This window comes from Lolium perenne, chromosome 4 (assembly GCF_019359855.2).
Source record: "Lolium perenne isolate Kyuss_39 chromosome 4, Kyuss_2.0, whole genome shotgun sequence".
In the NCBI taxonomy this organism is placed as follows: Eukaryota; Viridiplantae; Streptophyta; class Magnoliopsida; order Poales; family Poaceae; genus Lolium; species Lolium perenne.
In genome coordinates this window covers 114,875,309-114,989,693 of record NC_067247.2, presented here as the reverse complement: position 1 = coordinate 114,989,693, position 114,385 = coordinate 114,875,309, and the positions used below count along the sequence as shown (strand labels likewise).

Below are 114,385 nucleotides of genomic sequence, written 5' to 3'. Positions count from 1 at the left end.
GTGAATGCTAGGAGTAATTTTGTGACTCGTGTACTTTTAATATCATCTCATCATTTATACCCATAAGATTTTGCAGTTGTTTAAATATGATCACAATTTGTACTCATAGGATTGTTGAGTAATTTTCATATCATCGCAGTTTACACTCATAAAATTTTGGAGTAAGATGTGAAGTATTTTTTTTAATATCGTCACAGTTTATACTCGTAAGATGTTCGAGTAATCTTTAATATCATCACAGTTTATACTCATAAGATGTTGGAGTATTTTTCATATCACCACATTTTATACTCGTAAGGTTTTGGAGTACTGTTTTAATATCATCATAGTTTATATAAGTTGTTGGAGTACTTTTAATATCATCACAGTTTATACTCATGAGATGTTGGAGTGTTTCTAATAGCATCACAGTTTATACTCATAAGTCGTTGGAGTACTTTTAATATCATCATATTTTATACTCATGAGATGCTGGAGTACTTGATATCATCACAGTTTGTACTCATAATATTTTGGAGTAATTTTTATTATTATGACAGTTTATACTCTTAAGATTTTGGAGTACTTTTAATATCATCGCATTTTCTACTCATGAGATCTTGGAGTGTTTTTAATAGCATCACAATTTATACTCGTAAGTCGTTGGAGTAATAACATCACAGTTTATACTCGTATGATGTTGGAGTAATTTTAATATCATCACAGTTTACACTCATACGATATTGGAGTAATTTTTAATATAATCATAGTTTATACTCATAAAAATTTGGAGTACTTTTTTCATATCATCATGGTTTATACTCGTAAAATTTTGGAGTAGTTTTCGTATTATAATAGTTTATACTCATGAGATTTGGGAGTACTTTTTAATACCATCACAATTTGTACTCGTAAGATGTTGGAGTACTTTTTAATATCATCACAGTTTATACTCATATGATTTTGGAGTACTTTTTTCATATCATCACAGTTTATACTTTTATGATTTTGGAGTACTTTTTAATATCATCATAGTTTATACTCATAAGGTGTTGGAGTAATTTTTATTATCATCATAATTTATAACGATTTCGGAGTACTTTTAATATCATCGCAGTTTATACTCATGAGATCTTGGAGTACTTTTTCCTATAGTCACAGTTTATACTCGTAAGATGTTGGAGTACTTTTTGTAATATCCTCATAGTTTATACTCGTGAAATGTTGGAGTACGTTTTAATATAATCACAGTTTATACTCGTAGATTTTGGAGTATTTAATATCATCATAGTTTATACTCATAAGAAGTTAGAGTAATAGCATCACAGTTTATACTCGTATGATGTTGGAGTATTTAATTATATCACTGTTTATACTCATAAGATGTTAGAGTATTTTTTTTAATATCACCGCAGTTTATGCTCGTAAGATTTTTGAAGTACTCTTTAATATCACCACAGTTTATACTCGTAAGATGTTGGAGTATTATTTAACATCATCACAATTTATACTCATGAGATGTTGAAGTATTTAATATCATCATAGTTTATACTCGTAAGGTTTTGGAGTAATTTTTTATTTACATGAGGCTGGCAGTTTATACTCTTGCAACATTGGAGTAATTTCTCTCATCTATTTCTTTTAAATGAGGCCCTTAGTTTATACTTTCACAGCCTGCGAGTGTTGGCGGATTACAGAGCCTTATGTTGGCAATATTCTTTTTGTGGTACTCTTGAAGAGCATTTTAGGTGAAGAGAATTTATGATAAGTTAGGGAAAGTGGGGATATTTGATACCATAGTTTATACTCATAAGGATTTGGAGTAATTTCATATCAAATATTTTTTCTTTGCATGAGGTGGCTGAAGGTTTATACTCGCTCAACCTTGGAGTATTTATTTCATACAATATAGGATGCATGATGTCGACAGTTTATAGTCATGTGACATTGAACCGATTTCATCAATTCAGGGTACCTTTTGTAAGCCATGAGAAAGTTATATATCTTAGAAAAAATTGGATGAACATTCTTATATGTGCCAAGTAATAGTGGCACATTTTTATATTCTGAAGGTTCCACATGTCCCCACGTTTGCAATTGTCATTAATTTTTATGATCAATATGGATGCCATATCTTGTAATTATGACACTAAATTCTTGAGTTATCTCAGGAAACCCATAATGCACATTTTATTGGTATTAGTTTTTTAAACTCATTTTGCACGTGGCACTCAAATACCACAATAAGCTGATTTTTATGATCTCGGTCATTCTTTGAGTTCGCAGCAGTATCATCAAAAAAAAATCGGCATATTTTTTAGCATGCAAGTCCACTTCCATTTCATGATGATGGCCTAGTGGGGATATCAAAATACATTTGTTTCCTTTGACTACCACAATAAGCTTTCGCTGCTCTTTTTGTATGTGGATATATATAGCTAGTATACTCCCTGTCGAGACCCACGAAGCGATCCTTGGAGTGGTTTACATTTTTTTTAAATGAACCTAATAAAGGCAACAATCGTTGAAGGGTTTCTAATATTGTCCGGATCGTCAGGCCACCCTTCCTAATATTGAGATGGCTGTCCAAGAGGTCGTTTTCCATACTCTTGGAGAAGTGGACACATAACTTTGCCGACTATAACACGGCAACAGATGATATTGCGAGATTGATGTTGTACTCAATTTCATGAATCCTTTGCCACGTAGGATGACAGAGAATTCGACAAAGTTGTTATCGATTCCACATGAGTAATTCCAGAATCATGGGAACACTTTTACACAGCTTCTAAGCGTTCGTTAATGGGCTATGGCCATTTAAGAAACAAACTCTAGAGCATCAAATTTGAATCTATACTTACTATTGATGGAGTTTCCTATTGAAGAAAACGCACGAGGAAGTATGGCCATGAGGTAATCTTCTTTCAAGGTTTTAATTGCAATGGTGTTTATGCATCTTCCTCTTTCATTTTGCAACCAAATGGTGGAAATATAGATTGGTTTAATACCGCTATCCTTTCCTTGTTCTTGCAGGACTAGTAGGATGTTTGCCCCACTTTTATAGCTTTTCCTTATATACACAACGCTTTAGTAGTAGTCATAGCACAAAACGAGCAGGTTGTTGTTTTTTTTGGCAGATCTCATATTCTGCCTTGGTGGCTCTGAAAGGACACAAGCGAACCCCTCTATTAATGTAAAGAAGACCTCTTTTTATTGGTCTTGTTTAATTGGCGAAGGCTCTAGTGCTTGTAAGATAACTTTGGCCTTGTAGTTCCATGAGAGGACCAATTGCACATCAAACCAAAGCGATCCAATATGGATAGTCGCAAATTATTGCACATGTCTCTCCGTGCTTTGGAAAACAGAGGATCCATATAATAGTCCTCTAAAATATGATATATTTTGAAGATGTATTATGAGGATACATATGTTGTATGATATGTTGGAATTTCAAAGATGAGGGGAGAAATAGGTCCCACTGGGCGTGCCAGAATCTGATGACGGGAAAATGGCGGCGACAAAAATAATAATGTACGCGTCCACGTCATAGAGACAGATAGTAATTTTAAATGCGTAGTGCATAAAATAAATAAAAGATATCAAACATTGCAGGTACTTTATTTCCAGAACTCTTACGTTTACATAAAAGAACTGTTAATTACATCTCCGGAGAGAAAACCCCTGATTAAGAATTCCAACATATCCATTACAAAGGATTATGTCCTATGACTATTACAAAATATATTAAAGACTAAGTCCTCCTCGCTGTCGTCGTCGGCGGCGTGCTCGGGGGAGCCTTCTAAGTCTTCTTTGAATTATCATAGATTTCATATCATATGTATCAGATTTAGAATTGTACTATTATGATAAGTACAAGCCAAAGTGCACATGTGGGATGCATCATATATTCAATCAGCTGAGTAATCATGTTCTTCAATTATTTGTAGGGTTGTTTTGTTGTAGTCAGCTAACTAGAAAAGCATCTCAAATAGTGCATAGAGCATGGAGCAAAGGCCACGCATAAGGGTTTTCTATATGCATGCATTGCTAAGTACATATGGTCGGCATTTTATATTTCTTTCAGTACCAAAATTGGTAGTACTGATTGCTTTTAGGAGCAGATTCATTTTGAGTTACTTGCATACCACCGGGGTATAGGAGTAAAGCAACGCATGTGTATGCTTACTAGTGACATATACACCTGCATTAAACTATGATTAATGCAGGTAACTTAAAGATTGTTCATATGGCAGAGAGGTTCAGAATTTAGGAACCCCTGGATGCTATATGGAGCAAGATGTTTTTCATAGAATTTATTTGACTTTTATTACCTAGCTAAATCATCAATTTAACTAGCTAAGTGAAATTAAGGGAAGCTATTTTTACTGTATGCTAGTTTTCTATAGTCATTATCATATCATTTGTGAAGACTATATGAGGCTAGTAATATGAATATATTTATGAAGTTTCACCGTACTTGTATTAATACTAGTGTCATGTGGCAGTATGCCCATGTGTAGCATAACAAAGTACAGTATATGGTTGTACATATATATTTTCTCTCATTTGTATTAACACTAGTATGACATATAATATATGTTCACTGTGCAACCAAATAAGAATCATTTAAGATTTGGTGATGAATACATGCATATGCACATATATTACATGCCTAGTGCAAACAGCATAAGTTGTGATCACCATGTAATTTAAAGGGCATATACATCCTAGAGTATACAGTTTATTTTGGTGGATTAAATATGGATGGGCTAAATGCAACATAGATTAGCATCAGCCAAATCAATTTCACTACATGCAGTCTACTTTGTCATATGCACACGTAGTGTGGACCAGTATCTATCTCCTGCTTGCATGCATGTATATGAATGGGGCGCATGGCTTAACTTTAGTCTCTATGAGACTATTTTATGACATGGTGAAATATTTGGGTGCGATATGTTATATTTAGCGCAAATAACATAGGTTATGATCCTAGTTATAACTTAGTTTTGTGGATGCACGCACCTATATGAGAGGAGTGCATGATTTAATTTCAGTCTCTAGGTGACTATCTTATAACATGATGATATATTTGGGTGCACTATGTTATATTTAGCGCAAACAAAGTAGGTTATGATCCTAGTTATAATTTAGTTTGACGGATGCATGCACCTATATGAGAGGAGTGCATGATATAATTCTAGTCTCTATGGGACAATTTTATGATGACATATTTGTGTGCATTATGTTATGTTTAGCCCAAATAACGTAGGTTTATGATCCTAGTTATAATTCCGCTTTATGCATGCATTCATTTATATGAAGGGGGTGCTAATCCATTTTCAGGAACTTTATAGCAGCATATATATATGTAGACTTTTGAATGACATTTGGAGCATGATAGCTCGCATGAGGAACTTATTTCATTTTGTATTCTAGGCTAGATAAATCTATTTCAGCGATCCACCTAGCTAGACTTTGTTGTACATTTTGGATTGTACCATGATTTATTATATGGCGCATGCTATATTTTTTAACATGCAACAAGTTTAATTTCTACTCAACTTCATTATATTACTAGCATGATGGTTAGTAAAAATGCAAGTTGATTTGGCTAAGCATGATTTTACCCTACATTTCTTGGACAGGTATGCCATATGAGAATTTGATTAACTTCGGCTTCACTTGTGTTATAACTAGCGCCGTGTAGCAATATGCCCGCCACGTGTAGCATAACCGATAGAAGTATATGGTTATTTCTTCTTTTTGTGTCCTCACTAACATAGCATAGCATGTAGCGTGACCAAACAAGAGTATATGTTGATTTGTGAGCATGCTGAATTTTCATCGAATATATGCATGCAACTTGATGGTGCAATATGATTTCAACACCTATGTTAATGCACTAGTTTTGTACGAAAGACTAGTATTTCTATATGAACATATTTCATTAGCTTTTACTTAACTTGTATTATTACTAGCGACATGTAGCAATATGCCAGCCTGTAGCATAACTGAGTGAAGTATGGTTGATTCTCTTTGTTTGTGTCATCACTAGCAAAGCATACCCTGTAGCTAGACAAGAGTACCTATCAATTTATATTTTGGAGAAGCATGATGACAATTACCAATTCAATCTAGTTATATAAGACCAGACTTTGCATAAAGTAAATGTCATGCATGTTGCTAGCCAATGGTGATGATTGCTTCCAGCTACGTAGCTTGCTTAGTTTCTAGACATTTAATATTTCATCTAAGATTTAGACTATATGACAGTCATGATTTCTCACATGAAATTGCAAGCATTGGACCACCGTACATATGGGCTAGTGAGGTACGATTTACTTAACTACACTACACGGCTAGCATAACAACTTTGGCTCATATGTATTTAGGAAACTAGACTATCATCTTATATGGGGAAACTAGTCCAGAATTTCTATAGCATAGCAATATGAGTTTTGATTATACATTTATCCTTGATTTGTATCAACATGGAGATCGGAATCGCCATGTGACCGACCCAAGGAGGATTTTGGTTAATATTGGAAATTTGCATCTATCCTTGATTTGTATCAACATGGAGATCAGAATCGCCATGTGACCAAACCAAGAAAGATTTATTTAACATGTGCACTTGATTATCCCGATTTGTATCTTCATGGGATTTCACCATGAGACCAAAACAAGGGATGGAATAATTTGGGCAAGCTAGAACAATATGTGCAATACACGCACTATCTACTTTAGTTCTATTCTTGAAGTGTATCACATGAGACCAAAGATCATCATGAGACCAAACAAGATATGAACTTTAGTTCTATTTTTGAAGGTTTTTAATTATTATATGCACCTAATTTGTATCAACATAGGATCAAAGATCACTATGAGACCAAATGTAGGATTTGGTTTATTGTCTTCATTTGTATCATCATGGGATCGAAATCGCCATTAGACCAAACCAAGAGTAGATTAATTGGTGCAAGCTAGTGCATATAATATGTGTAAGAGAGCATCATCATCATGAGACAGGAGAGAGCTGCCGATTTTACCTCTTTTTCTCACCTTGGTGTTGAAGATTATTGGACAAACCGGCAACGTCCGTACTGGTGCTATACCGCGGCAACTAGACAACAACACCTATGGTAGGGCGTATGTCGAGCGGCCGGAGGCGAGCGATACAGCGACGAACAGCCAGCGACGTGTTTCGGCGACGAGCAGCCCGGTGGCCTATGTAGTCGATGGCGGCAGCGCATTTGTGGACGCGCGTGAGCAAGCTATGGTAGGCGAGCATCACAGGCGCGGGTGGATTTCGGCTGGGCGAGCGTGTGCCAGCGATATGGACTGGAACGGAGCGATGGGTTATCAGCGATACATGGCCTGGGCAGCGATCAGTGACGGGCGTCGAGCGCGCTGTCTGCTGGTTCTTTATATAGGCGGCCAACAAGGAACTCCTCCGAGACGGAGCGCGCACACGTCGTGAAAATCGTGGGCACATACATGGGAGTAGTGGATGGTTGCAGATTGGAGCGTAAGTTTTCTAGCGATCAGGACTGCGGTCAGATATGACATATGTTGGTTAGCAGATGAATGTTTCAGCCATTGCATGGGCTTTGGGCTTCCTAATCACCTTGCACATTAATTAAGATGATGGGCTCTGCTAATCTTTGCATGCTGCATCGGTCAAGCATATACGTGATTGTGACCCATGTAAGCAGCCATGTATATGTATCACTAGTACATATGCCCGTGCGTTGCCACGAGTTTTCAAATTTCATTTCTCAATACACATATATAATTCACAACTCGCTATGGAAATTCAAAATAAATTAGGGATATCATAATATACTACAATATAATAATACCGAACGCAATAACAAGACAACATTATTGTGCAAATGCGTGTGTGGTTCAAACCTATAAGTTGGTCCTTAATTTCATGAGCATACAAAACAAAACATAGAGAAAGGTGATCTTACTTTGTTGGGCATTTAAGCAAGGTGGACCAACATGAATTCTTTCTGGCTGGTGCACAACCTAGAGATTTTCCACCATGTAAGTCATCTTTGCATAAGACAATTGGTGGAAATTTAATTGATTAAGTGTGTATGAGATGGTCACACAAATAAGTACGCTTTCTTCCTCCCGCGTCGCTTCCGTGGGCGACGGGGAGGAACCCTAGCCTCTTCGCCCCCAGGCCCCCCTCCCACCCTCCCTCCCCTCGTCACCGCTTTCGGAGGGCGCGCCGGGCAAAGCCTGGGCACTGGCGGCGCCGGGGGCCCCTTTCCCCCACGCACGGAGGCGACGGCGCGGGCCGTGGCGACCATGGTGGGCGACGAGCTCGGCGAGGGGCGCTTCAACGCGGTCTTCGGTGGCGTGGCTGCCTTGCACGGCGGTTCAAGTGCGCCGGGATGGCGGCTGCATCTATCCTCGCGGCAGTGTGGCGACTTCAGGCGGCGCGGCGGCCTCAACCTATGGTTCGTTGTCAACAGGCATGGCAGCGGGGATGGATCTGGTAAGGGGCGGCGCATGGCTGCAGGTGGTTGGGGTCGGCGACCATGGTACTGCAGCGCGGCGGCGGGGCTACTCGGGCCTGATCTGGGCTAGCCTGGGCTTGATCCAGGCATGACGGGCCCGGCTTGCTGCGTCCGGTCAACCCCTCCGGTTGGCTGCTGTGCTGACCAACTCTGCCATGGGCGTGGCGGCGACGGCTTAGCGAGGCATACCTCCTTCATCGTCGTCGGGCGGCGGATGGCGGCAAGGGGGCATGTTCGTCCGCATTGAAGAATAAAGGTGGCGGTTCTAGGATTCTTCTCGGGCCAAGTTTAAAGATCTATCGGATGCATGTTTCTACCAGTCTGGGTGGATTGTCGTGTTCCAGAAGGTCCTACTGGTGAAATTCATTGTGCGAATAATGCCTGAAGATTGCTGGATCGGGTGGTTTCGGTCATGCGCACCCATGTTTTTTATCTTGCCGTTTGGTTTCAGCGGGGGCGCTTCGAAGCTCTGTTGGGTGTTAATATCATGGAGCTCGTTTTCTTTCCATGGTGCTAGCGGAGAAGGTCATCAAGCCAAAATCAGTGGAATAGCTATGATGGTCGGATCTTTGTGGTGAGGTGGAATTGGCTTGGTGATTCGTGACTTGTAACCCTAATGGTATGTGGGGGCGACTGCATAGGAGAAGTTCAGATTCTTATCTTTCAGGGTGAAAATCCAAGGTCTGGCATTAATTGGTTGTGCCTGACAATGTTCTTGTTAAAGGAATTGTTTCGAGAGAGATGACTTGTGAAAACTTAAGATCTATGATCAGACAATGACAGCGTTTTTGCACTGTTTCCTTCTTGGAGGCATCGCTTATGGAGAAGCTGAGCTTCTGGTTGTTTTGGTGCTGTCAGTGTTGTTTTTTCAAGTTAAGAATCTCTATAGCGAAACCTTTAATTTCTTTTTTAAATTTTTTTTCTCTTTTTTAGTTGCATGAATCCTTTATGTCATTAGAGCATAATGTTGTTGCAGAGGCTAGGTATACTCCGTGATATTAATATATGCTCTTTATTGAAGATAAAAAAGTAGACTATAGTACTATTTAGCAAAGGCGGTTGACATCAAGTGCAAGTATAATCAAGCAGAAATATATAACATCATCTATGTGAGAGAAGACAGACAAATCCCAACAGTGTGCCAGTACATGACAATTGAGCCGTCCCAAACAACTCAAGTCCATAGAGCAATGCAAAACATAGCTATCATCTACCCATCGCACTATCTGATCATAAAGGTATTTCTTCCAATTTTTGTTTGATCCCAAGCAACCTCGTGCATGTTGTTTCTACCACCATATAGGTAGTCAAACATGTCTATACCCGTTCCACTTCCACAAGAAAAATGTCCCCTTCAATCATAGCCATTCCTCTCAATCACCCCTCCTGATAACTTCGATCATCGGGCCTTACAGATTACCATGAGTGGTAATTCCTCCTTCTCTCGTTCCTCAGGTTTGCCTAGGTTGATATGGATTGCTTGTGCTAGCATCCAGCTTCGTAAATAGTTGATTCTTGCTCAACCTTTTCATGCAAACTATGTCACCCTCATACTTGTGTTTATTGCTATCATCAAGATGTTTGTTTTGACTCTTGTGTCTTCCATAGACTATCAAACAAAAAGCAATTTAAGCAAAGGGATGGAAAGATAAATTAGCGCAAAAGGTAAGAACTAATAAAATAGCAGAATTACATGAATAACAATAGAAGCTAGCTTCGATAGTCTGTACTACTACCACTTTAAAAGGAGGCTTTTAAGCGATATCATCAGGTGCAAGTGCTTACCTTGGCTGAAACCACAATGATAGGATCCCAGGAAAGTGACAACGAACACCCCTGCCTTCTGCACCAACTGCAGCAAGGTGTCCCTGAGACCACGAACATTTCAGGAGACATCACAAATTGTTTTCTTCCCATGTGTCGAGAAGGTCTGCACCTGAATTCCGCAAAATCACATTGTATATAAACACAATGCTCGATGTTTTGTTCTATTTCCATTCTCGACATACAACCAATCCTCTCTATTGTTTCCTCTCTCCCACTTTCTCTACATGATAATCTTTGGTGTGTACAAAGCATAACTGAATTTATGTTAAAACAAACAAAAATAGAAGCTTTATCTACATGATAATCTTTTGTGTGTACATTGCTAAAGAACAACTATGAAATATTGTTAAGAAGGTTTTATAACTGCACATTCTATGTTGTAGGCACAATGTTTCAGAAGGAAACAAAAGGATGAGACCATACTTGCTATACGCAAAGTAACCATGAAGTCAACATAAATTGTAAGGCTGGTGATATACTGTTTATATGCAAATGAAGCTACTTAATGATAAGATGTCCAAATATTTTGCATGTTCTCCAAAACAAATATGAATGGTACTTCTAATACTTACAAGCAGGTGGTTCAATCTGAAAGTCTAGCCACCGTCCCTCTCTTCTTTCATCTGCCACCATGGGGGGACTGAGATCCAGTGCCTAGCTGAAGGCAAGGCACGAAGCACCTTGAGGCTAGCATCCACCTTCATCCAACGGACATAAACAAATTCCAGGAACCAGTTTGTATTTTTTGTTTTCTTGTGACTTTTGGGGATATTATGTAATCATCGATCTTATCTAATGGAATAGCTTGTGTCCTTTACCCATCCCGTGTTAAAAAGAAAATGAGTGTATCCTCTTTGTCTTGAGCTCCAACGCACCCAAGTTCATATGGCTTGAACATTTTCCTGCAATTATCAACAGAAAACTTGCCGCACAACAAAATAAGAATTTCGGTAGGTGCAAGAAAATGAACAGCTATATTGGTTTATCATCGTTCTTAGCACACAGAGATTTACCAAGTATCTCTAACTTGTACCAAACCAAGGGCTGAACTTCTTTGGAAAAAACATATCCACTGAACTTGACAAATTATCAAGAATGATGATTATTATGTTGTACAAACCACCGAAGATGCGGAGATGTCCCCATTGGACTGATAGTGATATGTCGCTGCTTATGAAACATACCGTTCTGCAATTATGTTTTCTTGAGTATATCTATTTGCGCAATTTGGACTGAAATGCTTACTGGTGAATTCCAATGGAAACGAGGCACATTTTTTCACACCATTGATAAGGAGAAGCTTCTTAGGAAACAAGCATTTGCAATGCTTTCGGAAAAAAGGCCTCCTTCAGAGATGGCCAGATAGCATGCGTTAAAAACAAGTACCTGAAGTATATGATCAGGCACGTGCTCGTTAAATTTTGACAAACCATTTAGACCGAACATGTTTCATATTTTGGAACAGACTTTGAATGACTGAGTTGACTGAACAAGAAATAATATAATCTTATCTATTCTGACACATTGGTGAAATGGAACTTGGTAATGATGATGTGTGCTAGATGTAATATAGAAATATAACTTAGCAATTAATCATCTCACAAAAATGCAAGTAATAATTCAAGGAGATAAATGACTTGAAAATAATGTTAAAAAATATTTCTAGATACGCCTTACGACATCCATAACCCTAAAAGAGCAGCATGATAAATTATATGCTTCCCAGGATTCTAAATATTAGCCTTTGTATGAATGGAGCACATACTTCCCGATATACTCTTCCTCAAGATTAGACAGCTCGGTTCGTTTGGACTATTTCTATTGTATAGCTTGTCCTTTTCATCATAGAAAAATGGAACACATATCTTTGCCTCCACAGTTTTCAACTTCTCCTTTTCAGATGAGGAAAATTCACTGCACACTATCTCTATAGTATAGCTTGTAGAGAAACCCATAAATCAGTTTGAGAACACAGAGAGAGGAACTTCTGTGAACTCGTCGAGTTATTTTGCTAAAAAAAATACACGGGAAACCCAAGAAAGTAAATTACTGTTGAACTAACTTTTCCAGCCTTTATTTACACTGTCTGCTGGCAGCAAGTTGCATATTACTTAAGCTATAACAGATCACAAATCTAAATAAAATTGTTTTTGAACATTTGATGAAATTGAAGGTCATCGGAGCAAATATATATTTTCTCCTTTGATTGCATTCCAGTTTTGCAATAAATCTATCAGGCAAAATTTCAATGAAGTAGCACCCAGAACTTTCTAGTATTGGAGATTGAAGGAAAAAAATTTAATGTCACACTGTAACTTGAGGAGTACATGGCATTTGGTCACTGAAATTGGCTTTAAACATGAATAATCCTATCTTTTTTGTTTGGCCTACCAGATAAAAAATATTTTACTCCTATTTGCCACTGTTGTTATTCATAATAGTTTGAACTATTAAACGATGAAGCACCACTGCTCTAGATAAATTCTAATATTTTACTTGTATTTGCCACTGTAGAAACCTGAGTGTCTACATAATAGTGTGAACTATTGAAGAATGAAGCACCACTGCCCCACATAAATTCATAATGGTGGTGTGGGAATGACCCAATTGGCAAGCGCTCCTGCTGAAAACTGACCTTACCTTTCGCCGTCTAACGCACTCAAACCGCCAGAAGCCCACAGCGGGCAAAAAATTATAAGCACGACCAGATTCTCTCAACTCCAACTAACATGAATCGAAGTGAACCTTGGTCTACAAAAGGAAACGCTGCAAGCGAACCTCACCTGGAATGCCGGAAAGTTGAGCATGCGGCGGTAGCACCAGCAGGTAAAGAGGCGCTGTTCTCCAAAAAAAAAAAAGGTAAAGAGGCGCTCACAGTCATAGTCGTCGATGGAAGAAAGTTGAGCATGCGGTGGACACGTCGCGGTGGCACAGAGAGCCGGCGTGCATCAGCCTGTTAAACAAAGTACGATGATACAGGTAGCTTAGTTTTTCATGGAAAACAATAATGATAGCTTGCTGTAGATCTACGGATGAAAGACACGAAGGAGCTACAATCCGGCACTTTTTAAATGCATAAACTAATTGGATTAACCTACAGACTACCACATTATGGTTGTTCGGTGTAAAATGCAGTGATGACCTTGCATGGTCGTATCTCACCTGATCCACTCTCCCATGTACAGCCCCAAGGTTCCGTCTACTTCACATGAATCAAAAGCACTATTGGGACCATCTCCCTAGCAATTATAAAAGCCTCAATAGTCAACACCGCACAATGTTCACACAGGACAACAAATACAAAGCAGAGGCATTAAATCAAACACTTGAAGAGCAGTCCACTTCACCTCATCATACTGTCGTGGACAAGATCTGGAGCCGGGTGTGGAGATATTCAGTCCAAGCAGCGCCAAGATGCCTGGAATTCGGCCGGTCCTCCTCAGTCGTCTCCTGGAATCCGACCAGCTTGATAGATCTGAGCTATAGAGGCATGACGGCGACGCGAATCAGGAGGGTGGGCAGCAAGGATCACAACAAATCGTGATGGGATCGGTGACAACGCCATGTGGCTCCTCGCTCCTCGCTTGTCTCCTCTTGGCTGGACTGGTGGTATAGCATGCATGAACCAGGCAGGTGAGGGCGGCGTGCGAGGGGCACGGATCCGTATGTGGAAGGGTGGAGCAGGGTGTCCACTACGGCAGCTGCAGTAGAGGATGATGGGGCGGAGACCGCAGCCTCAACCTCGTCTACCATGCGGATGGCGGTCGCAAGGTCAGTGAGCGGCAGTGCTTGCTGCGGCGGCGGGAGATGGATCTCCATGGCTGGCCTAGGAGGTGGGCGGGGAAGAGAGCGCGTGGAGCACGGACGTGTGTGGGTGGGCAAGCCGGCGGCGGCGGTCAGGATGCCTGGCGGCGCAAGAACTGGGGAGAGGTGGGTATTCGGGTGTGCTCGCTCGATTCGATACGGGAGTGTGCTTTGACGGATGCACACGGACCGACGAAGAGGGTGCTAGTGATTTGCTGGACTTGGCCCATTTAGGCGCGGGCGATGCGCGAGGAAGCGCGACGAACGACGAAAGGCAACGACGTATTGGCAGAATAAGGAACATGTTCTTCCTTTTTAAGTAGTGTAGATTGCACGTATCTATTCTGCTCATGAACTAATCAGCTGAGAGTAAACCTTTGCTTATTAATATATGATTAATTGTATCTATGTTTCTCGCTATCTTTTTTTTGGGTAACAATTTACTAGTATTTTGTCTTTTTTCTATCAGAGTGAGTATTTGTAGGCTTCTCATTTATTGATTTGTCATATTTATGATTGTTGGCTCACGCTAATATCATGAGCAAAAATCGGTGTCAACAACTTTGTTTTATATTTGTGTCTTGGAAGTTGTTTACTACTGTAGCAACCTCTCCTTATCTTAGTTTTGTGTTTTGTTGTGCCAAGTAAAGTCTTTGATAGTAAAGTGAATACTAGATTTGGATTACTGCGCAGAAACAGATTTCTTTGCTGTCACGAATCTGGGTCTAATTCTCTGTAGGTATCTCAGAAAATTATGCCAATTTACGTGAGTGATCCTCAGATATGTACGCAACTTTCATTCAATTTGGGCATTTTCATTTGAGTAAGTCTGGTGCCCTTTTAAAATTCGTCTTTACGGACTGTTCTGTTTTGACAGATTCTGCCTTTTATTTCGCATTGCTTCTTTCGCTGTGTTGGGTGGATTTCTTTGTTCCATTACCTTCCAGTAGCTTTGAGCAATGTCCAGAAGTGTTAAGAATGATTGTGTCACCTCTGAACATGTGAGTTTTTGATTATGCACTAACCCTCTAATGAGTTTGTTTCGAGTTTGGTGTGGATGAAGTTTTCAAGGGTCAAGAGAGGAGGATGATATACTATGATCAAGAAGAGTGAAAAGTCTAAGCTTGGGGATGCCCCGGTGGTTCACCCCTGCATATTCTAAGAAGACTCAAGCATCTAAGCTTGGGGATGCCCAAGGCATCCTCTTCTTCATCTACAAATTATCAGGTTCCTTCTCTTGAAACTATATTTTTATTCGGCCACATATTATGTACTTTACTTGGAGCGTCTGTGTGTTTTTGTTTTTGTTTTTGTTTGAATAAATGCTTGTGTGGGAGAGAGACACGCTCCGCTGGTTCGTATGAACACATGTGTTCTTAGCTTTTAATTTTCATGGCGAAGTTTCTTCTTCGTTAAATTGTTATATGGTTGGAATTGGAAAATACTACATGTAGTAATTCTAAAATGTCTTGGATAATTTGATACTTGGCAATTGTTGTGCTCATGTTTAAGCTCTTGCATCATATACTTTGCACCCATTAATGAAGAAACACTTAGAGCTTGCTAATTTGGTTTGCATATTTTGTTTCTCTAGAGTCTAGATAATATCTAGTATTGAGTTTTGAACAACAAGGAAGACGGTGTAGAGTCTTATAATGTTTACAATATGTCTTTTATGTGAGTTTTGCTGCACCGTTCATCCTTGTGTTTGTTTCAAATAACCTTGCTAGCCTAAACCTTGTATCGAGAGGGAATACTTCTCATGCATCCAAAATCCTTGAGCCAACCACTATGCCATTTGTGTCCACCATACCTACCTACTACATGGTATTTCTCCGCCATTCCAAAGTAAATTGCTTGAGTGCTACCTTTAAAATTCCATCATTCACCTTTGCAATATATAGCTCATGGGACAAATAGCTTAAAAACTATTGTGGTATTGAATATGTACTTATGCACTTTATCTCTTATTAAGTTGCTTGTTGTGCGATAACCATGTTTCTGGGGACGCCATCAACTATTCTTTGTTGAATATCATGTGAGTTGCTATGCATGTCCGTCTTGTCTGAAGTAAGAGAGATCTACCACCTTAATGGTTGGAGCATGCATATTGTTAGAGAAGAACATTGGGCCGCTAACTAAAGCCATGATTCATGGTGGAAGTTTCAGTTTTGGACATATATCCTCAATCTCATATGAGAATAATAATTGTTGCCACATGCTTATGCATTAAAGAGGAGTCCATTATCTGTTGTCCATGTTGTCCCGGTATGGATGTCTAAGTTGAGAATAATCAAAAGCGAGAAATCCAAAATGCGAGCTTTCTCCTTAGACCTTTGTACAGGCGGCATGGAGGTACCCCATTGTGACACTTGGTTAAAACATGTGCATTGCGATGATCCGGTAGTCCAAGCTAATTAGGACAAGGTGCGGGCACTATTAGTATACTATGCATGAGGCTTGCAACTTGTAAGATATAATTTACATAACTCATATGCTTTATTACTACCGTTGACAAAATTGTTTCATGTTTTCAAAATAAAAGCTCTAGCACAAATATAGCAATCGATGCTTTCCTCTTCGAAGGACCATTCTCTTTACTTTTATGTTGAGTCAGTTCACCTATCTCTCTCCACCTCAAGAAGCAAACACTTGTGTGAACTGTGCATTGATTCCTACATACTTGCATATTGCACTTGTTATATTACTCTATGTTGACAATTATCCATGAGATATACATGTTATAAGTTGAAAGCAACCGCTGAAACTTAATCTTCCTTTGTGTTGTTTCAATACCTTTACTTTGATTTATTGCTTTATGAGTTAACTCTTATGCAAGACTTATTGATGCTTGTCTTTAAGTACTATTCATGAAAAGTCTTTGCTTTATGATTCAGTTGTTTACTCATGTCATTACCATTGTTTTGATCGCTGCATTCATTACATATGTTTACAATATGATCAAGTTTATGATGGCATGTCACTCCAGAAATTATCTTTGTTATCGTTTTACCTGCTCGGGACGAGCAGAACTAAGCTTGGGGATGCTGATACGTCTCCGACGTATCGATAATTTCTTGTGTTCCATGCCACATTATTGATGATATCTACATGTTTTATACACACTTTATGTCATATTCGTGCATTTTCTGGAACTAACCTATTAACAAGATACCGAAGTGCCAGTTCCTGTTTTCTGCTGTTTTTGGTTTCAGAAATCCTAGTAACGAAATATTCTCGGAATCGGACGAAATCAAGACCCAGGTTCCTATTTTCACCGGAAGCATCCAGAACACACGAGAGGGACCAGAGGGGGGGCACTGGGCCCCCAGACCATAGGCCGGTGCGGCCCAGGCCCTGGCCGCGCCGCCCTATAGTGTCGTCGCCCCTTCAGCCCTCCTGCGCCGCCTCTTCGCCTATTTAAAGCCTCCGTCGCGAAAACCCTATTACGAAGAACGAAACCCACAGAAACCTTCCAGAGCCGCCGCCATCGCGAAGCCAAGATCTGGGGGACAGGAGTCTCTGTTCCGGCACCCTGCCGGAGCGGGGAAGTGCCCCCGGAAGGCTTCTCCATCGACACCGCTGCCATCTCCACCGCCATCTTCATCACCGCTGCTGCTCCCATGAGGAGGGAGTAGTTCTCCATCGAGGCTCGGGGCTGTACCGGTAGCTATGTGGTTCATCTCTCTCCTATGTACTTCAATACAATAATCTCATGAGCTGCCTCACATGATTGAGATTCATATGATGATGCTTGTAATCTAGATGTCACTATGCTAGTCAAGTGAGTTTTACTTATGTGATCTCCGGAGACTCCTTGTCCCACGTGTGTAAAGGTGACAGTGCGTGCACCGTGTGGGTCTCTTAGGCTATATTTCACAGAATACTTACTCACTGTTATGAATGGCATAGTGAAGTGCTTATTTATATCTCTTTATGATTGCAATGTGTTTTGTATCACAATTTATCTATGTGCTACTCTAGCAATGTTATTAAAGTAGTTTTATTCCTCCTGCACGGTGTAATGGTGACAGTGTGTGCATCCGTGTTAGTACTTGGCGTATGCTATGATCATGATCTCTTGTAGATTGTGAAGTTAACTATTGCTATGATAGTATTGATGTGATCTATTCCTCCTACATAGTGTGAAGGTGACAGTGTGCATGCTGTGTTAGTACTTGGTTTAGTCGTGTTGATCTTTCTTGCACTCTAAGGTTATTTAAATATGAACATTGAATTGTGGAGCTTGTTAACTCCGGCATTGAGGGTTCGTGTAATCCTACGCAATGTGTTCATCATCCAGCAAGAGAGTGTAGAGTATGCATTTATCTATTCTGTTATGTGATCAAAGTTGAGAGTGTCCACTAGTGAAAGTCTATTCCCTAGGCCTTGTTCCTAAATACTGCTATCACTGCTTGTTTACTGTTTTACTGCGTTACTACTGCTGCGTTACTACTGCTACCATATTACCACCATCAACTACACGCCGTTACTACTGCTCATATTCATTCATACCACCTGTATTTCACTATCTCTTCGCCGAACTAGTGCACCTATTAGGTGTGTTGGGGACACAAGAGACTTCTTGCTTTGTGGTTGCAGGGTTGCATGAGAGGGATATCTTTGACCTCTTCCTCCCTGAGTTCGATAAACCTTGGGTGATCCACTTAAGGGAAACTTGCTGCTGTTCTACAAACCTCTGCTCTTGGAGGCCCAACACTGTCTACAAGAATAGAAGCTCCCGTAGACATCAGCCACCCACGCCGGCCCACTCGCGCGCTGCTGTTGCCGCTGCATGCTCGATCCCACGCGGGACCTGCTCCTCGCTCGACACCACCCCGCCTCCCGCTCGCTGCGTATAGCCACGTGTGCGCCTCGCCCCCTGCTGCGCTTGCTCACTGCCGCCATGGGCCGGCCAGGTTCCCCAGCCCAGCTCGATGCCCCCTCTCCTCATGTGATTATTTGTGCTGCTTTGCTGCTGGCCGATACTACCGGTACAACAGGCGGTAGTGCCAGCCCAAGATGTTTTTCTGCCTATATTTAGATGCCCTATTATACATAAGAGCTACTACCGGTAGTGCAAGAGGTTGTACTGGTTGGGCGTGAATCTGCCCCCAACGAATGTATTTTCTGGGCTCCTATTTATACCTTTCTTCCACCTTCGTCCACACTAGCTCTTCCCATCTATTCTCTCTCCTCTATTGTTGACCTAGAAGAGCTTATCCCTCCTCTTGATCTCTCCACTATTTCTTGCATCTTTTTGGGAAAAAGGAGAGAGGAGATCTAGATCTACTATTTCACCAAGTGAATCCCTCTCCTTGTGAGGGGATCTTGGTAGATCAAGATCTTGGAGTAATTTGATGTTCCTCCTACTTTTTGTTCTTCCTCCCCTAATCCTCCAATAGCTTTTGTAGATTTGTTGGAATTTGGGAGAGAAGGACTTGGGAATCTTAGTGTTGTTCTTAGCCATTGCATTAGGTGCATCAGTTTGGGTTCTCTACAGGGTTTCGGTCTCGTGTGAGTTTGTGTGTGTTCCCTCTAGGGTTCTTGAGGGCTTGTTGATCTTAGTGGTGTTGTTGCCTTCGTGGCCTTGTCGCCTTTGTGGCGTACTAGCCTTTGTGGTCTTGTACTTGAGAGCCTCCGGTGTTGTGGAGTTTGCCTTAAACTTGATACTTGGGTGTTTGATCCAAGCTTGTACGGGTTCGGTGACCACCCTTAAGGGTCCCTTAGTGGATCGAGGCTTTCCCTTTGGTGGGAAAGGCTCGAGGAGAACACGGTGGCCTAGTGGCATATTGGAGTGCATTGTGCCTCCACACCGCTACAAAAGAGAGTTGCACTCGCAAGGGTGTGACCTTCGGGATACATCGTCGTCTCCTCGTGCACCGGTTGCTTATCAACCCGAGCTCCTTTACCTATGCGCTTTAAATTGTGATAGCCTTCGTGCTTGATGTTCTATATCTAATTTGCTATCACCTCGTTGCTTATCTTGCTTAACATAAGTTTTTGGTGCACGTTGACATAGGCATCCCCAATGGGCCTGCCGAAGATAGTACCCGGGGTTTATTGAAAGCCCACTACCCGAAGAATAAGAAGACTCGGAAGCCCAAGATATTGTTAAGGAAAGCTAGAGTTGTAATAGGAAGTATTATTTGTAATCTTGCGGGAGGAGTTAGAAACCTTCCTGACTACGTAACTTGTACAATACGAATCCCTCGGCTCCGCCTCCTATATAAGGGGGAGTCGAGGAACAAAGAGATCATCGAATCATTGTTTCTAAAACCCTAGTTTTCATATTCGTCGAGTACTTTTCGGCTGAAACCTTCGAGATCTACTTGCCCTCTACATCCAACTAAACCCTAGTCTACAATCCGTAGGCATTGACAAGTTAATACCTTGTCAATTGGCGCCGTCTGTGGGATCTAGAGGCGACAAGGAGCTGATCTCGATGGCACGTTCAAGATCGTCGACTTCATCAGTAGCAAGCAACATTATGGACAGAGGTAAACAGATCGAAACTGGTCTCGTTGATTTTATTCCTCACCCGCCCTCCCGTTTGGATGCATATGCGTATCTGGAGGAGCTCATGAAGATGACGATTGGAAAGTTTGATTTCCGCGTCGAGAAAGAAGGAGTGTATCGTCTCGAAATTCCGATCTCGTCGGGATTATCGGCGGTTGATCCTGATTTCTCAAACTCAGTATCATCCATTGAGTCAAGCGACAAGGAGATTTCGTCGCCATGCTTCATCGGCAGCAATGAAAGCGAAAAACTCGCCAAGATCTTCAGCGACATGTCCTTCGAGTCATCTGCGGACTCCTATATAAGCGATGATTCAAGCGATACCGACAGCTTCGACTTCATCGACAAATCCATGTCTATTGGGAAGGTCTTCACCAATCTCTATGATGGTGTCACCAAACCAAGCAAAGTGACAACTCCAAAATATCACCAAGTTTATGCCATTGGAGAGGCAAGTCGCGATCAAGAGGAAACATCAGAGGCTTTCGATGATTTGGGAAATCCCTATGTCGATCCCTCAGATCTAAGGAGAGGTTTGGGCACTAAATATGTCGGGCCCACACCACGTGTCAGAGTTCAACTTCCACAAGCAGCCTGGGATAGAGCTGCGAAAGCTTTAGATGGCTCTGAACCAATGGAGACAACTGCTACAGTCGAAGAAATGCAAGCTTATCAATATAGACTCGCCCAAGCTGGAAGAGAGTTGGAAAAACAAACAGCTGCCTTGAACAGAAGAAGAGAAGCAGCTTCCGCATCAAGCAGGCGACGAGCGGAATTAAGTCGACACTCAGAAACTTCGGGAGATAGTCACAGAGAAGCTCGGAGGAGTGCAAGATCTCGGCTGCAAAATATCTAAGCTGAAAGAGAGACTCTAATCCAAAACCTCGACATGTCCTTTATGTCAATCGACACGAGGGGGAATATTATCCCAAAAACACCGGAAGCAGGATACATGGCGACACAAGCTTTCATCTTAGCGTCTAGGTCACCCCCAGGAGATCCAAGGGAGGCATTATATAACATGGCAATGGCAGGAGTTGGAGCCATGGGAACGGCGTTTATATCAACACCTCCCGAAGGAACGGCAAGGCAAAATAGTCCAGAAAACGCATAATAATGACATAAAGTGTGTATAAAACATGTAGATATCATCAATAATGTGGCATGGAACACAAGAAATTATCGATACGTCGGAGACGTATCAGCATCCCCAAGCTTAGTTCTGCTCGTCCCGAGCAGGTAAACGATAACAAAGATAATTTCTGGAGTGACATGTCATCATAACCTTGATCATACTATTGTAAGCATATGTAATGAATGCAGCGACAAAACAATGGTAATGACATGAGTAAACAAATGAATCATAAAGCAAAGACTTTTCATTAATAGTACTTTCAAGACAAGCATCAATAAGTCTTGCATAAGAGTTAACTCATAAAGCAATAAATTAAAGTAAAGACATTGAAGCAACACAATGGAAGATTAAGTTTCAGCGGTTGCTTTCAACTTGTAACATGTATATCTCATGGATAGTTGTCAATGCAAAGCAATATAACAAGTGCAATAAGCAAGTATGTAAGAATCAATGCACAGTTCACACAAGTGTTTGCTTCTGGAGGTGGAGAGAAATAGGTGAACTGACTCAACATAAAAGTAAAAGAATGGTCCTTCAAAGAGGAAAGCATCGATTGCTATATTTGTGCTAGAGCTTTGGTTTTGAAAACATGAAACAATTTTGTCAACGGTAGTAATAAAGCATAGGGATTTCTAGTTTCGTGCCCCTGGTTCGTTAGTTGTACTCAGTTTTCCCCAGCCTCTTAACTTTTCCTCAGTTTTCCCCTCCCTCTAGTTTGAAACCCCTTCCAGAGGCTCGGACGGGAGGGTTGCCGTCTGTTCAGAGGCCTTCCGTTACCGGTGACGGCTAGGGAGCCGCGGTGGTTTTGACTTGACCGTTGCTTTCGAAATGTGTTGACTATTGACTGGAAGAGCTGACCCAAAGCTTTCCCCTCCGTCCGAGACTGGAGGAGCTCACATACCGCCCCTCCGCCGCCACGCTATCCTGCCCACCTACCTTATGGCGTCGTCCGCCGCCGAGCCGGCCCCGCCCCCACCACCACCCCCGGGCTCCGCCTCCACCAGATCTGGATCTACCCCTGTCCTCTTTGTAATTCCGTCTGGTGCGCAGACTATTCCCGCCAGCCGTGGAGAAGATTGGGAATCGGAGGGATCTAACGCATGGATTCCATCTGGGTAAGCATCGTCTGCCTATCCCATGTGAATTAACAGTAGGCAGTTTTTGAGCGCCAATCGTTGTTGCTCAACTAACTGCGTTGCTTTTCGAATAGGATGGATCCAGCGCTGGCTTTTCGGCTGGTGGTTAGGCTGGATTCTAGCTTTACGCGTGATTCTAAACGCTCGTAAGACCGGGTTTAACTTCCACTGCGGTGGTTGCAACCACCATCTCGTTAACAGATTTCAAAGCTAACATCTACGATAACTACACCTGGAGCTCTCTCGATGCGCTCATTTCGAATATTTCAACAGCTCGGAGGGAAGATTTGTTCCACTAATTTCCGAAGACGATGCGGGATTTCTTTTTGCTTTGAATGCTTCTTGCCGGTTCGGTAAAATTCGTTTCCAGGTGGACGGGGGCCGGGCATCATCTGGTGTCAGGGCATCATCAGTGGTCGGGCATCATGTCTCTCTCACTGCTGCCTCTGCTAATAGTGTGCGCCGTGGCGCTCCTTGTAGGTCCACAGCAGCACCATCTGTCCCCAGTGCTAGTGGTAGCCAGATTGTTCGTACGGTCGATGTGGAGGACGATGCAGACATTGAGGATCAGCCTCCTCAAGATGATGATGATGAGTTGATGTTTCCTGAATTGGTAGATCGATGCAGTAAGCAGGCAATGGAGGATCAATACATGGAAGATATGGCTTTTGGTGCCAGATTTGATGACACTGATGATGAAGAGAAGAATGAGAATGATGACAACCTCGTTTTAGCCGATTACGAAGGTGAAGACTTGCCAACAATTGAGTGGAACACGGAGAAACCCCAGCTTGTAGAAGGCACCGTGTTTCAAACGATGATGGACTGCCGTAATGCAATTACTACATATCACATTCTCACTAAGAATAATTTCGAGGTTATTAAAAGTGAGCCGTAGGTTCACAATTAAATGCCCATACCCAAGGTGTAGGTTTAGGCTGCATGCATCCACAATGCGCGACGGCTTGGTTCGGGTACTACGCCAACCAGCTTGTGTATTTAGATCACGGTGTAAAATTTGTTATCTATTACTGACATCCCTTATCATTATGTTTCAGATAAAGAAGAATAATGAGATCCATAGGTGTCCACCTCTAGGGGGAGAGCCAGAGCTGAAAACAAAGCTAGCGAAGACTAGGTGGTTGGCAGATGTAATCCTAGATTGGCTGAGAGAAGATCCTTCACTTGGTCCAACAGCACTCGTAAAAAAGGTGGTTGAGAAGTATAAAATGAAGGTACCTTACATGAGAATGTTCTATGCAAAGGAAATGGCTCTTGACAAGATCAATGGTCCATGGAATGAAAGCTTTCAGTTGCTTTACACTTTCAAAGCTGTAGTGGAGATGGCTAGTCCAGGCAGTGTTGTAGCGATAGACAAGCATACAGTTCCCTACAAATTGAAAAGCGGGAAGGTAATGCACAAGGAATGTTTCAGAAGGGCTTTTGTTTGTTTCAAAGCTTGCTGGAAAGGCTTTTTGGACGGTTGCGGGCCTTATTTGGCCGTGGATGCATCAGCTCTTCATGGCAGGTTTAAAGGACAGCTAGTTGCTGCTACTGCAGTTGATGGACATAATTGGATGTTCCCTGTTGCTTATGGGGTTTTGGAGGTTGAGTCACAGGAAAGTTGGACTTGGTTTCTGCAGAATTTGCGCGACCTTATAGGTCATCCAGCAGGACTTGTTATCCACACAGACGCTTGCAAAGGTTTGGAGACTGCGGTAGAAGCAGTATTCCCTGGAGTGGAGCATAGGGAATGTATGCGACACTTGGTACATAATTTTACAAAGAAATTCAAGGGTAAAGTTTTTACTGACAACCTATGGCCAGCTTCATACACATGCAGCTCTAGGAAGCATCTGTTTCATTTGGATGTGTTGTATAAACAAAAACCTGGGGTGAAGGAGTACTTGGATGAACATCATGGTAGGGTGTGGTCAAGAAGCCAATTCAATGAAATTTGCAAGGTAGACTATGTAACAAGTAACCTTGCGGAGAGTTTCAATTCAAAGGTCAAGTCATTGAAAGGGCTTATGCTGTGGCAAATATTTGATAAGATTAGGCAGATGATCATGATAAAGATCGATCTGCGTCAAAGAATTGCATCCACAAATTATGTTGGCCATCTCATGCTCCCGTCTTTGATTAAGTCTTTGCATGCCAGGGCAAAACAATTGAGGATGCAGTGTGATACGTCTCCAACGTATCGATAATTTCTTGTGTTCCATGCCACATTATTGATGTTATCTACATGTTTTATGCACACTTTATGTCATATTCGTGCATTTTCTGGAACTAACCTATTAACAAGATGCCGAAGTGCCGATTCTTTGTTCTATTTGTTTTGGTTTTTGAAATCCTAGTAAAGAAATATTCTCGGAATTGGACGAAATAAAAGCCCGGAGGCCTATTTTCTCACGAAGCTTCCGGACCGAAGACGAGACGAAGAGGGGCCACGGGGAGCCAAACCCTAGGGCGGCGCGGCCCCCTTGGCCGCGCGGCCCGTGGTGTGGGCCCCCGTGCCGCCTCTTGACTTGCCCTTCCGCCTACAAATAGCCTCCGTGACGAAACCCCCGCACCGAGAGCCACGATACGGAAAACATTATCGAGACGCCGTCGCCGCCGATCCCATCTCGGGGATCCGGAGATCGCCTCCGGCACCCTGCCGGAGAGGGGATTCATCTCCCGGAGGACTCTACACCGCCATGGTCGCCTCCGGAGTGATGAGTGAGTAGTCTACCCCTGGACTATGGGTCCATAGCAGTAGCTAGATGGTTGTCTTCTCCCCATTGTGCTATCATTGTCGGATCTTGTGAGCTGCCTATCATGATCAAGATCATCTATATGTAATTCTATATGTTGCGTTTGTTGGGATCCGATGAATAGAGAATACTTGTTATGTTGATTATCAAAGTTATGCTTATGTGTTGTTTATGATCTTGCATGCTCTCCGTTATTAGTAGATGCTCTGGCCAAGTAGATGCTTTTAACTCCAAGAGGGAGTACTTATGCTCGATAGTGGGTTCATGCTCGCATTGACACACAGGACGATGTGAGAAAGTTCTAAGGTTGTGTTGTGCTGTTGCCACTAGGGATAAAACATTGATGCTATGTCTAAGGATGTAGTTGTTGATTACATTACGCACCATACTTAATGCAATTGTCTGTTGTTTTGCAACTTAATACTGGAGGGGGTTCGGACGATAACCTGAAGGTGGACTTTTTAGGCATAGATGCAGTTGGATGGCGGTCTATGTACTTTGTCGTAATGCCCAATTAAATCTCACTATACTCATCATGATATGTATGTGCATTGTCATGCTCTCTTTATTTGTCAATTGCCCAACTGTAATTTGTTCACCCAACATGCTGTTCGTTTTATGGGAGAGGCACCTCTAGTGAACTGTGGACCCCGGTCCAATTCTCTTTACTGAAATACAATCTACTGCAATACTTGTTTTTACTGTTTTCTCTGCAAACAATCATCTTCCACACAATACGGTTAATCCTTTGTTACAGCAAGCCGGTGAGATTGACAACCTCACTGTTTCGTTGGGGCAAAGTAGCTTGGTTGTGTTGTGCAGGTTCCACGTTGGCGCCGGAATCTCTGGTGTTGCGCCGCACTACATCTCGCCGCCATCAACCTTCAACGTGCTTCTTGGCTCCTCCTGGTTCGATAAACCTTGGTTTCTTTCTGAGGGAAAACTTGCTGCTGTGCTCATCATACCTTCCTCTTGGGGTTGCCCAACGAACGTGTGAAATACACGCCATCAAGCATATTTTCTGGCGCCGTTGCCGGGGAGATCAAGACACGCTGCAAGGGGAGTCTCCACTTCTCAATCTCTTTACTTTGTTTTTGTCTTGCTTTATTTTATTTACTACTTTGTTTGCTGCACTAAATCAAAATACAAAAAAAAATTAGTTGCTAGTTTTACTTTATTTGCCATCTAGTTTGCTATATCGAAAACACAAAAAAATTAGTTTACTTGCATTTACTTTACTTATTTCATCATGTTTCCTTTTAATTTTACCACAAAGAATATACCGGTAGGACGTGGGTCTATAGTCGGGAGAAATAATATAGAAGAATTCTTCAACCATGTTAGTACCATTGAAAATTTTGAAGATAGACACTTGATAGATCTTGCGCCTACTTATGAAATTGCTGCTGCGCATTTAGTTCGCTTGTTGGAAACTAAATTTGTTAATCTTAATCCTATAATCCAACACATGTTTTTCACGCTTGGTGATATGGAAGAAGGGGAAAAGAAAGATTTTGTATTAGAAACCCTTCTTAGAGAATTTGGTGGTCTAGCAAGAGAAGCTAGAAAGGTGTTTGCTAAATTTAATATGCTTGGTTCTCCTACTAATTTTGTTAGTCTCCTTGAAAAGATGGATATGGATAGAATAAGATACACTAATAATATTGATGATGGAGGGGAGATCAAAGCACCAATACCATGTAAGCTCCTAGCTATGAATGATGCACTAGAAAATAACTATGCTTGGCTTGTTCCTGAAAATTTGTTTGATGAGAGTAGCACGCCTAAGACTAATGAAAAGGGAGATGCTAAAACTTATGTATCTAATATAATATGCCTAGTTGAGAAAACTCCACACCTCGCTGAGAATGCACCACCCTTCGATAATACTTGATACACACTTTCTGCGCCTAGCTGAAAGGCGTTAAAGAAAAGCGCTTATGGGAGACAACCCATGTTTTTACCTACAGTACTTTGTTTTTATTTTGTGTCTTGGAAGTTGTTTACTACTGTAGCAACCTCTCCTTATCTTAGTTTTGAGTTTTGTTGTGCCAAGTTAAGCCGTTGATAGAAAAGTAAGTACTAGATTTGGATTACTGCGCAGTTCCAGATTTCTTTGCTGTCACGAATCTGAGCCCACTGCCCTGCAGGAAGCTCAGAAAATTATGCCAATTTACGTGCATGATCCTCAGATATGTACGCAACTTTCATTCAATTTGAGCATTTTCATTTGAGCAAGTCTGGTGCCATTTTAAAATTCGTCAATACGAACTGTTCTGTTTTGACAGATTCTGCCTTTTATTTCGCATTGCCTCTTTTGCTATGTTGGATGAATTTCTTTGATCCACTAATGTCCAGTAGCATTATGCAATGTCCAGAAGTGTTAAGAATGAGTGTGTCACCTCTGAATATGTCAATTTATATTGTGCACTAACCCTCTAATGAGTTGTTTCGAGTTTGGTGTGGAGGAAGTTTTCAAGGATCAAGAGAGGAGTATGATGCAACATGATCAAGGAGAGTGAAAGCTCTAAGCTTGGGGATGCACCCGGTGGTTCACCCCTGCATATATCAAGAAGACTCAAGCGTCTAAGCTTGGGGATGCCCAAGGCATCCCCTTCTTCATCAACAAATTATCAGGTTCCTCCCCTGAAACTACATTTTTATTCGGCCACATCTTATGTGCTTTTTCTTGGAGCGTCGTTTTGTTTTTGTTTTTGTTTTGTTTGAATAAAATGGATCCTAGCATTCACTTTATGGGAGAGATACACACTCCGCTGTAGCTTATGGACAAATATGTCCTTGGTTTCTACTCATAGTATTCATGGCGAAGTTTCTCCTTCGTTAAATTGTTATATGGTTGGAATTGGAAAATGATACATGTAGTAATTGCTATAAATGTTTTGGGTAATGTGATACTTGGCAATTGTTGTGCTCATGTTTAAGCTCTTGCATCATATGCTTTGCACCCATTAATGAAGAAATACATAGAGCATGCTAAAATTTGGTTTGCATATTTGGTTTCTCTAAGGTCTAGATAATTTCTAGTTTTGAGTTTGAACAACAAGGAAGACGGTATAGAGTATTATAATGCTTTCAATATGTCTTTTATGTGAGTTTTGCTGTACCGTTCATCCTTGTGTTTGTCTCAAATAGCCTTGCTAGCCTAAACCTTGTATCGAGAGGGAATACTTCTCATGCATCCAAAATACTTGAGCCAACCACTATGCCATTTGTGTCCACCATACCTACCTACTACATGGTATTTTCCAGCCATTCCAAAGTAAATTGCTTGAGTGCTACCTTTAAAATTCCATCATTCACCTTTGCAATATATAGCTCATGGGACAAATAGCTTAAAAACTATTGTGGTATTGAATATGTAATTATGCACTTTATCTCTTATTAAGTTGCTTGTTGTGCGATAACCATGTTTACTGGGGAACGCCATCAACTCATTGTTGAATTTCATGTGAGTTGCTATGCATGTTCGTCTTGTCTGAAGTAAGGGCGATCTACACTGAGTTGAATGGTTTGAGCATGCATATTGTGAGAGAAGAACATTGGGCCGCTAACTAAAGCCATGTTTCATGGTGGAAGTTTCAGTTTTGGACAAACATCCTCAAATCTCTAATGAGAAAAGAATTAATTGTTGTTGAATGCTTAAAGCATTAAAAGAGGAGTCCATTATCTGTTGTCTATGTTGTCCCGGTATGGATGTCTAAGTTGAGAATAATCAAAAGCGAGAAATCCAAATGCGAGCTTTCTCCTTAGACCTTTGTACAAAGTGGCATAGAGGTACCCCTTTGTGATACTTGGTTAAAGCATATGTATTGCGGTGATAATCCAGGTAGTCCAAGCTAATTAGGACAAGGTGCGAGCACTATTAGTACACTATGCATGAGGCTTGCAACTTATAAGATATAATTTACATGATGCATATGCTTTATTACTACCGTTGACAAAATTGTTTCATGTTTTCAAAATCAAAGCTCTAGCACAAATATAGCAATCGATGCTTTTCCTCTATGAGGACCATTCTTTTTACTTTTATGTTGAGTCAGTTCACCTATTTCTCTCCACCTCAAGAAGCAAACACTTGTGTGAACTGTGCATTGATTCTTACATACTTGCTTATTGCACTTATTATATTACTCTATGTTGACAATATCCGTGAGATATACATGTTACAAGTTGAAAGCAACCGCTGAAACTTAATCTTCTTTTGTGTTGCTTCAATACCTTTACTTTGAATTATTGCTTTATGAGTTAACTCTTATGCAAGACTTATTGATGCTTGTCTTGAAGTGCTATTCATGAAAAGTCTTTGCTTTATGATTCACTTGTTTACTCATGTCATCACCATTGTTTTGATCGCTGCATTCTCTACATATGCTTTACAAATAGTATGATCAAGATTATGATGGCATGTCACTCCAGAAATTATCTTTGTTATCGTTTTACCTGCTCGGGACGAGCAGAACTAAGCTTGGGGATGCTGATACGTCTCCAACGTATCGATAATTTCTTGTGTTCCATGCCACATTATTGATGTTATCTACATGTTTTATGCACACTTTATGTCATATTCGTGCATTTTCTGGAACTAACCTATTAACAAGATGCCGAAGTGCCGATTCTTTGTTTCAGCTGTTTTTGGTTTCGTAAATCCTAGTAAAGAAATATTCTCGGAATTGGACGAAATAAAAGCCCGGAGGCCTATTTTCTCACGAAGCTTCAGACCGAAGACGAGACGAAGAGGGGCCACGGGGGAGCCAAACCCTAGGCGGCGCGGCCCCCGTGGCCGCGCGGCCCTGGGGGGTGGGCCCCCCGTGCCGCCTCTTGACTTGCCCTTCCGCCTACAAATAGCCTCCGTGACGAAACCCCCAGTACCGAGAGCCACGATACGGAAAACATTACTGAGACGCCGTCGCCGCCGATCCCATCTCGGGGGATCCTGGAGATCGCCTCCGGCACCCTGCCGGAGAGGGGATTCATCTCCCGGAGGACTCTACACCGCCATGGTCGCCTCCGGAGTGATGAGTGAGTAGTCTACCCCTGGACTATGGGTCCATAGCAGTAGCTAGATGGTTGTCTTCTCCCCATTGTGCTATCATTGTCGGATCTTGTGAGCTGCCTATCATGATCAAGATCATCTATATGTAATTCTATATGTTGCGTTTGTTGGGATCCGATGAATAGAGAATACTTGTTATGTTGATTATCAAAGTTATGCTTATGTGTTGTTTATGATCTTGCATGCTCTCCGTTATTAGTAGATGCTCTGGCCAAGTAGATGCTTTTAACTCCAAGAGGGAGTACTTATGCTCGATAGTGGGTTCTTGCCTGCAGTGACACAGGACGATGTGACAGAAAGTTCTAAGGTTGTGTTGTCTTTGTTGCCACTAGGGATAAAACATTGATGCTATGTCTAAGGATGTAGTTGTTGATTACATTACGCACCATACTTAATGCAATTGTCTGTTGTTTTGCAACTTAATACCGGAGGGGTTGGACGATAACTTTGAAGGTGGACTTTTTAGGCATAGATGCAGTTGGATGGCGGTCTATGTACTTTGTCGTAATGCCCAATTAAATCTCACTATACTCATCATGATATGTATGTGCATTGTCATGCTCTCTTTATTTGTCAATTGCCCAACTGTAATTTGTTCACCCAACATGCTGTTCGTTTTATGGGAGAGGCACCTCTAGTGAACTGTGGACCCCGGTCCAATTCTCTTTACTGAAATACAATCTACTGCAATACTTGTTTTTACTGTTTTCTCTGCAAACAATCATCTTCCACACAATACGGTTAATCCTTTGTTACAGCAAGCCGGTGAGATTGACACCCTCAGCTTCGTTGGGGCAAAGTAGCTTGGTTGTGTTGTGCAGGTTCCACGTTGGCGCCGGAATCTCTGGTGTTGCGCCGCACTACATCTCGCCGCCATCAACCTTCAACGTGCTTCTTGGCTCCTCCTGGTTCGATAAACCTTGGTTTCTTTCTGAGGGAAAACTTGCTGCTGTGCTCATCATACCTTCCTCTTGGGGTTGCCCAACGAACGTGTGAAATACACGCCATCACAGTGCGTCAGAAAAGGAATGGAGGCTGAGGTAACCTACACTGACAAAGAAAACAGGCAGTGGAGGTATCCAGTGAGTTTGGTTGATAGGACATGCCATTGTAGGGGATGGCAGATCCGTGGGATACCCTGCATACACGCATTGTTTTTCATGAGTGTTATAGGGGGTGAAGATGGTGAAGTTGATCAGTATGTGTCAGAGTACTTCTCTGTTGCCAAATTTAGGGCTGCATATGCTATGAATGTTCCTACCTTGTTGGGAAAAGACCAATGGATGAAAGTCGATCCAGGCTTCAAACTGTACTCTCCAGTATTGACTAGACCGGCAGGTAGGCCGAGGAAGAATAGGATCAGAGCTAGTGCAGAGGGTGGTGCACCGATTCGAAAACGTAAGTGCAAACGTTGTGGAATCCCTGGACACATTGCTAGGCTTTGTAAAAATGGAGTTGACCCAGCTTTTGGAATGGAAGATCAGGCGGGAGCAGAAAATGCAGAGGAGAATGAAGCAGCAATTCAACTTGAGATTGAAGCAGCAGTTCAACATGATGTGATTGAAGCAGCAAATGCAGAGGAGATTGAAGCAGCAGTTCAACATGAGGAGATTGAAGCAGCAAATGCAGAGGAGATTGAAGCAGCAGTTCAACATGAGGAGATTGAACCGATGGATCGAGAGCGGGGGGAACAGATGGATGTAGAGCTGCTTGAACCATTGGATGGAGAGCAGAGGGAAAAGATGGATATAGAATGGCTTCAACCGATGAGTCTAGAGGAGAGGGAACAGTATAGTCGAGAATGCCACGAAAGTTGTAAGGCCATGATGCAAGCTAACTTCGAAGAGTGCAAGAGAAAGATTTTATTCTGAACAACTAATTTGAATTTGTATGAACAATTTGTATTGGGGTTCCCTTTGTATTGGCGATCCCTTTGTGTTGAACAATTTGTATTGGGGATGCCTTTGTGTTGAACAATTTGAATTTGTATGAACAATTTGTATTGTGGTTCCCTTTGTATTGGGGATCCCTTTGTGTTGAACAATTTGAATTTGTATGAACAATTTGTATGCCACATTTAAGCCACATTTATCATTTTAGGGTTTTAGGGTTTTAGGGTTCAATTCAAAATAATTCAAAACATGGTGGAACCTTCCCATGGAGCCTTATTATGTTACCTACAACCTAGAGAAATAATAATGGAAAAGGAAATATAGAGATATGAAGTTTTTATGCCAAAAGCTTCAAAACCACTTCCTAGTCCATGAGCTACTAGATATGAAGATGCAGGGCTTTCTGCTCAATACACCTCCCAAACACCCACTATGCTTACAAACTTTGTCCAAATGAGTCCAAATTCGTCACACTTGTGTATCTTTGAGTTGCAAACAATATCTAGTCGGCCAAAATGTAATATATTGTTCAAATAACACAATTTTACAATTTTTATGCCAAAAGCTTCAATTTCCCTTAGTCCGTTTATTATTTGGGTGCCCCTGTTTTACTTAGTGTTACTCAGTTTTCCCCCTCCGGGCCCACTTGTTTTACTCAGTCATACTCAGTTTTGCCCTTCCGATAAACATTTCCTCACTTTTCCCCCTCTTAGTTCTACTCAGTTTTCCTAACTTGTACTCACTGGCTGATCTCTGATTGGTCGAGATGTATGTCACACGGATCTTGGTTAGTTGAAAGCTCAACGAACGCTTGCACCGTTCGATCATTTATGATCGGACGGCCTGTATCTCTCTCTCTACCACGATGGACGCATACGGAGACAAGAGCAGAGCACATACCTACCAACCCTGGCAGTCGCATCCTCCTCTCTCGTATTTCCTCTCTTACTACGGCGGTCGCGGCGGCGCGGATCTAACCGTGCGTGCGGCGGCGCGGATCTAACCGTGCGTGCGGCGGCGTGCGGCGGCGCGGATCTAACCGTGCGTGCGTCGGCGTGCGGCGGCGCGGATCTAACCGTGCGTGCGTCGGCGTGCGGCGGCGCGGATCTAACCGTGCGTGCGGCGGCGTGCATCTAACCGTGCGTGCGCCGTGGATCTAAGAGTGCCGGTGAGGATCTAACCGTCAGAAATAGTTGAAATGTCTCTCTCTGTCTCACTTTCGATTCTATTCTCAGATCTGTTGAATGATGAAGAACACCAAGACGGCGGCCGTGCCGGCGGTGGTCATCGATGCCACGAACATTGAAGCCATCGCCTACAACATCGCTTCGACGGCGCAGACCCAGCCTTCAATGTCGGAGCCTGTTGATGTCTCACTTCCGGTGCGAGAGTGCGAATCGATGCCAAGACGATTGAAGCCATCGTCTACAACCGCGCTGCAAAGCCGCCGATCCAGCCCTCCGCGCAGATCCGTCGCGATGAAGAACACCAAGACAGCGGCGGTTCCGACACTGGTCATCGATGCCACGAACATTGAAGCCATCGCCGATAACATCGCTTCAACGTTTGATGGCGCAGATGACCACCCCTCAGCCGCCCGTCGTCCCGGCCTTTCTTGCCCATCGCTGCGCGACCGTGTTCGACGCCGCAAATTGGGATAAATTATTATAAATTTGTATTTTTCAATTTCCAAATGGGATAAAATTGTTCGAACTACTACCTCCGTCTCAAAAAAAGCTTCTTCACGTTCTTGATGTGTCCATGTACATCCGTATGTATGATTTGAATTCTATCCCAACTTGATTGGGAAGATATTGATATGTATTTGATCCGGAGGCTGGTACATGCTTTCACTTTTGGGATCCCTTGCTAAAATTATCGTGCAGATTACTTAGCACAAGTAGGAAATTGTACACCGAAATACAGTGCTTAGAGCCACAACAAAATACAGTGGTTAGAGCCATCTACTGAATAACAATTCTATACTAAATCGTCTACCAGAACCACATAACTGCTAGGACAGGGATGACACCTAATAAAACTGCACAGATGAATCTACTTTTCTCCTCTCCCATCACTTTTAGTTCATGTTCTAGATTTTCTACCACTTGATCAAATACGGCAAGATCTGTCTCAACTCTCAACTTCTCCTTGCGAATAAGCTCTGAATTCTTCTTTTCTTCATCCTCAATACGCTTCAGCTCGAATATCATCAGGTTTTTACGAGCCAATTCATCACCTAAATTGGCCACCTTCTCCTCCAAATCCATCCTCTGGCTACACCACTGGGTTGATTCATCTTGGTATGCAATGTACCATGGATCATCGGCTTGCCTGGCGAACTGTAACAATAATGGAAAAAAGAACAACTGAAATCACCCCAACAGGCCATGGCGGAACTTCAAATTCAACGGTAGTACAGAGAGCTGAAGCTATATACCTGCACTTCCGACGAGGTAGGAGAAGTAGAATGTGGCCACGACATGATCGAATCCCCACCCTCGCCGGTGTACCCGCTACGACGAGACATTGAGGACTATTTCGTACCTGCAAACTCCAATAAATTACGGGAACCGAATCGATTAGGGGGCGGGGGAGGCAGAAGCGGAGGTCTACCAATTGGTGCGCGGAACAAATCCCGGTCGTCGTGGGCGGCGGATCTGCTTGCGGCGGACTTTCCTGCGGTGGGTACAATGCGTGCGGACGAAACAAGTGCTGGAGCCGTGGTTGACGTGCAGCGCCGCAGTTCGTCCGACGCCGCCGGGGGACAGAGCCGGCGGCGCGACGAGGCGCCGGCGCGCCGCCGGCGATGTCTGCTCCGTCCGGCGGTGGGGAACGAGCTGCCAGCGGTTCTCCGGTCTAGCTTAAGAATAATTAATTAGCGAACTTGTTGCTTCTCTCTATGATATTCTCTAAAGACATATATCAGAGCGGCAAGATATGATTTTTTCTCTCTAAATAAATAGACGACCCCACTGGTCATTGGCTGCGGCAGCCCCACAGAGCGGCAATATATGAGTTTCTCTAAATAAATAGACGACCCCACTGGTCATTGGCTGCGGCAGCCCCACAGAGCGGCAATATATGTCTTTTCCTGAAAAATAGACGACCCCACTGATCATTGGCTGCGGAGGCCCCACAGAGCGGCAATATATGAGTTTCTCTAAATAAATAGACGACCCCACTGGTCATTGGCTACGGCAGCCCCACAGAGCGGCAATATATGTCTTTTCCTGAAAAATAGACGACCCCACTGGTCATTGGCTGCGGAGGCCCCACAGAGCGGCAATATATGAGTTTCCCTAAATAAATAGACGACCCCACTGGTCATTGGCTGCGGCAGCCCCACAGAGCGGCAATATATGTCTTTTACTGAAAAATATACGACCCCACTGGTCATTGGCTGCGGCAGCCCTATAGAGCGGCCCCATTTGTCATTGGCAGCACCGAGTATAAAATCATGAAATAAAACGGCCCACACGTCAGCGATAGATGGATGGCTGCTCCGACGTGTCTCCTGACCCTACCCGTCAGCACGAGACGGTCAGGGAGGAGCTGCCCCTGTGCGGCCCCACCCGGTCAGACTAACGGTCAAGGCCTCTGACCTGACGGCTACCGGCCGTTCCAGCACTTGTGCGTGTTTCAAACTAGAGGAGGGGAAAACTGAGGAAAAACTAAGGGACTGGGGAAAATTGAGTACAACTAACGAACCAGGGGCACGAAACTAGAAATCCCTAAAGCATATGTATCATGTAAATTATATCTTACAAGTTGCAAGCCTCATGCATAGTATACTAATAGTGCCCGCACCTTGTCCTAATTAGCTTGGACTACCGGATCATCACAATACACATGTTTTAACCAAGTGTCACAATGGGGTACCTCCATGCCGCCTGTACAAAGGTCTAAGGAGAAAGCTCGCATTTTGGATTTCTCGCTTTTGATTATTCTCAACTTAGACATCCATACCGGGACAACATGGACAACAGATAATGGACTCCTCTTTAATGCATAAGCATGTGGCAACAATTAGTGTTCTCATATGAGATTGAGGATATATGTCCAAAACTGAAACTTCCACCATGAATCATGGCTTTAGTTAGCGGCCCAATGTTCTTCTCTAACAATATGCATGCTCCAACCATTAAGGTGGTAGATCTCTCTTACTTCAGACAAGACGGACATGCATAGCAACTCACATGATATTCAACAAAGAATAGTTGATGGCGTCCCCAGAAACATGGTTATCGCACAACAAGCAACTTAATAAGAGATAAAGTGCATAAGTACATATTCAATACCACAATAGTTTTTAAGCTATTTGTCCCATGAGCTATATATTGTAAAGGTGAATGATGGAATTTTAAAGGTAGCACTCAAGCAATTTACTTTGGAATGGTGGAGAAATACCATGTAGTAGGTAGGTATGGTGGACACAAATGGCATAGTGGTTGGCTCAAGGATTTTGGATGCATGAGAAGTATTCCCTCTCGATACAAGGTTTAGGCTAGCAAGGTTATTTGAAACAAACACAAGGATGAACGGTGCAGCAAAACTCACATAAAAGACATATTGTAAACATTATAAGACTCTACATCGTCTTCCTTGTTGTTCAAAACTCAATACTAGATATTATCTCGACTCTAGAGAAACCAAATATGCAAACCAAATTAGCAAGCTCTAAATGTTTCTTCATTAATGGGTGCAAAGTATATGATGCAAGAGCTTAAATATGAGCACAACAATTGCCAAGTATCAAATTATCCAAGACATTTTAGAGTTACTACATGTAGTATTTTCCAATTCCAACCATATAACAAATTAACGAAGAAGAAACTTCGCCATGAATACTATGAGTAGAGCCTAAGGACATACTTGTCCATATGCTACAGCGGAGCGTGTATCTCTCCCACAAAGTGAATGCTAGGATCCATTTTATTCAAACAAAACAAAAACAAAAACAAACCGACGCTCCAAGCAAAGTGCATAAGATGTGGCCGAATAAAAATATAGTTTCAGGGGAGGAACCTGATAATGTTGTCGATGAAGAAGGGGATGCCTTGGGCATCCCCAAGCTTAGACGCTCGAGTCTTCTTAGAATATGCAGGGATGAACCACCGGGGCATCCCCAAGCTTAGAGCTTTCACTCTCCTTGATCATATTGTATCATACTCCTCTCTTGATCCTTGAAAACTTCCTCCACACCAAACTCGAAACAACTCATTAGAGGGTTAGTGCACAATAAAAATTAACATGTTCAGAGGTGACACAATCATTCTTAACACTTCTGGACATTGCATAAAGCTACTGGACATTAATGGATCAAAGAAATTCATCCAACATAGCAAAAGAGGCAATGCGAAATAAAAGGCAGAATCTGTCAAGACAGAACAGTCCGTAAAGATGTATTTTATTAGGGCACTAGACTTGCTCAAATGAAAATGCCCAAATTGAATGAAAGTTGCGTACATATCTGAGGATCACTCACGTAAATTGGCTTAATTTTCTGAGTTACCTACAGAAAATTAGACCCAGATTCGTGACAGCAAAGAAATCTGTTTCTGCGCAGTAATCCAAATCTAGTATTTACTTTACTATCAAAGACTTTACTTGTCACAACAAAACATAAAACTAAGATAAGGAGAGGTTGCTACAGTAGTAAACAACTTCCAACACTCAAATTCAAAATAAAAATACTGTAGTAAAAACATGGGTTGTCTCCCATAAGCGCTTTTCTTTAACGCCTTTCAGCTAGGCGCAGAAAGTGTGTATCAAGTATTATCGAGAGATGGAGCATTGATATCATAAGCTCCCCCATCTGTAGTGGTACTAAGGGCTTTATCAATTTTAGGCCTATAATAATATTTCTTTGGTTTAGGCACTTTAGAGGCATACATGAACTTTTGCTCCTTACCCACATAAGCTTTTTCTCTAAACTTTATAGATGAAAAGGTTGAACCCAAGGTTCCCATAGATTTTTCAAGTTTACCAATCCTATTGATTTGATCATCATGGTCAACACAAGTTCCCAGGACACTAATTCTTTCATCAATTCCTCCTAAGGATTTATCAAGTTCATCAGTTTTATCAAGTAACATCTCCAACTTAGTTTCAACACTCGGAAAATTTTTCTCTATGGTTTCCAATTTTTTCATAACATCTTCAAGAGAGGTTTCAATTTTAACTTCATTAACAGGTGGTATTCCAAATAAGCTCTCAATAATGCAACTAGCTTCTAAAGCGGGAGCGCCTAGGAAGTTACCCCCCGCGAGACAATCAAGAACATATCTATTCCAGCTAGAGATACCAACATAAAAATTCCTGAGTAGGATAGTGGTGGAGTGTTTCTTAGTGCACCTATTATGGGCATCACTAATTCTATACCAAGCATCTTTTAAACATTCTCCCCCTTGTTGCTTAAATGAACGAACTTCAACTTCAGGATTACTCATTTTAGCAGTAGTAAATAAAGCAAACTAGATAAAGTAAATGCAAGTAACTAATTTTTTTGTGTTTTTGATATAGCAAACAAGATAGTAAATAAAGTAAAGCTAGCAACTAATTTTTTGTGTTTTGATATAATTCAGCAAACAAAGTAGTAAATAAAATAAAGCAAGACAAAAACAAAGTAAAGAGATTGAGAAGTGGAGACTCCCCTTGCAGCGTGTCTTGATCTCCCCGGCAACGGCGCCAGAAAAAGAGCTGTTGACGTGGGAGTTGAAAATCTTTGTGGTGTAACTTTTCTTCGTTCCCCGGCAACGGCGCCAGAATAAGAGCTTGATGGCGTGTAACTCACACGTTCGTTGGGAACCCCAAGAGGAAGGTATGATGCGCACAGCAGCAAGTTTTTCCTCAGAAAGAAACCAAGGTTTATCGAACCAGGAGGAGCCAAGAAGCACGTTGAAGGTTGATGGCGGCGGGATGTAGTGCGGCGCAACACCAGAGATTTCGGCGCCAACGTGGAACCTGCACAACACAACCAAAGTACTTTTCCCCAACGAAACAGTGAGGTTGTCAATCTCACCGGCTTGCTGTAACAAAGGATTAACCGTATTGTGTGGAAGATGATTGTTTGCAAGAAAACAGTAAAGAACAAGTATTGCAGCAGATTTGTATTTCATTATAAAAGAATGGACCGGGGTCCACAGTTCACTAGAGGTGTCTCTCCCATAAGATAAAAGCATGTTGGGTGAACAAATTACAGTCGGGCAATTGACAAATAGAGAGAGCATAACAATGCACATACATGTCATGATAAGTATAGTGAGATTTAATTGGGCATTACGACAAAGTACATAGACCGCCATCCAACTGCATCTATGCCTAAAAAGTCCACCTTCAGGTTATCATCCGAACCCCTTCCAGTATTAAGTTGCAAAGCAACAGACAATTGCATTAAGTATGGTGCGTAATGTAATCAACAACTACATCCTTAGACATAGCATCAATGTTTTATCCCTAGTGGCAACAGCACAACACAACCTTAGAACTTTCATCCTTTGTCCCAGGTATCAATGGAGGCATGAACCCACTATCGAGCATAAATACTCCCTCTTGGAGTTAAGAGCAAAAACTTGGCCAGAGCCTCTACTAATAACGGAGAGCATGCAAGATCATAAACAACACATAGGTAATAACTTGATAATTAACATAACATAGTATTCTCTATCCATCGGATCCCGACAAACACAACATATAGTATTACAGATAGATGATCTTGATCGTGTTAGGCAGCTCACAAGATCCAACAATGAAGCACAATGAGGAGAAGACAACCATCTAGCTACTGCTATGGACACATAGTCCAGGGGTGAACTACTCACTCATCACTCCGGAGGCGACCATGGCGGTGAAGAGTCCTCCGGGAGATGAATCCCCTCTCCGGCAGGGTGCCGGAGGAGATCTCCAGAATCCCCCGAGATGGGATTGGCGGCGGCGGCGTCTCTGGAAGGTTTTCCGTATCGTGGCTCTCGGTACTGGGGTTTTCGCGACGGAGGCTTTAAGTAGGCGGAAGGGCAACGTGGGGGGCCACACGAGGGCCCCACACCATAGGTCGGCGCGGCCAGGGCCTAGGCCGCGCCGCCCTATGGTGGCGGCGCCTCGTGGCCCCACTTCGACTCCTCTTCGGTCTTCCGGATGCTTCGTGGCAAAATAGGACCCTGGGCGTTGATTTCGTCCAATTCCGAGAATATTTCGTTACCAGGATTTCTGAAACCAAAAACAGCAGAAAACAACAACTGGCTCTTCGGCATCTTGTTAATAGGTTAGTTCCAGAAAATGCACGAATATGACATAAAGTGTGCATAAAACATGTAGATATCATCAATAATGTGGCATGGAACATAAGAAATTATCGATACGTCGGAGACGTATCAGTGATCTCGCGACAGGTGTTCATGGCAGAGAAAATGCCTCCACCAACAGTCGAGTACCTTAATTGGTCAGGGTAAGACATTGGCTTCACTATAGCAGACCATCCACAGCAGGTTCCTCGACCAAGACAGTCAGCACTCATATTACCAGCGGTCATCGCAGGATTTGACGTATCTCGTGTGTTTATAGATGGCGGCAGCAGCTTAAACCTTATGTACGCAGATACGCTAAGGAAGATGAATATTTCCCTCGCAAATTTGAAACCAACCGACACACGTTTCCACGGCATCACACCAGAGAAGCCAAGTTACCCACTGGGGAAGATCAATCTCGACGTTCAGTTTGGGACCCGAGAAAACTACATGATAGAGAGGTTGGAATTCGAAATTGTGGATTTCCCGTTGCAGTATCATGCTTTGCTGGGGCGACCAGCATATGCCAGGTTTATGGCGGTACCACATTACACGTACTTGCTTTGGAGGTTACCTGGACCTAAAGGACCAATTACAGTCAAAGGAAGCTTCACGCTAGCCGATAAATGCGACAAAGATTTTCATCGACTATCAGAAACTTTCGGGATGCAGGCAGAGTACGCAGCGTCAAGGCTCATGACTGATTATGATGTGCTGCCAGACGTAGGGAGGCCCAACAAGGAATCAACTTTCAATACAGCTAAAGATTCTAAGGAAGTGCAGATTCACCCGACAGACCCGAAGAAAACAACGTCCATCGCAACAAACATGGACCTCGCATAGGAAAGCGCGCTCGTCGAGTTCCTCCGTGAGCACTGGAAAATCTTCGCATGGTGTCCAGCTGACATGCCAGGAGTACCCAGGGAACTTGCCGAGCACCACCTAAACTTGGATCCTATCGCGAGACCAATCAAGCAACCTTTGCGGCGTTTTTCGGAACCAAACCGCAAAGCTATGCTGTCAGAAATTGATCGACTCAGAGAAGCTGGTTTCATCAAAGAGATATCCACCGAGGCCACCTGGGTAGCTAACCCAGTGATGGTGCCAAAGAAAAACACGAAAGTCCTTCGCATGTGTGTCGACTTTACGTGTCTCAATAAACATTGTCCAAAGGATCACTTTCCCCTCCCAAGGATCGATCAGATTATCGACTCCACGGCAGGATGTGAACGTCTTTCCTTCTTGGACGCATACTCTGGTTATAACCAGATCAGATTAAAAGAAGACGATGAAGCCAAAACAGCGTTCATCACACCGTATGGAGTATTTTGTTATAAAACAATGCCCTTTGGGTTGAAAAACGCGGGAGCAACATATCAACGGATGATGCAGAAGTGCTTGGCAACACAGATTGGGAAAAATGTACAAGTATACATCGACGACGTCGTCATCACATCAAAAAAGGGGGCAACATTAAACGAGGACTTGAAGGAAACTTTCGACAACCTCGACAAATTCGGTCTCAAGTTGAATCCGACGAAGTGTTCTTTCGGCGTCCCTGCAGGAGAACTTCTCGGGTTCCTAGTTTCAGCAAGAGGGATTGAAGCAAATCCCGAAAAAATCCAAGCTATCGTAACAATGAGGAAGCCAACAAAGTTGAAGGAAATACAGCACCTAACTGGGCGAGTCGCAGCTTTAAGCAGATTCGTCGCCAGGCTGGGAGAAAAAGCGTTACCGTTTTATGCTTTAATAAAGCAAGGAGAGAAATTCCAGTGGAACGAAGAAGCCGATAGAGCTTTCGAGGATCTGAAACGCACAATCTCGACACCACCAGTCTTAGTGGCGCCGAAGGAAAAAGAACCTCTCCTACTGTACATTGCAGCCACACCCCAGGTGGTTAGCACGGTGCTAGTTGTCGAAAGGGAAGAAGAAGAAAAACTCCATGGAGTGCAGAGGCCAGTATATTTCATTAGTGAAGTTTTATCGCCTTCCAAACAGCGGTATCCGCAGTACCAGAAACTAGCATATGGAGTGATTACAACGGCAAGAAAGTTGTGCCACTATTTTTCGGCGCATCCGATTATAGTGGTCAATGAGCCGCCTTTATCCAACATACTCAACAATCCAGAAGCTACAGGCCGTGTCTCCCTTTGGGGAATAGAACTTTCTCCTCGGGACATCACGTATGAAAAAAGAAAGGCAATAAAGTCACAAATTCTACCAGACTTCATCGCAGAGTGGATGGAGTTGCAAAACACAGGACCTCCTGATTTATCGAGAACCTGGACCATGAACTTCGACGGGTCCAAAAGATTAGAAGGAGCTGGAGCTGGAGTGATACTTATATCACCTGAAGGCGATAAGTTAAAATATGTCCTACGGATGACGTTCCCCAACGCATCCAACAATGAAGCGGAATATGAAGCCCTCATACACGGGATGAAGATGGCGAAAGCTTGTGGCGCAACTCGACTAAAAATCTTTGGCGATTCACAGTTGGTGGCTCAGCAAGTTATGAACCAATGTGATGCAGTCAATGATAGCATGATAGCGTACAAGGAGGTGTACAATGAGCTTGAGAAGCTATTTGATGGATGCGAGGTAAATCTCATCAGTAGATTGAGCAATGATGAAGCCGACGGTCTCGCAAACATCGGGTCGCAGTGCCTTCCAATCCCACCAGGCGTATTTTGGGAAGAAATAACAGAGAGGTCCACGAAGCCAAAGAAATTAACAAAGAAGGAGAAGAGCGAGAAACCCTCGGGGGCTGCAAAAGAAGCATTGGAAGAAGAAGAGGAGCAGGATCTAGTATTGATGGTGCAAACCCCGTGGATGCAGGCGTACATATCATACATCCTAAGAAAAACAATACCCGACGATCCAGTTGAAGCAAGGCGAGTTATTAGGCGATCCAAAGCTTTCACGGTGGTCAAAGGGGAGTTATACAAACGCAGTATCTCGGGTGTGTTACAACGGTGCATCACACCCGAAGAACGAAGGATAATCCTAAAGGATGTGCATGAAGGAATATGTGGTCACCACGCGAGCAGTCGAGCTATCGCAGCCAAGGTTTTTCGGGCAGGATTTTACTGGTTGACAGCAATCGAGGATGCAAAAGAGATAGTGCGAACCTGCGACGCGTGCCATAGATTCGCCGCAAAACCCCACTCTCCGGCGGCGGAGCTGATGCCAATACCACTGTCATGGCCTTTCGCCCAATGGGGACTCGATATGGTGGGCAAATTGCACAAAGCTTCGCCAGGAGGATATGAGTACCTGTTGGTGGCTGTCGACAAATTCACCAAATGGATAGAAGCAAAGCCGATAAATTCACCAGATGCAGCATCAGCAATAAAGTTTGTGAAGGGCATCGTTTTTCGATTTGGAGTACCTCATAGCATCATCACAGACAATGGCAGCAACTTTACATCGAAGGAGTTCAAGGCGTACTGTGCAGAGGTAGGCATCAAATTGCACTTCGCGTCAGTTGCACATCCTCAAACCAATGGTCAAGTCGAGAAAGCCAATGGTATCATCTGCAATGGCATCAAGAAACGCTTGCTAGGGCCACTGGAAAAAGCTCGACATACCTGGCCAGAAGAATTACCAAGTGTGTTATGGAGCATCCGAACAACACCAAATACAGCAACACAGGAGACCCCGTTCTTCCTGGTCCATGGAGCAGAGGCAGTACTGCCGATAGAAATAGAGCACGAATCCCCCAGAGTCACAGAGTACAACGAAGAAGTTTCCAGGAAAGCATTGGAAGACGACGTCGACGCACTTGACGAAGCTCGGGACGAAGTATTGACAAGGGTAACTAAATATCAACAGGACTTGAAAAACTACCACAGCCGATGTTTGCGACCAAGATCCTTCCAAGTTGGAGACCTAGTTTTGCGACTCAATCAAGAGCGTACTGAAAAACTCGAGTCGCCATGGTTGGGACCTTACATCATCTCAGAAGTCATCGACGGAGGAGCGTACAGGATCAAGGACAAGAAGACAGGGGCTCCCGAGAAAAACCCCTGGAACGTGGCGCAGCTCAGGCGGTTCTATGCTTAGAGTCGAAATATAGTCCTCCTCTGTAAAAATACAATGTACTGAAACGCCCGCGAGTTTTCAGACGCACTCTTTTCCTTTTCGGGGCACCGAGTGGGGCCGGAAAGGTTTTTAATGAGGCGGGCTCGCGGTGCTGCAATATAATAAAGATAGTGGAGATATACTTCTTATTCTTCGACACGCTCGGGGGCTCAATGTGTTCAAGTTAAAAAATATATAGACCTACCGAAATATTTCGCCTTGGTACAAGAATACCTCGCCAAATAGAACATCGGAAGCTAACGACTAAAAATATAGTGTATTCGTCAAAATGATATTGCTTTGGTCTGAAAACCTCGCAACAAAATATAGAACGTCACCACCAATACACTCAGGGGCACATGCCCATTAATAGCGAAATATATATACCTTCTCGCAATAAGAGAAAAATCTTCGGGATAACAAAATAGTATAAGCTCCAGCCAAAGGCTCGGGGGCTCGACGATCAAAAATAGAAAACAATACACACTTACAGAGTTGATAGCTTTTTTAATATAGACCATGCCTATAAAAACGTATCAATGGTAAAACTACAACAAGAAAAAAGGGAAAACCCTCAGTGGATACCTAGCACATGGTCTATGGTGACTCGTTCATTGGAAGGACGAGTACTATGCTCGGCATAGCTACCCTTCACGAAGAATTCAGCGTCCATCCGAAGAAGTTCATCCATCATATCTTCGGCTACAGGAGTCACCAGATCATCAATCTTGCTCATGTTCCTCTTTTTGTTCGACATTTTGGCAAGGCAATTTTGGATGACAAATCTTTATCATCATCATAGCAAATCTTGCGCCAGCAGAGAGTTCAGCCCGCACAAAGCCATGGATTCGAGGAGCATCTCGAAATTTTTCCATTAATGCAGGAAGAGTTTCTGGCATTTTGTTGCGAGGGAACATGGTTCCATAAACCAAAAACAAAGTCTTCGTACAGAAGTCAAGGAAATCACGGACCTGACCCGCGCGATCTTGGAATCTGACAATTTGATGAGTACGCTGATGGCGTGTATTTCACACGTTCGTTGGGCAACCCCAAGAGGAAGGTATGATGAGCACAGCAGCAAGTTTTCCCTCAGAAAGAAACCAAGGTTTATCGAACCAGGAGGAGCCAAGAAGCACGTTGAAGGTTGATGGCGGCGGGATGTAGTGCGGCGCAACACCAGAGATTCCGGCGCCAACGTGGAACCTGCACAACACAACCAAAGTACTTTGCCCCAACGAAACAGTGAGGTTGTCAATCTCACCGGCTTGCTGTAACAAAGGATTAACCGTATTGTGTGGAAGATGATTGTTTGCAGAGAAAACAGTAAAAACAAGTATTGCAGTAGATTGTATTTCAGTAAAGAGAATTGGACCGGGGTCCACAGTTCACTAGAGGTGTCTCTCCCATAAGACGAACAGCATGTTGGGTGAACAAATTACAGTTGGGCAATTGACAAATAAAGAGAGCATGACAATGCACATACATATCATGATGAGTATAGTGAGATTTAATTGGGCATTACGACAAAGTACATAGACCGCCATCCAACTGCATCTATGCCTAAAAAGTCCACCTTCAGGTTATCATCCGAACCCCCTCCAGTATTAAGTTGCAAGCAACAGACAATTGCATTAAGTATGGTGCGTAATGTAATCAACAACTACATCCTTAGACATAGCATCAATGTTTTATCCCTAGTGGCAACAGCACAACACAACCTTAGAACTTTCTGTCACTGTCCCAGGTGTCAATGCAGGCATGAACCCACTATCGAGCATAAGTACTCCCTCTTGGAGTTAAAAGCATCTACTTGGCCAGAGCATCTACTAATAACGGAGAGCATGCAAGATATTAAACAACACATAGCATAACTTTGATAATCAACATAACAAGTATTCTCTATTCATCGGATCCCAACAAACGCAACATATAGAATTACATATAGATGATCTTGATCATGATAGGCAGCTCACAAGATCCGACAATGATAGCACAATGGGGAGAAGACAACCATCTAGCTACTGCTATGGACCCATAGTCCAGGGGTAGACTACTCACTCATCACTCCGGAGGCGACCATGGCGGTGTAGAGTCCTCCGGGAGATGATTCCCCTCTCCGGCAGGGTGCCGGAGGCGATCTCCAGGATCCCCCGAGATGGGATCGGCGGTGACGGCGTCTCTGGAAGGTTTTCCGTATCGTGGCTCTCGGTACTGGGGGTTTCGTCACGGAGGCTTTAAGTAGGCGGAAGGGTTGGTCAAGAGGCGGCACAGGGGGCCCAGACCATAGGCCGGCGCGGCCAGGGGTGGGGCCGCGCCGCCCTAGGGTTTGGCCACCCCGTGGCCCCTCTTCGTCTTGTCTTCGGTCTTCTGGAAGCTTCGTGTAAAAATAGGCCTCTGGGCTTTTATTTCGTCCAATTCCGAGAATATTTCTTTACTAGGATTTCTGAAACCAAAAACAGCAGAAAACAGCAACTGGCACTTCGGCATCTTGTTAATAGGTTAGTTCCAAAAAATGCACGAATATGACATAAAGTGTGCATAAAACATGTAGATAACATCAATAATGTGGCATGGAACACAAGAAATTATCGATACGTTGGAGACGTATCAGCATCCCCAAGCTTAGTTCTGCTCGTCCCGAGCAGGTAAAACGATAACAAAGATAATTTCTGGAGTGACATGCCATCATAATCTTGATCATACTATTTGTAAAGCATATGTAGAGAATGCAGCGATCAAAACAATGTGTATGACATGAGTAAACAAGTGAATCATAAAGCAAAGACTTTTCATGAATAGCACTTCAAGACAAGCATCAATAAGTCTTGCATAAGAGTTAACTCATAAAGCAATAATTCAAAGTAAAGGTATTGAAGCAACACAAAAGAAGATTAAGTTTCAGCGGTTGCTTTCAACTTGTAACATGTATATCTCATGGATATTGTCAACATAGAGTAATATAATAAGTGCAATAAGCAAGTATGTAGGAATCAATGCACAGTTCACACAAGTGTTTGCTTCTTGAGGTGGAGAGAAATAGGTGAACTGACTCAACATTGAAAGTAAAAGAATGGTCCTCCATAGAGGAAAAGCATCGATTGCTATATTTGTGCTAGAGCTTTGATTTTGAAAACATGAAACAATTTTGTCAACGGTAGTAATAAAGCATATGCATCATGTAAATTATATCTTATAAGTTGCAAGCCTCATGCATAGTGTACTAATAGTGCCCGCACCTTGTCCTAATTAGCTTGGACTACCGGATCATCACAATGCACATGTTTTAACCAAGTGTCACAATGGGGTACCTCTATGCCGCCTGTACAAAGGTCTAAGGAGAAAGCTCGCATTGGATTTCTCGCTATTGATTATTCTTCAACTTAGACATCCATACCGGGACAACATAGACAACAGATAATGGACTCCTCTTTTATGCATAAGCATGTAACAACAATTAATAATTTTCTCATTTGAGATTGAGGATATATGTCCAAAACTGAAACTTCCACCATGGATCATGGCTTTAGTTAGCGGCCCAATGTTCTTCTCTAACAATATGCATGCTTAACCATAAGGTGGTAGATCGCTCTTACTTCAGACAAGACGAACATGCATAGCAACTCACATGAAATTCAACAATGAATAGTTGATGGCGTTCCCCAGTAAACATGGTTATCGCACAACAGGCAACTTAATAAGAGATAAAGTGCATAATTACATATTCAATACCACAATAGTTTTTAAGCTATTTGTCCCATGAGCTATATATTGCAAAGGTGAATGATGGAATTTTAAAGTTAGCACTCAAGCAATTTACTTTGGAATGGCGGGAAAATACCATGTAGTATAGGTAGGTATGGTGGACACAAATGGCATAGTGGTTGGCTCAAGTATTTTGGATGCATGAGAAGTATTCCCTCTCGATACAAGGTTTAGGCTAGCAAGGTTATTTGAAACAAACACAAGGATGAACGGTACAGCAAAACTCACATAAAAGACATATTGAAAACATTATAAGACTCTACACCGTCTTCCTTGTTGTTCAAACTCAATACTAGAAATTATCTAGACCTTAGAGAAACCAAATATGCAAACCAAATTTTAGCATGCTCTATGTATTTCTTCATTAATGGGTGCAAAGCATATGATGCAAGAGCTTAAACATGAGCACAACAATTGCCAAGTATCACATTACCCAAGACATTTTTAGCAATTACTACATGTATCATTTTCCAATTCCAACCATATAACAATTTAACGAAGGAGAAACTTCGCCATGAATACTATGAGTAGAAACCAAGGACATATTTGTCCATATGCTACAGCGGAGTGTGTATCTCTCCCATAAAGTGAATGCTAGGATCCATTTTATTCAAACAAAACAAAAACAAAAACAAACCGACGCTCCAAGAAAAAGCACATAAGATGTGGCCGAATAAAAATGTAGTTTCAGGGGAGGAACCTGATAATTTGTCGATGAAGAAGGGGATGCCTTGGGCATCCCCAAGCTTAGACGCTTGAGTCTTCTTGATATATGCAGGGGTGAACCACGGGGTGCATCCCCAAGCTTAGAGCTTTCACTCTCCTTGATCACGTTGCATCATACTCCTCTCTTGACCCTTGAAAACTTCATCCACACCAAACTCGAAACAACTCATTAGAGGGTTAGTGCACAATATAAATTGACATATTCAGAGGTGACACAATCATTCTTAACACTTCTGGACATTGCATAATGCTACTGGACATTAGTGGATCAAAGAAATTCATCCAACATAGCGAAAGAGGCAATGCGAAATAAAAGGTAGAATCTGTCAAAACAGAACAGTTCGTATTGACGAATTTTAAAATGGCACCAGACTTGCTCAAACGAAAATGCTCAAATTGAATGAAAGTTGCGTACATATCTGAGGATCATGCTCGTAAATTGGCGTAATTTTCTGAGCTACCTACAGGGAGATAGACCCAGATTCGTGACAGCAAAGAAATCTGGAACTGCGCAGTAATCCAAATCTAGTACTTACTTTTCTATCAACGGCTTAACTTGGCACAACAAAACTCAAAACTAAGATAAGGAGAGGTTGCTACAGTAGTAAACAACTTCCAATACACAAAATAAAAACAAAATACTGTAGATAAAAACATGGGTTGTCTCCCATAAGCGCTTTTCTTTAACGCCTTTCAGCTAGGCGCAGAAAGTGTGTATCAAGTATTATCAAAGGGTGGTACTTCTACAGCGGGGTGTGGAGTTTTCTCAACTATGCATACTATCTTTTCTATGTGAGTTTCAGAGGCCCCCTTTTCATTAGTCTTGGGTTTGCTACTCTCATCAAACAAATCTTCAGGAACAATCCAATCAAAATTCTTTTCTAGCGCCTCACACATTCCCAAGAGCTTGCAAGGTATTGATGTTTTAATATCCCCCTCATAATTAACTTCATTAGTGTACTTTTGTCTATCCTTTTCCATCTTCTCAAGGGTACTAGCAAAGTTGGTATAAGAGCCTAGCATATTATATTTAATGAAGACTTTTCTAGCTTCTCTCGCTATTCCTCCAAATTCTTTAAGAAGGGTTTCTAGTACAAAATCTTTCTTTTCTCCTTCTTCCATATTACTGAGTGTAAGAAACATATGCTGAATCACAGGATTAAGATTAACAAATCTAGCTTCTAACGCGTGTACTAAAGAAGCAACAGCAATTTCATAAGTGGGGGCAAGTTCTACCAAGTGTCTATCTTCAAAATCTTCGACCGTACTAATATGAGTGAAAAAATCTTCTATATTGTCTTTCCCAAGGATAGACCCTCGGCCTACCGGTACATCTTTAAGAACAAACTTAGGAGGAAACATGATGAAATAAGTAAAGTAAATGCAAGTAAACTAATTTTTTTGTGTTTTCGATATAGCAAACAAGATAGCAAATAAAGTAAAACTAGCAACTAATTTTTTTGTATTTTGATTTAGTGCAGCAAACAAAGTAGTAAATAAAATAAAGCAAGACAAAAACAAAGTAAAGAGATTGAGAAGTGGAGACTCCCCTTGCAGCGTGTCTTGATCTCCCCGGCAACGGCGCCAGAAAATATGCTTGATGGCGTGTATTTCACACGTTCGTTGGGCAACCCCAAGAGGAAGGTATGATGAGCACAGCAGCAAGTTTTCCCTCAGAAAGAAACCAAGGTTTATCGAACCAGGAGGAGCCAAGAAGCACGTTGAAGGTTGATGGCGGCGGGATGTAGTGCGGCGCAACACCAGAGATTCCGGCGCCAACGTGGAACCTGCACAACACAACCAAAGTACTTTGCCCCAACGAAACAGTGAGGTTGTCAATCTCACCGGCTTGCTGTAACAAAGGATTAACCGTATTGTGTGGAAGATGATTGTTTGCAGAGAAAACAGTAAAAACAAGTATTGCGATAGATTGTATTTCAAGAAAGAGAATTGGACCGGGGTCCACAGTTCACTAGAGGTGTCTCTCCCATAAGACGAACAGCATGTTGGGTGAACAAATTACAGTTGGGCAATTGACAAATAAAGAGAGCATGACAATGCACATACATATCATGATGAGTATAGTGAGATTTAATTGGGCATTACGACAAAGTACATAGACCGCCATCCAACTGCATCTATGCCTAAAAAGTCCACCTTCAGGTTATCATCCGAACCCCTCCGGTATTAAGTTGCAAAGCAACAGACAATTGCATTAAGTATGGTGCGTAATGTAATCAACAACTACATCCTTAGACATAGCATCAATGTTTTATCCCTAGTGGCAACAGCACAACACAACCTTAGAACTTTCTGTCACTGTCCCAGGTGTCAATGCAGGCATGAACCCACTATCGAGCATAAGTACTCCCTCTTGGAGTTAAAAGCATCTACTTGGCCAGAGCATCTACTAATAACGGAGAGCATGCAAGATCTTAAACAACACATAGCATAACTTTGATAATCAACATAACAAGTATTCTCTATTCATCGGTCCCAACAAACGCAACATATAGAATTACATATAGATGATCTTGATCATGATAGGCAGCTCACAAGATCCGACAATGATAGCACAATGGGGAGAAGACAACCATCTAGCTACTGCTATGGACCCATAGTCCAGGGGTAGACTACTCACTCATCACTCCGGAGGCGACCATGGCGGTGTAGAGTCCTCCGGGAGATGATTCCCCTCTCCGGCAGGGTGCCGGAGGCGATCTCCAGGATCCCCCGAGATGGGATCGGCGGTGACGGCGTCTCTGGAAGGTTTTCCGTATCGTGGCTCTCGGTACTGGGGGTTTCGTCATGGAGGCTTTAAGTAGGCGGAAGGGTAGGTCAAGAGGCGGCACAGGGGGCCCAGACCATAGGCCGGCGCGGCCAGGGGTGGGGCCGCGCCGCCCTAGGGTTTGGCCACCCCGTGGCCCCTCTTCGTCTTGTCTTCGGGTCTTCTGGAAGCTTCGTGTAAAAATAGGCCTCTGGGCTTTTATTTCGTCCAATTCGAGAATATTTCTTTACTAGGATTTCTGAAACCAAAAACAGCAGAAAACAAGCGGCACTTCGGCATCTTGTTAATAGGTTAGTTCCAGAAAATGCACGAATATGACATAAAGTGTGCATAAAACATGTAGATAACATCAATAATGTGGCATGGAACACAAGAAATTATCGATACGTTGGAGACGTATCATACGCTCGGGAGTAACCCAAAAGTTGGAACCATGTCGTGCGGCCAGTTTGAGTAAAGCATTGGCTCGAGCTTCAACACGTTGATCTTCGGCGGCAGTATCCAAAAACGAGCCTGGTACAACAAATAAATTGACAAGGAAGGAAGGATAGCAAAAATAACATCCAGCATGGTTATGAACAGGAAACATACCCGTCATGTCCAGGCTGGCGTCAGTCATTAGCTGAAGCATATAATTTTCTCGGGAGGAAGCTTCGGTAGCTTCAGCAATAGCAGCGTCCTTTGCAGCAATGGCTTATTTTGCCTGTTGAAGAGCAATATTCTCTCTCTCGGATGCCTGTCGAGATTGTTCCATCATCACAAGAGTTTGTTTTTTCATAGATTGGAGTTGTTGGCGCAATTCTTGCAAATCTTGCGACAAATGTTGTCCCGAAGAACCGTCGACAAAGTTATCATTGATTAGTGTTTTCTTCGAGAAGGAGGAAGCAGGAGAAGTATCGGCAGAACGAGGATCGGCGAGTAGTTATCAAATATCAAGCTGGAAAAGAAAATTCACATATCAAAGGATTGCACAAGACAGAATTCCATTACTCTTCAAGAAATTTACATGGATATTACAGAAGGAGTTCCGCAAAAATAGCTAAGGTAATTGTCGCCAAAACTAATATGGCGACAATAGCTAAGGAAACAGGAAAAATAAAAAGAAGGGGCATTCAACTAGACCTCCGGCTTTGATGAGCTAGGAGTTGAAGATGGCTTGATCCCGAGATAGGACAGGATTTTCTTCGTGTCGGGCTTTGCCGCCTTGATCAACGATCGCCATTTTGTCTGCTCTACCTGTTCTGTGTCGCCTACTTTCGCCCAGTTGATAGTTTGTTGGCTATCCGCGACCAAGGCAACAGTGCTTTCAACAGCAATCTTCATGTTCTCATGGCGCACCTTCAGTCCAAGATCTTCTGATGGATTAAAACACTTGGCAAGAGCAAGGAAAGTTGCGGGTTCCTCTTTCTTCGGGAAGAAATAGGGGAAGAGTCGCGACAACCCGGACTTAGCTTGATCAATCCCTTCGCGTGCTTCTGTTCCATGAAACTCAAGGAACAAAATGGCGTCAAGAAGAGGATCGTTGTCGGGATCTTCAAGTTCAAATTCTTGAGAAGTTCTACCTGTCAAGATAAAAACTTAGTGACCAACAAACGAGTGAAAGAAAGAAAGTCGAAAGAATGTGAAGTGGTTCAGATACTTACTGAAAAAGCGACGGCTTTGCGCCCTTACGCGCTTAATGATCGCTTCCTCGCGAGCAGATTGTGCGGCTATATGCTCACTCAGCGAAGTCTCGGCATCGTGAAGTCTCTTCCTAAGATCTTCGACACCAGCAGCATCGGCCTTGGCCTTGTCAGCATCTGCTCTAGCTTGGATAGCATCTGATTCGGCCTTCTTACGAGCCTCTTCACTTTGCTCCAATTTTTGCGCAAGTGTATTGGTACGTTCGTTGACCTCTGTCAGTTTTTCTGCCAAGAAAGTTAAATTTAGTTAAAAACATCGACAACAAAGGAGTAAGAAGGTAAGGGCAAAAAGAAGCAGTGATACGTCTCCGACGTATCGATAATTTCTTATGTTCTATGCCATATTATTGATGATACCTACATGTTTTATGCACACTTTATGTCATATTCGTGCATTTTCTGGAACTAACCTATTAACAAGATGCCGAAGTGCCAGTTGTTGTTTTCTGCTGTTTTTGGTTTCAGAAATCCTAGTAACGAAATATTCTCGGAATTGGACGAAATCAAGTCCCAGGGGCCTATTTTGCCACGAACCTTCCAGAAGACCGAAGAGGATACGAAGTGGGGCCACGAGGGGCTGCCACCATAGGGCGGCGCGGCCCAGCCCTTGGCCACGCCGACCTGTGGTGTGGGGCCCCCGTGTGGCCCCCCACGTTGCCCTTCCGCCTACTTAAAGCCTCCGTCGCGAAACCCCTGATGCGAAAAACCACGATACGGAAAACCTTACTGAGACGCCGCCGCCGCCGATCCCATCTCGGGGGATTCTGGAGATCTCCTCCGGCACCCTGCCGGAGAGGGGATTCATCTCCCGGAGGACTCTACACCGCCATGGTCGCCTCCGGAGTGATGAGTGAGTAGTTCACCCCTGGACTATGGGTCCATAGCAGTAGCTAGATGGTTGTCTTCTCCTCATTGTGCTTCATTGTTGGATCTTGTGAGCTGCCTAACATGATCAAGATCATCTATCTGTAATACTCTATGTTGTGTTTGTCGGGATCCGATGGATAGAGAATACCATGTTATGTTAATTATCAAGTTATTACATATGTGTTGTTTATGATCTTGCATGCTCTCCGTTACTAGTAGAGGCTCTGGCCAAGTTTTTGCTTTTAACTCCAAGAGGGAGTATTTATGCTCGATAGTGGGTTCATGCCTGCATTGACACAGGACAGGTGACAAAAAGTTCTAAGGTTGTGTTGTCTTTGTTGCCCCTAGGGATAAAACATTGGCGCTATGTCCGAGGATGTAGTTGTTGATTACATTACGCACCATACTTAATGCAATTGTCTGTTGCTTTGCAACTTAATCTTTGGAAGGGGTTCGGACGATAACCTGAAGGTGGACTTTTTAGGCATAGATGCAGTTGGATGGTGGTCTATGTACTTTGTCGTAATGCCCAATTAAATCTCACTATACTTATCATGACATGTATGTGCATTGTTATGCCCAACATGCTTTTATCTTATGGGAGAGACACCTCTAGTGAACTGTGGACCCCGGTCCATTCTTTAATACTGAAATACAAATCTGCTGCAATACTTGTTTTACTGTTTTCTCTGCAAACAATCATCTTCCACACAATACGGTTAATCCTTTGTTATAGCAAGCCGGTGAGATTGACAACCTCACTGTTTCGTTGGGGCAAAGTACTTTGGTTGGGTTGTGCAGGTTCCACGTTGGCGCCGGAATCCCTGGTGTTGCGCCGCACTACATCCTGATACGTCTCCAACGTATCGATAATTTCTTGTGTTCCATGCCACATTATTGATGTTATCTACATGTTTTATGCACACTTTATGTCATATTCGTGCATTTTCTGGAACTAACCTATTAACAAGATGCCGAAGTGCCGATTCTTTGTTTTCTGCTGTTTTTGGTTTCAGAAATCCTAGTAAAGAAATATTCTCGGAATTGGACGAAATAAAAGCCCAGAGGCCTATTTTCTCACGAAGCTTCCAGAAGTCCGAAGGAGAGACGAAGAGGGGCCACAGGGTGGCCAAACCCTAGGGCGGCGCGGCCCCACCCCTGGCCGCGCCGGCCTGTGGTTTGGGCCCCCCGTGCCGCCTCTTGACTTGCCCTTCCGCCTACAAATAGCCTCCGTGACGAAACCCCAGTGCATCTGAGAGCCACGATACGGAAAACCTTACTGAGACGCCGTCGCCGCCGATCCCATCTCGGGGGATCCTGGAGATCGCCTCCGGCACCCTGCCGGAGAGGGGATTCATCTCCCGGAGGACTCTACACCGCCATGGTCGCCTCCGGAGTGATGAGTGAGTAGTCTACCCCTGGACTATGGGTCCATAGCAGTAGCTAGATGGTTGTCTTCTCCCCATTGTGCTATCATTGTCGGATCTTGTGAGCTGCCTATCATGATCAAGATCATCTATATGTAATTCTATATGTTGCGTTTGTTGGGATCCGATGAATAGAGAATACTTGTTATGTTGATTATCAAAGTTATGCTTATGTGTTGTTTATGATCTTGCATGCTCTCCGTTATTAGTAGATGCTCTGGCCAAGTAGATGCTTTTAACTCCAAGAGGGAGTACTTATGCTCGATAGTGGGTTCATGCACGCATTGACACAGGACGATGTGACAGAAAGTTCTAAGGTTGTGTTGTGCTGTTGCCACTAGGGATAAAACATTGATGCTATGTCTAAGGATGTAGTTGTTGATTACATTACGCACCATACTTAATGCAATTGTCTGTTGTTTTGCAACTTAATACTGGAGGGTTCGGATGATAACTTTGAAGGTGGACTTTTTAGGCATAGATGCAGTTGGATGGCGGTCTATGTACTTTGTCGTAATGCCCAATTAAATCTCACTATACTCATCATGATATGTATGTGCATTGTCATGCTCTCTTTATTTGTCAATTGCCCAACTGTAATTTGTTCACCCAACATGCTGTTCGTCTTATGGGAGAGACACCTCTAGTGAACTGTGGACCCCGGTCCAATTCTCTTTCCTGAAATACAATCTACTGCAATACTTGTTTTTACTGTTTTCTCTGCAAACAATCATCTTCCACACAATACGGTTAATCCTTTGTTACAGCAAGCCGGTGAGATTGACAACCTCACTGTTTCGTTGGGGCAAAGTAGCTTGGTTGTGTTGTGCAGGTTCCACGTTGGCGCCGGAATCTCTGGTGTTGCGCCGCACTACATCTCGCCGCCATCAACCTTCAACGTGCTTCTTGGCTCCTCCTGGTTCGATAAACCTTGGTTTCTTTCTGAGGAAAACTTGCTGCTGTGCTCATCATACCTTCCTCTTGGGGTTGCCCAACGAACGTGTGAAATACACGCCATCAAGCATATTTTCTGGCGCCGTTGCCGGAGATCAAGACACGCTGCAAGGGAGTCTCCACTTCTCAATCTCTTTACTTTGTTTTTTTTGTCTTGCTTTATTTTATTTACTACTTTGTTTGCTGCACTAAATCAAAATACAAAAAAATTAGTTGTTAGTTTTACTTTATTTGCTATCTAGTTTGCTATATTGAAAACACAAAAAAATTAGTTTACTTGCATTTACTTTATCTAGTTTGCTTTATTTACTATGGCTAAAATGAGTAATCCTGAAGTTGAAGTTCGTTCATTTAAGCAACAAGGGGGAGAATGTTTAAAAGATGCTTGGTATAGAATTAGTGATGCCCATAATAGGTGCACTAAGAAACACTCCACCACTATCCTACTCAGGAATTTTTATGTTGGTATCTCTAGTTGGAATAGATATGTCCTTGATTGTCTCGCGGGAGGTAATTTCCTAGGTGTTTCCGCTTTAGAAGCTAGTTGCATTATTGAAAGTTTATTTGGAATACCACCTGTTAATGAAACTAAAAGTGAAACCTCCCTTGAGGATGTTATGAAAAAATTAGAAACCATAGAGAAAAATTGTAGCATTGAAACTAAAATGGAAACATTACTGGATAATACTGATAAACTTGATAAAATCCTAAGAGGAATTAATGAAAAAATTGCTACTCTAGAAACTTGTGCTACCCATGATAATCAAACCCATAGAATTGGTAAACTTGAAGAAGCCATGAGAAAATTGGGTTCAACTTTTTCTTCTCTTAAATTTAATGAGAAAGCTTATGTGGGTAAGGAGCAAAAATTCATGTATGTCTCTAAGGTGCCTAAACCAAAGAATTACTATAGGCCTAAAATTGATAAAACTCCCAACACCGCTGGTAATGATGTTGATGCTTCACCCTTCGATAATACTTGATACACACTTTCTGCGCCTAGCTGAAAGGCGTTAAAGAAAAGCGCTTATGGGAGACAACCCATGTTTTTACCTACAGTACTTTGTTTTTATTTTGTGTCTTGGAAGTTGTTTACTACTGTAGCAACCTCTCCTTATCTTAGTTTTGAGTTTTGTTGTGCCAAGTTAAGCCGTTGATAGAAAAGTAAGTACTAGATTTGGATTACTGCGCAGTTCCAGATTTCTTTGCTGTCACGAATCTGAGCCCACTGCCCTGCAGGAAGCTCAGAAAATTATGCCAATTTACGAGCATGATCCTCAGATATGTACGCAACTTTCATTCAATTTGAGCATTTTCGTTTGAGCAAGTCTGGTGCCATTTTAAAATTCGTCAATACGAACTGTTCTGTTTTGACAGATTCTGCCTTTTATTTCGCATTGCCTCTTTTGCTATGTTGGATGAATTTCTTTGATCCACTAATGTCCAGTAGCATTATGCAATGTCCAGAAGTGTTAAGAATGATTGTGTCACCTCTGAATATGTCAATTTATATTGTGCACTAACCCTCTAATGAGTTGTTTCGAGTTTGGTGTGGAGGAAGTTTTCAAGGATCAAGAGAGGAGTATGATGCAACATGATCAAGGAGAGTGAAAGCTCTAAGCTTGGGGATGCACCCGGTGGTTCACCCCTGCATATATCAAGAAGACTCAAGCGTCTAAGCTTGGGGATGCCCAAGGCATCCCCTTCTTCATCAACAAATTATCGGGTTCCTCCCCTGAAACTACATTTTTATTCGGCCACATCTTATGTGCTTTTTCTTGGAGCGTCGTTTTGTTTTTGTTTTTGTTTTGTTTGAATAAAATGGATCCTAGCATTCACTTTATGGGAGAGATACACACTCCGCTGTAGCTTATGGACAAATATGTCCTTGGTCTCTACTCATAGTATTCATGGCGAAGTTTCTCCTTCGTTAAATTGTTATATGGTTGGAATTGGAAAATGATACATGTAGTAATTGCTATAAATGTTTTGGGTAATGTGATACTTGGCAATTGTTGTGCTCATGTTTAAGCTCTTGCATCATATGCTTTGCACCCATTAATGAAGAAATACATAGAGCATGCTAAAATTTGGTTTGCATATTTGGTTTCTCTAAGGTCTAGATAATTTCTAGTTTTGAGTTTGAACAACAAGGAAGACGGTATAGAGTATTATAATGCTTTCAATATGTCTTTTATGTGAGTTTTGCTGTACCGTTCATCCTTGTGTTTGCCTCAAATAACCTTGCTAGCCTAAACCTTGTATCGAGAGGGAATACTTCTCATGCATCCAAAATACTTGAGCCAACCACTATGCCATTTGTGTCCACCATACCTACCTACTACATGGTATTTTCCAGCCATTCCAAAGTAAATTGCTTGAGTGCTACCTTTAAAATTCCATCATTCACCTTTGCAATATATAGCTCATGGGACAAATAGCTTAAAAACTATTGTGGTATTGAATATGTAATTATGCACTTTATCTCTTATTAAGTTGCTTGTTGTGCGATAACCATGTTTACTGGGGAACGCCATCAACTCGTTGTTGAATTTCATGTGAGTTGCTATGCATGTTCGTCTTGTCTGAAGTAAGGGCGATCTACACTGAGTTGAATGGTTTGAGCATGCATATTGTGAGAGAAGAACATTGGGCCGCTAACTAAAGCCATGTTCCATGGTGGAAGTTTCAGTTTTGGACAAACATCCTCAAATCTCTAATGAGAAAAGAATTAATTGTTGTTGAATGCTTAAAGCATTAAAAGAGGAGTCCATTATCATTGTCTATGTTGTCCCGGTATGGATGTCTAAGTTGAGAATAATCAAAAGCGAGAAATCCAAATGCGAGCTTTCTCCTTAGACCTTTGTACAGGCGGCATAGAGGTACCCCTTTGTGAAACTTGGTTAAAGCATATGTATTGCGGTGATAATCCAGGTAGTCCAAGCTAATTAGGACAAGGTGCGAGCACTATTAGTACACTATGCATGAGGCTTGCAACTTATAAGATATAATTTACATGATGCATATGCTTTATTACTACCGTTGACAAAATTGTTTCATGTTTTCAAAATCAAAGCTCTAGCACAAATATAGCAATCGATGCTTTTCCTCTATGAGGACCATTCTTTTTACTTTTATGTTGAGTCAGTTCACCTATTTCTCTCCACCTCAAGAAGCAAACACTTGTGTGAACTGTGCATTGATTCTTACATGCTTGCTTATTGCACTTATTATATTACTCTATGTTGACAATATCCATGAGATATACATGTTACAAGTTGAAAGCAACCGCTGAAACTTAATCTTCTTTTGTGTTGCTTCAATACCTTTACTTTGAATTATTGCTTTATGAGTTAACTCTTATGCAAGACTTATTGATGCTTGTCTTGAAGTGCTATTCATGAAAAGTCTTTGCTTTATGATTCACTTGTTTACTCATGTCATACACATTGTTTTGATCGCTGCATTCTCTACATATGCTTTACAAATAGTATGATCAAGTTTATGATGGCATGTCACTCCAGAAATTATCTTTGTTATCGTTTTACCTGCTCGGGACGAAGCGAGAACTAAGCTTGGGGATGCTGATACGTCTCCAACGTATCGATAATTTCTTGTGTTCCATGCCACATTATTGATGTTATCTACATGTTTTATGCACACTTTATGTCATATTCGTGCATTTTCTGGAACTAACCTATTAACAAGATGCCGAAGTGCCGATTCTTTGTTTTCTGCTGTTTTTGGTTTCAGAAATCCTAGTAAAGAAATATTCTCGGAATTGGACGAAATAAAAGCCCAGAGGCCTATTTTCTCACGAAGCTTCCAGAAGTCCGAAGGAGAGACGAAGAGGGGCCACAGGGTGGCCAAACCCTAGGGCGGCGCGGCCCCACCCCGGCCGCGCCGGCCTGTGGTTTGGGCCCCCGTGCCGCCTCTTGACTTGCCCTTCCGCCTACAAATAGCCTCCGTGACGAAACCCCGGTGCAGAGAGCCACGATACGGAAAACATTACCGAGACGCCGTCGCCGCCGATCCCATCTCGGGGATCCTGGAGATCGCCTCCGGCACCTGCCGGAGAGGGGATTCATCTCCCGGAGGACTCTACACCGCCATGGTCGCCTCCGGAGTGATGAGTGAGTAGTCTACCCCTGGACTATGGGTCCATAGCAGTAGCTAGATGGTTGTCTTCTCCCCATTGTGCTATCATTGTCGGATCTTGTGAGCTGCCTATCATGATCAAGATCATCTATATGTAATTCTATATGTTGCGTTTGTTGGGATCCGATGAATAGAGAATACTTGTTATGTTGATTATCAAAGTTATGCTTATGTGTTGTTTATGATCTTGCATGCTCTCCGTTATTAGTAGATGCTCTGGCCAAGTAGATGCTTTTAACTCCAAGAGGGAGTACTTATGCTCGATAGTGGGTTCATGCCTGCATTGACACAGGACGATGTGAGAAAGTTCTAAGGTTGTGTTGTGCTGTTGCCACTAGGGATAAAACATTGATGCTATGTCTAAGGATGTAGTTGTTGATTACATTACGCACCATACTTAATGCAATTGTCTGTTGTTTTGCAACTTAATACGGAGGGGGTTCGGATGATAACTTTGAAGGTGGACTTTTTAGGCATAGATGCAGTTGGATGGCGGTCTATGTACTTTGTCGTAATGCCCAATTAAATCTCACTATACTCATCATGATATGTATGTGCATTGTCATGCTCTCTTTATTTGTCAATTGCCCAACTGTAATTTGTTCACCCAACATGCTGTTCGTCTTATGGGAGAGACACCTCTAGTGAACTGTGGACCCCGGTCCAATTCTCTTTACTGAAATACAATCTACTGCAATACTTGTTTTTACTGTTTTCTCTGCAAACAATCATCTTCCACACAATACGGTTAATCCTTTGTTACAGCAAGCCGGTGAGATTGACAACCTCACTGTTTCGTTGGGGCAAAGTAGCTTGGTTGTGTTGTGCAGGTTCCACGTTGGCGCCGGAATCTCTGGTGTTGCGCCGCACTACATCTCGCCGCCATCAACCTTCAACGTGCTTCTTGGCTCCTCCTGGTTCGATAAACCTTGGTTTCTTTACGAGGAAAACTTGCTGCTGTGCTCATCATACCTTCCTCTTGGGGTTGCCCAACGAACGTGTGAAATACACGCCATCACATCCCACCGCCATCAACCTTCAACGTGCTTCTTGGCTCCTCCTGGTTCGATAAACCTTGGTTTCTTTCGAGGAAAACTTGCTGCTGTGCGCATCATACCTTCCTCTTGGGGTTGCCCAACGAACGTGTGAAATACACGCCATCAAGCTCTTTTTCTGGCGCCGTTGCCGGGGAGATCAAGACACGCTGCAAGGGGAGTCTCCACTTCTCAATCTCTTTACTTTGTTTTTGTCTTGCTTTATTTTATTTACTGCTTTGTTTGCTGCACTATATCAAAACACAAAAAAATTAGTTGCTAGCTTTACTTTATTTACTGTCTTGTTTGCTATATCAAAAACACAAAAAAATTAGTTTACTTGCATTTACTTTATCTAGTTTGCTTTATTTACTACTGCTAAAATGGCCAACCCTGAAAATACTAAGTTGTGTGAGTTCACTAGCACAAATAATAATGATTTCTTATGCACACCTATTGCTCCACCTGCTACTACAGCAGAATTCTTTGAAATTAAACCTGCTTTCTTGAATCTTGTTATGCGAGAGCAATTTTTAAGTGTTAGTTCGATGATGCTGCTGCCCATCTCAATAATTTTGTTGAACTATGTGAAATGCAAAAGTATAAAGATGTACTCCCTCCGGTCCTTTTTAATTGACTCAAATTTAGTACAACATTGTACTAAATTCGAGTCAATTAAAAGAGACCGGAGGGAGTAGATGGTGACATTATAAAATTAAAATTGTTTCCTTTCTCATTAAGAGGAAGAGCTAAAGATTGGTTGCTATCTCTGCCTAAGAATAGTATTGATTCCTGGACTAAATATAAGGATGCTTTTATTGGTAGATATTATCCCCCTGCTAAAATTATATCTTTGAGGAGTAGCATAATGAATTTTAAACAATTGGATAATGAACATGTTGCTCAAGCTTGGGAAAGAATGAAATCTCTGGTTAAAAATTGCCCAACCCATGGACTGACTACTTGGATGATCATCCAAACCTTCTATGCAGGACTAAATTTTTCTTCGCGGAATTTATTGGATTCAGCTGCTGGAGGTACCTTTATGTCCATCACTCTTGGTGAAGCAACAAAGCTTCTTGATAATATGATGGTTAATTACTCTGAATGGCACACGGAAAGAGCTCCACAAGGTAAGAAGGTAAATTCTGTTGAAGAATCCTCTTCCTTGAATGATAAGGTTGATGCTATTATGTCTATGCTTGCGAATGATAGGACTAATGTTGATCCTAATAATGTTCCATTAGCTTCATTGGTTGCCCAAGAAGAACATGTTGATGTAAACTTCATTAAAAATAATAATTTCAACAACACTGCTTATCGGAACAATTCTAGTAATAACTATAGGCCATATCCTTATAATAATGGTAACGGTTATGCTAATTCTTATGGGAATTCTTACAACAATAATAGGAATACACCCCCCTGGACTTGAAGCCATGCTTAAAGAATTTATTAGTACACAAACTGCTTTTAACAAATCTGTTGAGGAAAAGCTCAATAAAATTGATATTCTTGTTTCTAGAGTTGATAGTCTTGCCTCTGATGTTGATCTTTCGAAATCGAAAGTTATGCCTAATAGGGATATTGAAAATAAAACTGTTACTACAGCAAATGCCATCCAAGTTAGAATTAATGAGAATATAAGATTAATGGCTGAACTGCGTGCTAGGTGGGATAGAGAAGAAAATGAAAAACTAGCTGAAAAGGAAAATGTAGCTAAAGTTTGGACTATTACCACCACTAGCAATGCTAATTCTTCACATGTTGCTGCACCTCCTACTATCAATAATAAAATAATTGGTGTTGGCAATGCTTCTACCCCTAGTGCAAAGCGCGCAAAATTACCTGAAACTGCTAAAGCTGGAAACTGCTTGTGATAAAACTGCTGAAATTTTTTCCAACCTTGGGGATGATAATCCCATTGCTTTAGATTGTAATGATTTAGATTTTGATGATTGCCACATCGCTTAAGTTATAAAGTTCTTACAAAAACTTGCTAAAAGTCCTAATGCTAGTGCTATAAACTTGGCTTTCACAAAACATATTACAAATGCTCTCATAAAAGCTAGAGAAGAGAAACTAAAACTTGAAACTTCTATTCCTAGAAAGCTAGAGGATGGTTGGGAGCCCATCATTAAAATGAGAGTCAAAGATTTTGATTGTAATGCTTTATGTGATCTTGGTGCAAGTATTTCTGTTATGCCTAAGAAAGTCTATGATATGCTTGACTTGCCACCATTGAAAAATTGTTATTTGGATGTTAATCTCGCTGATAATGCTAAAAAGAAACCTTTGGGGAGAGTTGATAATGTTCATATTATGGTTAACAATAACCTTGTCCCCGTTGATTTTGTTATCTTGGATATTGAATGCAATGCATCTTGCCCCATTATATTGGGAAGACCTTTTCTTTGAACCATTGGTGCTACTATTGATATGAAGGAAGGTAATATTAAATATCAATTTCCTCTCAAGAAAGGTATGGAACACTTCCCTAGAAAGAGAATGAAGTTACCTTATGATTCTATTATTAGAACAAATTATGATGTTGATGCTTCGTCTCTTGATGTTACTTGAGATACACTTTCTGCGCCTAGCTGAAAGGCGTTAAAGAAAAGCGCTTATGGGAGATAACCCATGTTTTTATTACAGTATTTTTGTTTTATATTTGAGTCTTGGAAGTTGTTTACTACTGTAGCAACCTCTCCTTATCTTAGTTTTATGTTTTGTTCTGCCGAGTAAAGTCTTTGATAGAAAAGTAAGTACTAGATTTGGATTACTGCGCGATTACAGATTTCTTTGCTGTCACGAATCTGGGTCTACCTCCCTGTAGGTAGCTCAGAAAATTAAGCCAATTTACGTGCATGATCCTCAGATATGTAAGCAACTTTCATTTAATTTGAGCATTTTCATTTGAGCAAGTCTGGTGGCCTAATAAAATCCATCTTTACGGACTGTTCTGTTTTGACAGATTCTGTCTTTTATTTTGCATTGCCTCTTTTGCTATGTTGGATGAATTTCTTTGATCCATTAATGTCCAGTAGCTTTATGCAATGTCCAGAAGAGTTAAGATTGATTGTGTCACCTCTGAACATGTGAATTTTTATTATGCACTAACCCTCTAATGAGTTGTTTCGAGTTTGGTGTGGAGGAAGTTTTCAAGGATCAAGAGAGGAGTATGATGCAATATGATCAAGGAGAGTGAAAGCTCTAAGCTTGGGGATGCCCCGGTGGTTCACCCCTGCATATTCTAAGAAGACTCAAGCGCCTAAGCTTGGGGATGCCCAAGGCATCCCCTTCTTCATCGACAACATTATCGGGTTCCTCCCTGAAACTATATTTTTATTCCGTCACATCTTATGCACTTTGCTTGGAGCGTCGGTTTGTTTTTGTTTTGTTTGAATAAAATGGATCCTAGCATTCACTTTGTGGGAGAGAGACACGCTCCGCTGTAGCATATGGACAAGTATGTCCTTAGGCTCTACTCATAGTATTCATGGCGAAGTTTCTTCTTCGTTAAATTGTTATATGGTTGGAATTGGAAAATGCTACATGTAGTAACTCTAAAATGTCTTGGATAATTTGATACTTGGCAATTGTTGTGCTCATGTTTAAGCTCTTGCATCATATACTTTTCACCCATTAATGAAGAAATACTTAGAGCTTGCTAATTTGGTTTGCATATTTGGTTTCTCTAGAGTCTAGATAATATCTAGTATTGAGTTTTGAACAACAAGGAAGACGGTGTAGAGTCTTATAATGTTTACAATATGTCTTTTATGTGAGTTTTGCTGCACCGTTCATCCTTGTGTTTGTTTCAAATAACCTTGCTAGCCTAAACCTTGTATCGAGAGGGAATACTTCTCATGCATCCAAAATACTTGAGCCAACCACTATGCCATTTGTGTCCACCATACCTACCTACTACATGGTATTTATCCGCCATTCCAAAGTAAATTGCTTGAGTGCTACCTTTAAAATTCCATCATTCACCTTTGCAATATATAGCTCATGGGACAAATAGCTTAAAAACTATTGTGGTATTGAATATGTACTTATGCACTTTATCTCTTATTAAGTTGCTTGTTGTGCGATAACCATGCTTCTGGGGACGCCATCAACTATTCCTTGTTGAATATCATGTGAGTTGCTATGCATGTCCGTCTTGTCTGAAGTAAGAGAGATCTACCACCTTAATGGTTGGAGCATGCATATTGTTAGAGAAGAGCATTGGGCCGCTAACTAAAGCCATGATTCATGGTGGAAGTTTCAGTTTTGGACATATATCCTCAATCTCATATGAGAATAATAATTGTTGCCACATGCTTATGCATTAAAGAGGAGTCCATTATCTGTTGTCCATGTTGTCCCGGTATGGATGTCTAAGTTGAGAATAATCAAAAGCGAGAAATCCAAAATGCGAGCTTTCTCCTTAGACCTTTGTACAGGCGGCATGGAGGTACCCCATTGTGACACTTGGTTAAAACATGTGCATTGCAAAGATCCGGTAGTCCAAGCTAATTAGGACAAGGTGCGGGCACTATTAGTATACTATGCATGAGGCTTGCAACTTGAAAGATATAATTTACATAACTCATATGCTTTATTACTACCGTTGACAAAATTGTTTCATGTTTTCAAAATAAAAGCTCTAGCACAAATATAGCAATCGATGCTTTCCTCTTTGAAGGACCATTCTTTTACTTTTATGTTGAGTCAGTTCACCTATCTCTCTCCACCTCAAGAAGCAAACACTTGTGTGAACCGTGCATTGATTCCTACATACTTGCATATTGCACTTGTTATATTACTCTATGTTGACAATTATCCATGAGATATACATGTTACAAGTTTAAAGCAACCGCTGAAACTTAATCTTCCTTTGTGTTGCTTCAATGCCTTTACTTTGATTTATTGCTTTATGAGTTAACTCTTATGCAAGACTTATTAATGCTTGTCTTGAAGTACTATTCATGAAAAGTCTTTGCTTTATGATTCACTTGTTTACTCATGTCATTACCATTGTTTTGATCGCTGCATCCACTACATATGTTTACAAATAGTATGATCAAGGTTATGATGGCATGTCACTTCAGAAATTATCTTTGTTATCGTTTTACCTGCTCGGGACGAGCAGAACTAAGCTTGGGGATGCTTGATACGTCTCCGACGTATCGATAATTTCTTATGTTCTATGCCATATTATTGATGATACCTACATGTTTTATGCACACTTTATGTCATATTCGTGCATTTTCTGGAACTAACCTATTAACAAGATGCCGAAGTGCCAGTTGTTGTTTTCTGCTGTTTTTGGTTTCAGAAATCCTAGTAACGAAATATTCTCGGAATTGGACGAAATCAAGTCCCAGGGGCCTATTTTGCCACGAACCTTCCAGAAGACCGAAGAGGATACGAAGTGGGGCCACGAGGGGCTGCCACCATAGGGCGGCGCGGCCCAGCCCTTGGCCGCGCCGACCTGTGGTGTGGGGCCCCCGTGTGGCCCCCCACGTTGCCCTTCCGCCTACTTAAAGCCTCCGTCGCGAAACCCCTGATGCGAAAAACCACGATACAGAAAACCTTACTGAGATGCCGCCGCCACCGATCCCATCTCGGGGGATTCTGGAGATCTCCTCCGGCACCCTGCCGGAGAGGGGATTCATCTCCCGGAGGACTCTACACCGCCATGGTCGCCTCCGGAGTGATGAGTGAGTAGTTCACCCCTGGACTATGGGTCCATAGCAGTAGCTAGATGGTTGTCTTCTCCTCATTGTGCTTCATTGTTGGATCTTGTGAGCTGCCTAACATGATCAAGATCATCTATCTGTAATACTCTATGTTGTGTTTGTCGGGATCCGATGGATAGAGAATACCATGTTATGTTAATTATCAAGTTATTACATATGTGTTGTTTATGATCTTGCATGCTCTCCGTTACTAGTAGAGGCTCTGGCTAAGTTTTTGCTTTTAACTCCAAGAGGGAGTATTTATGCTCGATAGTGGGTTCATGCCTGCATTGACACCTGGGACAGTGACAGAAAGTTATAAGGTTGTGTTGTGCTGTTGCCACTAGGGATAAAACATTGGCGCTATGTCCGAGGATGTAGTTGTTGATTACATTACGCACCATACTTAATACAATTGTCTGTTGCTTTGCAACTTAATACTGGAAGGGGTTCGGACGATAACCTGAAGGTGGACTTTTTAGGCATAGATGCAGTTGGATGGCGGTCTATGTACTTTGTCGTAATGCCCAATTAAATCTCACTATACTTATCATGACATGTATGTGCATTGTTATGCCCTCTCTATTTGTCAATTGCCCGACTGTAATTTGTTCACCCAACATGCTTTTATCTTATGGGAGAGACACCTCTAGTGAACTGTGGACCCCGGTCCATTCTTTAATACTGAAATACAAATCTGCTGCAATACTTGTTTTACTGTTTTCTATGCAAACAATCATCTTCCACACAATACGGTTAATCCTTTGTTACAGCAAGCCGGTGAGATTGACAACCTCACTGTTTCGTTGGGGCAAAGTACTTTGGTTGTGTTGTGCAGGTTCCACGTTGGCGCCGGAATCCCTGGTGTTGCGCCGCACTACATCCCGCCGCCATCAACCTTCAACGTGCTTCTTGGCTCCTCCTGGTTCGATAAACCTTGGTTTCTTTCTGAGGGAAAACTTGCTGCTGTGCGCATCATACCTTCCTCTTGGGGTTGCCCAACGAACGTGTGAAATACACGCCATCAAGCAGCAAGGCATTACCTTCAGTCTTACTCGCATACTCGCGATACCCAATGAATTGGGCACCGATACGAATAAGCTCTTTGATCATAGGCTGTCAAAGAAGGATAAAGAAAGAAAATGTCGGTATGGGAAAAATATGATGGCATAAAGAAGCAAACAGAGGAAATATAGACAAAGACAAGGAAATTAAGAACTTACATCATCCAAAAGAGGGTTAGAGGAGTTAGTCAATTGAAGAGCAGGCTCCAGGACTGTTTCAACCCTTGCTCTTTTCGGTGAAGGGACGAGGGGGCTTGAAGGAGGAGTAGAAGCGCCGACGTTTTGTTGAGGAGGCGAGGATTCCTCTCCTTCAACTGGCGCCTCCGAAACAACTAGAGTATGCGACGTACTCGTTCGAGCAGCCACATCAAAAGCTGGTATTTCTTCCTCATCATCACTGTGATCAAATGTTGGCAGTATAAAAAGCAAGATAGCGAAAAATCTTCGAGTACAAAAATAAAAGAAAGAGAGGTGACTTACGAACTGATGAGGGCCTCAAGGTATGGATCATAAGCTGCCTTCTGATGTGAAGGAACAGCTTCTTCGGCTTTGGAGGTGCCGGAATCTTCGACATCACTCCTTTTCCTTTTGTTCTTTGGAGAAACAGCGGGAGGAGGAGATTGTGCTGATGCAGTACCTTCAGAAGCAGCCTCTTTTTCAACAGATCCCGCAGATTTTCGAGAATCTGCGGGTTCATTCACAAAAGAGGGAGCATCTTGGTTGTCGTCAGTGACAATGGCCCTTTCATCGACTTCTCCACCCTCAGGAAGGGGAGGAAGCGAGATAAGATTTGGATGGTTCTATATAAAAACAGGGGAAGATGTCAACAAAAAAAAGAGGAGTTATAAAAAAAATATAGCAAGGCAATAACAAGTCAGTCGACAAAGTTTACCTTGGGAAGCGCATTGCTGGCGCTGTATGGTTTTACACGACAAGAAGAAGGGACATAATATTTTTTGCTGAGAGAAGAAATTTTTCGGACAAGCTTTTCTAAATCCTTGACCTCCAAATCCACTGACAACCGGTCTGCGTCTTCGTCGCCAGCATACTTCCAGAGAGGGTTTTTGCGAGCCTGAAGAGGCTGCATTCTGGTCCTAAGAAAATACGCTGTAATTTGGATACCTGACAACTCTTTGCCGCGAGTATTTCGCAACTCATGGATGCGAGTCATCAGGGCCTCTGTCGAAGCTTTTTCTTCCTCGGTAGCATCTGCATCCCAGGAGCGGCGGCGAAGGATTTTCTCGGCACCATCGAAAGGAGGGATGTTGTCTTCAGCACATCCATGGTTCTCCTCCTGGATGTACAACCACTTCTTGCGCCACCCTTGAACTGAGTCAGGGAGTTTTACGTCGAAGTAATCGACCGTGGGGAGAACAGAAATATCAACGCCGCCTATATTATAAGCGACATTGGGAGAGCCATTGCGGCGACAAAAGAAAATGCGCTTCCATAGCGCCCAATTAGGCTGGACGCCAAGGAAGGCCTCGCAGAGGGTGCTGAAAATGGAGATATGGAGGATAGAGTTGGGCGTGAGGTGGTGAAGTTGAAGACCATAAACAAAAAGCAATCCACGGAGGAAAGGATGAATAGGGGCGGAAAGACCGCGGATGAGATGGTCGACGAAACTTACCCGATACCCCATTGGAGGGGTTGGGTAGCTTTCTTCACTAGGGAAGCACAGGGCCTTGGGTTTCTTGCTAATCCCCAGCTTCTTCAAAAGATTGATGTCCTGGGTGGAAATTTTGGACCTTTCCCACTCCGCGCTTCCCAGATCTGCGGCGGCCATCGACGATTTAGGCGTGTGGTGCCTAGTTAACCGACGCGGTGGCATCAACAATGGCGCAGGAATGCAACTTGGAGGAGATGAGCTTAGGGAATTGAGGGGCGCAGGAGCAGGTTTCGCAGAGGAGAGTAGAAGAACGGCGCGAGCGGAAGTGTTCGAGGAGGAAGAAGGAGATCTTATATAAAGGTGAGGCGAAGCGGCGGACCGTTGGATGGAAAAGGGGTGCGGCAGATGATAACCACGCAGAAACAAGGGTAAAAAAGTATTTTAACACTGGGGAAGTTACGGTACGTGCGCCAGGAAAAGCGGAGGACGTGTGTCCCCCACCTACACGACGTGTCAAGATAATGGATAATTTAGGCCCGCAAGGTAGTGGGAGAAAATTTCTCGCGATTTTTGGATTTACAATCGTGGCTATCATCAGCAATAACGTCACCTTGTCAGAGAGAAAAATTCGACTCAACAGCGGCATAAAAAGGCGACATGCAAAAAGTATTGGAGAGCCTTTGATCAAATACAAGTTTTTGATCAAATGCTCGGGGGCTACTTTGAAAAAATGAAAAGATCAGGAGAAACAAAATAGAGATGGCTTGAGCCTATGATCAAATACGAATATTTGTTCATAGCCTCGGGGGCTACTCCCATCGGGAGCGCTGTTCGCGCACCCGAGAAATTATAAAACTTCGGGAGAGAAAGAAAATATAGCGGCATAAGGCGTAGAGCCTACAACCAAGCACAAGTTCTTGGCCGTAGCCTCGGGGGCTACTCCCATCGGGAACGCTGTTCGCGTGCCCGATGAAATTATAAAAAAGAAAGAAAGAATGAAAAGAAGAAAGATAGAAGAGCAAAAGAGTATATTTCGAGTTATAAATAACTCTGCATATACTCCCATCGGGAGAGCAATATAAGTCATCTTGACTCAATAAAATGTGTCATTCCAACAGCCGAATAAGCACTCGACAATATATTCTCAGAACGCCAAAGTTGCGATCAATTTCTGAATGCCGCAAAACTTTGCGAATGTAAGACCCCAGATCCGTTCTGTGAGGCGTGGCGCCGTCTCTGACGTTGGTTTGCTACTTTTATCCGTATCAACAGATACGAAGAAAAATCCTAACGGACGCGTTAGGTACCCAATAAATATGGCGGGACTCGACGACGAATGGTAAGACCTTAAGCGGCACCTGTCGAAGTTTACACCAGTATCCCGAGATCATGTCCAGGGACGTGATTTTGAAGTAGGTTTTTGCGGATTGCCACTAGAGCAGTTAACTAGTACCTGATCCGTCAGATGAACTAGCCCCAATTACCATTATCCCTGCACAATATAGAAATGTATGTCAATAAATATATAAAAGTTTTAAATTGTCGAGTAAAAATAAACAGTGGAGATTTTTCCTGACTCTACGATTCAAGTAAAATCTCGGGGGCTACTGACATAGGCATCCCAAATGGGCCTGCCGAAGATAGTACCCGGGGTTTATTGAAAGCCCACTACCCGAAGAATAAGAAGACTCGGAAGCCCAAGATATTGTTAAGGAAAGCTAGAGTTGTAATAGGAAGTATTATTTGTAATCTTGCGGGAGGAGTTAGAAACCTTCCCGGACTCTGTAACTTGTACAATACGAATCCCTCGGCTCCGCCTCCTATATAAGGGGGAGTCGAGGAACAAAGAGATCATCGAATCATTGTTTCTAAAACCCTAGTTTTCATATTTGTCGAGTACTTTTCGGCTGAAACCTTCGAGATCTACTTGCCCTCTACATCCAACTAAACCCTAGTCTACAATCCGTAGGCATTGACAAGTTAATACCTTGTCACACGTAGACAAACCCTAGTTTGTAGGCTTTGTGCTTAACAAGTAAAACATAGTTTTATTCCACCTCGTTAAACTCTCAAGTAGAATTTTTATAGCTCGCCTACACCAATTACCATCATCTATCCCTATTTCGTGTAATGTTTAATAATTTTCAGTATTGTTTCGTTGATGAAAGAAATTTGATGGAACAAACATTGACGAGCAAACTAAAGACCATAAGTAACTAGTAGGTGGTTGTCGTAGGTGTACTGCCGCATATGTATTTACCTGACTACAACTATAAAAGTTAGCCTATATATTTCACCGACTACAACATGTCATGTATCTCATCCATTCACCAGAGGTCGTAGTCGACCTGCGATGATCCCACCTCCTAATTTGATTGGTAACCTTTTTAGTTAGTACATCGATTTGATTGCACTAATGGCTCTAATGTGCCCATGTACAATTCTCGGGAAACATGCATATGAAATCATCCAAACACGTATGAATGTGTGTGTATATGAATGGGAGGCATCGGGATATCTGAACTCTGCGCTGCTGAACATGATGGTGCGAACCATGACTACACGAGGATGCTTTACGAGCCTCGGCAGTTCCAAGCCACAATGGTCTGAACCACGAAGAGCTGAAACACAAGACATCAAGAGTCCTAGAGTGAACTTGGAACTCTTAAGCCTCAGATAGTGCCAAAACGGAATGATGGCGTGAAACTGCAAAATCACGAGTTTGGGTTATCTGTTCTACCCAAGAAGTTGTGATTTATAAATTTCTTTGCGTAGCAGTGCTTTTGCGAAATTTTCTTTATGTATTTTTTAGAACATAGTACAAAAAAATGCACAAACATACATTTTTTTTTCTGTACCTTGTACCCCTACTTTCCTAAAAAGTTGCTCAAATTAATGTCTATTACATATGTATCTAGATAAAGTTAGGAAGTTTGTTTTTTTAGGAACGGGTGGAGTACTCCAAAACAGGGAGCGTAAGTACCAATCATCAGATCTAACCGTCATTTGTTAGGCTAGTTTGGACCTTCTCTATTGTGTCCATAAAGTTGGGATTTTTTCAATGAAAATTTTACCGATCTATTAATAATCATCAACAACCATACAAGCATTTGTAAAAATAAAATTATAAATAGGTCTTTGGAAAAACTAGCGATGACTACATACATTAGCACAAGCCGAAGGCACGTCGCCGTTCTCGACCCTGCATCTTCGAAACTAGGCAAAGATTGGCGTTGTAGAGCTTGCTGTAGTTGACATTGCTGTGCGCAGATTGCCGTGGGAGTTGTAAATATATATGGTGTAACTTTTCTTCGATCCCCGGCAACGGCGACAGAAAAAGTGCTTGATGACGTGTACTCGGCGTATGCGGACAAACTGTTGGGGAACCCCAAGAGGAAGGTGTGATGAGCACAGCAGCAGGTTTTCCCTCAGTAAGAAACCAAGGTTTAATCGACCAGTAGGAGAAATGCGTGACTTCTGAAGGTGTTGCTGGTTGACTAGTGTCATGGCGTACTACCGGCGTCAGCAACAACGTGGAACCTGCACACAATACAACCCAAATAATTTGCCCCAACTTACGGTGAGGTTGTCAATCTCACCGGTTTGTTGAACACAAAGGATTAGACGTATCGAATAGAAGGAGATGTTTGCAGAAAGTAAACAGAAATTGATTGCAGTTGAATTTATTAGTAAAGGAAATAAGACCGGGGTTCACGGGTCACTAGTGGTGGCTCTCCATAAATAAATAACATGTTGGGTACACAAATTATAGCTGGGCAATTGACAAAATATCGATCGATACATGACAAGATGATTATTACGATAATTTGGTATTGGTCATTACATCATAATACGTAGACTGCAATCCAACTGCAGCTATGACTAATAATCCATCTTCAGGTTAGCGTCCGCACCCCTTCTGACAAGGTATCGACTTGTCAATGCCTACAAGTTGTAGACTAGGGTTTTGCTGGAAGTAGAGGGCAACTAGATCTCGATGGTTTCAGCCGGAAAAGTACTCGACTGCTTATGAAAACTAGGGTTGCGTGAACAATGATTCGATCCCCTCTTTGTCCCTCGACTCCCCCTTATATAGGAGGCGGAGCCGAGGGTTTCGTATTACACAAGTTTACAGATTCCGGGAGACTTTCTGAGTCCAACCCGTAACGTTACAAATCTCTTTATTTCTAATACAACTCTATCTTTCCTTAACAACTAATTGGGCTTCCGATCTTCATATTCTTCGACTTCATGGGCCTTCAGTAAACCCTGGGTACCATCTTCGGCAGGCCCATTGGGGATGCCTATGTCAGTAGCCCCCGAGATTTTGCTTGAATCGGAGAATCAGGGAAAATCTCCAACTTTATAATTATCATATAACTTATTCGAGTTAACACATATCTTTAATAGAACAATCTTATATTGTACAGGGATAGCGGTAATTGGGGCTAGTTCATCTGACGGATCAGGTACTAGTTAACTGCTCTTGTGGCAATCCGCAAAAACCTACTTCAAGATCACGTCTTGGACATGTTCTCGGGATACTGGCGTAACTCGACATGTGCCGCTTAAGGTCTTACCAGATGCCGAGTTCCAGTCATGTTTTATCGGGTACCTAACGCGTCCGTCAGAGACGGTGCCACGCCGCACAGGATAGATCCGGGGACTTACCTTCGCAAAGTTTTGCGGCATTCAGAGATTATTCGCGACTGAGGCACTCTGAGAATATATTGTCGAGTGCCTTTTTCGACTGATGGAATAGCTCATTTATTCGAGTCAACGGATGACTTTTATATTTCTATCTTGTCTTCCCGATGGGAGTATATGAAGAGTTATTTGTATAACTCGAAATATACTCACCATGCTATTTTTTAAATTCATCGGGCACGAGAACAGTGTTCCCGATGGGAGTAGCCCCCGAGGCTACAGCCAAGTGCTTGGACTTGGTTGTAGGCTCACCATTTTAACGCCTTTTATTTCTATATTGCCATCTTTCTGCTATTTTTCTCGGGTGCGCGACCAGCACTCCCGATGGGAGTAGCCCCCGAGCGTATAGACAAATGCTTGCATTTGATCATAGGCTCTCGCCTATTCTTTCTTGCCATTCCCGATGTTTTCCTTCTTTCTAAAGTAGCCCCCGAGCATTTGATCAAAAACTTGTATTTGATCAAAAGCTCTCTAAATTGTCATCACTTCATCATTATCATCAATCTTCATAATACCGCAGTCGAAATTTCTCTTTGTTAAAGTGACATCAGTGCTAACAACATCCACGACCACGGTATGGGGAAAACGCTAGTTCTGTCTTGTCGCTGACGGCAGTCGAAATTTCTCTTTGTTGGACCCAAAGTCTGCAGCACGTTGACACGTCGCGCAAGTGGGGGACACATGTCCTACGCTTTTTCTGGCACGCGCGCTGTGGCGCCTATCCAGTTCTTTCACAGTGAAAATACATTCTTACCCCTTAAGCCACGTGTAAAGAATCCAATCCATTCTCATATCATCCGACATCCGACGGTGCGTCGATTCGTAGGTTGACTATAAAATACATTCTTCTTCCTCCGTTCTCCTCTTCGCTGCGCCGCACCTCTGCTTCTCTCTCTTTCAAAATCCCCATTGCCAAACACACTTATGCGCCTGCTTGCGCACTCCGTCGGATCGCCCACCTCACGCGATCGGCCTCCGACCGCACAATTGGCAGACGCGGCGGTGAATCTCCGCCGCCGATTTGCCCCCTCCCCTACCGGCCCGTCGTGTGCGTGCCATTGCTAAGGGAGGGGAGGTCGCGGCGGAGCGGCTAAGAAGAAGTCGCCAAAGAAATTGGCTCGCCGGAGGCCGAGCCCTTTCGCGACGGAGCGGCGGCGGGGAGTAGGGTTTTGGAACCCTACTCCCCCTCCACGGCCTGCATTAATACGGGGCGGTCTTCGCGTTTCTCGGGCCCCCGAACTGAGTTTACGGGTTAGGCCTCGAGTTCAGGCTCTGTTCTGGGCCACTTCCGGAACCCGTAAATTCGCCGGAAAAATACGGGTCCGGCTGGTTTTTTTGTGTGTGTTAGACTTGCTCTAATAAAGATGGTGAGACTCCGGCTCAAAGTACCTCCCAATTTAAGATGCATGTAAACCCGCATGTACAATTGCATACTTAAAAAGTAAATTTTAGTTGCTGCTGGTGAATAGATGGTGGGTGGACTGATGAACCCCATTACTCTTGGAGAACCTTGTCACTGGCTATAAAAGATTAAGCACACTGCACCTCTGCACATGTACAATTTCATGCTAACAAGCAAGCATTTTTTTTCCTAGTCGATAGCCGCCATTAAATTTTCTTTGAAGAACCAGTATTGTTCTTCAACTGTTGCTTCACGAACACGGTGGATGTGATGAGCTGGTTGGTGCTTAAACATATACTACGTACATAGCAATGCTAAAACAGGAGCATTGTGTTAGAGTGCTTGGCCATTGAGAATGGGAGGCGTCAGGACCCTTGATTGAACTGCTGGAATTTTGTTACACACGAGAGGGTACCACGAACTTCTCTGTTGCGCTGCGCGCCCAACGGTGCATCACAAAGTTGGTCGCCAGGTGGACTATTGTGGCTTTTCTGGAAGACTAGAGGCTGGAGCGCTCATTGGGGCGCTTTCTCGCCATACATTGGCGGGCCAATCGCCATAAAAATACAGAAAAAAACAAATTAGAAAAGGGAAGACAAAGGGGAGGGGGAGGTTAGCAACCGAAGCCAACCGAACCCCCAAGGGAGGTCAGTTCCACAAAGGACATTCATTGCGACTTGGCATGGCGAGCGAAGGACGGCGACGAAGACCTGCAGAACCGAGACCAAGCTCAGTCGAAGGGCGTCAGATAGCCGAGAATGGGGCGACGACGGTGTGCCAACCCCGTGGTTGAAGGGCGATGCAGGGACGAGTCACGCCACAAGCGCAAGCAAGGCAAAGCCAAAACCCGACGTTGCCTTGAGGACCTCACACCGACCGCAAGGCGAGCAACTCCGGAGAGAAACCACACCGCAAGCAGACCGAGGGAGCAGGCAGTGGAATTCGTGGAACCCATTAGAAGCACGCGAAGGAGCATCCCGGCACGGACGAAGGACGTCGGATAGCCGAGTCTGTGCGGCGACACTAGTTGAATGGCCAAATGCACACAGTCATGCGGACTTACGGAAACCCCAAAGCGCCAATTCCGCAATCACCTCAACAACCCTCGCTCTTTGATACATCTCCGACGTATCGATAATTTCTTGTGTTCCATGCCACATTATTGATGATTTCTACATGTTATATGCACACTTTATGTCATATTCGTGCATTTTCTGCAACTAACAAGATGCCGAAGTGCCAGTTCCTGTTTTCTGCTGTTTTTGGTTTCAGAAATCCTAGTAACGAAATATTCTCGGAATCGGACGAAATCAAGACCCAGGTTCCTATTTTTCCCGGAAGCATCCAGAACACCCGAGAGCCGCAAGAAGGGGGCCCTGTGGGCCCCAGATGATAGGGCGGCGCGGCCTGGGCCCTGGCCGCGCCAGCCTATGGTGCCACCGCCTCGTCGCCCCTCCGACTCCGCCTCTTCGCCTATTTAAAGCCTCCGTCGCGAAAACCCTATTGGGAAGAACCACGATACGGAAAACCTTCCAGAGCCGCCGCCATCGCGAAGCCAAGATCTGGGGGACAGGAGTCTCTGTTCCGGCACCCTGCCGGAGCGAGGAAGTGCCCCCGGAAGGCTTCTCCATCGACACCGCTGCCATCTCCACCACCATCTTCTTCACCGCTGCTACTCCCATGAGGAGGGAGTAGTTCTGCATCGAGGCTCGGGGCTGTACGGTAGCTATGTGGTTCATCTCTCTCCTATGTACTTCAATACAGTAATCTCATGAGCTGCCTTACATGATTGAGATTCATATGATGATGCTTGTAATCTAGATGTCATTGTGCTAGTCAAGTGAGTTTTACTTATGTGATCTCCGGAGACTCCTTGTCCCACGTGTGTAAAGGTGACAGTGTGTGCACCGTGTGGGTCTCTCAGGCTATATTTCACAGAATACTTACTCACTGTTATGAATGGCATAGTGAATTGCTTATTTATATCTTTTTATGATTGCAATGTGTTTTGTATCACAATTTATCTATGTGCTACTCTAGCAATGTTATTAAAGTAGTTTTATTCCTCCTACATGGTGTAATGGTGACAGTGTGTGCATCCGTGTTAGTACTTGGCGTATGCTATCATCATGATCTCTTGTAGATTGTGAAGTTAACTATTGCTATGATTGTATTGATGTGATCTATTTCCTCCTACATAGCGTGAAGGTGACAGTGTGCATGCTGTGTTAGTACTTGGTTTAGTCGTGTTGATCTTTCTTGCACTCTAAGGTTATTTAAACATGAACATTGAATTGTGGAGCTTGTTAACTCCGGCATTGAGGGTTCGTGTAATCCTACGCAATGTGTTCATCATCCAACAAAAGAGTGTAGAGTATGCATTTATCTATTCTGTTATGTGATCAATGTTGAGAGTGTCCACTAGTGAAAGTCTAATCCCTAGGCCTTGTTCCTAAATACTGCTATCGCTGCTTGTTTACTGTTTTACTGCGTTACTACTGCTGCGTTACTACTGCTACCATATTACCACCATCAACTACACGCCGTTACTACTGCTACCATATTACCATCATCAACTACACGCCGTTACTACTGCTCATATTCATTCATACCACCTGTATTTCACTATCTCTTCGCCGAACTAGTGCACCTATTAGGTGTGTTGGGGACACAAGAGACTTCTTGCTTTGTGGTTGCAGGGTTGCATGAGAGGGATATCTTTGACCTCTTCCTCCCTGAGTTCTATAAACCTTGGGTGATCCACTTAAGGGAAACTTGCTGCTGTTCTACAAACCTCTGCTCTTGGAGGCCCAACACAGTCTACAAGAATAGAAGCTCCCGTAGACATCAAGCACTATTCTGGCGCCGTTGCCGGGGAGGAATGGTAAAAAGGCACTCATACTCCGGTTCCAGGTAACAGTACTTTTCTGGCGCCATTGTGTTTGTGCTCGAAGCTATTTCCTTTAGATCCTGCAATTGCATCTTTTGGTTTCTTGTTTACACTAGTTTGGCATAATGGACAACAATGAGCTTCTTATTTTATTTCCTGATTTAAAACATGGATTGTTTGATGCGAAAATTAAAAAACCTATGAAATCTTATTTGCATGCTGGTAGTAATATTAGTATGAACGCTTTGAACACCATTGTTGATAATGATATAGAAAGTTCTAAGCTTGGGGAAGCTGGTTTTCATGATCTTTTTAGTCCCCCAAGCATTGAGGAGAAAATTTTCTTTGATGATACTTTGCCTCCTATTTATGATGATTATAATAGTGGTATTTTGGTACAACCTACTATGGAGAGTAATTTTTATGATGATTATACTATGCCTCCTACACTTGATGAGAATAATAATGATAGCTACTTTGTTGAATTTGCACCTACTACAATTAATAAGGATGATTATGCTTATGTGGAGAGTAATAATTTTATGCATGAGACTCATGATAACAATGCTTTATGTGATAGTTATATTGTTGAGTTTGCTCATGTTGCTACTGAAAGTTATTATGAGAGAGGAAAATATGGTTGTAGAAATTTTCATGTTACTAAAATGCCTCTCTATGTGCTGAAATTTTTGAAGCTACACTTGTTTTATCTTCCTATGCTTGTTACTTTGCTCTTCATGAACTTGTTTATTTAAAAAATTCCTATGCATAGGAAGCATTTTAGACTTAAATATATTTTGAATTTGCCTCTTGATGCTCTCTTCTGCTTCAAATACTATTTCTGGCGAGTGCATCATTACAACTGCTGAGCCCATCTTAACGGCTATAAAGAAAGAACTTCTTGGGAGATAACCCATGTGTTATTTTGCTACAGTACTTTGTTTTATATTTGTGTCTTGGAAGTTTTTTACTACTGTAGCAACCTCTTCTTATCTTAGTTTTGTGTTTTGTTGTGCCAAGTAAAGTCTTTGATAGTAAAGTGAATACTAGATTTGGATTACTGCGCAGAAACAGATTTCTTTCCTGTCACGAATCTGGGTCTAATTCTCTGTAGGTAACTCAGAAAATTATGCCAATTTACGTGAGTGATCCTCAGATATGTACGCAACTTTCATTCAATTTGGGCATTTTCATTTGAGCAAGTCTGGTGCCCTAATAAAATCCATCTTTACGGACTGTTCTGTTTTGACAGATTCTGCCTTTTATTTCGCATTGCCTCTTTTGCTATGTTGGATGAATTTCTTTGATCCATTAATGTCCAGTAGCTTTATGCAATGTCCAGAAGTGTTAAGAATGATTGTGTCACCTCTGAACATGTTAATTTTTATTGTGCACTAAACCTCTAATGAGTTTGTTTCGAGTTTGGTGTGGAGGAAGTTTTCAAGGGTCAAGAGAGGAGGATGATATACTATGATCAAGAAGAGTGAAGAGTCTAAGCTTGGGGATGCCCCCATGGTTCATCCCTGCATATTTCAAGAAGACTCAAGCATCTAAGCTTGGGGATGCCTAAGGCATCCCCTTCTTCATCGACAAATTATCAGGTTCCTTCTCTTGAAACTATATTTTTATTCGGTCACATCTTATGTACTTTACTTGGAGCGTCTGTGTGCTTTTATTTTTGTTTTTGTTTGAATAAATGCTTGTGTGGGAGAGAGACACGCTCCGCTGGTTCATATGAACACATGTGTTCTTCGCTTTATCTTTTAGTGTTCATGGCGAAGGTTAAAACTGCTTCGTTCATTTTTATATGGTTGGAAACGGAAAATGCTACATGTAGTAATTGATAAAATGTCTTGGATAATTCGATACTTGGCAATTGTTGTTCTCATGTTTAAGCTCTTGCATCATATACTTTGCACCTATTAATGAACAAATACATAGAGCTTGCTAAAATTTGGTTTGCATATTTGGTCTCTCTAAGGTCTAGATAATTTCTAGTATTGAGTTTGAACAACAAGGAAGACGGTGTAGAGTCTTATAATGTTTACAATATGTCTTTTATGTGAGTTTTGCTGCACCGGTTCATCCTTGTGTTTGTTTCAAATAGCCTTGCTAGCCTAGGCCTTGTATCGAGAGGGGATACTTCTCATGCATCCAAAATCCTTTAGCCAACCACTATGCCATTTGTGTCCACCATACCTACCTACTACATGGTATTTCTCCGCCATTCCAAAGTAAATTGCTTGAGTGCTACCTTTAAAATTCCATCATTCACCTTTGCAATATATAGCTCATGGGACAAATAGCTTAAAAACTATTGTGGTATTGAATATGTACTTATGCACTTTATCTCTTATTAAGTTGCTTGTTGTGCGATAACCATGTTTCTGGGGACGCCATCAACTATTCTTTGTTGAATATCATGTGAGTTGCTATGCATGTCCGTCTTGTCTGAAGTAAGAGAGATCTACCACCTTAATGGTTGGAGCATGCATATTGTTAGAGAAGAACATTGGGCCGCTAACTAAAGCCATGATTCATGGTGGAAGTTTCAGTTTTGGACATATATCCTCATTCTCATATGAGAATAATAATTGTTGCCACATGCTTATGCATTAAAGAGGAGTCCATTATCTGTTGTCCATGTTGTCCCGGTATGGATGTCTAAGTTGAGAATAATCAAAAGCGAGAAATCCAAAATGCGAGCTTTCTCCTTAGACCTTTGTACAGGCGGCATGGAGGTACCCCATTGTGACACTTGGTTAAAACATGTGCATTGCAAAGATCCGGTAGTCCAAGCTAATTAGGACAAGGTGCGGGCACTATTAGTATACTATGCATGAGGCTTGCAACTTGTAAGATATAACTTTCATAACTCATATGCTTTATTACTACCGTTGACAAAATTGTTTCATGTTTTCAAAATAAAAGCTCTAGCACAAATATAGCAATCGATGCTTTCCTCTTTGAAGGACCATTCTTTTTACTTTTATGTTGAGTCAGTTCACCTATCTCTCTCCACCTCAAGAAGCAAACACTTGTGTGAATCGTGCATTGATTCCTACATACTTGCATATTGCACTTGTTATATTACTCTATGTTGACAATTATCCATGAGATATACATGTTATAAGTTGAAAGCAACCGCTGAAACTTAATCTTCCTTTGTGTTGCTTCAATACCCTTACTTTGATTTATTGCTTTATGAGTTAACTCTTATGCAAGACTTATTGATGCTTGTCTTTAAGTACTATTCATGAAAAGTCTTTGCTTTATGATTCAGTTGTTTACTCATGTCATTACCATTGTTTTGATCGCTACATTCATTACATATGTTTACAATATGATCAAGTTTATGATGGCATGTCACTCCAGAAATTATCTTTGTTATCGTTTTACCTGCTCGGGACGAGCAGAACTAAGCTTGGGGATGCTGATACGTCTCCGACGTATCGATAATTTCTTGTGTTCCATGCCACATTATTGATGATTTCTACATGTTATATGAACACTTTATGTCATATTCGTGCATTTTCTGGAACTAACCTGTTAACAAGATGCCGAAGTACCAGTTCCTGTTTTCTGCTGTTTTTGGTTTCAGAAATCCTAGTAACGAAATATTCTCGGAATCGGACGAAATCAAGACCCAGGTTCCTATTTTTCTCGGAAGCATCCAGAACACCCGAGAGCCGCCAGAGGGGGGCCCTGTGGGCCCCAGATGATAGGGCGGCGCGGCCTGGGCCCTGGCCGCGCCAGCCTATGGTGCCACCGCCTCGTCGCCCCTCCGACTCCGCCTCTTCGCCTATTTAAAGCCTCCGTCGCGAAAACCCTATTGGGAAGAACCACGATACGGAAAACCTTCCAGAGCCGCCATCGCGAAGCCAAGATCTGGGGGACAGGAGTCTCTGTTCCGGCACCCTGCCGGAGCGGGGAAGTGCCCCCGGAAGGCTTCTCCATCGACACCGCTGCCATCTCCACCACCATCTTCATCACCGCTGCTGCTCCCATGAGGAGGGAGTAGTTCTCCATCGAGGCTCGGGGCTGTACCGGTAGCTATGTGGTTCATCTCTCTCCTATGTACTTCAATACAATAATCTCATGAGCTGCCTTACATGATTGAGATTCATATGATGATGCTTGTAATCTAGATGTCATTGTGCTAGTCAAGTGAGTTTTACTTATGTGATCTCCGGAGACTCCTTGTCCCACGTGTGTAAAGGTGACAGTGTGTGCACCGTGTGGGTCTCTCAGGCTATATTTCACAGAATACTTACTCACTGTTATGAATGGCATAGTGAAGTGCTTATTTATATCTCTTTATGTAACATCCCAAATTTTACAATTAAGGATGTTAATAGTTGCATCATATCATCATGGCATACTATTTTAAAATTTGCATATTTAATTTCCAAATTACTCCATAATGATGCTTAGGGCTGAAATCTAAATAAATGATTTATTTTCGCAGACTTTTATCTGATTTTTGTTTACTCTTTTCAAATTTATAAAGCTCATAGGAGATAAGAAACAAATAAAAGAAAAGACAAAAGAAAAGGAACGATTGAATCACACTTACCAAACAGAGCCACCGTCCTCCGCGTACGCGCACGCGCGCGACCGATCGGCCAGGCCGGCCAGCTAGGCAGCGGAGACCAGCTCCCTATCTCTTCTTTTATTTTTCTTTTTTTTCCTCCAACGCTGACAGCTGGGCCCACGTATCATCTTCAACCTCCTGCACGAGTTCAACATCAATACGAGACTCAAACCGACTCGAAAATCCCAGAAAAATCGGCCCGATTCCGTTCGAATCCGTGCACCCTACTCCACGAAAACTCCTCCATATATACTCCCGCATCGGCCCCTCTCCGTTTTTCTAAAAATCACAAACCCTAGACCACCAGAGAGCCCGTTCCGATCTCGCCGGAGTTCCGCCGTCGCGAGCTTGAAGACGAGGTTCCAGGACTCCCCGCTCCGCCCTTCTCTGTCTAAGCTTCACAAATTGCTCAACCTCATCCTCCTAATCTTTTTCCCCTTCCGCAGAACCACAAGAACACGCAGGCGAAGCCACCGGAGTTTCGCCGGACTTCGCTGACTCCAGCCGGGAATAGAAGCTGCTCAGGACGACTACGATAGATTCCATCGATGCACGCGGCACCACCAAGGAGAGGAGAACCCCGTCAAGGTCTTCGCCAAGCCGGAAAGCACCAGTACACCGTCGCCTTCCACACCCGACCACCACGTTCATCTCCGTCTTCGTCCATCTGGTAACGCTCCGAGGACAGTAGCATAGCTGTATTTGTACGTAGAACCAGTAGCAGTACGTTCTGCAACGTTGTTCTTTTTCTTATTTCTCACGTATGGTACGATCGATCCAATCGATCAGATTCGTCACATGAGCTAGCTCCTACTCCAGCCAAAACTTTAGAATTTTATATCTTCAAATCTAGAGCTTCGTTTTAGATTTTGTTTTCTGCGTTGAATTCGAAATCAAATCCTCTATCCACTGATATTAATTTTGCAAATTATAGAATATTTGGTTTTATCAGTTAAAAATTGAACTTAGTATATTAGCATGTTACTTTCCGTCGTCGCCAAAGCCAAGCTGAAGCCGAGCCAAGCCGCCAGCTGAAGTCCAGCCGAAGCTGAAGCCGAGGAGCGCCACAACCATCAGATCAAGATCGGATGTTCCGAGACGCGCCACGTCCCTACGTAAAAACAACAAAATCTGAATACTTTCGAAAATCATAATTAAATAACCGTAACTCCGTTTTGATCAATTCTTTTTGCGTTAGTTTCAGAATTTTATTATCTACACCTTGAAGTTGGAATTTTCGAATTATAAGCAACTAATTATCACGTTTGTAATATTGAATCTTAAACCTCAATTTGAACATATAATATAAATCTTATTTAATTAATACATGTTGAAAATCAATGTTGGGATGTCCCCTGCATGTTAGACTTGATGCATTATATTTTGGTCGAATTTGAAGTATTTTATCATTATATCATAATTGCATGCATGCATATAGTGTGAAACATTATTGTTGCATTCGTTATTCATTGAAGCTATTTTTTTTACCTTTGCGATAGATTGTGCGGAGTGCGCGAGTGCTGCTGAGGAGGAATATTGCTTAGAGTGCTGTTCGGATCAAGGCAAGTTACACCTTTGTTCATGTTGTCCCAAGTTTTCTACTATGCATGTCTTTTTCCTTCAAATGATTAGTATGCATGTGTAGGATGTTTTGGTAGATTTTACTTGGTGAAAATTTTGCAAGTCACGTGATTTTTGTAGATTACCATGAGTAGAGTTATACTTAGAAATAATTCCACTTGATATCCCGCCCATAGGAATGCCTAAATTTTTCTAAGTGCTATGCTTATGCTACGTAAATATCGAAAGGGGTTTGAAACAAGAAATTTTTCTAAGTACTTGAGCTCTGTTTATGAGCGCAACTTTTCTCCCAAAATCCTCCTTCAAAATAAAACTAAGTTTTCTTAAGGCGGAATGGTTTTGGCGGGACAACGAGTGTGGAGATTGGTGGAGGACTGCCGCCCAGGATCAAAGAAGTCTGCCACGTTCCAGATGTCAGAAGCTTCCAGTGCAACCACAATACAATATGGGCTCTGTCTTGGCTAAGTACTTAGTGGGAAACCTCACCTGGGTACCGCCATTGGGAGGTATTTTGGGCACGGGCGGATCCGGAAGGTGGAGGGGCTACTAAGGAAAAGCTTCGTCGTGACCTCGTCCTGGCCTTAATGAAGATGAAGAATTTTGGCAAAAGGGCTTGGTTGTGAATTGTGGGTAAAGAGCGCAACCTCTCGAGAGTGTTAATCTGATCGATCAGCCGTGTCCACGGTAACAGGACAATTGTGAGCATCTGAAGGATGGAGCCTCTGAAGGATTTCCTCTCTCTTTTTCAAAGGAATTTTCAAAACCCTATGGCGTGTGTAATATCGTTCATAGGTGGGTTTTGGGGCCTTGGTGTGTAATATCCAAGTGCTCGGGACTTGGTGTGTCATATCCAAGTGTTAGGTTGATTTGGACACTTGGTGTGTAATATCCATGTGCTCCACTCGGCCAATTTTATTTATCAAAATTTTGCAAAGTAGGGTAAAAGATTTTCTCTCTTTACTAAGTAAAAATTGGCTTTACGCAAATAAACCTCAAGCCTCCTCTTGTCTGCCTACATGTAGATTTAGCCAATTTTCTCCTTCTTGGTGTAATTTGCCATACATTCAAAGTATTGACCAAATGTTTTTGGCTGCACTCATGTGCAGAATACGAAGGTTGAAGAAAGGTGCGCTAGGATCGCGGGTCTACACTCAATGAGCCTGTGGCGTTGATGGACTCAATTTATCTTAAGTTTTCCGTTGCTTTTATTTGAGCTAGCCTTGAGCTATGCAAAGTTGTAATAAATTAAACTCTGGATTTATTCGATTCGTGTAATAATGACATTGTGTTTTACATGGTATTTCATCGGCTGTGAGTGCTAGCTTATGATCCAGGGACTAGCATGTTAATCACAGGGACTTAGGATCCTACCCGATCCAAGGTCATTACAGATGGTATCAGAGCACATGTTGACTGTAGGACGTGACCCTAGGATTGGATAAAGACACTTCATAGAAATAGGACTTTCTATTTTGTTAAGTTATTCATGCACTTAATGCCTAGTAATTCTTTCCTTTCTTATTTTGTTTTATGCCTCTAATCTCTACTCTCCAACTTGAAGATGACGAGCTTCAACTACACCACCGCTGAGGACTTCAAGGATATTCGCTTTGGAGCTTGCCTTCTTGACATCGTTGAAGAGCTGAAGCTACCTGTACCTTTGATCAAGGGAAGTCTTTTGAAGAGATTCAACAAGGAAGGTTGTTGGGGAGTCAAGGCGGTTCAACATGGACGTGACACTGAGCCGAAGACCGATGACATTGAGATCAACCTCGTTAGCGACTCCATGGAGAAGGGCCTTAGCATTGTCATGCAGGAACTTATAGGGCGCTTATGCGGACGTCATTCGACGGAACTGAAGGGCCACTACTCCTTTACCTTTGGAAGGCGCGACGAAAGGCGTTCCCATCGAGTTAAGCGAAGCGGGTAGAAAGGTTGTCAAGCGTCAACGACTTCATTTCCGGGACTTAGAGAATCACATCAATACTCTCGAGGAGGAAAGTTGTTTTGAGCTACTAAGGAATGATGAACTATGCGGTCAACTCAAGGAGAAAGACAAGAAGATACAAGAGCTAGAAGAGGTGATCAAGGCCCAAGAAGAGGAATTCCAAGCGCAGGACAAGAAGTTCCAGAACCAAGAGAAGAGAGTCCAAAAGAAGAATGAGATGCTTAGAAAACAAAAGCAAGAGATTGATAGTAACGAAGTAGAGTTCGAGGCCGATCACAATTTGATTGAGAAGTTGCGTGCTGAGAAGAGGGACTTGCAGGAGAAGAATGAAGAGTTGGCTAAGGAGCTCAAGGAGTACAAGGCAGGATTCTTAGAGGCGGGACTTACATTTGAGATAGTGGAAGAGGAAGTAGACGTAGACGAGGAAGCTAAATAGTTGACCACCATTATCTATCTTACCGTTTTATCTTCGCTTAGTTGTTTGACCATACCAATCCCTTGTGGTATGGAAATAATAGTTCGATAAAAACCTTTTACTTTATATGGATGTTTTGTGTTTCTATGTTTGATGCATCTTTGATGACCCACAAGTATAGGGGATCGCAACGATCTTCGAGGGAAGTATTACCCAATTTATTGATTCGACACAAGGGAGACAAAGAATACTTGGAAGCCTTAACAACGGAGTTGTCAATTCAGTTACACTGAAACAGACTTGCTCGCAAGAGTTTATCGATAAGTAACAGTTTATAGCGATAGCAGCGGTGAAATAACAGCACGAGTAACAAAGACAGCAGTAGTGATTTTAGTAAACAGCGGGATTAAAATACGTAGGCACGGGGACGGATGACGGGCGTTGCATGGATGAGAGAAACTCATGTAACAATCATAGCAGGCATTTGCAGATAATAATAAAACGGTGTCCAAGTACTAATCAATCAATAGGCATGTGTTCCAATTATAGTCGTACGTGCTCGCAATGAGAAACTTGCACAACATCTTCTGTCCTACCAGCCGGTGGCAGCCGGGCCTCAAGGGAAACTACTGGATATTAAGGTACTCCTTTTAATAGAGTACCGGAGCAAAGCATTAACACTCCGTGAACACATGTGATCCTCACATCACTACCATCCCCTCCGGTTGTCCCGATTTCTGTCACTTCGGGGCCATTGGTTCCGGACAGCGACATGTGTATACAACTTATAGGTAAGACCATAAACAATGAATATCATGATGAAACAATAACATGTTCAGATCTGAGATCATGGCACTCGGGCCCTAGTGACAAGCATTAAGCATAACAAGTTGCAACAATATCATAAAAGTACCATCTACGGACACTAGGCACTATGCCCTAACAATCTTATGCTATTACATGACCAATCTCATCCAATCCCTACCATCCCCTTCACCTACAGCGGGGGAATTACTCACACATGGATGGGGGAAACATTGCTGGTTGATGGAGAGGCGTTGGCGGTGATGGCGGTGATGATCTCCTCCAATTCCCCGTCCCGGCGGAGTGCCAGAACGGAGACTTCTGGCTCCCGCGACGGAGTTTCGCGATGTGGCGGCGTTACGGAGGGTTTACGGCGACTTCGACTTCTCTCCGTGCGTTTTTAGGTCGAGGCGAATAAGTAGTCCGAAGGAGGGCGTCGGAGGCCGGCCGAGGGGCCACACCACCTGGCCGCGCGGGCCCCCCGGGCCGCGCCGCACAGTGGTGTGGGGCCCTCGGGCCTCCACTTCAATTGCCCTTCTGGCTCCGTTAGTTTCCTGGGAAAATAGGGCCTTCTGCATAAATTCCGAGGTTTTTCCCGAAAGTTGGATTTCTGCACAAAAACGAGACACCAGAGCAGTTCTGCTGAAAACAGCGTTAGTCCGTGTTAGTTGCATCCAAAATACACAAATTAGAGGCCAAACAATAGCAAAAGTGTTCGGGAAAGTAGATACGTTTTGGACGTATCAACTCCCCCCAAGCTTAGCTTATTGCTTGTCCTCAAGCAATTCAGTTAACAACTGAGCGATAAAAGAACTTTCACGAACACATTTGCTCATATGATGTATATATTCTCATGCTATGGCTAATACTTAAGCAGTTCATGATGAGACACATGCAAATAAGATCATCTAACAGCTATGTCAATCATGGAGAGGTACCAACAATTAATAATAAGCATCATGAATCATGTATATAAGCAGGATTGCAATGTTCATAAGAGAGCATGATAAAGTGGTATCTCGCTTGCCTGTATTTGATTGGCAAAACATAAATGCCCGGGCACCTTTAAAGTTCATAGAAAGACTAGAAGTAGTGATCGTCAAAGATAAAAGCATCAAAGTTATACCACAATCAATCATATTTTGAGACAAGCATATTATACTAAGAATGACAGTTGTGCTCTCAAGATAGTACTCAAAGAAATAATGGAGACACAACATAAAAGTAAAAGATTGACCCTTCGCAGAGGGAAGCAGGGATTAACATGCGCTAGAGCTTTTCATTTTTATAAATCAGAAGTAAAATTATTTTGAGAGGTGTTTGTTGTTGTCAACGAATGGTAATGGGTACACTAACTACCTCGCCAACCGGACTTTCAAGAGCGGCTCCCATGAATTATTGCATATTTATGTGGCACTCCTTCCAACCTTTCTTGCACAAACCATGGCTAACCGAATCCTCGGGTGCCTGCCAACAATCTCATACCATGAAGGAGTGCCTTTTTATTTTAGTTTTATTATGATGATGTCACTCCCCCCAACCTTTGCTTACACAAGCCATGGCTAACCGAATCCTTCGGGTGCCGTCCAACAATCACAAACCATGGAGGAGTGTCTATTTAAGTTTAATTAATTCGGGACTGGGAATCCCATTGCCAGCTCTTTTTGCAAAATTATTGGATAAGCGGATGTGCCACTATTCCATATGAGAGTCCGTCAAAAGTAAATGACAAGGTTGAAAGCTAAACACCACATACTTCCTCATGAGCTATGAAACATTAACACAAATTAAGATGCATTTTGAAGGTTTTAAAGGTAGCGCATGAGAATTTACTTGGAATGGTTTGAAATGCCATGCATAGGTATTTATGGTGGACACTCTGGAATGACTTGGTTTTCATGTGTTTGGAGGCACGAGCAGCGTTCCCGCTCAGTACAAGTGAAGGCTAGCAAAAAGACTAGGGAGCGACAAATCAAGAGAGCAGTAACTGTCATAATCATGCTTGCGGCAAAATAAATTAACAGAGGCATAAAAGTGATACAAGAACTCTGAAGCAATATAGATCATCGAGGCTTAATTGACTTTTTGTTCAGTCATATGCATGCGTGAGCATGTGCCAAGTCGATATAAATGAATTATTCAGAGGAGGATACCACAATGCCATACTTACTTATGAATAAAACAATGCAAGCAAACATCCATGACATGCTACTCATATTAATAGATTGGAGCTAAACATGAGAGATCATGAACTACTAGACTTTCTCAAATAACATATACCTCACATGAACCAACTAAGCATGCTCACATGGATGAGTATATGTACAAAAACGAAAACAAATAGAGTTCATACCAGCCTCTCACCACAATCAGATTGTCGTAGATCGTCATTATTGCCTTCTCACTTGTGTAGCTTGGATAATATGAAATGAAAACCACGCTCCAGCCACCGAAGACCATTGAACTCAAGATGAACTTTACAAACCAAAGAAGAACAGCAAATATTTTTGGTGTTTTCGAATTTGAGAACAAGAACAAAAGGAGACAAGCAAACAAAGCAAAATCTTTTTGGGTTTTCTTATAGCAAACTAGCAATAGCAAATAAAGCGAAACAAATGCAAAAACCAAGATAAGCAAATGATGAAGAGAAACAACAGAAATATTTTTGGTCTTTTTGTGTTTTGGGAAAGAAACAAAGTGAAAACAAGAAATAACAAACTAAAAGAAACACAGAAAAACGAGATGGCAGAAATCTGCCAAATCCTGACAGCAGTACAGAAATCGATTTTTACAAAAATCTTACGTTGCTCAGTTCAAAAAGTGTTCAACTAATGAAAGTTAGATAACAACCTGGGGAACATGCACAAAAATTTTCAATTCAAAATACTGTTCTGGCTGGGCACACGAATTTTTACGGTAACAGCCCAGAATCTGTTTTCAGGCAGCACTTCCCCAAATATCATCTTCCTCTTATTAGAAAACCACTCAAACGAACAAAGCAAGTATGTACAAGTATCCAGCAACCATAATATGCAAAGAATGAGTGATGCCGGTATACCTCCCCCCAAGCTTAGGCTTTTGGCCCAAGTGGAGTTCAATCCCATCGATCCCATGAAGTAGTATCTCCGTAATATGAAGATGGGTCGTATTCCGGGTATGTGCTAGAAGAAGCACCCGGATATGTGACGGTGTGGTCGTAGGAGGTCCCGACGTCCTCGGAGTCATGTTGCTGGTGGAACTCTTGTATCTTCATATGCTCATCCACCTCCTCCTTAGTGCACGACCATGATTGCCTGTCAATACTTAACAAACCAGGTTGGGGAAGAGGGATTTCCTTCTCCTCCCCGTCAGAAAACAACATTCTATATACCATATTATCTAAAGTAGAGTCAGTTGTAACAAAATGATGACTCTTCATAGCAGTAATATCGAGTCTCCTAGGGGCCAATGGCACATCATTAGGATCAATAGGAAGATTAAGAAATGTTAAAACACGCAATGCGATAGTTCCTCCAAAAATAGGCCCCCTGGTAGACAGGCGGCGAGCAATAAGAGCACCAAGGTGATAGGATGTTTGTCCAGTAAGTGCAATGTTCAAGAAAGCAAGATGGTAGCTAGAAATATTACTAGTGTTTTCCCTACCAAGAATGCTAGTAGCAATGTAGTATGCAAAATACTTAATGGCGGGAAGTTGGATGTTCCTTATCTTGCCCCGCTGAATGGTGCGACAGTCGTCATCGGTGATCCCTCGGTAGAGTTCCAGCAAGTCCCGGGGGTTGTCATCAATCCTACTTGCTGTACCTACAGGGGCAATGTCCAAGGCACAACAAAAATCCTTCAATGGCATAGTCACAGTCTTACCATAGATTCTGAATGCAACCGTTGGCTCATATTGTTTGTTGTCAAAATGGAAACTTTCGACGAAAATTTTTGTGAGCATATAATACTGCTCCCTTTCATCTCCCATATAGGTAGTTAACCCTGCCCTGTTGACAAGGGTCAAGAAATCCTCCAGTATCCCTGCATTCCTGAGAAAATCATAGCATGGAAAAGTAGAAGCATTAGGAGGACCGTTGTCCTCTTCAGGCGCGAAGCTAGGCGCGAGGATGTCTTCATTGTATGATTGCCTAATCCGGGTGGCGGCCCTAGAAGGCCTCCCGGTGCTGGTTGTCCCCTTCTTGAACAACTCTCCAAATTTGAACTTCTTCATTTTCTGAAATTTTCAACAAACAATATAAAACTTGATTTGGTGACATATAATTGGGGGAAACTACCATAGGAACTTGCTAGAGTACTAATCATGCATCAAAACTAATTTCTACCAATTAGAACAAGCATGCAAGCTCACTAAACATGTTACCTACAGCAGCAAAATATTCAAGATATATTCAACCAAATGAAATTCTACTTGGATGGGTGGAGGAGTCACATACCGAAGAGCAAATGTGCCAAATTTCAGACAGAAATCTGGGCTGAGCAAAGAGATCGAGAAATCTGGAGCTCTGGAGCAAAAACGCGAGAGAGATGAACTTGGTACGAGTTTTTTCGGGAGAGAGAGTGTTCTGGGCGAAAGAGATGACGAAGTGGGGCAGAGGGGAGCCCACACCACATGGTGGCGCGGCCACCTTGCAGGCCGCGCCGGCCTGTGGTTTGGCGCCCTCTGGTGCCCCACAGGTCATCCCCTGGTGCTCCCAGGTGCCTCGTCGAAAAATAGGACCAACGGTATAATTTTCGCGGATTTTTGAAAACTTTGAAAAATGCACATTTTCTGGGTATTAAGTTTATTATTACTGGCCAGGAAAATTTTAGAAATCTCAAATCAATCAAGAAACTTTGCAAAGTAAAAAGTGCTACAGCAACTAAAGCAAGTGGAGAAAGAAAGAGATGTTGTTTACCTCCTCTATGCATATAAAAGGTATTTGTTAACAAGGTTGATCAAGTCTTGCCACCAAATAAATTTTACATAGCATATGAAGAAATAAACCTCAAATCAATCATGTTACCTTGAATTGTATTGATATGGATCCAATCACAAGAGTTTGATATTCTTCTTTAGGCTCATATATAGGACAATCGATGGTTCCCACTTTGATAGTTCTCACATGAGAGATAGTATTAACTCCGCACGCTTTTTCAATCCTCTTGGGGAAATAAACGGTGTGTTCCCTATCATCAACATTGAAAGTAACCTTTCCTTTGTTGCAATCAATAACAGCCCCTGCGGTGTTAAGAAAAGGTCTCCCAAGAATAATAGACATATTATCATCTTCAGGCATTTCCAACACAACAAAATCAGTTAATATCAAGCAATTAGTAGTAACTTGAACAGGAACATTCTCACATATACCAACAGGAATAGCAGTAGATTTATCAGCCATTTGCAAAGATATATCAGTAGGTATCAACTTATCTAAGTAAAGCCTCTTATAAAGAGAAAAAGGCATAACACTAACACCGGCTCCCAAGTCACATAGAGCAGTTTTAACATAATTATTCTTGATAGAACAAGGAATAGTAGGTATACCTGGGTCGCCCAACTTCTTTGGAATTTTACCATTGAAAGAGTAATTAGCAAGCATAGTGGAAATTTCCTCATTGGGGATTTTCCTTTTGTTAGTAACAATATCTTTCATATACTTTGAATAAGGAGGCAATTTAATAGCATCAGTTAAAGGGATTTGCAAGAATAAAGGTTTCATCCAATCACAGAATTTATTATAATGTTCTTCTTCCTTTGATTTTAGTTTCTTAGCAGGAAAAGGCATTTGCTTTTGCACCCAAGGTTCTCTTTCATTACCATGTTTCTCAGCAATAAAATCTTCTTTAGTATACTTTTTATTTTTAGCATGCTTTTCAGGTTCTTCTTCAACCTCTTCTTTATCAGGAGTATCAATCTTATCATTATCTTTATCATTATCATGTTCATTACCACTTTCAGTTTCAGCATCAGAAATAGAAATACTATTAGGATCATTAACAGGTTCAGAGGATTCTACAACATTTTTATGTTTCTTCTTCTTTTTCTTCTTAGAATGAGCTCTAGGTTCAATGCGTTGAGAATCTTGTTCAATTCTTTTAGGATGCCCTTCAGGATATAGAGGATCCTGGGTAGAGACACCACCTCTAGTTGTTACTTCATAAGCATGTTTTTCTTTAGAATTATTCCCTAACAAGTCATTTTGCACTTTAGTGAGTTGATCAATTTGAGTTTGAATCATTTGAAAATGTTTAACAAGCATCTTAACATCATTGGAGGTTCTCTCCATAATATCATGCAATTGACTAATAGCTTGGGAATTTTCCATTAGATGATTCTCTACTCTCATATTAAAATTTTCTTGCTTAACAATATAATTATCAAACTCATCTAAGCATTGCGCAGGAGGTTTCGAATATGGAATATCTTCCCTAGTAAAGCGTTGAAGCGAGTTTACCTCAATCATGGATGAAGGGGGAATTATCTCACATATATCTTCTATTGGAGGTAGATTCTTCACATCTTCAGATTTAATACCTTTCTCCTTGAGAGACTTCTTGGCTTCCCTCATATCTTCATCATTCAATTTAATTAAACCCCTCTTCTTCACTATTGGCGTTGGAGTTGGTTCAGGCGTATTCCAATCATCATAATTCCGGCCTATTTTAGCCAATAATTCTTCAGCGTAAATGCAGAGTTCTTTTCTGAAAACACAACCAGCACAACTATCCAGGTATGCCCTAGAATCAATGGTTAGTCCACTATAAAATATATCAAGTAATTCATGCTTTTCTAAATCATGGTCAGGCAAAGCTCTAATAAGAGAGCAAAATCTTGCCCAAGCCTCTGGCAATTTCTCTTCATCTCCCTGATCAAAACTATAAACTCTTTGCAAAGCAGCATGTTGAGCACTAGCAGGAAAGTATTTCCGAAAGAAAACAGCAAGCAATTCTTTTGGACTTTTAATAGAACCAGGTGGCAAATTATTATACCAAGTTTTAGCGTCATCCTTTAATGAGAATGGAAATATTTTAGCAACAAAGTAAGTACGCTTCTTAACATCATCAGAAAACAAGCTACTCAAAGTAGATAACTCAGTCATGTGTTCAACAGCACTTTCTTTTTCAGTACCACAAAAAGGTGTTTTCTCAACAATAGCTATATGAGATAGATCAAGAGAAAAGTCATAATCTTTATCCCTAATGTTTATAGGAGATGTGGCAAATTTAGGATCAGGAGACAGTTTATATCTAACAGTGTGTTCTGCAAGCAACTTTTTAATTTTTCTTGCATCAGTAGTAGCATGGCATTTTTCAATAAAATCATCATCAAGCTCCACATAATCTTCATCAAGATCATCACTAGAATATTCAAGTTCAGGTGAATTAACCGCTGTAGTAACATCAGGAATTTCAGCATTTTCAATTTGTCTAGACCTAGCAATGGAAGCATCTAGAAAAGTTCCCAATGAACCACTATCATCAAGCACAGCAGAAATATTATCAGTATTATGAGAGTGTTCAGATTCAGCAGATGTACCCGTATGCGAAGCATGTGGCGGTGAAACAAGTTTATCAATCACAGATGGTGAATCAAGTGTAGCGGAGGTACTCAGAATTGTACCTTTTCTTGTAGTGGATGGTAATATGGCGATCTTAGTATCGCGAGGTTTACCCATGATGGAGAATTTGCAGCGAACAATATCAATCCAAGTGAACTTCCAAATAAAGCTATGCTCCCGGCAACGGCGCCGGAAAATAGTCTTGATGACCCACAAGTATAGGGGATCGCAATGGGTCTTCGAGGGAAGTATTACCCAATTTATTGATTCGACACAAGGGGAGACAAAGAATACTTGGAAGCCTTAACAACGGAGTTGTCAATTCAGTTGCACTGGAAACAGACTTGCTCGCAAGAGTTTATCGATAGTAACAGTTTTATAGCAAATAGCAGTGAAATAACAGCAGCAGAGTAACAAAGACAGCAGTAGTGATTTTAGTAAACAGCAGGATTAAAATACTGTAGGCACGGGGACGGATGACGGGCGTTGCATGGATGAGAGAAACTCATGTAACAATCATAGCAGGGCATTTGCAGATAATAATAAAACGGTGTCCAAGTACTAATCAATCAATAGGCATGTGTTCCAATTATAGTCGTACGTGCTCGCAATGAGAAACTTGCACAACATCTTCTGTCCTACCAGCCGGTGGCAGGGCCTCAAGGGAAACTACTGGATATTAAGGTACTCCTTTTAATAGAGTACCGGAGCAAAGCATTAACACTCCGTGAACACATGTGATCCTCACATCACTACCATCCCCTCCGGTTGTCCCGATTTCTGTCACTTCGGGGCCATTGGTTCCGGACAGCGACATGTGTATACAACTTATAGGTAAGACCATAAACAATGAATATCATGATGAAACAATAACATGTTCAGATCTGAGATCATGGCACTCGGGCCCTAGTGACAAGCATTAAGCATAACAAGTTGCAACAATATCATAAAAGTACCATCTACGGACACTAGGCACTATGCCCTAACAATCTTATGCTATTACATGACCAATCTCATCCAATCCCTACCATCCCCTTCACCTACAGCGGGGGAATTACTCACACATGGATGGGGGAAACATTGCTGGTTGATGGAGAGGCGTTGGCGGTGATGGCGGTGATGATCTCCTCCAATTCCCCGTCCCGGCGGAGTGCCAGAACGGAGACTTCTGGCTCCCGCGACGGAGTTTCGCGATGTGGCGGCGTTCTGGAGGGTTTCTGGCGACTTCGACTTCTCTCCAGGCGTTTTTAGGTCGAGGCGAATAAGTAGTCCGAAGGAGGGCGTCGGAGGCCGGCCGAGGGGGCCACACCACCTGGCCGCGCGGGCCCCCCACAGGCCGCGCCGCACAGTGGTGTGGGGCCCTCGGGCCTCCACTTCAATTGCCCTTCTGGCTCCGTTAGTTTCCTGGGAAAATAGGGCCTTCTGCATAAATTCCGAGGTTTTTCCCGAAAGTTGGATTTCTGCACAAAAACGAGACACCAGAGCAGTTCTGCTGAAAACAGCGTTAGTCCGTGTTAGTTGCATCCAAAATACACAAATTAGAGGCCAAACAATAGCAAAAGTGTTCGGGAAAGTAGATACGTTTTGGACGTATCACATGCATAAGGGTAGATTTTATTCCTTAACCTTCTATGTCTATGTCTTACCTTTTTCATAAACCTCAGATGCCGCCGAGACGTGAGCTCACTCCTGAAATTGCGCAACTCCTGAATACCCAGAATCAGCTGATCCAACTTCTGACTCAGAATATGCAAAACAACAACAATAACAACAACAACAACCCACCTCAGCAGGATCGTCTGACTCGGTTCTTGAGGTTGAACCCTCCTACTTTTTCTAGTAGTACTGAGCCGATAGTGGCGGATGACTGGCTTCGCACAATCAATAAGAAGTTGAACACCATTCAAGCTGATGGAGCAGAAAGGGTGCGGTTTGCCGCACATCAACTTGAGGGATCCGCCGCTGAGTGGTGGGATAATTACCAAGTTACTTATCCTGATATAAATGCCATTACTTGGAACCAGTTTGAGGAAGCTTTCCGTACTGCCCATGTAGCAGCTGGAGCTATATCATTGAAGAGGCGCGAGTTTCGCGACTTGCGTCAAGGGGCACGCACCGTGTCTGAGTACGGGGACCTCTTCAATAGTTTGGCACGCTATGCTCCCGATGATGTGTCCACTGATGCAAAAAGGCGGGAAGAGTTCATGAGAGGACTTAATGATGAGATATCAATCCAGCTTGTCGCTATAAGATTCAACAACTATCAAGAGCTCGTTGACAAGGCCGTGATGGTGGAAGCCAAGCAGAAGAGCATAGAAAACCGTAAGAGGAAGTCTACATTCCACAAGCATAGTAACTCTATTCCGTACCAGAAGCAGCGTACTTCTTCCCCACCACCCCACCACCATAATGGGTCTTCTGCAAGTAGGCACAATGGCCACAACCATAATGGTCATCGTCATCACAATGGTAACAATCATACTGGCCATAAGCACCGTAATGGAAATGGGGGCAATGGCAACAATGGCAATCACCAGAAGGATATTAGTCAGGTCACATGCTTCAAGTGCCGCAAAACTGGGCATTTTGCTAATGAATGTCCCGAGAGGCTGAAGATTGACAATGGCAATGGGAATGGAAATGGCAATGGCAAGAAACCAAATCCGTTCGTTAAGGCTACGCTGAACCATGTCTCCGTGGAAGAAGCTTATGAAGCACCAGACTCTGTGATTGGTAAGTTTATGCTCAATTCCATTCCAGCAGTTGTTCTTTTTGATACTGGTGCATCACATTCATTCATATCAAGGGTATTCGTGGATAGAAGTAAGATACCTGTTGAAACCATTAATACACCCATTAGAATAAGCTCACCTGGAGGGGAATTAGTGTCAAAGTTTGGATGTCGTGGGCTGAGCCTAAAGATTGGTGCATATAGTTTCCCCACTAGCCTAATCATCTTGGAATCCCAAGGTTTAGACATAATATTGGGCATGGATTGGATGACCGCCTATGAGGGCATCATAGATTGTGCCAAGAGAGTAGTTACACTCACAACCCCAGAAAAGAAACGAATCCGATTCAAGTCAAACTTTGAACTTAAGGGGTCTATGGTGAATTCTCTTAAGGGGGTTAGCATAGAAGATGTGCCTGTTGTACAAGAGTTTCCCGATGTTTTTCCTGAGGAGTTACCAGGAATGCCACCTGACCGAGACATTGAGTTTCTTATTGATTTGATGCCCGGTACTGGACCCATAGCCAAGAGACCCTATAAGATGGATGTGGAGGAATTGAAAGAACTTAAGAAGCAACTCAGGGAACAACTAGATAAAGGTTTTATTCGACCAAGTTCGTCTTCTTGGGGAGCACCTGTATTGTTTGTGGAGAAGAAGGATAAAAGTAAGAGGTTAGTTATGGATTATCGCTCGCTTAATGAGGTGACAATTAAGAACAAGTATCCTCTACCCAATATCAACGACCTATTCGACCAATTGAAGGGGGCGCGAGTATTCTCCAAAATTGATCTTCGATCAGGATATTTTCAGTTGAAAATTCGAGGACAAGACATACCCAAAACCGCATTCACCACAAGGTACGGCTTGTATGAATATACTGTGATGTCGTTTGGTTTAACCAATGCCCCAGCGTATTTCATGACTATGATGAACAAGGTCTTCATGGAATACTTGGACAAGTTTTTAGTTGTATTCATAGATGATATACTCATCTACTCCAAGGATGAGGCAGAGCATGAGAAGCATCTACGCTTAATCATGGAGAAGCTTAGAGAACACAAGTTGTATGCCAAGTTCAGCAAGTGTGAGTTCTGGTTAAATGAAGTTGGGTTCCTTGGTCACATAGTGTCAGCAAATGGAGTTGCCGTGGATCCGAGTAAAGTAGCATCCGTGACAGAATGGGAGTCACCTAAGAATGTGGGTGAAATCCGGAGTTTCTTAGGACTTGCAGGGTATTATCGAAGGTTCATCGAAAACTTTTCCAAGATAGCAAAGCCCATGACTGAGTTGTTGAAGAAGGAAAAGAAGTTTGCTTGGACCGATGCATGCGAAGCTAGTTTTCAAGAGTTGAAGAAACGCCTAGTGACCGCACCAGTTTTATGCCTGCCAGACATTCAGAAGGATTTCCAAGTCTATTGCGACGCTTCTCGTCAAGGACTTGGTTGTGTGCTAATGCAAGAAGGAAAGGTAGTATCATATGCCTCACATCAATTGAAAAATCATGAAAGGAATTATCCTACACATGACTTAGAATTAGCGTCTGTTGTGCATGCACTTAAAGTATGGAGGCATTATCTCATGGGAAAGCATTGTGATGTGTTCACGGATCACAAGAGTCTGAAATATATATTCACACAGAAGGAGCTGAATATGAGGCAAAGGAGATGGTTAGAACTTATAAAGGATTATGACTTGAGTTTGCAATACCATCCTGGAAAGGCTAATGTTGTAGCTGACGCCTTAAGCCGTAAGGCCTATGTAAATGGACTCACGGCTGGAGAATTGCCAGGAGACTTGTGTAAACAATTTAAAGATCTTAGATTGGAGATAGTTCCAGAAGGATATTTAGCATCGATGGAGGTAAAGCCTACATTGCTAGACATGATTAGAGAAGCCCAAAAGGAAGACAAGGAAATGGATGAAATAAGAGTAAACATGAGTAAAGGTAAGGCAAAAGGATTTCACGAGGACGAACATGGAACACTATGGTTTGAAAAGCGTTTGTGTGTGCCCAATGACCCTGAAATTAGGAAGTTAATCTTCCAAGAGGCTCACGACTCGCCATACTCGATACATCCGGGTAACACAAAAATGTACATGGATGTGAAGGAAAGGTTTTGGTGGAGTAACCTGAAGGGAGAGATCGCTGAGTATATTGCCTTATGCGATGTATGCAACAGAGTCAAAGCAGAACATCAAAAACCAGCAGGATTGTTACAACCGTTGCCTGTACCTGATTGCAAATGGGACAAGATATGTATGGATTTTATCACAGGATTACCCAAGACTCGATCTGGATATGATTCTATATGGGTAGTGGTTGATCATTTAACAAAGGTGGCTCATTTCATACCTGTGAAAACCACATACACTAGCGCTAAGTTAGCTAAGATCTATATGTCCAGAATTGTATGCTTACATGGAGTTCCTAAAGGTATTGTTTCAGATAGAGGTACTCAATTCACATCAAAGTTTTGGCGCCAATTACATGAAACCTTAGGCACCAGACTTGAATTTAGTACAGCGTTTCACCCACAGACTGATGGTCAGACAGAAAGGGTGAATCAAATCCTAGAGGATATGTTGAGGGCTTGTGCTCTAGATTATGGATCCAGCTGGGATGAGAATTTACCGTACGCAGAGTTCTCATATAATAATAGCTATCAATCAAGCATTGAGATGGCTCCATTCGAGGCACTATATGGTAGGAAGTGCAGAACTCCATTACTATGGGATGGAGTAGGAGAGCGCAATTTGTTTGGGCCTGACATGATCAAAGAAGCTGAAGAAAAAGTCAGACTTATCCGTGATCGACTGAAAATAGCGCAATCCAGACAGAAGAGTTACGCTGATTCTAAGCGTAGGGAAGTAATTTATGAAATAGGAGACCGAGCATATCTCAGAGTTTCACCACTACGTGGAGTTAAAAGATTTGGAATCAAAGGAAAGTTAGCACCACGTTTTATAGTACCATACAAGATTCTAGCACGCAAAGGAGAAGTTGCATATCAGCTGGAATTGCCAGAAGTCCTATCAGCCGTCCACAATGTGTTCCATGTGTCACAGCTGAAGAAGTGTCATCCAGAAATGGCCGATACACCATTGAGAGATACAGTTCCGCTGGAGGAGGTTCAGTTGGAAAGCGATCTCACTTATGAGGAGAAGCCCGTTAAAATTCTAGAAACGGCTGAAAGGTTTACTCGAACTAAGACCATTAAATTTTGCAAAGTTCAATGGAACCACCATTCAGAGGAAGAAGCTACGTGGGAACGTGAAGAAGATTTGAAGACAGAATACCCATACCTATTTGCTAGCCAACCTAAATCTCGAGGACGAGATTCTTCTTAGGGGGGTAGGTTTGTAACATCCCAAATTTTACAATTAAGGATGTTAATAGTTGCATCATATCATCATGGCATACTATTTTAAAATTTGCATATTTAATTTCCAAATTACTCCATAATGATGCTTAGGGCTGAAATCTAAATAAATGATTTATTTTCGCAGACTTTTATCTGATTTTTGTTTACTCTTTTCAAATTTATAAAGCTCATAGGAGATAAGAAACAAATAAAAGAAAAGACAAAAGAAAAGGAACGATTGAATCACACTTACCAAACAGAGCCACCGTCCTCCGCGTACGCGCACGCGCGCGACCGATCGGCCAGGCCGGCCAGCTAGGCAGCGGAGACCAGCTCCCTATCTCTTCTTTTATTTTTCTTTTTTTTCCTCCAACGCTGACAGCTGGGCCCACGTATCATCTTCAACCTCCTGCACGAGTTCAACATCAATACGAGACTCAAACCGACTCGAAAATCCCAGAAAAATCGGCCCGATTCCGTTCGAATCCGTGCACCCTACTCCACGAAAACTCCTCCATATATACTCCCGCATCGGCCCCTCTCCGTTTTTCTAAAAATCACAAACCCTAGACCACCAGAGAGCCCGTTCCGATCTCGCCGGAGTTCCGCCGTCGCGAGCTTGAAGACGAGGTTCCAGGACTCCCCGCTCCGCCCTTCTCTGTCTAAGCTTCACAAATTGCTCAACCTCATCCTCCTAATCTTTTTCCCCTTCCGCAGAACCACAAGAACACGCAGGCGAAGCCACCGGAGTTTCGCCGGACTTCGCTGACTCCAGCCGGGAATAGAAGCTGCTCAGGACGACTACGATAGATTCCATCGACGCACGCGGCACCACCAAGGAGAGGAGAACCCCGTCAAGGTCTTCGCCAAGCCGGAAAGCACCAGTACACCGTCGCCTTCCACACCCGACCACCACGTTCATCTCCGTCTTCGTCCATCTGGTAACGCTCCGAGGACAGTAGCATAGCTGTATTTGTACGTAGAACCAGTAGCAGTACGTTCTGCAACGTTGTTCTTTTTCTTATTTCTCACGTATGGTACGATCGATCCAATCGATCAGATTCGTCACATGAGCTAGCTCCTACTCCAGCCAAAACTTTAGAATTTTATATCTTCAAATCTAGAGCTTCGTTTTAGATTTTGTTTTCTGCGTTGAATTCGAAATCAAATCCTCTATCCACTGATATTAATTTTGCAAATTATAGAATATTTGGTTTTATCAGTTAAAAATTGAACTTAGTATATTAGCATGTTACTTTCCGTCGTCGCCAAAGCCAAGCTGAAGCCGAGCCGAGCCGCCAGCTGAAGTCCAGCCGAAGCTGAAGCCGAGGAGCGCCACAACCATCAGATCAAGATCGGATGTTCCGAGACGCGCCACGTCCCTACGTAAAAACAACAAAATCTGAATACTTTCGAAAATCATAATTAAATAACCGTAACTCCGTTTTGATCAATTCTTTTTGCGTTAGTTTCAGAATTTTATTATCTACACCTTGAAGTTGGAATTTTCGAATTATAAGCAACTAATTATCACGTTTGTAATATTGAATCTTAAACCTCAATTTGAACATATAATATAAATCTTATTTAATTAATACATGTTGAAAATCAATGTTGGGATGTCCCCTGCATGTTAGACTTGATGCATTATATTTTGGTCGAATTTGAAGTATTTTATCATTATATCATAATTGCATGCATGCATATAGTGTGAAACATTATTGTTGCATTCGTTATTCATTGAAGCTATTTTTTTTACCTTTGCGATAGATTGTGCGGAGTGCGCGAGTGCTGCTGAGGAGGAATATTGCTTAGAGTGCTGTTCGGATCAAGGCAAGTTACACCTTTGTTCATGTTGTCCCAAGTTTTCTACTATGCATGTCTTTTTCCTTCAAATGATTAGTATGCATGTGTAGGATGTTTTGGTAGATTTTACTTGGTGAAAATTTTGCAAGTCACGTGATTTTTGTAGATTACCATGAGTAGAGTTATACTTAGAAACAATTCCACTTGATATCCCGCCCATAGGAATGCCTAAATTTTTCTAAGTGCTATGCTTATGCTACGTAAATATCGAAAGGGGTTTGAAACAAGAAATTTTTCTAAGTACTTGAGCTCTGTTTATGAGCGCAACTTTTCTCCCAAAATCCTCCTTCAAAATAAAACTAAGTTTTCTTCTGGGCGGAATGGTTTTGGCGGGACAACGAGTGTGGAGATTGGTGGAGGACTGCCGCCCAGGATCAAAGAAGTCTGCCACGTTCCAGATGTCAGAAGCTTCCAGTGCAACCACAATACAATATGGGCTCTGTCTTGGCTAAGTACTTAGTGGGAAACCTCACCTGGGTACCGCCATTGGGAGGTATTTTGGGCACGGGCGGATCCGGAAGGTGGAGGGGCTACTAAGGAAAAGCTTCGTCGTGACCTCGTCCTGGCCTTAATGAAGATGAAGAATTTTGGCAAAAGGGCTTGGTTGTGAATTGTGGGTAAAGAGCGCAACCTCTCGAGAGTGTTAATCTGATCGATCAGCCGTGTCCACGGTAACAGGACAATTGTGAGCATCTGAAGGATGGAGCCTCTGAAGGATTTCCTCTCTCTTTTTCAAAGGAATTTTCAAAACCCTATGGCGTGTGTAATATCGTTCATAGGTGGGTTTTGGGGCCTTGGTGTGTAATATCCAAGTGCTCGGGACTTGGTGTGTCATATCCAAGTGTTAGGTTGATTTGGACACTTGGTGTGTAATATCCATGTGCTCCACTCGGCCAATTTTATTTATCAAAATTTTGCAAAGTAGGGTAAAAGATTTTCTCTCTTTACTAAGTAAAAATTGGCTTTACGCAAATAAACCTCAAGCCTCCTCTTGTCTGCCTACATGTAGATTTAGCCAATTTTCTCCTTCTTGGTGTAATTTGCCATACATTCAAAGTATTGACCAAATGTTTTTGGCTGCACTCATGTGCAGAATACGAAGGTTGAAGAAAGGTGCGCTAGGATCGCGGGTCTACACTCAATGAGCCTGTGGCGTTGATGGACTCAATTTATCTTAAGTTTTCCGTTGCTTTTATTTGAGCTAGCCTTGAGCTATGCAAAGTTGTAATAAATTAAACTCTGGATTTATTCGATTCGTGTAATAATGACATTGTGTTTTACATGGTATTTCATCGGCTGTGAGTGCTAGCTTATGATCCAGGGACTAGCATGTTAATCACAGGGACTTAGGATCCTACCCGATCCAAGGTCATTACACTTTATGATTGCAATGTGTTTTGTATCACAATTTATCTATGTGCTACTCTAGCAATGTTATTAAAGTAGTTTTATTCCTCCTACACGGTGTAATGGTGACAGTGTGTGCATCCGTGTTAGTACTTGGCGTATGCTATGATCATGATCTCTTGTAGATTGTGAAGTTAACTATTGCTATGATTGTATTGATGTGATCTATTTCCTCCTACATAGCGTGAAGGTGACAGTGTGCATGCTGTGTTAGTACTTGGTTTAGTCGTGTTGATCTTTCTTGCACTCTAAGGTTATTTAAATATGAACATTGAATTGTGGAGCTTGTTAACTCCGGCATTGAGGGTTCGTGTAATCCTACGCAATGTGTTCATCATCCAACAAAAGAGTGTAGAGTATGCATTTATCTATTCTGTTATGTGATCAATGTTGAGAGTGTCCACTAGTGAAAGTCTAATCCCTAGGCCTTGTTCCTAAATACTGCTATCGCTGCTTGTTTACTGTTTTACTGCGTTACTACATTAACTGCGTTACTACTGCTACCATATTACCACCATCAACTACACGCCGTTACTACGCTCGTATTCATTCATACCACCTGTATTTCACTATCTCTTCGCCGAACTAGTGCACCTATTAGGTGTGTTGGGGACACAAGAGACTTCTTGCTTTGTGGTTGCAGGGTTGCATGAGAGGGATCCAACACTGGGTGATCCACTTAAGGGAAACTTGCTGCTGTTCTACAAACCTCTGCTCTTGGAGGCCCAACACTGTCTACAAGAATAGAAGCTCCCGTAGACATCACTCTTCTCCACTTATCTAGGAGGTTTTGATTCGAGGGACTATGATAGTCAGCCTAAACTAAAAAACAAGAATTAATCCCGTTGGATCGATCGCTAATTCCGTTTCACGCCTTTAATCGATCGGAGTGGATATCTACGACACACCACTGGCCGGCTGAATCCATGCCGGCCCATTGGCCGTCGGTACGACCAAGCGAGCGGATTCAACACCTGAGAACCTACCGAGTCAACGAGTTACCTGGTGAAATTGACGACGGTGCTCGCCTCCGTCCATCCTCAAGTGTCCAGACCTGACGTCGCTACTCCTCGCTCGCTCCCCACGACAAGCCTACTCCTCGCTCGCTACCCACAACGCGCCCGATCCAGGCACCCACCTGATGCATAAACCAAGCATTAGAGATACAATAATCTGGCACCTATGTATGCAATTAACAACGTGTTAGCACGACAAGATCACATCATACCTGGCGGCTATCTCATCTCCAAGCAGGGTGTCCTCTCCTCTCCTCGACGAGCAAGAGTCAAAGTCTAAGTCGGTCGCACGCGCCAGCCGCACGCGGTAGCTACACCCCTATTGGCACTTATAGAGAGGCGGGAGGACAAGCTGGGGTTGAATTTCCGCTTGAAATTTTTAGGCTCTATCGGCGCCGTTTTTCTCACCTCCCTCACGCTAATTTAGTTTCCATACATAACCCTTGATTACATTACAGGTGAAGCACAACATACGGCTGAGATACGTGGTGCCTTGGATCGGTGATGTGAAGGGTGCCGTTCTCTTTCCTTGATTAACTAAGGATGATTTCTTTCCTCCAATAACTCAACATCCCTTTCTATGTTAGGGCAAAATACATGCATGCATGCACCACCTACTCTTCCATCCCATGATTCCCCTAATAACTGCTCAGCACCCCTTCTTGTTTTAGCGTCGTGGATGGATTCGGGCAAATGATTCAATGCTCTCTGGCCTTAATTTGTGGCTGTGTATACGGGCACGGATACATCAGGCTGAGCGCAATGCGCGTCATGGCCGAGAAACTCATGCATTCCACCAACTCGTCCCTTCTGCTATTTTAGTTTCCATCCATAGCTGATCTGTTCTCTAATAACTGCTTCAGGAATCAGCGGAAGCCGACACGGCCGGTGGATGGATTCCGCGAATGATTCTACGGACCTGACCCGCGCGATCTTGGAATCTGACAATTTGATGAGTACGCTGATGGCGTGTATTTCACACGTTCGTTGGGCAACCCCAAGAGGAAGGTATGATGAGCACAGCAGCAAGTTTTCCCTCAGAAAGAAACCAAGGTTTATCGAACCAGGAGGAGCCAAGAAGCACGTTGAAGGTTGATGGCGGCGGGATGTAGTGCGGCGCAACACCAGAGATTCCGGCGCCAACGTGGAACCTGCACAACACAACCAAAGTACTTTGCCCCAACGAAACAGTGAGGTTGTCAATCTCACCGGCTTGCTGTAACAAAGGATTAACCGTATTGTGTGGAAGATGATTGTTTGCAGAGAAAACAGTAAAAACAAGTATTGCAGTAGATTGTATTTCAGTAAAGAGAATTGGACCGGGGTCCACAGTTCACTAGAGGTGTCTCTCCCATAAGACGAACAGCATGTTGGGTGAACAAATTACAGTTGGGCAATTGACAAATAAAGAGAGCATGACAATGCACATACATATCATGATGAGTATAGTGAGATTTAATTGGGCATTACGACAAAGTACATAGACCGCCATCCAACTGCATCTATGCCTAAAAAGTCCACCTTCAGGTTATCATCCGAACCCCCTCCAGTATTTAGTTGCATGCAACAGACTATTGCATTAAGTATGGTGCGTAATGTAATCAACAACTACATCCTTAGACATAGCATCAATGTTTTATCCCTAGTGGCAACAAAGACAACACAACCTTAGAACTTTCATCATGTCCCTGTGTCAATGCAGGCATGAACCCACTATCGAGCATAAGTACTCCCTCTTGGAGTTAAAAGCATCTACTTGGCCAGAGCATCTACTAATAACGGAGAGCATGCAAGATATTAAACAACACATAGCATAACTTTGATAATCAACATAACAAGTATTCTCTATTCATCGGATCCCAACAAACGCAACATATAGAATTACATATAGATGATCTTGATCATGATAGGCAGCTCACAAGATCCGACAATGATAGCACAATGGGGAGAAGACAACCATCTAGCTACTGCTATGGACCCATAGTCAGGGGTAGACTACTCACTCATCACTCCGGAGGCGACCATGGCGGTGTAGAGTCCTCCGGAGATGATTCCCCTCTCCGGCAGGGTGCGGAGGCGATCTCCGAGGATCCCCGAGATGGGATCGGCGGTGACGGCGTCTCTGGAAGGTTTTCCGTATCGTGGCTCTCTGCGGGGGTTTCGTCACGGAGGCTTTAAGTAGGCGGAAGGGTTGGTCAAGAGGCGGCACAGGGGGCCCAGACCATAGGCCGGCGCGGCCAGGGGTGGGGCCGCGCCGCCCTAGGGTTTGGCCACCCCGTGGCCCCTCTTCGTCTTGTCTTCGGTCTTCTGGAAGCTTCGTGTAAAAATAGGCCTCTGGGCTTTTATTTCGTCCAATTCCGAGAATATTTCTTTACTAGGATTTCTGAAACCAAAAACAGCAAAACAAGAATCGGCACTTCGGCATCTTGTTAATAGGTTAGTTCCAAAAAATGCACGAATATGACATAAAGTGTGCATAAAACATGTAGATAACATCAATAATGTGGCATGGAACACAAGAAATTATCGATACGTTGGAGACGTATCAGCATCCCCAAGCTTAGTTCTGCTCGTCCCGAGCAGGTAAAACGATAACAAAGATAATTTCTGGAGTGACATGCCATCATAATCTTGATCATACTATTTGTAAAGCATATGTAGAGAATGCAGCGATCAAAACAATGTGTATGACATGAGTAAACAAGTGAATCATAAAGCAAAGACTTTTCATGAATAGCACTTCAAGACAAGCATCAATAAGTCTTGCATAAGAGTTAACTCATAAAGCAATAATTCAAAGTAAAGGTATTGAAGCAACACAAAAGAAGATTAAGTTTCAGCGGTTGCTTTCAACTTGTAACATGTATATCTCATGGATATTGTCAACATAGAGTAATATAATAAGTGCAATAAGCAAGTATGTAGGAATCAATGCACAGTTCACACAAGTGTTTGCTTCTTGAGGTGGAGAGAAATAGGTGAACTGACTCAACATTGAAAGTAAAAGAATGGTCCTCCATAGAGGAAAAGCATCGATTGCTATATTTGTGCTAGAGCTTTGATTTTGAAAACATGAAACAATTTTGTCAACGGTAGTAATAAAGCATATGCATCATGTAAATTATATCTTATAAGTTGCAAGCCTCATGCATAGTGTACTAATAGTGCCCGCACCTTGTCCTAATTAGCTTGGACTACCGGATCATCACAATGCACATGTTTTAACCAAGTGTCACAATGGGGTACCTCTATGCCGCCTGTACAAAGGTCTAAGGAGAAAGCTCGCATTGGATTTCTCGCTATTGATTATTCTTCAACTTAGACATCCATACCGGGACAACATAGACAACAGATAATGGACTCCTCTTTTATGCATAAGCATGTAACAACAATTAATAATTTTCTCATTTGAGATTGAGGATATATGTCCAAAACTGAAACTTCCACCATGGATCATGGCTTTAGTTAGCGGCCCAATGTTCTTCTCTAACAATATGCATGCTTAACCATAAGGTGGTAGATCGCTCTTACTTCAGACAAGACGAACATGCATAGCAACTCACATGAAATTCAACAATGAATAGTTGATGGCGTTCCCCAGTAAACATGGTTATCGCACAACAGGCAACTTAATAAGAGATAAAGTGCATAATTACATATTCAATACCACAATAGTTTTTAAGCTATTTGTCCCATGAGCTATATATTGCAAAGGTGAATGATGGAATTTTAAAGTTAGCACTCAAGCAATTTACTTTGGAATGGCGGGAAAATACCATGTAGTATAGGTAGGTATGGTGGACACAAATGGCATAGTGGTTGGCTCAAGTATTTTGGATGCATGAGAAGTATTCCCTCTCGATACAAGGTTTAGGCTAGCAAGGTTATTTGAAACAAACACAAGGATGAACGGTACAGCAAAACTCACATAAAAGACATATTGAAAACATTATAAGACTCTACACCGTCTTCCTTGTTGTTCAAACTCAATACTAGAAATTATCTAGACCTTAGAGAAACCAAATATGCAAACCAAATTTTAGCATGCTCTATGTATTTCTTCATTAATGGGTGCAAAGCATATGATGCAAGAGCTTAAACATGAGCACAACAATTGCCAAGTATCACATTACCCAAGACATTTTTAGCAATTACTACATGTATCATTTTCCAATTCCAACCATATAACAATTTAACGAAGGAGAAACTTCGCCATGAATACTATGAGTAGAAACCAAGGACATATTTGTCCATATGCTACAGCGGAGTGTGTATCTCTCCCATAAAGTGAATGCTAGGATCCATTTTATTCAAACAAAACAAAAACAAAAACAAACCGACGCTCCAAGAAAAAGCACATAAGATGTGGCCGAATAAAAATGTAGTTTCAGGGGAGGAACCCGATAATTTGTCGATGAAGAAGGGGATGCCTTGGGCATCCCCAAGCTTAGACGCTTGAGTCTTCTTGATATATGCAGGGGTGAACCACGGGGTGCATCCCCAAGCTTAGAGCTTTCACTCTCCTTGATCACGTTGCATCATACTCCTCTCTTGACCCTTGAAAACTTCATCCACACCAAACTCGAAACAACTCATTAGAGGGTTAGTGCACAATATAAATTGACATATTCAGAGGTGACACAATCATTCTTAACACTTCTGGACATTGCATAATGCTACTGGACATTAGTGGATCAAAGAAATTCATCCAACATAGCGAAAGAGGCAATGCGAAATAAAAGGTAGAATCTGTCAAAACAGAACAGTTCGTATTGACGAATTTTAAAATGGCACCAGACTTGCTCAAACGAAAATGCTCAAATTGAATGAAAGTTGCGTACATATCTGAGGATCATGCTCGTAAATTGGCGTAATTTTCTGAGCTACCTACAGGGAGATAGACCCAGATTCGTGACAGCAAAGAAATCTGGAACTGCGCAGTAATCCAAATCTAGTACTTACTTTTCTATCAACGGCTTAACTTGGCACAACAAAACTCAAAACTAAGATAAGGAGAGGTTGCTACAGTAGTAAACAACTTCCAATACACAAAATAAAAACAAAATACTGTAGATAAAAACATGGGTTGTCTCCCATAAGCGCTTTTCTTTAACGCCTTTCAGCTAGGCGCGAAAGTGTGTATCAAGTATTATCAAAGGGTGGTACTTCTACAGCGGGGTGTGGAGTTTTCTCAACTATGCATACTATCTTTTCTATGTGAGTTTCAGAGGCCCCTTTTCATTAGTCTTGGGTTTGCTACTCTCATCAAACAAATCTTCAGGAACAATCCAATCAAAATTCTTTTCTAGCGCCTCACACATTCCCAAGAGCTTGCAAGGTATTGATGTTTTAATATCCCCCTCATAATTAACTTCATTAGTGTACTTTTGTCTATCCTTTTCCATCTTCTCAAGGGTACTAGCAAAGTTGGTATAAGAGCCTAGCATATTATATTTAATGAAGACTTTTCTAGCTTCTCTCGCTATTCCTCCAAATTCTTTAAGAAGGGTTTCTAGTACAAAATCTTTCTTTTCTCCTTCTTCCATATTACTGAGTGTAAGAAACATATGCTGAATCACAGGATTAAGATTAACAAATCTAGCTTCTAACGCGTGTACTAAAGAAGCAACAGCAATTTCATAAGTGGGGGCAAGTTCTACCAAGTGTCTATCTTCAAAATCTTCGACCGTACTAATATGAGTGAAAAAATCTTCTATATTGTCTTTCCCAAGGATAGACCCTCGGCCTACCGGTACATCTTTAAGAACAAACTTAGGAGGAAACATGATGAAATAAGTAAAGTAAATGCAAGTAAACTAATTTTTTTGTGTTTTCGATATAGCAAACAAGATAGCAAATAAAGTAAAACTAGCAACTAATTTTTTTGTATTTTGATTTAGTGCAGCAAACAAAGTAGTAAATAAAATAAAGCAAGACAAAAACAAAGTAAAGAGATTGAGAAGTGGAGACTCCCCTTGCAGCGTGTCTTGATCTCCCCGGCAACGGCGCCCGGAAAATATGCTTGATGGCGTGTATTTCACACGTTCGTTGGGCAACCCCAAGAGGAAGGTATGATGAGCACAGCAGCAAGTTTTCCCTCAGAAAGAAACCAAGGTTTATCGAACCAGGAGGAGCCAAGAAGCACGTTGAAGGTTGATGGCGGCGGGATGTAGTGCGGCGCAACACCAGAGATTCCGGCGCCAACGTGGAACCTGCACAACACAACCAAAGTACTTTGCCCCAACGAAACAGTGAGGTTGTCAATCTCACCGGCTTGCTGTAACAAAGGATTAACCGTATTGTGTGGAAGATGATTGTTTGCAGAGAAAACAGTAAAAACAAGTATTGCAGTAGATTGTATTTCAGTAAAGAGAATTGGACCGGGGTCCACAGTTCACTAGAGGTGTCTCTCCCATAAGACGAACAGCATGTTGGGTGAACAAATTACAGTTGGGCAATTGACAAATAAAGAGAGCATGACAATGCACATACATATCATGATGAGTATAGTGAGATTTAATTGGGCATTACGACAAAGTACATAGACCGCCATCCAACTGCATCTATGCCTAAAAAGTCCACCTTCAGGTTATCATCCGAACCCCCTCCAGTATTAAGTTGCAAGCAACAGACAATTGCATTAAGTATGGTGCGTAATGTAATCAACAACTACATCCTTAGACATAGCATCAATGTTTTATCCCTAGTGGCAACAGCACAACACAACCTTAGAACTTTCTGTCACTGTCCCAGGTGTCAATGCAGGCATGAACCCACTATCGAGCATAAGTACTCCCTCTTGGAGTTAAAAGCATCTACTTGGCCAGAGCATCTACTAATAACGGAGAGCATGCAAGATCTTAAACAACACATAGCATAACTTTGATAATCAACATAACAAGTATTCTCTATTCATCGGTCCCAACAAACGCAACATATAGAATTACATATAGATGATCTTGATCATGATAGGCAGCTCACAAGATCCGACAATGATAGCACAATGGGGAGAAGACAACCATCTAGCTACTGCTATGGACCCATAGTCCAGGGGTAGACTACTCACTCATCACTCCGGAGGCGACCATGGCGGTGTAGAGTCCTCCGGGAGATGATTCCCCTCTCCGGCAGGGTGCCGGAGGCGATCTCCAGGATCCCCCGAGATGGGATCGGCGGTGACGGCGTCTCTGGAAGGTTTTCCGTATCGTGGCTCTCGGTACTGGGGGTTTCGTCATGGAGGCTTTAAGTAGGCGGAAGGGTAGGTCAAGAGGCGGCACAGGGGGCCCAGACCAT

The 114,385-nt window shown here is 42.4% G+C and overlaps 3 long non-coding RNA genes across 13 annotated transcripts; 2 read left to right on the top strand and 1 right to left on the bottom strand.

The window, feature by feature from the left end:
* Positions 1-9,581: 9,581 nt before the first annotated feature.
* LOC127293687 (uncharacterized) lies at positions 9,582-72,284 on the bottom strand. 10 transcript variants are annotated; one of them, XR_011742761.1, is made up of 5 exons: positions 72,189-72,284; positions 11,589-11,729; positions 10,916-11,265; positions 10,302-10,452; positions 9,582-10,125 (listed from the first exon to the last, which is right to left on the bottom strand). It is a non-coding gene; the product is annotated as an uncharacterized lncRNA (long non-coding RNA). The 10 variants fall into 10 exon arrangements; XR_007846047.2 differs by lacking the exon at positions 72,189-72,284 and adding an exon at positions 13,127-13,175; XR_007846050.2 differs by lacking the exons at positions 11,589-11,729; positions 72,189-72,284 and adding an exon at positions 13,127-13,175 and having other exon boundaries at positions 10,916-11,245.
* Positions 72,285-84,856: 12,572 nt separating this feature from the next.
* On the top strand, positions 84,857-87,404 carry LOC139830514 (uncharacterized). Its single transcript, XR_011742760.1, has 3 exons — positions 84,857-85,093; positions 85,923-85,985; positions 87,111-87,404. It is a non-coding gene; the product is annotated as an uncharacterized lncRNA (long non-coding RNA).
* A 15,858-nt stretch (positions 87,405-103,262) lies between these two features.
* LOC139830513 (uncharacterized) lies at positions 103,263-105,956 on the top strand. 2 transcript variants are annotated; one of them, XR_011742759.1, is made up of 4 exons: positions 103,263-103,433; positions 103,521-103,744; positions 104,574-104,636; positions 105,763-105,956. It is a non-coding gene; the product is annotated as an uncharacterized lncRNA (long non-coding RNA). The 2 variants fall into 2 exon arrangements; XR_011742758.1 differs by lacking the exon at positions 103,263-103,433 and having other exon boundaries at positions 103,483-103,744.
* Positions 105,957-114,385: the final 8,429 nt, after the last annotated feature.